This window comes from Dermacentor albipictus, chromosome 7 (genome assembly GCF_038994185.2).
Source record: "Dermacentor albipictus isolate Rhodes 1998 colony chromosome 7, USDA_Dalb.pri_finalv2, whole genome shotgun sequence".
NCBI classification, from domain to species: Eukaryota; Metazoa; Arthropoda; class Arachnida; order Ixodida; family Ixodidae; genus Dermacentor; species Dermacentor albipictus.
The window spans coordinates 80,853,875-80,998,053 of record NC_091827.1 but is presented as its reverse complement, the minus strand read 5'-3'; the positions used below and the strand labels follow the sequence as shown (position 1 = coordinate 80,998,053).

Below are 144,179 nucleotides of genomic sequence, written 5' to 3'. Positions count from 1 at the left end.
CTACCACATAAAGGAGTGGCTGCGCAGGGCAAAAGAAAGATGTGCAGCCACTGCAAAGAAAGACTGAAAGTGTATGTGAAATGATTTTCTTTGGGTAAACATTTGGCAGAGGTTGAAGCTAACGCTTAAAATGGAGTTTAATTATTACTTGTCTGTTTATTTCAGATGCTGTACAGAAACCAGACGATACTTCCGTGCAGGACCACGATGGTGCTTAATTAGCTCTACAAAAGTGGAAAATAAAGTCTTGTTCAATTGTTGATGATGATGTGTGTTGTTTTGTGGCGCAAGGGCCAGGTTTGGCCAAAGAGCGCCATGACTGGTGGTAGTGTTAAGGATGTATTATGGAAGATGTGACTTGGCTGTAAAGTGGCCTAAAAATATTCGCCGTAAAGTGCGTAAAATCTACGTACTATAAAATTATGGCGATGACTAATGACGAATACTATGATCGTTAAAATCCATCGTACAACAATGATGCAAAATATAAAATGTATAAGATGGTAAAATTACTTGGAGCACTGCTGCCTCGCCAGAGCCCTTGAAAACAAGGGTCTAGAGGCATGTGCTATACCAAGGAGCTATCACAGCGGCGTCCTCTGAAGCGAGGACCCGCTATGAACATGTAGGGCTAAAAACATGCAAGACAACATCTTTCAGAAAACTTAGGACTGCGTTGGTGTCAAATAAAGGTTCTTGGCCGAGTAACATAACAGGATGAAGGGGGATGCGCTGCCGGTAGGCTAACGGGAAATGTTTCTTTCTTTCATATTCGGCTTCCCGACACTCCAGGAGGATGTGGAGGACGGTCAGCCTCTCCCCGCATCTACCGCAGGTTGGAGGATCATTTTCTGTGAGTAAATAGTTATGCGTGCCAAATGTGTGTCCTATTCTCAGACGACAGAATAGGACATCTGTTCGGCGTGATTTTGTTACAGAGGGCCAGAATCCTAACTTTGGTTTTATCACGTGGAGCTTATTATTTGTTTCCGCGTCCCATAGGCGTTGCCAGTGGTTCCGTAGTTTCCTCCGTAAGAAGGGCTTCAGATCTGTGACAGGAACTGCAGCAGTGGGATTAGCAGAAGGCCGTACAACTGACGTGGCCATCTGGTCCGCCAGAACATTACCTTCGATGGTCCTATGACCTGGCACCCAGCATATAGTCACATGCTGGTTAGATACATATGCTTTACATAGGGCGGAATAGAGTTCGATTATAACAGGATTTTTGTGCTTGCAGAACGATATCAAAGCCTTCACAACACTTAGGGAGTCCGTATATATAACTGATTTTTTGAGTTTTGATTTCCTTATATGCTTCACGGTCGACAATATTGCGTAGGCCTCTGCCGTGAAGATACTAGTTTCTGGATGCAGTACGTCGGATTCCGAGAAGGATGGCCCGACGGCTGCATAGGACACCCCGTCATGTGACTTCGATGCGTCTGTGTAGAACTCCGTGCAGGAGTGTTTGTGCTGGAGTTCCCGGAAATGCATTTGGATTTCAATGTCTGAAGCGTGTTTTGTAACTTGCATGAAAGATATATCGCATTGTATGAGCTGCCACTCCCAAGGAGGTAGTAGCTTGGCTGGATGCATTAGGGGGAGCTCGAGGAGTGGGACATGCATTTGATCACTGAGCTCCCTCACACGCAGCGAGAAAGGCTGTCTAACGGAGGGACGATTGCGAAAGAGTGTAGCATATGTCATGTCATTGATGGTATTAAAACAGGAATGTTGTGGATTTGAGTGGACTTTCAGAAAATATGTTTGGCTAATGTATGTTCTCTGCAGATGAAGTGACCACTCATTTGATTCTACATATAAACTTTGTATGGGACTCGTTCGGAAAGCGCCTGTGGCCAGTCGGATTCCTAGATGGTGGACCGGATCTAGCATCTTTAGCGCGCTCGGGGCTGCCGAATGATAGATCACGGCACCATAGTCTAGTCGTGATCGAATGAGGGTCTTATAGATATTCATTAGACACTTCCTGTCACTACCCCACGTAGTCTGGGATAGAAGTTTCATTAGATTCATTGTTTTCAGACATTTTTGTTTAAGATATTTAATGTGGGGGACGAAAGTGAGTCTGTAGTCAAGAATGACACCCAGAAATTTGTGTTCTTTGTTTACAGGTATCTGTTGTCCATGCAATTCTATGTAAGGATCTGGGATAAGTCCTCTCTTTCTTGTAAAAAGAACACAAGAGCTTTTGTTAGGATTGATCCTAAATCCATTCCTGTCTGCCCACGTTGACACTTTGTTCAGGCCATGCTGTACCTGTCTCTCGCAGACTGCGAGGTTACAAGATTTGAAAGCTATTTGAATGTCGTCTACGTAGACTGAGTAAAAGATGGCGGGTGGTAGTGAAGCATGAAGCGTGTTCATCTTCACTATAAAGAGGGTGCAGCTGAGGACGCCTCCTTGGGGTACACCCGTTTCTTGCGTAAAAGGACGTGAGAGTGCATTGCCGACTTTTACCCGGAAGGTACGATTTGACAGATAGCTTTTGATTATGCTAAACATATTACCTTGGATGCCCATTTCTGACAGGTCTCTTAAGATTCCGTAACGCCACGTTGTGTCATACGCCTTTTCCATATCGAGAAATATCGATAGGAAGAACTGTTTATGTATAAATGCGTCCCGGATATTCCCTTCAACACGCACGAGATGATCGGTTGTGGAGCGCCCTTCTCGGAAGCCGCACTGATAAGGATCAAGCATTTTGCTCTGTTCAAGGAAATGAATGAGTCGCCGATTTATCATTTTTTCGAACACCTTACAAATGCAGCTTGTGAGGGCTATCGGGCGGTAACTTGCCACCGAGGAAGGGTCTTTGCCTTGTTTCAAAACAGGGACTACAATGGCTTCCTTCCACGCGGTTGGAAGGTACCCTGCATCCCAGATGGTGTTGAAAAGTGTAAGTAGTGTAAGTTGCGTGTCATTGTGTAAGTTTTTGAGCATTTCATATAAAATTCTATCAGATCCTGGTGCGGAACTCTTGCATGCGCTCAAGGCCGCTTTCAACTCGGCAGCACTAAATGGGCAATTATAGGGTTCATTCTGTCGGCATTTATTGATGAGTGGCTTGCATTCTTCTATTTCTTTATATTTCAGGAATGATTGCGAATAATGCTTGGAGCTTGAAACACTCTCAAAGTGCTCCCCAAGTGAGTCTGCTTGTTCAAGCAGGGTATCACCTTGTGGGTTTACCAGGGGGAGTGAATAAGTTTGTCGTCCTCTTATCCTATTAACCCTGTTCCAGACCTTCGATTCCTCTGTATAAGAGTTGATGCCCGATAAAAACTTTTGCCAGCTTTCTCTTCTAGCCTGCCGGCGGGTTCGCCTGCCTTGTGATTTTACTTTTTTAAAGTTAATAAGATTCTCCGCAGTGGGGGAGGCGCGTAGCAACCCCCACGCTTTGTTCTGATTTTTACGTGCGATCCTACAATCGTCGTTCCACCACGGAACACGTGGTTTGCACGACAGGCCATTTACTTGTGATATACATTTAGATGCGGCATCTATTATGAAGGCTGTAAAATATTCGACAGCAGCGTCAATTCCTATCGAGGACATGTCATCCCACGAAATACAAGATAGAGTTCGGAATTTTTCCCAGTCGGCAGTGTCAATTTTCCACCTAGGAGCCTGTGGTGGATATTCCTTTATTTCAGATGTTCTAAGCAGGATTGGGAAGTGGTCGCTTCCGTAAGGATTGTTCATAACTTCCCATACGAGTTCAGGCAGTATACACGGGGAAACTAGGCTGAGGTCAATTGATGAAAATGTTCTGTTGGCGAGGGAATAATATGTGGGTGCCTTCTTATTCAGCAGGCAAGCACCAGAAGAGAAGAGGAACTGTTCAACAAGACGACCTCGCGCATCTATACGAGAGTCGCCCCACAGGCTGTTGTGCGCATTGAAATCCCCAAGTACAACGTACGGTTCTGGCAATTCATCTATGAAGGACTGAAATTCATGTTTGCTTAGTTTGTAGTGTGGAGGTATATAAATCGAGCAAATAGTGATAAGTTTGTTTAGCAAAACAATTCGAACCGCCACTGCTTCAAGGGCCGTTCGTAGCTGTAAATGTTGACATGCTATGCTCTTTTGGATTACAATTGCAACACCTCCCGATGATGCGATTGCATCATCGCGATCTTTGCGAAAAGTAACATGCTGTCGGAGAAAGTTTGTGTGTTGTGATTTGAGGTGTGTTTCCTGTAGACACAGCACTTTTGGATTGTGTTTGTGTATAATCTCTTGCACATCATCAAGGTTCCTAAGAAGACCTCTGACGTTCCACTGTATGATTTGTGTATCCATATTGGGTGATAATATGTGCTGTGTGTACAGAAACAGAAGTAGTGTTTATGGAAATTACTGTGATTAAATTACAGAGCCCTTTCGAGGCCCTGTAACGGGAGTTTTGCCCTTTCTGGAGCGTTCGAGTGAACCTCGCCGCTCCTTAGGCGCTTGGCGCCCCTGGAGGATAGGTGTAGTGTCCATTGCCTCTTGTGAGGCGCCGGACACCTGCTCTTGCGAGCGAGAAGTCACCAGGGAGAGTCTCGCCTTGGAGGGCAAGACCCCTGCGCCCACCAGCCCGGAGGTCGATGGGGTTCCCTGGGGGATTTGGCTGCGCCGGCCGTTGCCAGCGCTGGAAGGGACCTGGGAGGTTGAGGCAGCCTCAGCTGCGCCCACCTTCGGGGTCGATGGCCCCTTTTCCTCGGTTGGCGGAGCAGCGCTAGCTGCAACCACCGTGGGGGCAGATGGCGTTACTGCCGACTCACTGCGTGTGGGTCGGACAGTCGCCGGAGGCCGTTGTGACGCTGCCCCCTGACGCGCCACATCGGCAAAGGTTTTCTTGGGCAGGTATGATACCCGCCTCCGTGCCTCTCTGAAAGTTATGTTTTCCTTGACCTTGATTGTAACGATTTCCTTTTCTTTTTTCCAGGAAGGGCACGACCGCGAGTACGCGGCGTGCTCACCATCACAATTAACACAATGCGGAGTGTTCTGGCACGTTTCAGAGGAATGTTCTTTGTCACTGCACTTGGCACAAGTCAGCCGGCCTCGACAGTTCTGTGAACTGTGGCCGAAACGTTGGCACTTAAAACATCTGAGAGGATTGGGAACGTATGGCCGAACACGAAGTTTGATATAACCAGCCTCGATGGACTCGGGAAGGACACTTGAGCCGAAAGTGAGTATCAGGTGCTTCGTCTTGATCTCTTTTCCATCTCGCCTCATCTTAATTCGTTTAACGTTTACAACATTCTGGTCACTGAAGCCCTCCAAGAGTTCAGCCTCAGTGAGCTCCATTAGGTCATCATCAGAGACAACACCACGGGTGGTGTTCATCGTGCGGTGCGGGGTTATAATTATTTGGGTTTCCCCAAATGACACTAATGTTGACAATTTGTCATATTGTTTTTGATCGCGGAGCTCCAAGAGGAGATCACCGCTTGCCATCCTCGACGCCTTATATCCAAGACCAAAGGCTTCAGTCAATGACTTAGAAACAAGGAAGGGTGAGATAGTTCTTACTGGTTTATCTGGTTTTGCGGAATGGATAACATGGAAACGGGGGAACGATTCTTTTTGGCGGCCAAAAAATTGAAAGACTTCATCGGTGCGCCCTCTTTTCAGAGGGCGATCAAGTAGTGGAGGGAAGGAAGTAGCCATGTGTGGACGTGTAGTTTTCGGCAGCAACGCCAGCCACCCACCATGGAGTCCAACAAGGGGACGCTGCAGGGTCTGAAAAACAGGGCCTGCTAACGCCAGCTGTACGTTGCCGCTATAACCCAATATGATATAACCAAGGTTGGCTACTCACACAAGGTTAACCCTTGCTGCCAGGAAGGTCGGAAGTAATAAAGAAATGAGAAGGAGACAGGAAAGGTGGAAAGTAAGGAAAAGACGAAGGTTGTAGGGAGAGAGAGACAGGAAAAGGCAACTACCGATTTCCCCCGGGTGGGTCAGTCCGGGGGTGCCGTCTATGTGAAGCAGAGGCCAAAGGGGTGTGTTGCCTCCGCCGGGGGGCCTTAAAGGTCCAAACACCCAGCCTCAGCTCAACCCCAAGGATCCCCTTTTCCCCAGACACGGCTAAGCCGCGCACGGCTACACGCGGGAGGGTCCAACCCTCGTGTGCTCGGGTCCGTGGTGTCGCCACACACCAAACGCCTGCTCACGCAGACGCCCCTGCGGGGTGTTCAATTGTGGAATGTTTTCCTTGACTTTAACTAAAGCTTTACTAGACCTGTTTGGCTGCACATAGTGATTGAGGATTCAAAATGAAACAGAATAATTCTCCACTTGTAGCATGCAACTGTATAATTATATGCAAATTTGAACACAGTAAACTACTTCCTGTTTTAAGAAAAAACATGCCAAAAAAATGCACGCAGGAAACATACAAGACAGGAAAGAGGCTGGACAGACAGGAACCAGCCTAACCAGCCGTTTCCTATGTTCGTCTTTTCATTTTTTTTTTTAAGTGGCTTCAAATGGGCACTTATCTATTCTGCTAGTCATCCACAAGCATTTTAATACTACGATGTTAAAATGGGCAAATTATATATCAAGTTGGAAATATATTTATTTTGCTTTTGCAAAGCATAGACTGTGTCCGACAGAGAATAAAAACAAGCAAACACAATATGAACAAATTTCCGGCAATATTTTTGTTAGTTTACATAAGTATGTTAACTAGTGTATATATCTTGGACATGCCCATTTACGGACAGCCAGCGGACGTTCAAAACTGGCTGTCCCATGGACATTCCATTGGGGTATCCTTCGGACAGCCAAACAGGATATGGACTTCTCCTGTTCGTCCCACGGATGTCCGTGTTGGATATCCGAATGGACGGACGTTGGGACTTATGGCGGACGTCCCATGGATATCCGTGGTTACTTGGGATGGTCATATTGTTCATCCCATTTGTTGGCAAGTGGACACAAGTAATTGCAGCATTTGGCACTAAAGGAAACATTAAAGAAACTCTCTTAATGAAGATTATGCTGGAAGCAATGATCTTGGTGGAAAAAGCTGGCCTGAAGGTTGGCTTTATAACATCTGATGGAGCACCGTGGAATCGAAGAATGTAGACAATACTTGGTGTAGGAGCATCTGCGACTAGCACACCGTGCAGTGCGCAACATCCTGTAGATTCTGAGCGGCAACTTCATTTTTTATCCGATTTTCCCCACTTGATAAAGTGCTTATGCAATGGACTACTTGGATCTGGTTACCTGCTGCCAGATGGACGTGCAAGTCTTTCATGTGCACATAACCACGACCACTGCAACCATATTCATACTGCACTTGGTAAACATGGTAATGCTACTCACATTGCATTCCTTTGAGTGAGTAGCAGAACTTCTTTCTTAGCATGTGTGTTACAAATGTGGCATGACTGTGACAGCAGCCTGGATATGGGATTTGTGCGACATCTGCTCAAGAACTCTTTCCTGGTTCAGCACAATTCGTGACCTATCCAGGTGATGACTTCTCGCTGCCGAGGCTCTGCACCCAAGATCTACATCTGTCAACAAGCTGCATTTTTTTTGTACTTCTGACACGTTGGGAGCTCCATACCAAAGGAAAGCAGGGCTTCTTAAACCACTCAACAAGTACAGGGTTGCAGGTGACATTGTCCGGTGTGCTATCACTTTTGGACTACCTAAAAGAAAGCGTAGGTTTTACGTACCTCATGACCAGTCAACTAAGCCAGGATCCTCTTGAGCACCTGTCTGGGACCGTGCGTCAGTCCTCCGGCTGCAATTCTCATCCTACACCTCAGCAGTTCATTGTTACTGTAAACTGCCTTTCAGTAGCTTTGCCCATGATGTCTCCAAGGGAAATTGTGAACCTAGTGTCCTTAATTCCTCATTAGATGCGGATGCCAGCCAGCAAGCGTCTACAAGTGGAAGGCAGGAAATCATCAAGTTCTTGGATGCTGGCAACATTGATTCAGAAGCAGCGATTCTAAAAACACTGCCAGACCACTCTCTTTGCACTATAGTATCCAGTGACAGTGTCACCGAAGTCACTACGCACTTTTGTGATAAGCATGCAACTCAAATGGAGTGGTAAATATAGCTGCATAGAAGCAAAGCAGGCTCAGATATACTGGCTTTCAACGAGTAGATGAGCAAAAAGCTCGGTAATTGCCAGCTGGCACAGGCGATACCACGAGTGCAATCAAAGCGCCGCACTGTGCCAGACTTTGCTAGCAGACGAAGTTGTCAATATTGAGGTATTAATATGGCCTTCAAAAACTTCCTCTACACAATACTTTGTTAAATACAATCCGTGTCTGTTATAATGAAAGAATCATGTCAGTAAGAAACACTTAGAAACACAGACTGCCTCAAAAGCAGTGATTGAGAGCAGCCGGTCTGCTAGAAAAGGTCGCAGTGGCAACACCTGGTGGCATCAACAAAAAGGGGCATGCGTGCTCCTTTCCAGTCACGTCACTAGGACATTATTCTACTACAACATAACTGTGGCAAATGTATGTCAAATCCGAAGCCCAGAAACAAAATGGCACCTGCCACAGCGAGACCATTGCAACACCGACCTTAGGAAGTTCGTCAAGCTCAATTCCTGACAGATGCATTGATATTCCTCCACACGAAAAATTGTGCAGAACATCGCAGGCTCTAAGAGCAAAGATAAGCTATGATGCATCAGATCTGTGACGTACAACTTCAGATATTTTTGAGCACATTCGACTTGGTTGCCTTCACTACCATTCTGAGCACAACAGCCAGATTTTGATGACGCTTACCTCGCAGCCAGCGGCGGTTTGAGGACACCCTGCCTAATTTGGGAGAAACGCACTTCAAGAAGTGTTTTCGTGTTTCACCAGCCACGTTCAGGTATATCGTCGAGTATTGTCGCAGCGATCTGCAACATGCTGCAATGACCAAGGCCATTTCTGCGAAAGAGTCGCCGTCGTGCTCTACTGTTTGTGTTCTACTGCAGAAGACAGGACGACTTCAGTTTTATTTTCACTTGGCCGTTTAACAGTAAACAAAATATATAAGGAGTTGTGTGCAGCTGTTCTGAGAAACCTTGAAAAAGCCTGGCTCAAAATGTCTGCACCCGCAGACATTGAAGACTACATGAGTTTCTTGCTATGACTGGGTTCTCGCAAGGTGTTGCGTGCACTTGACGTTTGCCATTTCCAGGTGTCACCTCTGAAAGAACATGCTGCAGATTACAACTACAAGGGTTGGCGAGTTGAGATTTTTTCAACTATGCTCTCATACTTTCACAAAGCAATAACCTGATTACGCACTTTCTGAACGGTTGTTTACTATTGCATAGTTCTTTTAATAGTGTACAATTTGGTTTCTTCGAAGTATAAACGTACTTTCAAATGCTTGTAATATTTTTTTTTTGCTTTTGATCGCTGTTGTTTGAATACTCATTTCGTTCTGCCTGCAGGTACATTATGATCCTGCTGGCAATGGTCGACTACTGTTACCGATTCTGCTACACAAATGTTGGCTCTCCTGGGCGGTGCCATGACGCATTTGTTTATGGCAGGTCGACACTTCGGAAGCTCACTGAAAGTGATTTATTTCAACATCCAACAGCTGTCATTCAAGGTGTTCATGTACCTTCTATTGTTTTATGCAATCAGGCATTTTCACTAACATGTAATCTTCGAAAGCCATATGCAAATGCCTTACCCAACACACCTGAATACTAATTTATTTACCACTTGTCGAAATCAAGATTAATTGTGGAAAATGCTTTTGGCCAAATGAAGGCCAGATTTCGCTTTGTTGTGAAGTGCACGGAGTGCAGTCTCGACACCGCCAGATTAGTTATTAGGGCATGCTGTGTTTTGCACAATGTATGTGAGGAATTTCAAGAACGAGTAGAGCAGCAATGGGAGCAAGAGGTAGCCATGTGGGACGCCACCCATGAACAGCCTTCTCATAGTTCAGAATCATGTGCTAGTAATGGCCAAGCTATAAAGGTGGCACTAGCGAACCACTTTTTTGCAAGAAGCCAGCAGCCAGCTCATATAAGCTAGATTGACCTGCTAAAGCTCCTTATGTGTGCTATACTAAGTACTAAGACAGACAGTTCACTTGTACCTACATAGGCGGCCATATTTTTGCATGTCTTTATGCTTTTTAAAACAAAATTTTTTAGATGTGAAAACACAGATTTGAAGATCTGTGCCTGACTGGTTCTATTTGAACAAAGTTGTCAGAAGGTCATACCATTGCTTCCTCAACATTGTACATGGACACAGCATCTAGTTGTCGCCATATTGGCTGTAAAAGCAAATAAAGCATTTCCTGTTCCGTGCAGAATACTGTGCCAAGGCTGTCCGGGCAACCTTCAATTTTTTTGGGGCTTTAATTAGTAGATTTCATCCACCACTGTGCATACTTCGCAGTTACAGAGCTTACATGCACAAGCAAGCTGCAGCAATTTCGGTGTATGTACTGAAATTGCTGCAGCTTGCTTCTCACTTAAGAATATACTAGATGAAATGCACAGGAAAACACAGGAAGCCACTGCTACAGCTGATTTCGAGCGCAGTCAACAACAGCTTGTGCGGGTGCATATGGAACAGTGGCGAGCACGTATTAAGTTCATCACCAGAAATATTCTTGCACTGAACTTGGTGGATTGTAACATGCAGGCAAACAAAGGAAGTGCATGCACATGCTTGTTTTCCATGACGCACTTGCAGGACTGGCAAATTCGCTCATGTTTTGGTGCCTTGAAGTCTTCAGTTGCTATCTCAAAAGATGTCTTGCTATGAAAGGAACACTACCTTATTGGTTTGCAAAGCATAAAAATGCAGTCTTTGGCCCAATGCCATCAGCTATCTTTGTGTGTAGGCTTGTCGGTTGCTATAATGCAATACAAGGGCAAGCAAAACTTGGGCATAGTTGCAGTTCATTAGCATATGCACAGTGCTATGTGGATGTGAGCACAGCGACATGCGTCTATATTTCCTTTGTGCTCAGCTAGCAAGGCTCCAAAATGACATAAGGGAGCTATATCATTAGGTGTGCATATGTCTCTGGCAGTATTTTCGAAGCAGTGGAACTGAAGAGGCACGATGGAATTTTTAGTGATTGTGTGAAATTTTGCTAACGCTGGTATTTGCCTCTCAAAGGTGGTGGCACCCTGGCGGAAAGCCGCGTTAGTGAAGAATTACTGAGGGTCTGTGTGGTGGCAACCCACATGACCACATGCCTTGCAAACGTTTTCAACAGTGGCTGCTCTGGGCCTGGCACAGAGTCCCCACCAGCTATAGCAGCATTGCTGGCTTCATCACAGCCGGGATGAGGCACTGATGCAAATGGTGAGTTGAGTTAATGTGAAATATCATATGTGGACTAATTATTAAGGAAACTAGATTTGCTAATACAGAAAGGCACCAAATGAGGCATTGCAGGTGGCTAATTAACTCATCCTGTATTCTGAATTTGACACAGCAGTATTTCAAGGAACTAAGCTACTTTTTAACGTCAGAGTGCTGACATTAATTTTGCACATCATGATGATGAGGTTGGTGTTTTGGTATAATGGATGCTATAACAAGGAATGATGCATTCATTGGTTCTGTCTCGAAGGCTTCCAAAAGTGGTTTTTGCAATTGCATTTGTGCCTTATTTCACTGCTGCAAAAGTTGCATTGAGTGAAACAGAGAATGAATCCTAATATGAGGGTGAGTGGCTCGTATGCAAAAGTTTGAATGCAAAGGTGTCGTGATCACTGTCACCATTTCATTCAACCTGCTTCAGCTGGATGCACCAGCAGGAACATGCTGCACTGTTGTCTGCTCATGGGCTTAGATTGTGTCATGTTCTTTGTGTGTCCTAATAGCAAGCACAGTGCAGTGTTTTGTACAAAAACACCGGTGCATCATGTAGCCAGGCAAATATATGTGCATAGCTCAAAGTGCATTCGTAAAAGTGGCTTGTAAAAGGTACAAGCACTGTGGAAACGACACTAATATCAACTCTGATTGCGACAACTTTGCAGACATCGACATGCAGTAGATGACTCTTGGCAGTGGGATTTCACTCAAAGCCAGGATGAAGCAGCGGCTATGCAGTGTCCAGCACCACCAAATGGTGAAGCTGCTCGGCTAGTTGGCCATAGTGTACCAAGAACGCCACCAGCTTCACCCCTAGCTCCAGTCCTACCAGCTGTAGTCCTGCCAGCTGCTGTGCCACCGTTGCCAACAGCCCACCACAAAAGGCTAACGAATGCACACCGGCCATCCTGCCCAAGGGATGATTCCATGAGAAGCAAACCACACACACACACACACACACACACACACACACACACACACACACACACACACACACACACACACACACACATATATATATATTGAGAGAGAGAGAGAAGTGAACCCCGCTATATCGAACTCGTTTACATCGAATTATCCTGTATATCAAACAATTTCTGAACACCGTAATGTTACAATGAGCATATATAGCAAAAAGTACGGCTAGACCGAACAAAAATAGCAGCCGCATTCGATATATCAAACTTCAAGCACCGAAAAATTATCCCAGAAGTTTGCTTTCCCGCGTGGCGGCCGGGCTAGCCATCAATACTCCCGTCCCAGACAAAGTGGTTTAGCCCAACTGTACATGTGCGGTGCTGCTCCCGCTCCCTCAGACAGCCACTCCTAGAAAGAGTGGTACGACCCACCTCGCTCTCTCACAGCTATGTGAGCCTGCTTACGATAGCCTCAAGTGCCTCAGCGTTCAGTTGGTTCAGTTGCAAGATTGTGTTGTCGCATTTTCGGAACGCAATAATTGTCCGCTCCATTAAGAGGTGGCTGCCCTGAAACGGAAGAATTTGAACATATCCACGAAGATAAGAGATTATTGGAAGAGTTGAACGCAGAGAAAAGAAGTCAGATGTCGCCGCAGCATACAACATCCCAAGAAGCACGTTGAGTATGCTATTAAAATATAAGGCCAACATTAGGGCTAAAGTGGACAAGAGGCTTGGTGCCACCGCTGCCCGATGAGTATGCACGGCTGCATATGAACATGTGGAGGCAGCAGTGTACAAGTGGTTCCTTGATGTTATGTCGCGAAACATCCCTATTTCTGGCCCCATAATTGAACAGAAAGCAAAGGATCTTGCTTTCATTCTCAACAGACCTGACTTCAAAGGCGGTTCAGGTTGGCTGTAGCGTTTCAAAGAGCACCACAGCATTGTCAGCCGGGCTGTCAGTGGTGAACGCCGCGCGGTAGACATCAGGAGCGTGAACAAATGGATTGAAGAAAATTGGAGCGACATCACGACAACATACCATCCCCGTGATATATTTAATGCCGGTGAGATGGCTTTGTTCTGGCAAATGCTCCCAAACAAAATGCTGGCGTGTCATGGTGACAAGTGACACGGCGGAAAAGAAAAACAAAGCCCGAATATCAGTGTTGCTTGCCACCAATGTTGATGGATTGACCAAGCTTCAATCACTTGTGATTGGAAAAAGCAAATCACCACGGCGCCTAAAGAATGCAGTCACTGTTCTGGTGATCTACAGGTCCAACGGAAAGGCTTGGAAGACAAGTGAACTTTTTGGAAAGAGGCTGAAGTCTGGGACGACGACCTGGTAAGCAAAGGCACAAAGGTCTGCTTACTAATTGATAATTGTTCCACTCACCATTGTAAGGTCAGTGTCAGCAACATCGAGCTTTGCTTCCTGCCACCGAACACAACGTCGGTGCTGCAGCCTTTAGACCAAGGTGTCATTCATGCACTGAAGGCAGGCTATAGAAAGCACCTTGTGCAACAGCTATTGCTAAGTCTTCGCGCTGATCAGGAGTTGAAAATTGACATGCTGGGTGCAATAACAATGTTGAATGCGTTGTGGAACAACGTCACAAAAGAAACGATTAAAAATTGTTCCTGTCATTGTGGACTCAGAGCTTCCAGTGAGGCTGGTGCCAGCTTACCTTAAAATTCCATTGAACCCCTCAACATTGATGAATCACTCGAGGAACTTGACAATTTGTTAAGGCAGCTGTCCGAGTTCCCGGATGCAGTTTGTGATGGGACTGTGACTAGACTTTGTCTCCATTGACGACAATGTTGTGACTACCGGAGAGCTCGCTGACGAAGACATTGTTGCTGATATGGCTAGGGATCTCGCCGCCAATGGTAACTCCAAGGACCCGACGAGTTCCGACCCGCCCACGTGTTCCGAAGCACTTAATGCGCTGAGCATTGTTCACGGCCACTGCGTGTCCACAGAAGGCTGTGGGCTCAGCTATTCCCAGTCACTCGACAACGTTGAAAGTGTATGCTAAGCAATGCTTTCAAAGTGAAAAACCAGAAGATTGGTGACTATTTCTCGCGCTAATATGCCCGCGGTACATGTATTTAACATGCAAAGAACACTTTTTAATGAGGTGCATTTTGTACACTGTCAATTTCTTTAAATGTTCTATATTAAATTACTTGACATATCGAACTAATTCCAGTTTTTTGCGAGTTCAGTATTTGCAGGTTTGACTGTAGTGGCTTCTCCTTCAGTCATTAATGGAGCTGTAGGCTGTTGCATGGCAGTAAGTAGCTCCGGCTCAGCTGCAGATGCATTTTCATTCATGCCAGCACCTGCAGCATGAAGTCAAGGAATACCAAACATTTCCATGCATTACTTAATACCCCTGTCACACGACAGATCTAATGTCGTTTCCAACGAATGACATTTGTTGAGGTTTACTTTCATTATCACCGCGCACTTTCACGCAATGAAAACTAATGTCATTTGAAAATGATGACAATGATGAGGGTAAAAAAAGGAGGCAAAAATAGTGTCCTACCTAATTTTGTTCAGTGATTACTTTCCAATATGCTAAAATCCATTGGAATGAGTGAACCTCCCTTTCACACCATACTTTTGGATCACTAACTCGGCGACACTGGCAGCCAAGTGGACTCAAGCCAAGCCGAAGATCAGGTAAACAACATGGTAGAATGTACGATGGGTGCGAGCGCTACCTCTGCTGAAGAGGCACAAAAACAGCAGTTGAGTGTCATCGCTGCTCTGATGTGCATGCAGGCCAAAGATTGCAGCGAGGATTGGCCGCTTAAGGTGGAGTCGGAAGCGCATGAAGCAATTTCGAGGGAGTATGAAGAGCGGCTTTGCGCAAACTGGTTCACAGTGGCTGCAGCATGGCTGCTTCGTCTGCCATGGGCCTTTCAGCGCAATGAAAGGTGGTTTGAGGACACTCTACCACACTTGGGCAAAGCACACTTCAGACAGTTGTTCCGCACGACACCGGCCACATTCCGTTACCTTGTGGACTCTTTGCGGGGTGAATTGGAACGCCAGGACACGAATATGTGGCTGGCTGTGACCATGGACAAGCCAGTCGCCATTGGACTGTACCGGCTTCACTTGACAGCAGAAAACACTACCACCATCGCACATCTAGTTGGTGTCGCGTATTCTACGGTAAACGTCGCCTATCAGGAATTCTTTGTGGCAGTCACTAAGGTGCTGGAGCCTCGCTGGCTTCGCATGGTCCGTCGCAAAGAAATGCCAGAGCATATCAAAACGTTCTACGCTGTGAGCGGCTTTCCACAAGCCATCAGCACCTTGGATGGCTGCCATATTGCCATATCGCCACCAGCGAAGCACGCCACCCAGTATTAGAACTACAAAGGGTGGTAACCTTTCTTCATATATTTCGTCCACCTTTGCGTGCGTTAAAAAGCACTACATACATGTTTCAAAGCGAACTATTTGCTGTGTTCAACAGTTTTGGTAGTAAGCATTCACCAGTACCTGCGATGAATATCTTTCTGAACAAACTGACAAATTCACATTTCTGCATTCAAGGTGGCTACAGATTGCCTCTGAAGGCTTATTTTTTATTGCTTACCTTTTATGCAGTCACAGCATCATACTGTTGGCACTGGCCGACCATCAGTGCCTGTTCAAATATATCAATGTAGGGAGCCCAGGCAGGTTCCATGATACCCATGTTTACGGCCGCTCCAAGTTTCACAACTTGGCGGAAGGTGATTTTTTCAAGTCACCTGCATCACAAATTGAGGGCACCAGAGTGGGCCCTGTAATACTTTGTGACCAGGCGTTGCCTCTGACCCCTAACCTCTTCAAGCCATTCGCAAACGCTGTTGCACGATCTCGTGAAGGCGTTTTTAATTAGCACTTGTCAAAAACAAGCAGGATAATGGAGAATGCCTTTGGACTGAAAGCCTGTTTCAGATACACTTCAGAGAGGATGGAGTGCAAGCTCAGGACTGCAAAACAAGCCATCCAAGCCGCTTGTGTTTTCTGCAACATCTGTGATAAGCTGAAAGACTCCATCGAGCAACAGTGGGAGCAAGAGCTGCGTCACTTCAACCAACACTACCTTCAGCCAGTGCACAGTGGTGAAGGTCGAGAAGTGAGGGCCGCGCTGGCAAATTATTTTTGCAAGCTGGCTCACTAAAATGCAGTGTAGTGATGGTGTAGCAGCAGGTGTTCCATTTGATAATGAGCAGCACTTGCTGAAACAGAAGGGGCCAAGTGGACTAGAAAGTGTTGTTTTACATGTTGTGACACCTAACCCACCATCTGGTGTCTTGGTCTGCAATGCTGGATCCGCCGTTAACAGTTTACTTGTCCCCAGAATCTCACACTGCATGGAATCTGCAGAATTTTTGTAGCACGGAGAAAACGTATTGTGCCTAATGTTAGCAAGTGTCAGTGCCAAATGTTTTTATTTTTCGAGTGTTTAGTGTGTCAGAAGACTATCCAGAGAGAAGTGCAGTTTTTAACTTGCAATTGTCACAATCATGCTGTCTGCTTGGTTGTTTGTTATGGTGCACCACTGAGTCTACAGTCTGCATCAGTGGCATTGGAAGTGATAGTTGCACTACAGCATAAGTTTACCAGACGGGAGTGATGCAGCACCAATTAGTGTGCAAAGAGTTAATGAGAATAAAATGTGTAGTTGAGATCTGTTGCGTTGTTAATGTGAATACCAGGTGGTATTGTATCTCTGTCTGTAGCTCTATCCATATCTATCTGTTTACCCGTAGCTCCATCTTGGTGCATGTCAAGTCTTTCGCATATCTTCAGCTAGTACTTTCCAGATTCTCTCCTGGCTCCTTTTACCACTTCACTAATCTGTGAGTCTAGGGGCACGTTCGGTAACTGCGACAGAAGCGGTGCGCCTGCGGAACGGTGTGGCCACTTGCAAGGTCCTGAGAGAAGCGCATCTCTCCGATGTGCTAGAGCATGCAGGCGTCTAATGCAGTGCCACACGTTGGTTTTTCCAGTTTCCACGCAGATTTTTGCAGCAGAAAAATGACACTGAGAGTTCGGCGGCAACAATTAAATGTTAACAAGGTCCCGAAATGTGAACACTCATCAATGACAGGTGGCAAACATGCAACCGCACCAGCCGCAAATGCAACGTGGTGTTCAAATCAATAACAGGCCCTGTGCTACTGAGATAAAGGAGCACAAAAACGCTGTCCATCGTGCTGTTGACACGATGCTTACCTGTGTTTTCTACAAGTTTTAAAAGTTTTCTACTTTCGACTTTATAGCCTTCAGAGGTTTGTTTATGCCTTCAGCACGCAGCTCCTCTTGTATGGTTGCATAGACTCCCAAGATCTCCCAAGTGGTCCCGCCACACTCTTACGAGTGTGTGGGTCTCACCTTCAGACCACTGCGGACGGCTCTTAAGGTCTGTATCGCTGTCTTCCGTCGTCACGGCAAAACACACCATAAACGCGCAGGCGCTTAACCAAGATTCCATGGCTGGTGTGAACAAACACGGCTGCCACAGCCAAAGACGGCCGTTTAGTCCCTGGACTGGGAGTAGATTTACGTAATTATGCACTGTGATACTTAAACATCATGAAAGTAAAAAATTGTGGAATAAATTTGACAGTACAATAGTTATGGTTTGTTAAACAATTAAAAACGAGCCGTTTGCAAAGCTGATTGGTAGGCTCTTGGTGTAGAGGGTATACATTCTGTTCAAAAAGAATGCGAATGAGTTTGACGAACTCATTCGATTGAAAGTGACATTTTCAGCTAATGTGACATTTTTCTGTGTGACAGCAAACAAATGACATTAAGAGTGAATGTCATTCATTGGAAATGACATTAGAGAGCTTTAGCTTGTCCGGAAAGCCACCCCGTTAGCAATGGGGCATATTACCGGGTGCGAACTGCACATGCCTTTGCTGGATACCGGATTGCATTACTGGATTGCCAGATCCCGGTACCATCCGCTCCGACTTAGGTGGCCAGATTACCGTGTCTACACCGACGACCAAATAAGCCGAGTCAAGACAAGCCCCCCCCAGAAAAAACAACAAAGAACTACAAAATGGCTGTCCCTCCCGTCGTTCGTTCGCGCAGGCGATTCATGCCGAGCGACGACATTATTATATTAGAAGAAGTGCTTGCACGAAACCCGTTCGACGATCCCGCGATGTGGGGGAAAATTACCGAAAAACTTTGTGACCTCACACAAGTGGTTCGTAATGTACGAAGCGTGAGGGAACGGCTGGACCTCCTCCTGGCACAGTTCTTGCGGGAGGACATAAAAAACAGGAGAAAGTAAGTGCTCCAGACGTTTATTACTCGTCTATATCCTAAGCTAACACGTTTCGGCCAAATTTTCTAAATGCGCCTATTTGCTTTACTAGATCAGGGACGGAGGAAGACTACGAGGTCATGCGCAGGCTGCTACAACAGGTAGCAGACCCGGCACGTGAGTGAAGTTACCACCCGCCAAGATCAGCGGTAACTCCCGCTAAGATCGCCCATGGCCTGCCCTGGACAGCCCTGGAGGATGTTTTGCAGCTTATCAACACCCTGTTTGGTCAGAGACAAGCAGTGCTGCCTACAAGCGCGCACCTGCTTTGAAAACTGCAGGTCGAACAGAAAAAGAAATTATGAAACATCATTATTACTGCAATGGCTGCAGCACCCTTTTAACTAGCACTGGGAACAATCAGCTCAACTGGCCCATATGCAAAAAGACACCAAATTCAGGAGAAGCCAGAAATAAAGGAAATTGTTTAACGATATTTGACACCAAGGAGCAAATCGGGCATATTGTGCCCAAAACAAAGGCTTGGTGGCAGACAGCCTTTTAGGCCTTGGTGGCAAAGTATGCCCTACGGGGCATGCTCTGTCACACCTTCGACGATTTCATGGATTAAGCCACCCTTGACGACCTCCAGGCAAGCAATCCTGCACTTTCTATAGTGGGTGGCCGCCACATGGGCAAGACTCCCCACATCTTGGTCACCCTCATGGACCCCAAGCTACCCCGGTGGATCTTCTACTACGGAGTCCACCTTTGCCTCCTTCCTTTCCACAACAAGGTGGAGGCCTGTTTTAACTGCTGCTCAATACAATACAATCTTTATTGTGCATAAAGCAGGCCTACCAAAGCCTCAGAGGCTCTCATAGGCCGACCGGACCAACGTGTGCCCCAAGCCACACAGCAGGACCGGTGCCCACGTTGCGGCGACACTCACCCCCTACCGCTCGAGGGCTCGCACCCCACTTGCACCCCCCGCTGCATCGTCTGCAGCAGGGATCGCTCCACGTATAGCTCCAACTGTAAGCACTGTTACGTGCAATGCCCTCAACCCCCAAAGCAAACGGCACGTGGTCCTCCGCCGCCTCCACGCTCCAAGTCGACCACCGACTTCCCGACTCTCACCACGGCAGCGCCCAAACCCGCCTCACAAAGCCCACACAGTCTATGTGGTCCGGCGGCGCCCCCAGGCGCTCCCTCGGTGTCCTTCTTGATGCAGATCATCGCACTGCAGCAAGGAAACACCTTCCTACGACAGCAACTCACTGCACAAACCGCTCAACTTGTGCCACAGAACATGCGAATTGACTCCTTCCAAGCCCAACTGCGAGCTCTTGAAGAGAAGCTCGAGGCAGCCATCACGCTCCCATCCTGTCTGCCCTCCTCAATCGCTTCCTCCTCTGACATGGATGCTCAGACCTCCGAAGGAGGCACTAGCAAGTGCCACGGATCCAACACCCCCCTTGCATCTCTTCACTTTTCAGAAGAGGCCCAGGCAGTCTTCAAGACAGGGCCGTCTTGACCTCGAAAAATGGCTGGACAGCTGTTTCAACTCGATCTACCAGCTTCTCATGGAACAACAAGAAGCTCCCAATGCCATGCGCACGGACCTCGCTGCCTATCCCTCGCCATGTCCTTCCAATTTCTTCAAGAGACGGTCGATAGCCTTCAAACTTCCATGCTCGCAACCATGCGAGCCAAGCCACCCCTCCACGCCCGCACCACCTCATCCTCTGCCGCCCAACCCTCTCAAAGCAGCGGCCAAGGCGTCACCTTTCTTCCACAACTATCCATGGCTGACCGCTCCGTCATCACCGTTTGACAGTGGAAGTGCTGTGGTTTTCGCCCCAAGCATAACCACCTCCTTCTACACCTTCAACAACTGGACCCCTCGGTCTCTTCTAACATCATCGTACTACAGGAGACTCATGCCACCATTTCCCTCTCGGGTTATGTCGCCCACGACTAAGTGGCTCATCACCCTCTGCCCCATTCCGTCACAGCCTCGCGCAGCGAACACTCATGGTCAATCAAGCCTATCTACCCTTCTCTGCGGTCCGCCATGTCTTTATCGAGGTTCTACCTCAGCGACGTGAAAACCCCTCTCTTTTTATTCTCAATGTTTACACCCCCCACGCGTCACCAAAGACTTGTTGCTCGTTGCTCTGCTCCATGCTGCTGCAACGAGAGCAGCCAAATCCCCCCTCCTCGTTCTCGGTGGCTTCAACATCAGGCATCTGGATTGGAGTTACTCCAAGGCCGATAACCCTGGCACAAGGCTAGGCCAGCTTGCACACGACCTCCACCTCTCCCTGCTCACTGACCCCACGCAACCCACGTGCATCGGCAACAGCGTGTGCCGTAACACCACTCCGGTTTTGCCATCACGAGCACCACGCGCGCTGTTCCAATACGCATCAGCTCCTGAGCAGCGACCATTACATACTCGCCATCCAAGTCCGTACCTCCCCGTGCAAGGAGACGCGAACTGGAGCGGACATGCTCCGCATGAGCTCCCCGCTTTCACACCGTTTTTCGGCGGAACACTATGTGCTGTGGATTTGCCTTTGGTGGGATTGTCTACAGGAAGTTGCCCTGTTCCTGCAGACACCTAATTTCGTCAAGTTTGCCCCCCTTTTTAGGGGTTTTTTCACGCTTTTTCTACTCAACCACGGCACAGCAAAGTTGGGCATCATCATCAGGCCGAGCCGCCACTGGGGGCACCGAGCTCTGGGGCTGTGACTTGTGGGCCTTTGTGAGGCTGAAGAAAATGGAGTACTCCGTTGAGGGAGAGTCTATAACGCCCGAAGAGTTCGAGGCGGGAGAATGGGCCTGGGTTCTGCAGGCGCAAGATCGATTCATGAAATCTGTGCGCGGGGAGCACCCCGAGAGTACGCAGGCAGCGACGGGCGCCAGACGCACGGAGTAGAGCAAGTCAAGCGTGGGAAAGCACCGGTGTGGAAGAAACGGGGACCGTTTCTGAAGATGCCAGCCAAGGATTTCAAGGTTGTGTGCCGACCCAAGAATTGGGACTTGAGTATAGTGACGTCGAGAGAACTCTGATATGCCTTGAGAGCGGCAGCAGAGCTGGTGAATGCGACTGCGGCGGAGGATGACCTGGTGCGGGTCAACGAGACAAACAACACAATGATGGTGAGCACGCCATGTATGCATTGCTGTGGGGCACATGCGAATGTAAATACGCTCAAGCTGAAAAGTCATTATCTTGAGGTTTCGGCGTACGTGGCGGCGCCGGAGAACTCTGTATGCAGAGTAATTTACAGTGCTTACAACGGATGCCCACTGGCAGAAGTTCGGGCGGGATTCTTGAAGGGGAATGACGGCATGGATATTTTGGGAAAGTCGAAGGCAATTCAGATCACGTTCGGGGGAAAGCATCTTTCCTGGCAAGTTATTTACTGGAACTGTTTGTACGCTGTGTGACATTGTGGCACCGCCATTTTGCGTTTCCAGTGTCACGAAGTTATATAGGTTAAAGCCTGGTTTTCCACATTTTGTTTCAAAATGAGCAGAAGCCGACGGCAATTCACGTCGCCTTCAAGAAAAAAGCGACTGAGTACGCGGAAGCCCACGGCAACCTGGCGGCACAGCGCGAATTTGGAGTATCCGAAAAGGGCATTCGGTACTGGTGGAGGCAGAAGCAGCATATTACAAGTTGCAGCAACCAAAAGAAAATGTCATTTCATGGGCGGACTGCAGTGGACCGCAAAACTGGAAGACAAAGTTGCGGAGTTCGTCCGGGAGCTGCGTGAAAGATTGCTTCCTGTGACTGCCGAATGCATCCATTTGAAAGCGGTGGAGATCGAGCGCGCCTCTGGACTGGGCAGCGAGAAGCACTCGTCATCCAACTCTAGTTCGGACTACTCTGATCAAAGGCACTGCTCTGATTTGGAGTAGCGCCTGCGCACTTCGTGCCCTTCTGTGTAGTAGTAGACAAGTAGCTGCACGTTACTCGTCAGACCTGGTATTTGCAAGCCTCCTTTACACCATTTCACTACATGCGTATAAATTCCTCAGTTCACTGAAGGTAAAGTTACCTCATCCAGAGACAATAAGACGTCTCTGCTCTGCTCAAGTTAGCCAAGCCATAGAGCAGCAAGGCTCCTGCTTCCTGTCATATGCTAAGAAGGTTGCTACCACATTGAAAGAGCATGAAAAGATAGTAACTTTAATGATGGACGAAATCCACATTCAGTCATACTTTGATTTTAAAGCTGGGTCAGCTTTAAATAATGTATGACTTTAAATAAGTATTTAAAGTAGGTGCAGCAGTCAACATGGCAAGTCCAGCAAAAACAGCGTGTCTTTATAACTTAGAGTCTGCTTTCAAATAACAAAGATGTTGTGCATATTGTGCCAGTGGCTACAATTGATGCAAAATGCTTGCATGATTTTCTGCGAATGCTAGTCGTCAAGCTTGGAGATACAGAATTTAAAGTAACTGCCATCATCTCTGACAATAATTCCAGCAACAAAAAGACGATGTCATTTTCGGACCCTCCGAGACTAAAGATAGATTATCAGCATCCAGCCGACAAATCACAACCTTTGTTTTTTGTCATAGACCCTGTCCACGTGTTGAAATGTTTGAGGAATAACTGGTTAAATCAACGCAATGCAGAAAGGTGCATGTACTTCCCAGATCCAAAAAGTACAGACCCCAAACCCAAAATCCTGGCAGAATCATTTAACATCTTATGTGAGCTGCATGAGTCCGAACAGAATAAGCTTTTGAAGATTGCTCCGACATTGTCATTGAAGGCATTGAATCCTTCAAACATGGAGAGGCAAAATGTAAAGTTGGCATTGAGAAAATTCAATTCATCAACTGTCGCAGCACTTCATAATACCAACATTCAGCATGCTGAAGGCACGGCTCAGTATAACAGCATGGTGCTAACATGGTAGAATGTTGTTAACGTTAAAACTCCCCGAAAGGGTCAGTGGCTTTCAGACGACCTGCAAAAACCCATAATGTCGACATCTTGTCCCTAGTTAGAGTTTTTGGGGAACATGATGCAGTGGCTCGACTACTGGGAAAGTTTGAAGCATGATGCAGGACATCTGACAAAAGAAACACACTCTGCTTTATGTCACACAACTCATGCGCTCCATGAGATCACTATCTACTGCCTTGAAGAGTTTGGTATGCAGTATGTTTTGGTAGGCAAATTTCAGACAGATTCCCTCAAGGATCGCTTTGGTCGGTACCGCCAGTTGTCTGGTGCCAACTATCATGTGTCAATTAGGCAGATTTACGAGTCCGAGGCAAAGCTGCGGCTACAGAAAGTGCTCGAATTACCAGACATTGACATGGTGTGTGATGTTCCTGTCATTAGTTCCAATTCACTGCTGAGCGAGTTTGATGTCACAATTAGCGACAGCGATATTGAGAAGGAAGTGGCAAGGCTGCCAGCTGTGACATATGTTGCCGGTTACTGCGCACAAGCAGCCATAAAGAAACTGTTGTGCCAGTCGTGCAAATAAAATCTGGAAATGGATGATGCAGAGCTAGACGTTGCTAGAAATGTCCTTATTACCAGCATGACCAGAGGTGGGCTGAAGTTCCCACGCGAACTTGTTGTGAATGCTGTCCTTACCACAGAAATAGTGCTGGACAAGCTAAGGAGTCCACGCTTCGCCAAACAGTTCTTTGCACTTCCTAAGCAGAAAGAAGTACTAGTGGCTCTTGTGTATGGCATCCTCAGTGATAATGATGACCTAGATGTTTGTGTTAATGGGCATGCTCCTGAACTAGTCATGCATTACATTTTGAGTGCAGCAGCAAACACCCTTTTAAACAACTTCTGCAAAGTAGCAAACAACAAGTTAGTAAACAACAAGTTGTCTGACATAAAGGCAAAGCGAAAAGAAACTGTTAAAAGTTGAGGTGTCATTTATACTGTTTTGCTTCCACAGTATAGTTTGTAAAAAAATACCTTTTTCTCTCAGCAATGTCAAATAAAATGCCCTTCATGCTACCTTCATTCTCAAGAACGCTTCTGATGTTCTAATCTCTTTCTGTTCTGTGTCACAAAAAATTGTGCATGCCTGGATTTCCTTGCTTGAAGCAGTAAAGTGCATTCGCAGAAAATTTACTCAACAAGCTTTTTTTTTTCCTGACACTGACTTGCATCGCATTTATGTGCACTTTTAACAATAATGTGTTCTTGTACAAAGTAGAGACTGTCAAGCTGTGTATAATAAAGGATCCTGTATTGCTGTAAGCAGAAATGAGTTGGTGTCATTTTATGAGTGTTGATTTCTTCCACTTTGAACTCTTGACATCTTACTTTCGTGTAATGTCAAATTTTGCCATTTTTATGATGTCCCTGATAGGGTTTTTGAAAATAGAGCATCGAAGCATTAAATATAATATAATCATCGCGGTAGGTTCAAAGTGAACAGCTTATAACTACACCACATAAGTTGATGCCCAACAGTGATAAAATTTTATATCAGTCACTTCCAATCAGTCAGAAAACGGTTTCTTACATGTGCAAGCATGCAAAACGCCTCCTTAAGGCACGAGACTACAAACTGTGGCAATTTTGCCCGGCCAAGCTTCGTACATAATTGCAGACGCAGCATATTAGTTCCTACTCGTAACAAGAGTGAGCGAATTTAATTTTATTTCACGCCGCGGCAACGCGCTGCTTCGCGGAGAGAGCGGGCATAGTGAAGCCCACTTCCAGGACAATATGACTTGTGTGACGTCACGCCGCCATGTGGGGGCCTTCAGTCTTCTAGGTGGTGTTACCCCAACGCAGCCATGGATGCTATTTCCAGAGCCCATGTGCAGCTGCCGCCGTTTTGGCCGAAGAATCCCACCATGTGGTTTAGGCAACTAGAAGCCCTCTTCAATCTGTGCTGCATCGCATCGCAACGCGTGATGTACCTGCATGTCGTCTCAGCCCTTTCCTCCAAGGTGGCTGATGAATACGACATCATGAGAGCCCCACATCCGGCCGCACCCTACGACCATTTCAGGGCCAGAGTGCTCACACGCAAGACCATGACGGAGAGAAGCCACTTGCAGCAACTCCTGAACGTGGAAAAACTTGGCAATATGATCATCGCAGCTATTACATCGGGTGCGACAGCCACTCGGCGACCGTACCCAAGACTTTGAGAGTCTATTACTGCATGAGCTATTTCTGCAACACTTGCCTCAGACACTTGTCGTGGTTTTGGCAGCTGGGGATGATATGCCTCTTGACAAACTGGCAGAGCTCGCGGACCGCGCAAATGACTACTCCGGCGCAAGCTCTGTGGTGTCATCAACCACTGTCACATCAGACCTCAAGGCCCGACAATCTAACCTCGAGGAGAAAATTGACCGGCTGATGGACACCACTGCAGCAATGCAAATGGGCACGCTTTGTCGCTCTCGACTGGCTAAGGGTGGCTCGTGTTCGCATTCCCATTCCTGCCCAAGACACACTTCCAATGGCTGCTACTGGTACCACACCAGATTCGGTGCCAGTGCTGCCAAATACTTGCTTCCAAATCCCCGCTGTCAAATCCATGTTTCTCTGCCAGCCTTGCCACTGGCAGGGAAACATGGAAGCGAGTCACTAATGACGGCGGTAATGACCCAACCGCTACGTGAAGCTGCCTCTTCTATTTCACAGACAGGATCGCAGGACATTGCTTTCTAGTGGACGCTGGTGCAGAGGTGAGTGTCATTCTGCCTCCTGCTTCGACCGACAACGTTGTCTGAGGACTGCGCCTTTGCAAGCAGTGAATGCATCCACAATCGCAACATTAGCCACTACTCGCTCACCATTGACTTGGGCCTGCATCGCATATTTTGGTCGATTTTCATCCTCTCTGACATGCGCTTCGCCATACTAGGTGCGGACTTTCCTACCCATTTCGGTTTGAATGTGAATCTCCGTCCCTGTCAACTTGTGGACTGTACGACCAGCCTCTCCATGCAAGGTACCCTCACACTTCTGTCCACCTCTACACAAGCAGCTCTGCATTTGCCAACATCAGAATTTACCTCGATTCTCAGTGAATTTCCTGCACTTACCAAACCTAGCCGCCTGGAACTTCCGGTGCGACACATTGTGACGCACCACATCGTCACTACAGGTCCTCCAGTGTCCCGCAAGCCACGAAGCCTTGCTGGAGACCACCTCGCCATAGCTCGCAGAGAATTTGATGACATGCTGCAATTAGGTATCATCCGCCCTTCATCAAGCAGTTGCTCATCTACCCTGTGCATGGTGCCCAAGCATGACACCGGAGATTGGCCCCCTTGTGGAGACTACAGTGCATTGACTGTTCGCACCACTCCCGAATGGTACCAGCTTTTGCACATTCACAACTTTGCTACCATTGTTGCTGGAACAACCATATTTAGCGAGATTTACGTAGTCAAGGCATATCATCAAATTACCGCAAAGACTGCAACCAAATCATCATTAATCATAAATCATCAAATTACTGTGAATTATCAAAGACTGCCATCACGACACCTTTTGGCTTATTCGAGTACGTCCGCATGCCTTTCGGGTTACGGAATGGAGGTCAAACTTTTCAATGCTTCATCATCAATGGATTCACACATGGTCTGCACTTGGTCGTCACCTATCTTGATGATCTGCTGGTGGCAAGTTCTTCACCAGAGCAGCACGCTGACCATCTGCGGTTGCTGTTTTCATGACTACAGGAACATGGCTTGACTATCAATACAGCCAAATGTGTCTTTGGTGTTGACAGCGTCGAATTTCTCGGACACCTTGTCACACCCGAGGGAATCAAGCCATTGGAAAAGGAGGTTCAAGCTCTGCAGGATTTTCCATGCCCAACATCGCTTTGCAAGCTCCGTGAATTTCTCGGGCTTCTGAACTTCCACCGTCAGGTCCTGCCTAATATAGCCCGCATCACTCTACCTCTGACCGACATGCTGAAGGCTCCAAAGGCACTATCTGCAATATTGCAGTGACATCCAAAGCAGACGCCGCCTTTCAAGAAGCCAAGAATGTCCTGGCACCCTCCCCCCCCTAGTGCATTCCCTAACTGACGCGCCCGTGCGATTCATCACCGACACCTCCTCCAGTGCTCCAGAAACAGGAAAGAGAATCTTGCAGAGCTGTTTCAATGTTTTGGAACTGCTCTCTCGAAGCTTTATGGCATGTCCCATATATATATATATATATATCGAGCTTGGCGCATGATGGCCTTAGTTGCCTATGTGCCATAAAACACAACACAACAACACACACACATATATATATATATATATATATATATATATATATATATATATATATATACATATATAGTGATATATACGCACACATGTGCAAGCACATTTATGCGGTGGCTGCAAAGCAGCTCCAGCATGGCATTTGACTCCATCCAGCAGACTCCCTATACTGATATGTGCTCACGGCAAGAATGCTAGGGAAGTCAGAAACACGGCCATCACTTTCGGCGGCCCCACTATACCCAAGTATGTGCTTTTCGCTGGAGGGAAATTCAGATGTACCTGTACAGACCGACGAGGCAGGTGTGCTACATTTTCTGTAAGCAAGGCCACCGGTCCGACGTCTGCCCTGCGCCCAGCACAAAGGCGTGCAGGGTGTGTGGAATGCAGTACCCACCGGAGAACCACCAATGCCAAGCTAAGTGCCTGATCTGCAGCGGCGATCACACCACAGGATCCAGGGATTGCAAGGATCGACTCAAGAAAGCAAGAGAGCTGTGAGGCTGGGAACAGCAGCAACTACACCAGCAACGAAATAGCAGGGGACGAGAACGGAGACCAAGATGGCTTAGCTCGGAGGGAGGACAAGACCGGTCTCGGAGCTGCTCGCGGAACCAGTCGAGGGACCGCTTGCAGAGCCACTCATGGAGCTGCTCCAGATCCTTCCCGCCACTGGCACCCCCGGCCATGAAGGACAAGGGCCAGCAGCAGCAGCAGAAGAAGGCCAAGAAGAAGCCCAACGGCGGCACATAGGTGAGCTGGGAAGCAGGCCCTCCCAAATCCCTCTTTCCGCACTCGGGCAATCAAAATGAAAATAACATTATAAGCAAGAGGGAAAAACAACTAGAGGAGGAAAATAAGGTCCTCAAAAGAAAACTCGAAGAGCAGGACGTGAAAATTAATAGACTAATGCAGGAGATGCAGAAGCTAAGATCAGGTAGCTCCCCTAGATCGCTCATCCCACTGACCCCCCCCCCCACCCAGCCAACCTGAGATAACAAACCAACCAGACTTTGCCCAATTCATGGCAGAAATGCAAAAAGCAATGCACGAAATGAAACAGCAAATTATGATGCAGGGAACGGAAATCCGCACAATGCGCAAACAGAAAATTACGGAGGGAGACAAAGACAAGCTTAATCAGACGCCCAATGCTTGAAAACTACAGTACGAGAGGCGACTCTGAAATAGCTGCAACACGCTTGCGCAGGAGACGAACGCGGTCGTCAACCTGTTTCACGGGCCCGACGCGGTGGGCGACAGCATGAACCTGCGCAGCAAGGGCGGCTCGCTGGTAGCCAACAAGGTAGTCACAAGACTTTTTGCGCGAAGACTATTTTGTCGTGTGCATGCGCGTTTCAGTCAGTTTGCCGACAATTTGGTCGCTTTTAAGTGCACGTATGCGGTGTCGGAGGACGCGTCCGAGCCAACCGTCAAGGCGCCCAGGGCTGGATTCAAGTGGCTGGCTCGCACCATGCGCATGTACCCTGTGATGCCGCTCGCCATAGGCTCGCTCGTCCTGGTGCATTCCCACAAGAACTCGACTGCCGCCGCTGCCCCAATCGAAGCGTTCGTCAGCGAGTCGTCATGCAGCAACAGCAGCAGCAGTAGCGTCGTCTACACCGAAGACGAATACGCCATCCCGGCCGGGATGGCGTGGGAAGACGGACGGAGAGTGGGGCAGAGGCTGCATGAGATACGTGCATCTACATCCACTGCCGGTTGCGCTCCAAAAGAGCACGATGGACGCCCGCCAGCAGCACATTAGGGGCAGACATGACAATGCGGCCGTCACCCCCACTGCTCCCAAATCCGAGTCGGTGTTGGTGTGGACCACCTCTTGTTCAATCACCTGCACAACAGACACACGGTATCGTTCGAGGGCGACGAGTGGGGGACGGCTCCCACTTTTCGCATCACGGCATACATGTGTCACACTGCATGCGATCCCAACTTGCAGGGCGGCATGCCTCAGCTGGCCACGTTGTATGTCGACCTCATGGTTGATCTCCAAAAAGTGAGAATTATGAACCAACACTTGTTGCTGCTGCACTATTCGGACTCGTACGCGCGTCACATCCTCGAGGGTGCTATCTCCAACGCCAGCTGCACGGTGCATCTGTACGTGAGCGACGAGGTGCCCGGCCTCCTCGGGGATTCTGCTGTGTTTCTTGGATCTGTTCGCCAACACCCTGTCGCGGTACTGCAAGTCGAGTATATGAGCTGTCGCTCGTACTCTGCATAACCAAAGATGCCGATGCGGCCACCTCGAATTAACGAGATTTGACCTTATTTCCACAAAAAAATTTTTTCTATGCATAATTACAAGTTTCTTAAATGTATTGCTTTCTCGCAACTCACACAAGTGTACAAAAGTAGGCCAAAGGTGGCACAGCTCTGGCATGCCTGAACCACTGACAAAACGGAAATATGCGACACGGACTGCTGCAATGCGATACCACAGCTTGAAAAGGATGTGGGCTCGGCTGAGGCACAGAATAAAAGCCAAGCTTTAATTAGGAGTTCTTTTCAACTGTTTATTGGCAAATAAGCTCTTTAGGGGCTGAGCCTTACATAGTGTTAATATTTAGCAGCATGTCCTCATGAATAACATCTTCAGCCAATACTTTTCTTGCTTATTCCTGTTTTTCTTTCATCATGCGCACTCATTGCGAAACAGGACTAACAGTAAGGAGCACAAAAGCGCCAGCTAGGAAAGAAAGAGGTATCCCAGGTAGTGTTGGAAGTGGTTACTGGTAGCTATACTAGGTAACGATTACTGCCACAGAGCTTTGTCATGAAAGCAAACACATGCACTACTCTCAAATTCGAGCAACAAAAGAAACTTCTGCCCACACAAGGCATAAAAGCTTGGGCCAAGCCCCTATGCCATTTCTCGTGGCAGCCAGTGGTAGGCAGTGCCAAGTGGCTTGTCCCAGAGCTTTCACAAAGTGAATTGTTGCACAAAGGTTAAGGAATTGAGCACATACATGATGCACAGTGCAATGAGACTTGCTTACTGGTGGCTCAGGCAACGTGTTAAGTTCTGTAGACTTCTGCCACTAAAAGCAAGAGAGCAAATAGCACACGCAAGCAAAGAAGTGCCTAGTCCAGGAACATGCATACTACAAGCCTCTGTGATGTCTCGCTGAGGGGTTTAATGACTACAGAAAGGCACCTGAGAATGATCCACAGAATCAATCTTCAGCACTATGTATTATGCCGAACTTACATGTCCCCATTAACAAGAAAGTCTTGAAGTAGTGCTGTGAATCAGATTCATTTAAGAGTTTTTCCCCCTCGATCTATAAAAGAGTGAACCATCATCTTCTTACATCCAACAAGCTATTTGCATCATCACTGTGATGTTCCTCTGTGTTTTGCAATTCTTTTCCGTTTGTTATAATTCTTCGTGATCTGCACTGTATCTATTAGACATTACCCCCCCCCTAAGGCCACTGGGCGCTGTGGGTAAAGAGAAACATCGAATAAATAAATAAATAAATAATTGCCACGTTTAGCCAGACCTCTGCTGGTCAGCTGACAATAGGTGGACAGGACCCCCAATTGCAGGAGAGCTCGGTTAATAACTCACTGAGGTAATAACAGTGGCTTTGTGACTGGAGCTAGTGAAGTGTCCCATGCTACAAAGGGATCCACAGACTAGCACGACGAAATGGATGACACCCATCACGAGAAGTGGGGGAAGGAAAAGTTGCTGCCTCATTTAACACTAAACAGTACGATTTTCATCGACAATGACCAGCACCATTCTGTGAAATGCGAAAAGGTAAAGTACCCCCTGCATGCAGTTTTCCACACAAGGACCACTGTCATGGTGTGGCATTATTAGATTCGGCGAAGCACCGATCAACGGGCGACAAAAAGTCGTGGAATTAGGGACTGGTGAGCAAGACGGTTATCGCCGGCCACTCGGGCAAGAATCCGAAAGAAATTGAAGGCAGGTTTAGAGATTATTGCCTTTTTGTTTTCGGCACGACCATGTGGCCAGCAGCTTTTTGTAGGAATCCCTGCGTCGTCAGTGCGGCCGTGGTGCCCCAATAGCATTTTGTAGGAGCCCCTGTGTATTCTCTGCCCCGCGCATGCATTGAGAAGCTTGCCAAGAAGGCGGGGGTGCGAATACTCCGAAATATGTGGAGTGTCTACGCAATCCTGTGTCCACGAGGTGCTGACAGTTTATGTGGTGCCTCTGTGCAAATCCCGTGTCCACGAATTGCTGACAGTGTATGTGTGCTGACAGTGCCGTATGGCCGGCCGCCGTCGTTTCTTCTGTGTTTAAAGAACAGTAGAGGCTCGCCACGGGCTTAGGGGGGACGTGGCACTTGAAAGACGAAAATCAGCCCGAAAATTGCATTTTCAGTCTCTTCATTTTTGCATTCCTGAGACCCTTCTGCACCGACCTGCAACTTTTGGTTTCAAAAATACGCTTATTGTACGAGTTATAAGAGCTCAAAACTGTGAATGCATGCACGCGGACCTTTAAATTGAAGTCTAAACTTGCCTATTTCAACCATCCATAGCCTGCAAACTACGTGCTCCACCGCCACCATTTTGGTCTTGTTTGAAAGCTTCTGTTTCTAGCGTTTAATTTTTTTTCAGTAAGCAACCCTGCTCACCACGCGAGAGCGAAAAAAACAATGACAAAATAATGCGCAGCGTGTTCTTCTATTGGTTGGTTGGTGCACATGACCAAAATGGCAGTTTGTGACTGTCTAGGGACGCTTGTGTTACCAATGCCGCGCCTAAGTTTTCAGGGTTGCCAGATTGGGCTATTAATAGCCAAATCGGGCTACTTTTTGTATGAGTTGACGTCAGAATTTTTCTGTTGGCTATGTGGCTATTTTTGGGCTACATCTTTTTCCCGTGTAAGAAAAAAAGTAATAATAGTTAAGCACAAATGAAAAGCACGCTGAAATCAAAATGCAGACGACAGCAGGCTTTAAAGAAATAGCGCGCCTGCTGCAAAATCAAAATTTGCAAGTTCTATCTGAGAGAACACATATGCACGTCAGACGGTCAAGGATCTGCAGCCTTTTGATAATTTTAATTAAGAAAGCTGGCCTCAGGAAACACGTCTCCATCCGCGAACTAATGCTATTCTTGCATGCGCACCAGCGAACATAGACTGTTGCTGTCTCCACATGTGAGCTTTTGGCGTCCTATGTTTTAAGCATGAGATGCTTTTAGCTCTTGTTGATGGTGCGCCGCAGGTGACCTCGGCACCAGAACGGAGGGAGAACACCGCGGTGAACCTAACCGAAATTTGCCGAATTTTCTGCCTGCCGCATGGGGCCTACATGGAAATTCGCTCGGACTCTTCCTGCCCAAATTGCCCCTGCTCCTACGCCAACAAAGAACACATCCTCTTCCGTTGCCCCACAGCCACCACAGCCACTCCTGCCATCCGTTCCTTAGGCAACTCAAAACCCTCCTCCTGTTTTTGCTATCACTACCCGTATCAAATGCCGCCGTCGAACGAGTGTTCAGCCAGGTCTCGCTCCTTAAAACCGACCTTCGAAATAGAATGTCAGAGACATTGGTCGCGCTCCTCCATGTGAAGTTTGGCCTGGCAAGGAACGGAGGCTGCTTCAAGGATTTGAAACCGGGCCAAGAATTTTATCCCATTACAGCTCTGACATTTTGTACGAATCAAGCAGTTTCGCTTTGCAATAAGCTGATGATGCTTAATCAAAGCATCCTCTTTTATATCTATATACCATACTAGATATTGTACCAACCGCCATCTACTGTGTTAGACTTTGTCTTGCAGTTTTTTGTAGTTTTTCGTTTACTGAATTGTGTGGTGTAGAGCGAAATTATCATGAGCTGTAAGTAATAATACTGAACGCCCGAATGCATGCAATCACTTAGCATGTTTATTGCGTGGTGCTATTTGTGTTTTGTTCTTTTCGTGATTTTTTGGTGCTCTGGGAAAAATAAAACAATGCATTTGCAATGAAGACTGCATTCGCCTTATCATGAATTTGCCTGCATGCCTGCGTTTCTGCTCTTCTTGCACTTGTGCAGCATTGTTGTCCGTGCCGCATGGCCTTCGTGACAACGCGCGCAGAGGTCATGCGTGGAAAAACTAATATATAGGTATTCTTGCCGAAAATTAAATCAATAGGCCTAAGAAATGACTTCACAAAACGACAAAGCTTTTTGGCTACTTTTGGGCTCCCCAAAAGTTTCGCTTTTGGCTACATTTGGGCTCCTGCAGAGGCCATTTGGCTACCTGTGGTTGGAGCGATCTGGCAACCCTGCTTGTAAGCCCCGCTACGGGCAACTGCAAAACAAATCCAAACGGACGGCGCGGGCCATCTGGGCAGGGGGCATGCATCTCAACGAGATTCTTTCCACACTTGAGTAATGGCTGTCAACGGTTGACCCAGAGCGGGGCCTTGCAAGCAAGCAGAGTAACAACGCTGTCGGCACCCATGGCTGCCGCACAGTTCGGGGAGCGGAGAGGACCGCCAGTGCCACAATAGCGGTCGCGCATCACAGTAAAAAGGGAGCTTCGGACCCCCGTCGCATTGCACTTCCTGGGAATCCCCGCAGGCGCTTTCCTTGCGCGCGGCCGGCTGGTGGGGGTAAACTCCTTCCCAGCTGGGGTCTCCCCGACTGGGCGTCAAACGCCGTAACGGGCGGGCGCGTCTGACTTCCGCGGTGCTCTGATGGCACCCATCAGAGCACCGCTTATCGGTGCCCTTGAAGAGTGCTTGGTTCGGGTCTAGCCGCGGGCAACGGAGATTGCGCGGCCTCAAGCAGGCGCGCCAGCCTCATTACTTTTTATGGCTTTGCACCGCGCGCTGACCGTCGTAGGGATTCTTTGAGCCGCAAAAGAGCCTGCGGTTTTGTCTCGGTTCCGAGGCGCCGGGGAACGTCTTCTTTGGCTTACGGCCCGGACACGAGGCCGACCTCGGCGGGTGGACAATTATCCCGGGCTCCTCTGTGACAGTTTGGCTTGCAAACAATTGCTTGTTTATAGCGCCGCATGGCCTGCGGTTTCTTGGAATCCGGTCGCGTCGCGCACGTGTTCGAGCACTGAAAACATGGTCCCGACGTTCCCAGGCTTTTGGGTTTTGTGAATGTATTTTGTTGGTCAGTGCTTGTTGCGCCGGCTGTGCTCGTGAGCCGTTGCTCAGAACTTGCGATGTGTACAGCTGGCGTGACCCTCACCCCTTTGTTGTTGTATATTGTGTATTTCGGGTGAGGATTCTACACTGTGAACTGTACTAAAAAGATGTTCTTTGACTGATGGTTGTTCGACTGGACAATCACGCACGCAAGTTCTGCTGAACGCAGTGATTGGTGAACGGATTGTCCAGTTGAGACGCAACCTGGCAGTAATTCGCCAGCAAAGATTGTGGGCGGAGCGTTGCGTCTAGAAAACGCGGCCGCAGCGCTCCGATGGGTAGTTCTGGACCTGGCTTCGATGCTAAGCACCATCGGCTCTGCCGAAATAGGGTCGCCCTATGTGGTCCGAACCAGTGTAACTATTTGTAATCTATGTACTGTTGAGACTATGCAATCTTGTAACCGAACTTTGTAATTTTATCTGTAAATACAAGTTGTTGTTCATTCGTTACTGCAGCGGCTTTGTCCTTCGAACCTAAGTCACCCATTGAGCCACCTGTGCAGACCGTCTCTGACGGTGCGTCTCGGACGCCGACAGTGGGGGTGAATTTCAACGAACCAATCGATCGATCGTTAGGCATCGAATTCTTACTGGCGCAGCCGAGAGGATAGGTTCGGAAGACAAGCTAAACGCTATCAAGACAGCGGTACATCCGCCAGAGTGGCATCCCAAGAGCTAGCAGCACCTCCGGTGTCTGCAGTTAGCTCAAGCCTTGGAGGAGGAAGCCCAACAGCGAGACATCGCTAGGCGACACACCTCAGCGAGTAAGACGTCGAGGCGCCGACTGAACCCCAGCAAGGAAGCAGCCCGACCGGGAGCAACGCAGGAAAATCTCGACTCTCGTCCACCAGTGACCCTCGTCTGAAACGTGAGTTTCCTTTCATCTTACTGTTCAGTCACTGCGGGGCTTCCGAGCTAATCATGATGCAGAACGACAGGGAGGAGGAGGATGGTCAAAGGGAGAGGGGTAGCAGTGATAGTGAAAGCGAGCCCCTTCTGTCTGAGCGGGTGATGTAGTTTAGACTAAAAATGGCTCAGGAATGTCGCCAAAGTCTTGCCCTTGAACTGGAGCTCGCCAGGGCACGTATAACGTCACCGTCGAGTAGCCGGGGTGGCAGTGGCAGAGCACTGGAGAACGACAGAAACACGGAATGGCGTAAATATTCAAAATTGTTAGTTGGCGCTTTCCCCAAATTTCCCACAGACGCCGAGGTCCCCATATGGTTCGAATCTGTAGAGCACACTTTGGAGGCCTATGAGGTGCCGCCAAGCTGTTGGGGTCAGATTGTTTTTCCGCTCCTAGTGGAGCGTATTGAGTACCTGTCAACACGTTTGACTCCTGCACAACACCGTGACTATGAAGCTTTAAAAGAAGTCGTCCTTGATGAGCTGCGGTTGTCTCCAGATGAATATCAAAAAAGATTCTTTGGAGTACGGAAGCGGAAGACCGAGACGTGGGAGAGTTTCACGACTCGTCTTGCCAGCTACCTAAATTTTTATGTGGCATCAAGGGACGTGTCGAATTTTGCGGAGCTGATAGAACTCTTGGTGGCTGACCAGCTGAAGGCAGTGTTGTCGGAAGAGGCGCTCAGGTACGTCAGGCTGTGAGGGGGTGCAGGGCGGTACAAGGCCTTGCAAATTGCTAAACTTTTGCAGACTTTTGAGGATGCTCATGGCCGCGTAGACATACCTAAGGGGAAACCTCGGGACGCCAGCAATAAGGGCCCAGAAATTACAACTGAGAACCGCAGCAGCAGTGGTTTGGTTTCGCACCAAAGACAGAGGACAAAACCAAAATCCCCGTATCCGCCCGCAGGACAGCAGAGGCCAACAATTTGCTTTGAGTGCTGGTCAGTCGCGCACATTAGGCCAAATTGTCCGCGCATCCGTGAAAGGCTGGCCCAGACGGCCGCCCAGCAGGAACAGCCAGAGAGGCTCGCCGCTCGGGTCTCGCTAGAGAACCGATCCGCGGGTGACTGCTTGTTGTCTGTAGCTCTCAATTGTAGGGGACCGAACAATCAAGGCAATAGTAGACACGGGCGCAGAGATAAAGGTAGTTCGCGAAAGTGCTGTACCACAGGAATTAGCACAGTCGCACGGTAGCGTAAACCTCCGTGCAGCATTTGGTGAACGGGTCGAAGCCAAACTCGTAGCGCTACCGCTGACGCTAAAACAGGGCCAACCCGCGTTTTTCCAACGTGAAGAAGGCGACACCAGTGTTGTGCTCACTCACTGATAGGCTGAGCGTGAGTGCGGACTGCCTGCTCTCAGCGAAAGATTGGAGCGTGCTCCAGAAGGGCCGGGACGAGGCTTGCGAGCCGCCCCCCAACAAACTCCCGCCGAGCAGCAGCGCAGATCTGTTTACAGCCGTAGGACTAGATGGGGAACGGGTTAATCCCGAACAGCCGGTTACCGGTGCGAGCAGGGGCGATGCGCTGCATCCGAACGAGGAAAGGGCAGAGGAAGAACCCCCCGGTAGCTCCGATAAAGTAAGGGGTGATGCCGGGATGTTAGGGCAGGAACAAAAAAGTGACGCGACGGTCAGCAGGGTTCTCGGCAGTGGGGCCCTCCTGCCCGCAGAGAGTATGTCACATTTCGAACCACCGGAGCGAGCGTTAGTGAACGAGGTGCTCGGGACACATGCCGCCTTGTTTACCACTGCAACGGGGATAGCGCGAGTGAACGAGCACCGCATAGAACTGATGGAAGGAGCCGCGCCAAAGCGTTGCCACCCCAATCGCATTCCGTCGTCTCCTGAGGCCAGCGAGGCATTCGAAAGTCTCGAGAGTGCTCTGTGCAGTGCCGTCGAGCTAGCGACTCCAGACTCAAGCAAGCCGTTTTGGCTATTCACCGATTCCTCTGCAATTGCTGGGGGCGCATGTCTAGCTCAGATGACCGACAATGGCAAAGAGTGCCACATTGCTTTTGCCAGCCACCGCTTCACGCCCACGCAGATGCTGTGGTCTACGATTGAACGCGAGGCGTTTGGCGTCATTTCGGCTCTCAAAAAGTTCGACATGTGGGTCTTTGGCATGATAATATTGGTATCCGACCATAATCCTGTGACGCACATCACTCAGTCCGCGCCTCAGAAAGCAAAATTGACACGCTGGACTTTAGCAATGCAGCACTATGATATAGTGGTGCGACACAGAAGGGGAATCCTACATACTAACGCTGACGCACTTTCGCGTCTGACGAACCATTGTTGGAAAAAGGATGTAAAAGACAGGGAACTCGCAGTGACGAACAGTGGAGACAAGGGAACAAGTGTGGTGTGATGTGATATGACTGCGGTAACCACAGGCGACCTTGGACGATGAACTCATGCTTCCGCATTTCTGTGGGTACCTTGTTCTTTTAGTGTGTTTGTTTTGGTGAGTGTCGTCATCTAAGCTCAATAATGTATGTTTTCCTCCCAAACTAGAGGCTGACAGTGTCCTTCCAGCTCATGTTTGTAAGATACTGCATATTATAGTTTCATGACGCGAGCCCTGTTACATCAGGGAAGCGTTACTATTTGTTTCGTTTGTGTATTTGCTTTGTGTGTGTCTTGGTTGTACCTATTTTACGGTGAAACTTATTCATGTATTCACACTTTCTACGGAATGTGCCGCGTACAGCGCTCCTCATAAAGCGCTGGCATTTATTTGTGTTGTTTCAGTAAGCGAGCCAGCGCTGTACCTTGTTCTTCGTGGCTTACTGTCATGAGCAAGCCGCGGCTCACGCATTTCCTACGTGTGTGAACTCAGACCATCGTTAAAACGCGCTGCCTAAGCTTGGCTGGTAACTTTTATTTGTCATGTCGCAGATGCGGCGTATGTACAAGTTTACACGCAGCATGCTTTTGTTTTGGTTTCAGCTTCGACAACACTGTAAGCGAGTTGTTGTCTCGTCTTGGGTGGGGGGTGTAAGCCCCGCTACGGGCGACTGTAAAACAAACCCAAACGGACGGCGCGGGCCATCTGGGCAGGGGGCATGCGTCTCGACGAGATTCTTTCCACACTTGAGTAATGGCTGTCAACGGTTGACCCAGAGCGGGGCCTTGTAAGCAAGCAGAGTAACCATGCTGTCGGCACCCATGACTGCCGCACAGTTCGGGGAGCAGAGAGGACCACCAGCGCTACAATAGCGGTCGCGCATCACAGTAAAAAGGGAGCTTCAGACCCCCGCCGCATTGCGCTTCCTGGGAATCCCCGCACGCGTTTTCCTTGCATGCGGCCGGCTGGCGGGGGTAAACTCCTTCCCAGCTGGGGTCTCCCCGACTGGGCGTCAAACGCCGTAACGGGCGGGCGCGTCTGACTTCCGCGGTGCTCTGATGGCACCCATCAGAGCACCGCTTATCGGTGCCCTTGAAGAGTGCTTGGTTCGGGTCTAGCCGCGAGCAACGGAGATCGCGCGGCCTCAAGCAGGCGCGCCAGCCTCATTACTTTTTATGGCTTTGCACCACGCGCTGACCGTCGTAGGGATTCTTTGAGCCACAAAAGAGTCTGCGGTTTTGTCTCGGTTCCGAAGCGCCGTGGAAACGTCTTCTTCGGCTTACGGTCCGGACACGAGGCCGACTTCGGCGGGTGGACAATTATCCCGGGCTCCTCTGTGACAGTTTGGCTTGCAAACAATTGCTTGTTTATGGCGCCGCATGGCCTGTGGTTTCTTGGAATCCGGTCACGTCGCGCACGTGTTCGAGCACTGAAAACATGGTCCCGACGTTCCCAGGCTTTTGGGTTTTGTGAATGTATTTTGTTGGTCAGTGCTTGTTGCGCCGGCTGTGCTCGTGAGCCGTTGCTCAGAACTTGTGATGTGTACAGCTGGCGTGACCCTCACCCCTGTGTTGTTGTACATTGTGTATTTCGGGTGAGGATTCTACACTGTGAACTGTACTAAAAAATGTTCTTTGACTGATGGTTGTTCGACTGGACAATCACGCACGCAAGTTCTGCTGAACGCAATGATTGGTGAATGGATTGTCCAGTTGAGACGCAACCCGGCAGTAATTCGCCAGCAAAGATTGTGGGCAGAGCGTTGCATCTAGAAAATGCGGCCGCAGCGCTCCGATGGGTAGTTCTGGACCTGGCTTCGGTGCTAAGCACTATCGGCTCTGCCGAAATAGGGTCGCGCTATGTGGTCCGAACCAGTGTAACTATTTGTAATCTATGTACTGTTGAGACTATGCAATCTTGTAACCGAACTTTGTAATTTTATCTGTAAATACAAGTTGTTGTTCATTCGTTACTGCAGCGGCTTTGTCCTTCGAACCTAAGTCACCCATTGAGCCACCTGTGCAGACCGTCTCTGATGGTGCGTCTCGGACGCCGACGGTGGGGGTGAATTTCAATGAACCAATCGATCGATCGTTGGGCATCGAATTCTTACTCTGCTAGTTTTACCACAGCCTCCTATATAATCAATGCCTGCCGGATGAGTGCGAAAAGGTCGTCGTCTATGGTGGTGCCCTCTACGTAGGGCAAGAGTCAGCATATTGAAGGGTGCGGCAAATCTTGTCGTGGAGATGTCACAAATGCTGCATTATAGCAAAAGCAGATGACGAAAGTTGTTCGTACTCTTGTCATAATAAAGGTTTCAATCGGCGGCTGCGGTGATAGCAGACAATTTCTTTTTTGGAAGCCGCAGAATTGGAAATGTCGTGAATGTTTCGCTGCTTTCCCTAAGTTTTTTCTTGCAGCTATATCGCTGAAAAGTTACTTTCACAAAGGCAGGATTTCATGCTGGAGCACTAAAACCAAGTAAGTATTCACGATTTGCAGCGTATTAAATAGGATGGAATAGCACAGTGAAGTTCGCTGAAACTCTACCACCGTTAGATTTAATTGTTTGTCCAACTGAAAGTTAAAATTGTGTGCTGAGGCTGTACTTCATGCACACACCTCATTAAATTATCATGCAATCAAAGTTTACAATTGCATATGCTGTTTTAAGCATGCATTATGTGTGTCGATGAAGCAATTTTTCCGTAGACCGTAATATGGCTGCGATGGGGTGCAAAATGCATCGATCCGTTAGCATTACGCTAATTGTAACTGTAAACAAATGTCCTTGTATATGATTCTAGGGAAGGGCAAAACGATATATATATATATTTTTTTACAGACCAAGATGGCATGCTGTTGTGTGCCCAACTGCAAGTCGGATGGGAAGAAAGGTACCAAGTGTATCTTTTCATGAGATCCCTGCCGAGTCCACACTGCAAGAAGCATGGATCAGGGAAATTGATAGACGTGACTGGACCCCAAATGTAACTTCCAACTATTCAAGGGTCGCAAGCGAACACTTTAAGGACGAAGACTTCACGAATGGCCAAAGGTGCCGTCTAAAGAAGGGCATAGTGCCTGCACTCTTCCAGGAGAGATCGTCGGAAGTTCGGCGTGCACCTGCAGCAGAAAGCATGATTGAGCACATCGGTCATTCAGAAAGAGAACCTACACAGAACAAGGAAATGAATAATTAAGCCAGTGTGACAGAGACGCCTATGGAGGTTGAAAGATCCACCGAGAAAGAACAACGCACACAGTCTTCTTTAATTGCGGTGAAAAAGCAGCTATATGCGCCACCAAGGACTTTTGATGAGGAATCGGAGAATAACTCTCATATAGTTGTCCAAGAGGCGCAGATGGGCGAAGGAGAAGCTTCCAGTCCTTACGCAGAAGAGAGCAAAATGGTTGAGAAAAGAAACAGAAATGAAAAGAAAAATTGAGACTCCAGAAAACAGTTGACAGATACAAATCAGAATTAGAAAAGGTCAAGGAAGACTGCAACTTTGCAGATATGTCATACATAAGGCAGCAAGCCAAGCAAAAAGACACATCGGCTGTCTTCCTTCGGAATCAAATAATTAATTTCAGACGAAAAAAAAACGACATGGTCGGAAGATGTTGTGCGTCAATGCATTATAATGAGGCACCTGTCCACCAAGGCCTATGAGCATACCAGGAATGGACTGCTCAAGCTGCCCGGCAGGACCACCCTTCAAGGATTCCTCGGGGGCACGAGTGGTGAAGCAGGCTTTAACTCATTGATAAAGCTGTGCTTAAAAGCAGAGTGTGAGAAACTGACGTCGCCTGCTTCAAGGCATACCTCTCTCATCATGGATGAAATGCGCATAAAGCCAAAGCTGCAGTACAACAAACAGCAAGATTGTTTTGTTGGCCATGCTGACGTAGGCGAAGTAAGGGCAAGGGCCCAGCGAATGAGCCCTTGCTGGCAAATTCATTGTTGTGTTTCCTCATAAATGGCCTGTCAACATCTCACAGGATTACAGTGTCTTATTTCTTCACGAAGAGCCTCTCTGGTTCTCAGCTGTCGCAGCTGGTGTGATCAGTTATCAAGAATGTTGAAGAATCTGGCTTCAAAGTAGACAGACTTGTGGCTGACAATCACAAGATAAACACGAGTGCCATGAGAGACCTCTGCGGCGGATTTCTGACTTGCAGAATTGACCACCCGGTTGATCCCGACAGACTTTTATTTCTCAGCTTCCGCTGCTGCCACGTCCCGAAAAATGTAAGATCTCAATTTTTGGAAAGAGAAATTGGCCCGGACGGAGAGATATCTTCTTGTTACTTGAAAAAATATACGACTTACAGAAAGAAGTGATCGTTAAACCCATGAGAAAACTTACTAGAAAACATGTCTTCCCGAACAACATCAAAAAAATTAATGTCAAGCGTGCGCTGGAAATTTTTTCTCCAAGCGTAATGGCGGCCTTGGAATTTTTAAGAGGACAGGCAGGGCACAGCTGTGACTACTCCTTCGCTGAACAGGACCAACAATAACTTTCATGAAGAACATTTACCGCTGGTTCATACTTCACGACACCAGCAACACGGCACAATACATCCACCAAAACAATCCCGATGTCAGACACTATGATGGCCGCCTCAAATGGCTTGAACTGATTTTTCCCATGTATGTGGAAGAATTGAAAAACAGATCGCCTTCAGCACACAACTTTCTCACGGCAGAAACCAACGAGGCGCTTCTTCCAACTGCCTACTCCACGGTCGCTTGCCTTCAGCACTTGCTTGCAAAAGAAAAATTTTGCTTTGTGCTGACAAGGAAATTTAATAGCGACCCCATTGAATCCCTTTTTGGCACGTTGAGGCGATCCTTGGGCTCTAATGAGCAGTTGGATGTGCGTTCCACGATAAGTGGCTTTGAGAAACTGCTCAAAACAGGCATCGTAGCCATGCCTGAATGTAGCAACATCTTACACGAGCAAGAGCTCGTACAAAGCAAGGCGTTCCCCGCTGCAGTTCGTACATGCAAGGAACCGTCCATTCTGCCTTCAGCTGCCATTCGCATCCTGGAGCGCTTCAAAGTGCAAACCGTGCCAGCAAGCTTGCCAACCCTGCAAGTAACAGCAACAGTCTACATGGGCAGATACATAGCACGAGTGGTAAGAGAGCACATGGAATGTGATATCTGTGGTGAACCAACAAGCAAAGTTCCCAGCAGCCAGCCACTTCAACAGCTCACCAAGAATCAGGACAGAGGCGGACTGCTATACCCCTCAGATGAACTTCTTTACGTCCTAGAGACGCTAAGAATGTTCACTAACAGTGCACTGACGGAGACACCAAATCTCCGAAGGCCCCTGGCATCGCTACTCAATGTAGCTGCACCAGCGTTGATAGATTCAGCCCTTCTGCCATGCACGATAGGTGCAACTAGCACCGCCAAAAATTGGTTGAACTTGCGTGCTCCCGATTCATGAAGCCCCTGCTCAGCAACTACGCCTCCGCTGTGACCGACAAAAGCGATGTATGCAAAAACTTCGCTCGGAAACCGCTGTCGAGGAAGTACCTGAAGTAAATCAAGCGGGTACAGTGAACACGGGTGTCCGTGGTGCGAAGTGAGGAACTTCGACGATCGATCTTGTAATAAAGCATTCTTTGTACAAATGGTTAAGTCAATTTATTTATTGATTACTATGACGAGCGGCGAGTTTTTAATTAGTATATAACAGTGAATAAATATGTTTCATAGCTTCAGAAGTAGACGACGCACTCGCGTGGTACATCTGTCCAAGATCACAATTAAATGCTACGGAGGATATATGGGAGCTGACGTGCAAAATCCACGATATGATCATAAGAGATGCAGTATGGTGGGACTTTGGATTTAATTTGACCGCCCGTTGTTCTACACCATGCACCTAAATTTAAGTTGACATATGTTTTTAAGATTTCTCCCCAGTTGAAATGCACCCATTGCTGCCGAGAACCGGATTGCTTACGGCACCATTTTTAGAAATACACAGGCTTTCTTTGCTGATGACATTCTGACCGACGAAAAAAAGATTTCACCTTCATGCCAAGCACCACAATCACTCATGCTTTCTTTTAATAGAGAAGCGCGATGAGCGCATAGTTTGCAAACTTTCAAAAAGCGCCTTAGACCCACAGGTAAGTGGTGCCCCCATCACATGTTTCGACGACGACTGCTTTACATTGCTATATTATTACAATGCTAACATATATATGTATTTACATTATTTTTATTCACTTTTACGTTTTTTTTCCCCATTGAGCAGCAAAAACGTAAAAAGTTCGCATGCGACCACCCTACGTAAGTGGGGTCACCGCCCTACTTCCGACGATGGCTGCTATCCATGCGATCGCCAATAATCCGGCAGGCATAGAATATATAGGAGGCTGTGGTTTTACATACATGCCACCACAGTGCCTCCTCTATACTTTAGTGCCAACAATGCACTTTCCCAATGCCGTTGTACTCCCTCCTTTCTATTGCGCCACGCAAACAGGGTAGCTCAGAAACAGGAAGAACTTCGCAAATGGCCAAGTAAAGAGTGGGAATATGGTGAGCTTCTAAGTGTAATAATGACAGAAATACGGTAAAAGAAACAACACGTTCGTTGGAAAGGAAAAAAGGAAACCGAAAAGCTGGTGGAACAGGGAGAAACGAGAAACGATCGCCGAACGACAGAAAGCATCCCGAGAGCACAGGCAGGCAAAGAAGGCGCAGTTGCCGCAGGATGAAGTAACCAGTGAATGGGAAATATACCGGGAGAAAAAGTCTACCGTTCAAATACTAGTGCAAGCAAAATTAAAAGGTGAAAGTGAACGTTGGTTGTCAGAAATATGTGAGAAAAAAAAGGCCGCACCTAGAATATTTTGGAACCGCATAAAATGATTAGGCAGGAAGTCAACAACAATACAACATATCCTAGACAAAGATGCAAACAGACTGGAAGGAGAAGCAGCAATAAATTACATCTGAAAGATAACCGAATCTTTCCAAAGCAATGACGACGTTGTATTTGAAGAAAAAAAGAGCATGAGAGAGACCCAAGTGGAAAAGGAGCTGGTGCTGACAAATTTCAACTGAAAGAAAGCGGAAGAGAAAATTCCTAAGTGCACAGCCATGGGGCTAGATGAGGTTCCCGTTAGGCTGATTAATGAACTAGGACCAAAAAGTAAGGAAGCTCTAGTGAAAGCAGTGGAAAAAACTTTAAAATATAGATAAACACCAGACAGTTCGTGACAAAGTAGAATGGATTTAAAGGTAAGGGAAAGAAAGATAGAATTCATTCGTATAGACCATTGACCATTACATCGGTAATATACAGGCTAGCAATGCAGGCAAACAAAAAAGCTTCAAGCATGGGCAGAGAATAATGGCATTTTGGGAGAACTTCAGAATGACTTCAACATAGGTAGGCATTTAGATGATAACTTATTTGTTCTTAGGGTATTGAAATATCAAAAGTAGAAAGCAGACCGTTATATGTGGCCTTTTTAGACATTACCGGAGCCTATGACAACGTAGACCGCAACATTTTGTGGGATATTCTGAAAGGGGAAGGCTTAGGTGACGTTTGACTACAGCTTTTAAGAGAGATTTACCTATAAAATACTGTTTGCATTTAATGGGAAGGGATGAAAAGCGAGGAGAAAGTTCATATTAACAAGGGACTGAGGCAGGGGTGCCCTTTATCTTCACTGCTGTATATGATGTACAGTGGAGCCCACTCATAATGGCCCCACTTAAGACGAACACTCGCTTATCACAAGTCAAAATATACATTAGGGCGATGGCGCTCGGTCTCAGCTACAATGAACGCCCGTGAGCCTAGCCGATCGGCTACAGCGAACGCCTTGGTGTCGCGGACCACTTTCCACGTGGTGAGAGCCGCCGACCCTGTGCTGTGCATGCTCCAAGAATCGGCTTTCCCACGGCATCTCGCCGGAGGCATGGAGGAGTGGCGATGTGGCGAGGGGATAGCCGCGAAAATGAAAAAAAAGAAGAAAAAACCTAATGCTGTGCCGCCACGCTTCACATGACTGCGCGACTGTCCTTTTCTTGCTTGTGGTTGTGCTGGTTGTACTAGCGTTGTCGGCGCTGTTTCCTACTGGTGTGCTCCCGTGCCTATCTGAGACGGCAGATTCGCCAGCGTCTACTTCGACAGTGAAGCGAAAAGCTTTGGACTTAGCCACAAAACTGTTGATCTTGAAAGACCTTTCCCAAGGTGTGAAAACCACGAACTGGTGAAAAAGTATCGTTTGTCGAAATCGACAATGTCCACGATACTGAAAGAGAAGGACAAAATTTACAAGAGTGCCACCACGGACTCCGCGACGAGGAAGCGCCTACGGAAAGCCACATATGCAGACGTTGAAGACGCGCTTCTAAAGTGGTTCCTTGATGCTCGAGCATGCAATGTTCCCATGAGCAGGGCGCTGATGTTGTCCAAAGCGAAGGACTTAGCGTTCCTCCTGGACTTCTCTTATTTTTGCCCTGGCAATGGCTGGCTCCATCGCTTGAAGCTCCGCCACAGACTTAACTTTCAATTCCATCAAAGGTGAATCGGCATCTGTAAGCGACGAAGACATCAACACGTGGATGTCTAAAAACTTGGCCCATGTATCAAGTTATGCTGAAAGGGATGTATATAGCGCCGATCAAACGGCCCTATTCTATCAAATGCTGCATGGCAAAATGCACGCTATGAAGGGTGACACTTATGCTGGCGGCAAGCACAGCAGAGTTCGCATAACTGTGCTTTTGTGCACCAACATCGATGGAAGCGATCGATGCTTGCCATTTGTCATCGGCAAATCAAGGAGGCCACGTTGCTTCCGCACATATGTACCAGTGCAGTACAGGCAAAACTCGAAGTCGTGGATGACATGCGAGTTGTTCGCAGAATGGCTAATTGATTTTGACAGCAGCATGGCGAAGAAAGGGCGCAAAGTTCTTCTGATTCTCGACAACTGTACCGCCTACCATGTCCAAGCTGTCTTAACAGCAGTTGAGCTGCTTTTTCTACCGCCAAATGTAACGTCAAAAGCGCAACCGCTGGACATGGGCCACGGAGCAAGAAATATAGGAGTGGAAACTCCGCTGTTTGCGGCGACCAGAAAAGGTCACAAGCCCGCGGATATATTTTCATGCTGGCGGCACCTGGCGGCATGGGAAGAAATTACCGCTGTTTCGGTTGCCAGGGCAACCGGTCGAGTGTTGCTCCCGTTCGGCCGCACGCGCCTGACTTCTACTGAGGGCACTCTCGCGCGCTTCTTTACCGCTTGTAGCCCGAAGAGCAACTGCTGCTACGCTTCAGCCATTTGAGCACAGTAAAAAATAAAACGCGTTTTCCATGACAGCTATAAGATGATACGTAGCTTCTGGTTGTAGCCAGGGCTATCTTGCTCCGTGGCGGGCGGTTTTCGGTTTTTTGCGCTTGCGAAACTGATGGCTATCTCGTTCCTAATCGATCAAAGGGCGACCGCTTCTTTCTCGCTCTAGTGCTCACAGGGGTGCGCTTAGGAAGGATGCCGCCGTGCATGTGTTTCCGTTCCTTTTCTTTTTTATAAGACTCGCGAAAACTAGTTGCCCTAGCTGCTTGGCGATAAGAGGAAGATTAGCGGAAGTTTGCCACACGTGTTGCTTTTTTTGATGGGCACACAACAAAACAGTTTTCTTGAGTGCGCGCACCTACGCAGTTCGGTTACGGCGTGCCCGCTGAAGCAAACACCCGTGTCGTCTGCTTGTCGTCTGCTTTGAGCGGGTGCCGCCGGTGTGAGCGCCGGGCGCTGCTTTTTTTTTTTCCGCTGCTGCTTCTACGACGCGCCGCATGGTGCCGCCACTGCATAGGGTAGCGTCGGCGCATGCAACAATTGTGACTTTATCTGGTCGCCCGCGCTCGCTCGCGCTGATGGGAGTTTCACCTCCTATATGTCTTACTCCGTGACATGGGCGCAATACGGTGGTTTAAAGTGGCCTACAGGCACCGTGTTGTGCAGCGGATGCTAATTGCAGTTGATCGTCCCCGCTGCCAATCTGCCTCTGCAGGTCTCGCTGTACTCGGCGGTCGAAATGATCAAAGTGGCGTGGATGGAAGTGACACCCGAATGCATCTGGAATTGTTTTCGCAAGGCCAGCTTCGCCGACGAACCTGAAGCAGGCATTGAAGACACTCAACAAAGCCAGCCTGGGATTGCTTGTCCTGAGAGCATGGACTCTGGCTGCGTTAGGATAAACAGTGATGCTATCGGCAACTGCGAGGTGTGCGAGAATGCTTGCCGTGACAACGCACACGGTGTTGATTCTGGCCGCGTGAGAATAGACTCCGATGTTATCGGTGTCGAAGAAGTGCGCAAGGCACGCGCCTCTGGAAAGGTCACATTTGAGGGGCTTTCATTGGTACCGGCAACGGCATGGAAGGTTGAACCTTTCACAGAGGCGAGCGGTGCAGCGACGGCGTCAGCGTCAGATCAGCCTACCACTCCTTACATGATAGTGAATCTGAACTCCCTCAACTTGCTCCTTCAAGTTCTGCGATGTGAAACGTGCAACGAACCAGCACAAGTAGTGAGGGGTGATCGCGACTATGGTCTCGCAGTGAAGCTGATTGTTGTGTGCAATAATTGTAGAGACATTGCGACCAGATGGAGCTCACCTCGAGTTTATGGTAAGAAGACATGCAACCCATTCGACATCAACCTCTTGGCTACGCGGGCAATGATGTCTACGGGAAATGGCCAGACAGCCATGAATTATGTATTTGCGGCAATGGGATTGTCCCACCATGGGATGCATCACCGAACTTATCAGCACGACTTGAAGCAAGCTTTGAGACCTGCTGCCACACAAGCAGCCGAGGTCGCTATGAGCCAGTGTGTACAGAAAGTGGCCACACTGTATAAGGACGTATGTTTTGGTGATAGAGGTAACATAGCAGTGTGCTATGACGGCACTTGGATGACTCGCGGTCACTCCTTTCACATAGGTGTCGGTGCTGTCAAAGCTCTTCGCAGGGTACGTGCTAGACTATGTTGTGCTCTCAAACTTTTGTTTAGGGTGCGAACTTGGACCGAAGCCCGATTCTGATGGCTACACAAAATGGAAGGACACACACCAGTGCCAAAAAAAAATACTGACAGCAAAGCTGGTCATATGGAAGTTGAAGCTGGCCTCACATTGTTTCAAAGGTCTTTAGAGTGACGTGGATTGAGATACACAACCATCTTGTGCGATGGCGAGAGCCGCACATTTACTGCTATCCGAGAAGAAAAAGTTTATGGATTTGTTGATGTCCAGAAGGAGGACTGCGTCAATCACGTCCAAAAGCGCATGGGGACAGCACTGTGTAATTTAGTGCAGAAACAAAAAGGTGAGGCGAAGAAAAGCCTTGGTGGGAGAGGCCGGCTGACAAATGAGCTCCTCACCAGGCTGAGCATGTACTGTGGCTGGGCTCTAAAATCCAATGACTGTGATGTGGACGCCATGCAAAAGGCTGTGATGGCGACGTACAGGCATGCCACGTCCAGTGACAAACATTCGTATCACAGCCCGTGCCCAAACAGTGAAAATTCGTGATGTCGTCACAATGCTGCGAGAGAAAAGGGAGAGCCTGAACCTAGGCACCACTACAACTTGCCAGAACATGTGGCAGAAGCAATGCTGCCTGTATATACGCGGCAATCTGAAAAAACCCTGCTCCAGAGATGCCAGCGAGGCAAGACACAGAATTCGAATGAGAGCCTCACTCTGATTTGGAGTTTAGTCTCAAAGGAACTGCATGCATCCCTCTTTGCCGTGCAAGCTGCTGTTGCGGAAGGTGTCCTACACTTCAACACTGGGAACCTGCTTACGTCCACTGAAGTTCTACAGCAGCTACACATGAATATTCCTGGCACTGCATCTCAGCGAGCAAAGGAGAAAGACAGCCATCGAAGTGCTAACTCCAGCAAGAAGCGAGAAGCCTCTTTGAGCGCCAGGAAGCTGGCCAAGAAGCAGCATAAAGATGGGATGCATCCAGATTATGCCCCTGGTGCATTTCCTTGAGATGTTATTGGTATGTTCCGAATGAAGATGTTGCAGAATGTTTTTCCACCGGTCTTGCCCACCTCTCAGCCAACTGCTGCAGCGAGAACGGGCCAGTAGCTCGAGATCCCGCACTCGCAAAATATCCCGCTCCCACATGAAGTCCCGGTCAACCAACCACAACGCCTTGTCCCCGTCCTCCTGGGGCCATTCAACGTCGATCGAGTTATCCCTGGGTTCAACCCAGGGCTCGTCACAGTCCTTGTCCGGACCCACAAAGGTGGCCTGGGCCCAAGGACTCCTGTTCTCGCTCAAGACGTCATCACAGGAGCCGTCACCCAACTCACACATGAGGAAGCAGTTCAGAGAAACACTTTTTGAAAAAAAAAAATGAGTTCCCTGCGGCATTCTACAGTTTTTATTCCATTGAACACGAACATCTAGTTTAAAAGGGGTGGAAACAAACGCAAGTGGCTGTTTTTTGCAAGAAAACGCACACTAGCGCCTCAAGGCATCGCGCGAATGCCACTGTTGCCGGTGATTGCTCGGGACCGCTGTGACATCATTCACGGGGATCACCAGTCGGCGCCGCCGTTTCAGAGCGTAGCATGCTGTTCTGGTCTGGATTCACAGATTAGTTGTAAGCATTATCGAACATTCTCGCTGTCTCGGACAGCTTGTATTTTCACCTTAAATGTTTGAACCGACAGCCGATACAGAAAACGATGGCAGCAACGGCGATGTTGAATGTGCCAACAGGGAGAACGATGTGTGCACCTTCTCGCGCATTGTAAATATTAGCTAGTACGTTTTTTTCATGTAGCTGCGCGTTGCAATGACAGGAGAAAAACACACTAAAGTGTCACTGGGAACTTGCTGCTGGAAGAATGCCAAAGCACTAACTTCTCATTAGATTCTAAACACGGGTGCTATTCCGCGATGTCAAGCACCTTGCCGCTGCTTGTCTAAAGTTCGATGGTTTTTTGCATGTTGATACATGATCGCGAACATAAGTACCGCATTTCAAAGCACGCACACAAACCTCAGACTGCCCAGGCGGCGCTGCGGAAAAACCCGTCACCAGGACCCCCATCGCAGACTTGGCACGAACTGAGCAGAGCAAAAAGAGCTGTCCGCAAGCGAAGGTGCATAGGCCACAATGGACCCTCCACTTTCGGTTGTGTTGAGGCACGGTTTCCTAAAAATCAAGGACCTGGAAAGGTTCCTCCGCCGAAGCACGCTTTGGAAAGGGAGGAAGCTCAGAAAGGCGAAGTACGTGTACAATATAAAAGAAGCCTCGGGTGTTATTTCGGCGTGCTGCAACTCGCAAGTACAGTGAGCATCAGGTTTGTTTACAGGCATATAAGCATAAAAATATAAGCACTTAAAATTGGTTTATACAGTAAAAGCTCGTTAACCCTTTAAGGCGCCTTGTACACAATTGTGTACATTGTACTTCTGGTGTTTTTTTCGCGTTTAGGGCGCGCAATTTTCTATTAGGTTGGCTTTAGCACATTCCCAAACTTTAAACTGACAACCATGTGCATTTTGGGCACCATCTGTCGCGTTTCGGTGAAGATGTTCAAATCAAAACAAGAAATGGCGGACGCCGGAGCAGCAAAGAGCGGTGAGTCAAGTTCTTATTTTTTTTAGAGCCACTTTTTTTTATTGTGGCAAGCGAAAAAAAATTAAACGCGCTTGTGCATCATATGAAGTACCGAGGAGTGATAATTTTATCCTTTCTGAGGAGATGACCGAACGCTAACGCTCGCACGCGCATGTGTACACGATTGTGTACAAAGCGCCGTGGTCGCTGCAGAAATGAAGAACGCTGAGAGTTGCTTTGATTTTCTTTCCAGGTTCTTTGGCCATTCGTCGTTCTTTCTACAATGCAAACAAGTATAAGAAAACCCAAAAGACAGCTGAAAGGCTTTTGGAGCTCATTGCTGATAAATGTTTCAGACGTTGGGGAAAGTGACGAAGAAGAAGCTACGTACGAAGCGACCCACGCCTGCGTTGCAGCTGCGTTCACCAACCTCACAGAAGAGGAAGACGCTGCTGCCGGGGAAACGCAAGCTGAAGAAGTGGACACAGAGTGTTTTTTTTCCTTTTGTGAACCTGGGTATCTGCAATTCTTGGCTGTACTACCACCGTGACAATCAAACCCTGCCTGGAGCTGAACTTCTATATTTGATGAATTTTCGCTTGCTTGCAAGCTGCCGAAGCATTATTTAAATCGGTACTACCCGAGAAAAAGCGTGGAAGGCCTTCTCTTGCAGAGATCCAAGCACCACAACCAAAGATATGGCAAAAAAGCAGGAATATCGCGTCCTTGCACCGACGCTCACTACGACTCGTTTGACCATTGGTCCGAATCCCGCGACCAGAACGTGCGAATTAGGTGCAAGCTCGAGAAGTGCGCATGAGGCACCCGGAAATTCTGCATGAAATGCGCCGTGCAACTGTGCCTGACGAAAGAGAGCAATTGCTTCCTCGCATTCCACAAGTGAATTTTGTGACCACCGAGGCGCTGTGTACACAATTGTGTACGATGTTGCAAATAATACAGTTTCATAATAACTTTCAAGAATTCGATGGTTTTGTGTTTCTTAGGTCCCAAAAAGAATGTTTATATATAAAAAGATTTTTTTCTATGCATAATTGCAAGTGGCGCCTGAAAGGGTTAATTCGAAATCGCTTAATTCGAACCACCGGTTAATTCGAACTGATGCCCAGGTCCCTGCAAAGCCCTATGTATATCAATGGGCCGGAACGCCCGATAATTCGAACGTACCGGTACTCACGTCGGTTAATTCGAACTAGGAGCCGGCAGCCGACATTGCTTCTCGAAAATAGAAGTCGAAAGAAGCCCCTGAGCATTCTTTACGACGAACATGCGGAGGAGCTCTCATTCCCACAGATTTACCTCGGTGAACCACGCCGAGTGGACGCCAGTGCCAAACCAACCGTCTTCACGCACGCCATGAGCGAGATCCGCAGGTCTGATCGTCGAGGTGCCACCCCACAACACGTACTGTACATGGCCATGAAAGTGTTTAGGCACCGAGTAGCCAGCGACATGTCTGTGGCCTTCCGCAACGTCAGAGCGGTGGAAACCCTAACGAAACAACAGCTACTCGACAAGGACTTCGTTCAGGAAGCGGTAGAACATGACATGGCTTTTATGCATGGCATACCCAATACCGTGCAGTACTGGGCCAGGCGCAAGAAAGACCTCTTTGCCATGATCCGCCAACTGGGTAAGCCTACGGCGTTCCTCACACTGTCTGCCTCGGAATTGCACTGGCCCGAGCTGTTAGTGTTGCTTCAGCGACTTCGCCTACAACCTGATGAGACTGCAGTTGCCGTAGAGGAAATGGAACAGCATTTATCGTGCCCAGCTAGTAAATGACGATCCCGTAGTCTGTGCCATCTACTTCGACCGCATGGTGCGCATCATTCTAAACATACTCCAGAATACCCAGATATCCCCCTTCAGACCATACGTAGTGGTCGACTACTTTAAACACATCGAATTTCAACATCGCGGGTCGGCACACGCGCACATTCTTCTCTGGCTTGATAATGCCCCCGATGAGGAACTCTCCATGCACATGCCCCGAACTCTGGAAATGGCCACTACTCTGCTTTCGCTGGACACCACGTACTTGAAGCGGGAGCGCACGCAGGTGCACCAACACACCCACACCTGCTACAAGCGCAACAGCACCAAGTGCCGCTTTAACGTCCCCTTCGTGCCCATTGATGAACCCATGGTCGTAGTGCCTTTCCCGAGTGTGGAGAGTGAGGCGCAGAAGAAACACATCGAGATGCTCCAAATCAAGTACCAAGCCATGCACCAGGCTTTGGAAACGACCAACTATGATTCACTACAGCAGTTCTGGGAACATCACGGCATCACGGACAGGGAGCAGTACATTTCGGTTCTCCGAGCAGGTACACCTCGTCCCACCGTCATGCTACCCCGTAGCGTGCAGCAAAAGTGGGTTAATTACTTTAACCCATGGGTGGCGTCCGTTCTAGATTCAAACATGGATCTTCAGATCGTGCTCGACACGTACACGTGTGCTGCCTACGTGGTAGAGTATGTAAATAAGGCCAATCGAGGTATGTCCAATCTGAACCGTGCGGTGCAAGAAATTGCCAAGGATTACACGCAGGCACTGAGACACTTGGGCGTGAAGATGCTCAATGCGATCGAGCTCTCAGCACAGGAGGCCGCCTGGTGTTTGCTCAAGCAGGACATGTCGCAGGCTAGTCGCAAAATTGTCTTTGTAAACACTGCCTGGCCTGAGCAAAGGACGCGCATCCGGAAGTCTAACGCTCAAATGGAGGAGGAACGCTTGGACGAATCTAGCACGGATGTTTGGAAAAGGACTATGATCGAGCGCTACGAAGACCGCGCGCCTGAATTGGAAGCCGTCACTCTGGCAGAGTTCACTACAGACTACAACATCTACACCTGCAAGAAGAGAGTTCAGCGAGTGATACTTCGCTACCGCGGTTACTCCATCGACGATTCAGTTAACTTCAAGAGAGAACATGTCCTACTCTTCTTTCCGTTTCGTAAGGAGGTGGACATCTTAGACTAAAATTGTTTCGAGCGGCTATACGAGGAAAACACTGACGTCATTCGGGAGCACAAATCACGCTATCAGAGTGATGTAAATATTGAAGACCTCCGTGCGGTTTGTAATTCCCTGATACGACCCAATAACGAGGAACGGGAGACGGCTTCTGAGATTTCCGATGTGACCGTGCACCCGGCAGCCATGGAGAACGACGACTCTGATCTCCTAGACATTGGTGCAGTCGAGTCCAATGCCCCGTTTAAACAATGCCCCGCCGTGTGCACGCGCCAAGACGTCATGAGCAGAGATCAGTACCTGGACACCATGCGGAAGACAAATGATGAGCAGTACGAGATCGTCCGAGAAGTCCTACACCGACTGACAACTCCGAACTCTCCACCACTGCAAATATTCTTCACGGGAAAGGCTGGATGCGGCAAAACATTTGTACTGCGCCTGATCATGGACCTCTACAACAGGTACTGTAACCCTGCTGGCCCATACAATCTAAACGCATATGTGGCTTGCGCTATAACAGGAAAGGCGGCGGTGGCACTAGGCGGAGTAACTGTGCACGCAGCGTTCAAGCTTAGCCTCAAGACAGACAGCGGACTCAGGGACAACGAGTTGAACACCTTCCGCTATGCTTTCAGGAATGTCAGATGCGTGATTATCGACGAAGTTAGCATGATGTCTGCTGATATACTTCACAGAATCGACTCGCGGCTCCGCTCCATCACCTGCAAATATCTGCAGCCCTTCGGAGGGTTGGACGTCATTCTCTGTGGGGACCTGCGTCAGCTTCCCCCCGTTCGTGCAGCTGAGGTGTTCAGGCGCGTCAAAACAGACGACGTGTTTAACACAGAAATCGCGTGGCACCATCTCGCCTACTTTGCACTCATTAAAGTGGTACGACAAAACAATCTCAGGTTCTCCACGTTGCTTTCCAAAATTGGAGATGGTGTCGAATTAGACCCCGAGGAAATCTCACTTATCGAGAGTCGGTTCGTTCCACAGCAGGAAGCAGAAGCTTCTTGCCCCGGTGGCATACGCTTGTTCTACTCCAACAAGGAATCTGATTACTACAACACAACAAAGGCCATAGTAGCACAGGATAATGCTGTACCATGCACGGCACAGGATACAATCGTTGGGTGTAGGTCTATGCAAGAGCAAACAGAGGCCATGCGTAAGGTCGAAACGTTACCCAAGGCCGAAATAGGAAATTTGCCAGCAAATATAATGCTGTGCATTGGCAAGCCTTACATGATCACCCTCAACGTGGATGTTTCCGATGGCCTTGTTAATGGATCGGTGGGAACACTGAAATTCATCGAAAACGACACCCATGGGAAACCGCTACGCATATGGTTGCAGTTCGGGGAGCTTGGCTCCAAACTTGCGATCGGAACCGTAGCGGCCGCAAAATCACACCAGTTAAGCAAGCTCAACAGAAACATTCAACCGAACTGGATACCGATTGAAAGGCGTACCGTCACCTGCGTTATCGATAAGAAGACGAAGGTATCGGTAAGAAGATGCCAGCTTCCCGTTGTGCAGGCGAGCGCCATTACCATTCATAAATCCCAGGGTGGCACATATGATGAAGTCGTGTACTCCTACGCCAAGAATCATCCACAGAGGTTGGTATACGTGGCACTGAGTCGCGCTACAGACATCAACGGACTCTACCTGACCAATGTTGACAACGACTTCACATTCTACCACGGAAAAGCCAATCCGGACAGAAAGCTAGCCGATGAATTTCGTCGGTTGCAGTCCCACAAACTTGACACCATCACCGCCAAGTGCCTCGCCATGACTGAACAGCCGCACTACTTGTTGATCTCCGCTCTTAACGTACGCTCCCTTGCCGCACATGCCAAGGACGTACACCACGATCACATTCTGCGCCATTCCTCTGTACTTTGCTTTGCTGAAACCTGGATGGATCCCGAAGAGCCTCTCGAAATCATAGATTTCCTATACTGCTGTGGTGCTCGCAGAGACCACAACAGAGCGGCGGGAGTCGCTATCTACTTGCGCACAGGTCTCTCTGCAATACCAGTCGAAATGTTTGGCACGTCACATGAAGTTGGCGAACTGTGCGCCGCAAAGTATAGTAGCTGCCTACTTCGCCCCTACCGCACTCACGAAAGACGTCGTGCACTTCCTGCAACTCGCATTAACCGTCCATCGATCCACACCGATGTTAGTAGTGGGGGACTTTAATGTTGACATAAAGACAAACAGCAATTTCCTAACACTTATGCGGGAGAATATCCCGTTCCTCTCGCTCGTAACGCGTCCCACGGCTGTGACAACCTCGCGAGGCACTTGTATAGATCTCGTCTTTGAGAATCAAGCATTGGTGTAGCAAGTTCAACATATATCAGTCTATTTCTCCGACCACAAAGCTTCCTTCATGACTGTCAAGAACTGTTAGTGGAGTCTTTGTTAACGGAATACGTGTGAAAAAAAAAAAATTCTGTGATAGCGCATACATGTGTTGCTCGATTTCTTTGCCTCAATCTATCGAAAAGGTGAAACAGCTTATTTGCTGCGCTCAAATTTCGCATTAGGAAGTAACGTAATCGTCGGTATTTTTTTTTAATATGCACAGCGACGAGAATAAGTAAGCCAGCGCGCATTTTTGCACGCACGAGGCGAGCCGCCAATTTCCTTGCTGGAGCCTCCGGCGTTGTTGTTGCGACTGAGGGAAGGATGAAAAGGAAAGTGCACGGGCCTGCCGACTGGCTCAGGCCGAGCCATCACCGCTACCGCGTGCAGATAGAGGAGAGATCAAAGATAAGAGGAAAGAAAGAAAAGAAAAGACGCGCGTCGCAACAACCGCGTACGCCGCAGCGGACGCTGGCAGAAAAAACAGATAAGCGGCCGAAGCCGCGCTCGCTCATCGCTCGCTGCACACCACTCTCCGGCGCATGCCGTAGCAGGTTTTCTCTGACGCGCGGGCGCCGCCGCCGCCGATGCTCCGGAGCAAGCCGTTTCAGGTTTTCGTTGCGCTGCGGCGGCTGTGATCGGTGGAATGCACGAGTAGTCTTTTCTTGTCGTATTTTGCATGAGCTTGCTCGTTTGTGTGGTATCTCGCCGCTGACGTCTCATCGACTGTGCCGATCATGGCGAGCCGCGGAAAGTACTCGGCAAAGGATTTAAAGACTAAAGTTGAAATATTGCAGGCGGTTGAACGTGGTCTCTTAACGAAGACAGCGATTGCCGAGAAGTATGGCATCAAAAAAAGCGCGTTGTCTACCTACATCAAGAACAAGGACTCTATCATCGATGCTTACCAAAAAGAGATTGAGCCCTCGCGGAAAAGACTATGGACGTCGGCTCACCCCGAGATGGAGACTGCTGTCATTACGTGGATAAAGGATGTTCGCAGCAGGAATATTCCATTAAGTGGACCCATAATTGCTGCGAAGGCAGCGGACTTCGCCAGATGACCAGAACAGCCTTTTCTTTACGGGGGAGGTCATTCACGCTATTTGTGCAAATACCAACAAGTATACATGGATGCACATCATTGAGAAACCGACCTACAGCGAGAAGGATGGCTCTTGGAAAGAGGTAACCCCAGCAGAAATGATGTTCATCGCCCTACTGTTGCACATGGGAGTACTGAAACTGCTGCGGCTGCATTTGTATTGGAGTACATCAAAATTGTTTTCCGACTCCTCCCTCCAAACATCATGCCAAGGCGACGTTTCGCTGTGCTCCTGGCCATGCTACATATTTCTGACCCAGATACAAACAACGGCGCTGCCCCGCAGAAGCTAGACAAGGTGTCGTGGCTTCTTCAGCACATGAACGACTGCTCCGCATCATTGTTCCAGCCTTATCGCGAAATTTCAATGGACGAAAGAATGGTAAAATCCAAAGCGCGGTCTGGCATTCGGCAATACATCAAAGACAAAGTTGTGAAATGGGGCTACAAATTACGGGTTCTTGCGGACCCAAACGCCGGCTACACCATCCAGTTCATAGTGTATACAGGGAAGCGTGAAAAACCTAGTGCCAATGGGCTGGCCTTTGATGTGGTCACTAAGCTTTGCGATAAGTACCTTGATCGTGGGTGCATTATATATATGGAAAACTTCTACACTTCGACCTCTCTTCTTCTACACCTCTTGGAACGCAAGACACTAGCGCGTGGCACAACACGAAAAGATCGCCAGGGATTCCCCACAGAACTGAAAGGCGTCACTTGGGAGAGGAGAGCTAAAAGAGGAGACGTCCGCTGGCTGAGAGACAAGGGAGAATTGTATATTCAATGGAAAGATTGACGTGTTTTGCATAGGGTTAGCTCTGCACACACAGCTAACTCGCACGTGCTTGCCAAACGGCGAGAAAAGGACGGCAAGTGGCAACAAATCGCAATAAAAAAGCCACAGCTCATTGACGAATATAACGCCGGAATGCTAGGAGTCGATAAATCAGACCAGCTCATTGCCATGTACAATGTTTTGAGGAAATGCGTCCACTGGTGGAAAACGTTATTCTTCCACTGTATCGACATCGCAGCTGTGAACAGCTACATTATTTTTCAAGCATATCGCACACAGCATCCCCAAGCATCCGAGCTTTCTAGACCTTCTCGATTTGACCAGCTGGCCTTCAGGACAGAGCTGACTGGACAGCTCCTAGAGCTAGACGACATAGCACCCAGTTCCTGTCTCTCTCTTGCCAGCTGCACAGCACAAGCCTGAAAGAAAGGACGTCCACCGAAACTGTAAGAAGTGCTATGAGGAAAAGAAAGTTCAAGACAAGATAAATGTGTTCTGTCGCACATGCAATGTGCCGTTGTGCTTCACAACGAGAAACTGTTTCGGCGACTGGCACACCAATCTAGCTGAATGAAACATTTGTGGCTCGAAAAGTTATTGATCTACAACTTTCATTTTTGCTGTGATATTCTGCTATGGAGTGTTAACTATTTTGTATATGTCATAAGTTTTATAGAATTTTTTGCTATGAAAATATAAGCTAATCATTAAAGGGAAGCTGAAACACTTTTCGAAAAAAATTGAGTTCTCTGCCGCATTCTACAGTTTTTAGTCCCCTGAACACGAATATCTGGTTCAAAAAGGGTGGAAACAAACGCAAGCGGCTGTTTTTTCAAGAAAACGCACACCAGCGCCTCAGGCCGTCGCGCGAACGCCGCTGTTGCCCGTGATTGGTCGGGGCCGCTGTGACGTCGTTGGCGGTAGTCGCCGGTCAGCGCCGCCGCATGTCTCCGTTTCAGAGCGTAGCACCATTCCTTTCTCTCTGGTAGCACGCGGTTCTGCTGTTCTGGCTTCATAGCTGCGTTGTAAGATGGAACGTTCTCGCTGTCTCCGACAGCTTGTATTTTCCCCGTACATGTTTGAACCCACAGCCGATACGGAAAACGATGGCGGCAACGACGATGTTGAGTGTGCCAACAGCGAGAGCGATGTGTGCACCTTCTCCCACGCTGGAAATCTTAGCTGGTACGTATGTTCTTTTTTTTTTTCATGTAGCTGCACGTTGCAATGACGGGAGAAAAAATGCGCTAAAGTGTCACTGGGAACATGCTGCTGGAAGAATGCCGAAGCACTAACTTCTCATTAGATTCTAAACACGGGTGCAATTCCGCGATGTCAAGCACCTTGCCGCTGCTTGTCTAAAGTCCCGTGGTTTTTTCAGCATTGATACACGATCGCAAACATAAGTGCCGCGTTTCAAAGCGCGCATATGCAGTGCTGTGAGGTACAGCCAAGTTGCTTATCATACACATCCAGAGATGACCAGAGGTATTATATGTGCAATATTCATACTATGGTTCGACGACTTTGCGAGTGTGGCTCGATCAAGCATCGGTATGCATGCTCCATGTTAGTGTTGACATAAAGATATTAGGCAGTTTTAGCACCGCCGTGTGGTAAACACGATAACTGAACCGTACGTCGAATGTCACTAGGCAAGCCTACACTCCATTTGATACCTCAGGTGCAACGCTGTGGAAGCTACGCTCTAAGTCCGGTCACCAAAATTTATTACTGCGCGCGTTTCCGTCTATGCTTCGCACCGTGCCAGTGGTGTTTGCTCGCGCGAGCATGCACGTGAAGCTGCCGCAATGGGCTGCAATTAAACAATACCGAAAAGAAATGTTTTTTTAAAATAATGTGTTAGCAGCCGTATAAGTACACGGATGGTTTCTATGGGTAAATTCTTTTTTTTTTTAATTCGGAACTGAGCTTATATATGGAAAGTTTTCTTAAAAATCGGGTCAAGAAACACCGAACTTTTTCTAAGTGCAAACGCAGCCACTGCAAGACGTATCTCAAGCCTCCACAGCGTTGCACCTGATGTATGAAACAGAGTAAGTAACGCTAGCAACAACGCGTTTTCGCATCTGTCATAAGGCTATCCAGCTACGCTAAAACTGTGTTACCAGACGTTAACGGCTTCAAATGTTTGTATTTCTCCAGTGCATCAATGTGGGCCTAATCAGGCTTTCATTAAACTAGGTGCACCTGCATGTGCTGCGTATTGATGGAAGATGAAGAGAACTGCTTGTGCGGCCAGGAGGTGCAAGAGATTAGGAATAAACAGAAGCTCACGCAGTGCGTAACAAGTTCAAGACTATTGAGGACTCTGTGCCGCAGCAGGGCAGTACTGGAAGTGGCACTTGCCCAGAAAGGAGTTGAACCGGCTGGACTCTGTTGGCTCGGTCTCCGCCCATGACGTCACTCTCGCCGGTTCTCTCCTCTGGCAACAACCTCACCCGGCGCTCCGGGAAGCGATGGGGGCGTGTCCGTGCGGGTGATTTAGAAAGCAATTCCCGCCCCTTATATTAACAAAACGAAAAAAAAAAAAAATTTCGGAACCGTCAGTTATTAGGCCTGTTCTTCCCAATCGCAGCAATTCATGGAAATTGAAAACCATTTCAGCTTCCCTTTAAGGAAGTTTGCGGTGAATTTCATTATTTGTTTGTGTTTGCTAGTTTTTATTACGCATTTTGTTATAACTGCTTTTTTTTCCGAAATGTGCTTTTGCAATGTGCATTTAGTATACGCGTTTTGGCATATAATATTGTGCTACAAGTCAATTCTTTCCTTGAAAAAAAAAATCGTTAGTAGGACCAATCAAGAACTTGAATATTTCACTATGCATGTTGTAATTTTTCACAACACAAAGAGTACTTAATGCATGGGTGTATTTTATTGAAGAAATGTTGCCTAGTGATATAGCCGCAATTTGTATATTTTGAAATTTTGCTAAAAAAATTTTTGCTAGAAATTTTACTCCTTACTCAAAAATTTTTGAAATTTTCTTGTTTTCTTTGCTCAAGAATTTTGTTATGTAAATAGTTTTTTTTATTACATTGTTAAAATAAGTACTATTTGAAAGCATGTTCATTTACCTTCACTTTTATGTACTGCATGAAAAAACCATTAAAGAAAACAGCCAATTTCCCCATGGTAAGGAAAGAGTTAATCAGTGACTTCGAGGCACACAACTTCCTTGGGCAATCAGTGGGGTTCTCAATACTACCAGACCAGGCAACCGTGGACGAAGCCATCAACGTGGGTCACCACGTGCTTACCTCGATGCTCGCCCCATGGCAGAGATTGGACGGCGTTAGAACATTTGTATTTCTGGCACTCAATTTTGCCATGAGGTGTGGCTCCCTTGGTAAGGCAGAATGGTCTCGCCTTGACACAACACTTCCCCCACTCATCAAACGAACCTCCACCTGCCTGCCAACGCTGCTAATGACTACCTTTATGGTAGCTCCACAGCTGGCGCCATTGGCATTCCTGTGGCGGCAGAAGTGCCATCGGCAGAATTAACAATGCCTTCAAACTTCTCTCCTCTGCATACACGGAAGTCCAGAACCTAGCACTGCAGGCGCTGATCGTGGTGACAAGCAGGAAGATGAGACGGGTTGCAGAACCTGGTGACATGGCCGCCTATCTGAGCGGCGAGACGGAGGGCGACTTCCAGGCCATGACGACGCAGCTCCAGTCCATGTGGGCAGAGGCCTGTAGACTTCTCGGCGTCTTGGTATCACCCGAGAATTCAAAGAAGGCCCCCGCATCTCCCGGGGTGACATAACACTTGGTCCGAGGAAACGTACTAAGGTGGTGAGGAAACTCAGGACGGCACTGGCGAACGCATGAAATCAGGATCTCCACCAAAACCCCGGTCAAGGGAAAGTGATAGAGTGCGTTGCCAACGACCGGAGCAGTTCCCGCTTTGTGGATACCGGCCAATTCACGAAGGTTGCTAACTGGCGTTTCGTTCACCGGGCTCAAAACGTTGTTCCCCTGAATGCAGCAAGGCCATGGGCTATGGCCGTGGACCAAGGATTTGTGGCGGTCAACCAGAGACCCTGCCACATGTCCTGTGTCACTGCATGACTCACAGTCAAGCATACACAAACCACCACAACCCAATCGTGAACCGAGTGAAAGCCACTGCCTCCACCATGTTCACTGTCAACCAACCACGAGAATCAGCCAGTAGGAAGTACTAATCTTTGTCTTGACCTCATGCTTTGTAGGCACGAGGAGGCAATCATCGTGGATGTAACCTGCCCATTCGAGAACTGGCCTGCAGCCCTGAACGGGGCCTGGCAGGGGGAGGAGGAGAAGTACAAGACAGTCCAAGAGTACCTGCTGCAGAAATACCAGAAGGTGACCGTGGAGGCGATCATCATCGGGGCACTTGGGTTGTGGGATCCTAAAAACGACCGAGTTATGCGCCGCTTCTGCAGCCTCAAATACCTGCGGCTTTTCAAGAAACTCACCGTGAGCAAAACCCAAAAACTAACACCAAACTCTAGTGCCTTCATGCCAATAAACAATTCTTGGAAAAAATGTAACAAGCATTTTTTCAATAACTTCCGTGCAAAACAAACATGCTTGCGTACAAATGTGAAGTGTCTATAATCTGCAGATGCATAATATAGTGTGATATTCACTGAGAGTAAAATCTGCATCGTAGCAAAACCTACTCTACGGTGACAAATATCTTTATATTTTGGAGTTGATGCTTACTTATGTGGTTCGTACTAACCATGTACTCAACATAATGAGCCTGCGGGGTTCTGAAGCTTATGCACTTTTGTTCACAGGTGCAAATATGCGACCGGTGGACACAGTGGGAAGTCAATTCATATGAGGACCACAGATATGTCCAGCATCTCCCCATTGGGTACAAAGGAAAATTATTTGCTGAATCACTATCAAGAGACAACATTTTATTTTACATTGGTCAATCCCAGACCATGTTTGAGAGACTTGTAAGAGCAGTTTCTATCCTAGCAAAGAAGCCAAGTGTTCTCACACGTACTGATCAGTTATTATTGTGCCACATGAGGCTTCACCTTGGGCTGTTGTATGGACACCTTGCACAGATTTTCCATATCTCTGTGTTGAGTGTTGGCAACCACGTTTCATACATACTCAACCTGCTCTGCAAGATCATGAAGAAGGTTGTCATCTGGCTGCCAAACTCGCACATTTAAAACAGCATGCCAGATTCTTTCATTGGAAATAAGCATGATGACACCACATGCATTCTTGATTGCACAGAGGTGTTTTTGCAGCGCCCCATAAAGCTGGTGACGAGGGCACAAACATTCAGCAGCTACAAAGCACATAACACCGTGAAGTCTCTTGTAGCCATTGCCCCAAATGGTTTTATAATGTTTGTGTTCAAAGCTTATGGAGGGCGTGCCTCGGACAAATTTATCGCTAACAGCAGTGGCATCAGCGACCACATGGTACATGGCGATGTCATGGCATACAGGGGTTTCGCCCTCACAGATGAGATGCAACTCCAAGGCGTTCGTTGAACACCCCGGCATTTAAGAAAGGTATGGGGCTCTTATTCATCATTGTTCTGTGCTGTTAATTAGAGCTCTAGTGCTTTGCTGGGTGGAATGAAGGGATGTTAGTAAGTAGAAGTGCAAAGCATTGCAGTTTTAGGTGCGACCTAACAAAGATGGCTCAGAAAGCTAGGGGCATGTTTTCTTTTGATTCTTTGGATTGTTGTTTTTGGATTCGGCACCGGCCGTAGATTTGCGCAAAAAGACCATTATTTCGATCGCTTTTGCACTTGGCACCGGACGCACCAGTGCCTACGCGTAACAGCGTGTGCTGGAGAAATGCTGCTGCATGCGCTGTTGCTCTGTGTCCGCTGCCAAGTTACGCAAGCAAAAGTGATCAAATCTCTGAAAGCAATTGACCGAGAATACTACGCTACGGCAGTGCTGCCACTGCTGGTCAATGCCTGCAGTGCACCTTGTACTGTCAGCAATGCAGTTCTATATCCTCCAGCAAAGCTTGCAAAGTAGGCTAACGGAATTTTGACTGTAAATCTTTGCTCTGTGATGCATTACCTATCTGTGCTGTCTCTTTGCACAAGAACGAAATTCTCACGAAAGCGAACTTTTTTGGGCTGCACGATCAACTGTCTGACTTCCAAGTTGGAAGGGGTCATTCGATAAATTGCTAGCTTCAACAGTCATGCTGGTCTTCGGGAGGACTATGTCACAAACATGGACAAGTGGCAACTCCACCAGAGAACTAAATTAAAACCTCATACGGAAAAGCATCAAGAGAGTACTAGGTCTTCCGACGCGCACGAGTACAGAGAGCCTGATGAACCTTGGAGTTTATACTACGCTTGAAGAAATCATCGAGGCTCGGCAAACAGCACAAATCTCCAGGCTTTCAGTTACATCAGCAAGGAGAAAGATCGATTGACCTGGGACGCAACCCCTCCCGCTCGAAGTGCAAAACACACATCTCTCTCATCACCTAAGATCTTGCATCAAGGTCTCTCCTCTTCCACGAAATATGCGCCCACAACACAACATGGGCAGGCGTGTCGCTCAAACCCCCTCTCCTTTAATTCAAGCTCACACCTACTCCTCGCTTGCATGTTGTAGTTTACCACCCTCAAGCCAATGGTGCGGTGGAAAGGTTCAACAGGGTCCTCAAATCATACATACAACTCTCTCTACTGGAGCAGCGACCCATCAAGGCCACCGTTACGGAATACATAACTTGCACGCACGTCACTTCCAGCAGCTTCCGTGACCGCGTCCGCCATTGCTGAGTACCAACCGAACCGGCAGCCGTACGGACGACTGTGTTTGCGTCTTTCCGTAGTCCTTGCTTTATTCGAAATAATGCCTATATGCGCAATATATGGTTGCCGAACAAGAAGCAAGAGTGCTAAGAGGCCCAGCTGCACTGGCTCGAGCGTAGGATTACACAGTTTGCCTAAAATAATAACTCGGCAGTGTGAGAGAACGAGGATTCTCTCCGAAAAGCGCAGGAGCCTCTGGCTTGCTCGCATTAATAGGAGCGACTTGAAGAACCTTGAAACCGTCCGTGTCTGCGGTCGCCACTTCATCACAGGTAAGGGAAAGGCACACCCGCATGCATTTACACACCGATATAGGCAAGCCATGCCGCTGATTGCGATGCTCGCACGCAGTAGATCTCGTCCACTGTTTACGTACGCGGATCTTTCTCTCGCTTCTGTTACTGTACGCTGCACGCCAGGAATTCCTGATTGCTGTTTAGGTACAAATTTCGCTTTTTTCGCTGCACGCCAGCAGTTCTTGACTGCCGTTTACGTACGCTGCTCACTTTTTTCTGCTCATTCTTAAAACACTGCCTGTGCAACGTCGTTATGTGCCGTGTAAAAACATGGGTGCTTTCGTGTCGGCAGCTCGAAGTCTCACCACCCTATGTGATCATTACATTGGGAGGTTTCGCGATGGCTCTAAATATTTGCAGGCAAGCCTTCCAAGTTGATGGATGAGGCAAACCCTGACTGGGCACCAATGCAGCATCTGGGTTACGATGGTGAAAGACCTTTGACCAACGAAGCGAGGTTCCAGCGATCGAAGAAGCGCAGCCAAAAAAAGAAAGAAAAGGATGCTGTCGAAGCCAGCGTAGCAGCGCAACAGTCTCCCGCGGGGATCGAGTTTCCCGAAAGCAGTGCAAGCTCGGAAAATGAGGCAGAATGTCGAATGGAGCTTCCAGTTTCTACTGTGGACTCAGAACCACGCAGACGTAAGTTTGCAACAAAATTTTGTGATACTACCTACTGTTAATCACTTGAAATTTGGTTTACATTTTTCTTTTTCTTCTTTTGCAGGTGATATTGGTGTGCAGACAGATTTAACGGGGCAAAACATCCAAGCACTTGAGGCAGACAACAAGAGACTTACTTCTGAATTGTGCACCTTAAAAAAGCAAAAAGAATTGCTTGAAGTTACGGAAGCATCTCTGCGTCAAGATGACGCCAAAGTTGCCTTTTACTCAGGAATGATAAACTATTCGGTCTTGCATGCTGTATTCCAACTGGTCGAGTCGGCTGTAAAACATGCGCCGCAAAATGGGTTGCCAAAGTTTCAAGAGTTCATTATTTTCTTAATGAAACTTAAGTTCAACTTTCCACACCAGGATCTTGCCTACAGGTTTCACATTTCATGCGCTACCGTCAGCAGAATTTTTGAGAAGTGGCTGGATGCTGCCTTTTCCAGGCTGAGGTCACAAATCGTGTGGCCGTCACGAAATGATATACAAAGGACAATGCCACAAGCGTTTTTTGAATCATTTGGCTCAAAAGTGGCAGTCATAATTGACTGCTTTGAGATCAAAATTGAAAGACCATCATCCTTGCAGCCAAGAAGCGAGACTTGGTCAAACTATAAGAACAGCAACACTGCAAAGTTTTTAATTGGCATCTGTCCACAAGGTGTATTTACATACATTTCTGAAGGTTGGGGAGGCAGAGCTAGCGATAAGCACATAACCGAACATTGTGGCATTTTGGAATATTTGTCACAAGGGGATGTTGTTTTAGCTGACAGAGGTTTTGACACTGCAGACACTTTAGGGTTGTACTGTGCTAAACTCCATATCCCTGCTTTCACTAGAGGCCAGAAACAACTTACTGCGCTGGATGTAGAAAACACGAGAAAACTGGCCAATGTTCGCATTCATGTAGAACGGGTGATAGGGCTTGTGCGGAACAAATATTTGATAATGAAAGCGGTCCAGCCAATTCACTACGTGGCTAGCAAGGCAGGACACGCATTCACACCACTTGATATGATTGTAACAGTTTGCTGTGCCCTCACCAACCTTTGTCCATCGGTAGTTCCTGCAAATCCAAAACTGCCCTCGTGAACAGCCTTGCGGACATTCTTGTTGTATGGGCTTGGGCTAGTTGGTTAAATACAGCAATGGGGGTCATAGCACAAAGAATGTGGTGCATCGCCTTGCCATATCGTGTGGGAAGGTTTACATTGGGCAGTCGGAGAGATGCCTGCACGATAGGTTAAAATAACATAACAAAAAAATGAACCGATGTAGGGATGGTCATGTGTCTGTGCATTGCGGTGATTGTGGGTGTAAACCCCTGTTTAAGAGTGCTCTAAATTATGGGGGTTTAACGTGCCAAAACCACTTTCTGATTATGAGGCACGCCGTAGTGGAGGACTCCGGAAATTTCGACCACCTGGGGATCTTTAACGTGCACCTAAATCTAAGTACTTGGGTGTTTTCGCATTTCGCCTCCATCGAAATGCAGCCGCCATGGCCGGGATTCGATCCCGCGAGTTTAAGAGTGCTCTGTTTTGTATAGGAATGTAGATGAAGTTATATGAGATGTGTTGAAGCTGCATTGATAGCGAGGGCCGCTGATACCTGCATCAGTTCCCCTTAGGTTGCTCTGACGACAAGCAAATTTGCGTTCCTGGAAGCGGCTGGTTTCCATTTGCGGTGATTGGGCTGTATCGGTGTGCGAACCTACAAATACATGTTTTTCTGGGAACAAATACCCAGTTGAAAGTTAGCGCTCATCCTTGTTGTCTCACTGCCATCCGTGTCTTCTGACCCCCATTGCAATTCTTTGCTGATTGCGCATTTTTATTTGTGATTTCACTGAGTGATTGCTTCCATTGTTCTCCCATTGCATTGTAAATAACTGCATGTTGCACAGTAGACAGTTTGCAAAGTTTTACTCAAGGCATTCTTTTACAAGTATGAACTTTTCACAAGTGCTTTTACATTCGCACAAGTATTCACTCAAGCACTTGGTGCGTGCCTACACACATGCATCTTCGAACAAACATGTGCTTGTAGATATGTACTGAATCTGATCTGCAGTGTGTTGTCGCAACATGTGCATATTCTCCCTGTAGTTGTGACACAGCTTCTCTTTTCATAGTCAAATTTCTGATTCCTGTACGTTGACAATAAAGTCTGCACTTTTGCTGCTTGCTTATTAAGGAACATTTTGTCGTTTGAATGATCTTTATGTGTGTGTACTTGTTCGTCCCCTTAGTTGCAAGTGCCTTCGCACCCCAAATAAGTTTTGACTGCGTTCTTGAGTACAATTGGTCTTTTTACCCTCTGCAATACCATATTGATTGTTTTAGTATTAACCACTCCTGCCCTGACTGCAAAATGGTAGCTTGCAGTATTGTGTAAATAATAACAGTAAGTTTATGAATAACTTCTTATTCTGAAACTTTTTCAATTTCAGCAAAAGAAAGCTAGAATTATGGGTATTGGACATAAATATGGCATACCAGTTCATATTGATGCATTTACACACTTAAAGCTATTCTTCATTTAGCAATAGTTGTTTACGTGGATCTAGCTGTGCATTCAAAATTCACAGTGTGTAGCCTTGACGTTTGTTGCTGTATACATAACGGGCGACAAGGCTTCACTTCACTAAGCTATCCTGTGTTTACACTTGTCGCTGTACTGGCCGCTTCAGGTGTAGTCTTGACAATGTTTGACAAGCAGCTGAATGGTGCTGCAGCTCTGTTGGGGTTTGTAGCTTTCTGTTGGCTATTTCCAGTGGCACAGTCCTCACAAAACCACTGTTTCTGTTTTGGAGCCCTCTTAATACCAAGAGAAACATAGTGAAACCAGCCATACTTGCAATTTTGGCCTTCGCATGCCAGCATTTTGCCAGATTCAGGCCCTCCGCAGAAACAGTACGAGGCTTCCTCTTTGCTATTTTGGCTGCTTTCTGTACTTTTCCTGGTGAAATACTGTGCAAGCAGTTCTCGCATGATCACTTGTGTAAAAAATTTCTTTGTAGAGGACAGCATGGAGCTCAAAAAGGTATTGTCCTTGGCCACCCTTTCTATGTACACTGACAATGGGGTCCAAACAAAATCGCAATATATTGTCTCGCATACCGCCATTTGTGTTTGCACTTGAAAGTAGTATGGGTGCGTTCGTTTCAATGTCAGCTTTCCATTCACATTCTCTAGACAAAAATTTGGGTCATTGCTCGCCTCTTGTATTCCTCTCCTGGCCAGTGTGTACGGGCATTTAACCTCAACGACGCCTTTGCCACAGCATGTGCAACTGATAAAAGCATCTGGTGTCGCTGCAAGGTATGGGTACTGTGTGCTCAAGTAAACTCCCGGCTTTAAGAGTTCAAAGTCACTATGATGCCGCTTCATTTCAGACATGTAGCTCGTGATTGCGTCACACTCATGCTCCAATCTCCATGTTGTTGATGTGGAGGTGAACTTCTGCTGCTCAGGATAACATATTTTTTTCAAGAGACTTATAGAAGGCTTTTTCAAGCTCGTCGAGCATACACTTTTTGTCACAGAAGCAGTGATTCTGCCAGCACGGTACACAAACCACTTTGGACAACTTGACTGTCCTCTTGTGGCACTTTCGACGTGGTCCACCATTTCTTGACTGATGTGAAGCTCACTAAGGAAGTCCTAACCCCGTTTAATCAGTGTTTCCAAGTCCTCAGACCGAGCTTCTGCAAATGAGAGATCACGCAGAACACGTGGTTCTAGCATTCTTGGTTTCCCAAACATAGCGCTGTACCTTGGGTGGACCATGAAGACAGCTGGTGTAGCTCCAGCATCAGCAAGACGTGAATGGGACAGTTGTATTGACTCTTCAGTAGGAGCTAGTGACAGGGCTTGTGGGAGGCACGTTGATGTGATTTCAACACCTTACTGCAGGTGAATCGAGTCCATTTTTCTCTTCCTGATCTTGGATGACGAGAAATCTATGTCTCTTAGGCGCTTGGGCTGTGTGCCAGAGCAATTGGCTGGGAGCCAGGCATTTTTTCTTCCTGTGCATGTTCTCGTTTCTCTTAAGTGCACTGATGTCTCTACAGCAAATAGCACAGCACCAACACCAGCACCACAGCACAGCTTCCCCTGCACCTGCATGGCAGGTGCAGGGGAAGCACTAATGTTGCTTAGAATTAGTTTTCGAAAGTTTTGTTTGGTTAATGACCCTATCGCGAAGCTCGTACAGCGGTTGCGGCATCTAAACGTGCAATCTGAACTTTACTCTTGGGCACCTGAGAAAAGCTGCACCACGTTTACATTTAACTGCTCTGTGCACAAAGACTGAACAGAAATAGCTAGTGCGGCAAATCGGCTGCGTCTGAATGGAATCGTAGAATAAAAACGAGAGATTTCGCTGTCGTCTACGCTTCCTCGTGCACAAAAATGTGTTTTCATTCGCTGTTGCCTTACCTCACCGAGTACGATGACGCGCTCCGACTGGAGCCGCATTGCTGCAATGTTCCGCACCCAGCCGCTGGTGAAGTAGTTGTGTGCATCCAGCGATTTATACACCTTCATCTGCTGCAATGTGACGTAGCTGGTTGATAAAACCAGGTAATTGATTATGTCCACCTGCGTTGTAGCTGGCAGCAGCTCCACATCTGCAGTCACATCCGCGCCGACTCTCAGTGTGTAAGGGTCCACGCAGTCGCAGAGTTTCGTCTTCATCTCGTATCGTGCCCACGTAGCGCCGACAAGACCTTCGTAGTACGCAGGGCAAAACTCCGAACACTTTCCTCTTAGCACCGCCACGCTTCAACCGTCGTACACGCCTGTCACGGACGCGTTGTACTTCACAGGCAAAGAGCAAGCGATCCAAACGTGGTACCGAGCAATGGCGGGCGGTCGGTGCAGACGACGGAGGTGACGTCACGTGAAAGTTATGTATACCTGGGTATTTACTGCAGATGCATACCACCTAATATGGACATGTACTGGTTTAAAATCGGAACGCTTGCGTCTCCTACTGCAAGCCAGCCTACTCTACAGTGTGACAACCAGCTATGACCGCTGGATACATCACAATAGATTCCACAAAACACTGCTTCAATTCATACACAACACAGGCCTCACAGCACACATATAATGCACATATACACACCAAGAATTATGCCTTAAGGGCAAGTCTTTATCGCAATAAAAACAAAAAACAAATTTACTGTGCCACCTACCACAGCGCCACGGGTCTGTCCCCAGCATTGCTGCTACATGGACGTCACATGAGGACATCATTATATGTAATCAGCCAGCCAACTGCAGACTTCGGCACCTACACTGCCCGCGAACTGCATACACTTCGGCACCATGTATACAATTACCAACAAAGAAACAAGGCGTATTCAGACAAGCGCAGAGCAGCCAGGGAGCCCAAATTCAAAGTGAGTGCTTACATGTGTGTCAAACGTCCTCTACCTCGAATGAAAGGCACCCCCAGTTTTAGTACTCCTCTCAAAATCCTGAAACGCATAGGTCGTTGGTCATTCCACCTCGAGGACGGCCGGACGTGGAACGCCTCTCAATTGTCCGCTGTGCCCCACGAAGCTGTACAAGAAGCAACGACGAGGCAAGAATCACTGCAGGGGGGGGGGGGGGGGGGGGGGTATGGACATAGAAATGCCGGCAGGCAACGCCAGAACTCGGACCCCCTCCTTAGGAACACAGAGCACTACATCACAAAGAACACCAACGACTGATGACTCAGTCTCCAGAACCGCTGGTATCACCACTGCCTCCTTGCACGCTGAGCCCACCTACACAGCCAGGGAGCCCACTAGCTGGAACCACAATCTCTGGACTGTGTGCTGATCATGGTGCCAAATCAGGAAACCCTCATCAGCCAGTAGAGTCAGGGCTGCGCCGTTCTACACGGGAGCGAAGACCGCCAACAAAGTTCAGGGATTATGTGCAATGAACTTAATGAATGCAGCGACTTTATTAGGCAATCGCCACCAGTGACTTTACTATCAATTTGTTAGCGCAATTATTTAGTTGGCCGCCACAAGCAGCGACGGTTTTTTTGGTCATGTGCATATAACCTGCATTCTGTTGTTGAGGGAGGGCTAGATGTAGTGTCGTGCCTTCGCAACAGATGGCACTGCCGACGTGACGCAATAAATAACTACCGGCCTATAACAGTGACGTCAGTGGTTTACAGGGTCGTTATGCAGATTATAAAGGACAGACTGCAGGCATGGGTAGAGAACGAGGGGGTACTTGGAGAGCTACAAAATGGGTTCCGAAAGCATAGGAGGCTAGAAGATAATCTGTTCTCGCTAACACAGTGCATTGAAATAGCTGAAAAGGAACACAGACCCCTATGGCTGGCTTTTTTGGACATCAAGGGAGCCTATGACAGTGTACTTCAAGAGGGCGCATTCTGGAAACTTTAGGAGTGCAAGATGGAGTAACCAATTTCTTAAAAGATATCTATAAAGGTAACTGGGTGATTATACAATGGGAAAAGCAGGTTTCGGAGCCTGTAATGATTCGGCGGGGGCTTAGGCAGGGGTGCCCATTGTCGCTTCTGATGTTTATGCTGTACCTACAAGGTCTAGAGGCCAAAATACAGCAAAGCGGACTCGGCTTCAACCTATCATTTCTCAAGCAAGGAAAATTGATTGAACAGTCATTACCAGGACTGATGTACGCGGATGATATTGTATTAATGGCTGACAATGCAGAAGATCTGCAGGAATTAATGGACATATGTGGTACAGAAGGAGACAGATTAGGCTTGAAGTTTAGCAAAGAAAAATCAGCAGTCATGATTTTTAATGATAACAGTTGCGGCGAGCACAAGATACAGGAGGCCACGCTGGAGATAGTCGATAAATACAAGTACCTTGGGGTGTGGATAAATAATGGCATTGAGTATCTGACAGAGTACGAAAAATATCCGAAATAAACGACTAAAGGTAACAGAAGTGCAGCGATTATGAAGAGTAGGGCACTGTGGAACTACAATAGGTACGAGGTAGTACGAGGGATATGGAAGGGGGTAATGGTACCAGGGCTGACTTTTGCCAATGCGGTTCTATGTATTAAAACAGATACCCGGCAACAGTTGGAAATTAGGCAACGTGGGGTGGGTAGGCTCGCTCTGGGAGCACATGGCAAGACACCAAATCTTGGAGTGCAGGGGGATCTGGGATGGTCTTCTTTCGAGGGCAGAGAGGCTAGTAGCAAGATAGCCTTTGAGGAGCGATTGAGAAAAATGGGCGAAATTCGGTGGGCTAGGAAGGTTTTCAGTTACTTATACACGAGGAATGTTGACACGAGGTGGAGGAAGCGAACTAGAAAATTGACAAGCAAATACTTGGGCAGTAGCGGGGGAACAAGTAAGTAATCATCTGTCAAGAAAAAGGTTAAGGAGGCAGAGAGGGGTATGTGGAGTACAGAGATGCAAACCAAATCGGCATTGGAGACATACAGGACGTTTAAGCAAGAAATAGCCAAAGAAAATATTTACGATAACTCTAAGGGAAGCTCATTGTTGTTCGAAGCCAGGACAGGTGTACTGAGGACTAAAACGTACCGAGCCAGATACCAGGAGATAGATTTGGTATGCGAGGCGTGTAGAGAGGAGGAGGAAACGGCGGAACACCTGATACTTGCTTGTAAACAACTTCACCCTGCAGTTCAATCTAACGGGGAACTATTCAAAGCCTTGGGTTTCAAAGACGGTGAAAGTAGAATAGACTTTGAACAGGTAGAAATAACTAAACGGAGGCTATCTGATTGGTGGACAATATCAACGCAAAAGTAAAGGAGTAAATACATAGGTATGCATGCATATTGAACGATTAAAGGCTAGGTGGCGCGCGTCGCCGCCGCCCGATTCAAAGGGTTGAGCCACAATCATCCATCCATCCAGGTGACAGGCGACTGATGGCGCCACAGCGCTCTTGTATATAAGTTACGTACACCCGAATAAAGGCTGTTATCGGCATGGAAGCGGCAGTGGTGGCCTCCGTGTCGATGGGCTAGCGACACGACAATGTGCGATGAGAAGTAGGTAGTGGTGAGAAATGAGAGCATGAGAAACAGTCAGGGACCCTGTAATGCTATCGCGTTCTACTATTAATGGGGAAGCTCAAGGGTCTCCCAAGTTCTTGCCCAGGAAATGCAGCCTGCACCTTTGCTTTAACAAAAAATGTGACTGCTTCTGTATGTTTGACACTGCACAGACCCGCCTGAATTGAGGTGCCATGTTGCCAAACAGTAACATGCACATTCTCGTCTTATATTTTAATAAAGATTCGTTCATCCACAATAAATTACGAGTGGCTTTTCAGGCGCCATGAGCTAGAAATACATTTTTCAAACTATTTTCCCAGTATATCGCTTCAATTGAGGGTTAAAGACGTGTGCCACCTCTCAAAGGTCATGCCCAGTCGAATAGCGCGTGCATGCTTTTCACTCACATGTGAACATCCTCGGCCGCCGTGTCACGCTTCAGGGCTTGGCGAGTCTTCTCGAAAATACTACCGCTGCGAGACGCTTGTCATACCGTTGAAAATTACGTTTGTCCGCGATGACGACACCAATCACTTTAGAGATCTACACGTAATATCAAATGACAAAGGGACATTGTTTGGACTGAAGTTCGCATATGCCGGCTACCAGCAAAATGAAAATTAAAAACGCGGTAATCACGTGATGAAAAAGTGCGCTGAAGTGGAGGGGTGCTGGTAGCGTCAACGCTCTGTGTTAAAGTAACAGCTAGCGCCACTACAAAAACTTTTAAAGTACAGAAATAAAGTAAGTTAAATATACCGCATTTTAGCATATAATGTTTTAGAAAAACTTTCCAACACTAACTTATTTTTTAGAGTTGAAAGCCCCGCTTCACGTTTATTGGCACGCCCTGCCAGTGGGTTGGCAGAACAGCTGTGGCAGTAGTGCCTCCTTTAGTTATTGTAGCACCAGTATTACTGTTAAGTTAACCACGCTAACCAGTGCTAACATTCTGCAAGCTACACAGGTAGAGCAAGAGAGGCAGGACAAGGCACCACTAAAGGTATAGTATTAATGAGGTGCTTTTATTGTAGACGAGATAGAGCTGTTGGAGCTGTACCGGCGTCAACGCACGCCTCTAGGGACGGGTTCAGTGTACTATAAAGCACTGGATTTCTTGGGGCCTTTGTCCCGTTGGCATCGCTCCATACGCTGCTTGTGTGTTTTGCTATGGCGGCGGGAATAAGCGAAGGGCTGACAACTTGATATGATACTGATTTGACACTCTTGGGTGCCCTGCGGGTGGTTCGAGGGAACGCCGGCGTAACCCGCGATCGCCGGTAAACTTCGGCCAGAATTTACAAAACCAAGGTAAGTTGCTGCTGTATGTGAGCGCATTGCCAGTACGCTAGTGACAACGAGTTTGCCTAGATGCCGGTGTCTGGTCAAACAGCGATGGTGCGTGCACATTAGTCAGAAAAGAGCAATAATTTTCGTGCGCGTTTGGGGGTACGTAGGTCTTGTTCAACTGTTCACTGCAAGATGTACAAATCACGATGGCATGCAGATCGGTGTGCGTGTTGTTCGCGTTCCGCCAACAAGCTACAATTTTAAGAGCTTCGTACTGCGCAAACAGCTTTGCAGTTACGATGTTGAGTTATCGCCTTTCCTTATCACATGTCTGACCGGACGCCTACGCTCTGGCCAACTGGCGGCTAGCGTGAACAGTCTTCGTCGCCTAACGCCACATATATTTGAGTGTCATTCGCCTTTAATGCATAGGCTGGCATTCACACACCGATATTTCAGCAGCCCTGCGCCACCCGAGTTGCGCACGTGCATTTTAAGGGGGGGGGGGGGGGGGGGGCAGCTGGAGTATTTCCTTTTGTTTTTGTCTGAAAAGGATACCATTGAAAAATTCAATGGGACACCAATTATACGTTCATCATCATCATCAGCCTGGTTACGCCCACTGCTGGGCAAAGGCCTCTCCCATACTTCTCCAACAACCCCGGTCATGTACTAATTGTGGCCATGCCGTGCCCGCAAACTTCTTAATCTCATCCGCCCACCTAACTTTCTGCCGCCCCCTGCTACGCTTCCCTTCCCTTGGGATCCAGTCCGTAACCCTTAATGACCATCGGTTATCTTCCCTCCTCATTACATGTCCTGCCCATGCCCATTTCTTTTTCTTGATTTCAACTAAGATGTCATTAACTCGCGTTTGTTTGCTCACCCAATCTGCTCTTTTCTTATCCCTTAACCTTACACCTATCATTCTTCTTTCCATAGCTCGTTGCGTCGTCCTCAATTTGAGTAGAACCCTTTTCGTAAGCCTCCAGGTTTCTGCCCCGTAGGTGGGAACGTAGGAATTATACGTTCAGATTCTGCTTAATGAGCTTTTGCACAGGCCTTAGAACACTGGTCTTGACGTTCTTGGTTAGTTCTGTATTTGTTGTCTCATAATTTATCGGTATTTTGATCTCTTGTAACGTGGCCATCTGATTATCGGAAACACTTTTCAGATGATTCATTGCCCCTGTTATTTGTTTATTTATTATACCCTCTGGGATGAGTGGCATTAATAACCACCTGAAGTGGTAGGAGCCGTTTAATGATATCGAGGCATCAGCACATTGCGTGGTTGCTGTTCACTCGCAGCGTATAGCAGGTCAGTCATTCGCATCGCACACCTGCTCATTTTTTCTTTCCTATTATGTGCCCGTCAAGCGCCAGTTAATGATTTCCATGGAAGTTTAGTTTCACAATATTTCTTGCGCCCTTAGAATCGTGAAAAGCGTGCAGCTGAATGGATTCTGAATTTCTGAGCTTACAGGATGTGGACTTCATGCGAGAATTCTCTGCAAGCAACATCAGACATGAGAACATCAGTTATCTAATTTCTAGAATTTTGAGAAGGCACCCATCTAGCCTCTTGGAAAAATGTGGCTCATGTAAAACACTGGGAAAAACAACAAAAGAAGGTGAACTTGCTAAATGATGACGTACTGATACCTAGAGTAAATGTCGGGCCTTCTACATTCAGACTTGTTTTATGCTGAGACGCTTTACACAAGTTATTCAAACTTGCAGCTCAGGTCCAATATCAGAAGTGTTTCAAGGTGTATGCAACACATTCTAAATATCATTTTCACCAGTACTTTTGCTTTGATGCATAATCTTGGCATGCAAAATGAACATGGCAGTGTGTGTTGTAGTGACCTATGTGATGTGTACAATTGAAAGTCTGCTTTAGTCTGTTCTGTTGAGAGAAAAACTGTATTAATGCAGGTATTGGTGATTTACGCTTTAGCAGCCAACTTTGTTGTGCAAGTGCATCAAATGCAATGTTCAGTTTCAGTAGTGTTTGTTTTTTAGTTTTGTAATATGTGTCAAATGTAATTCGTATTTGCTTAATCTTGTTCTCACAGTTTCATTAATACTTCTTGGTTGAAACTAAATCAGTCTTAAACTGTTTGAAGTTATGTGCCTTCATTTTCATTCCAAGTGTGCAGTACCTGTCTGGCCAAACTGTTTGCCAAATTGTTGTGTATTTATGTAAAGAGAACCGAGACACCGTCGGGCATTGCTCGCCTTTTATCTCGGCCTCCGTTGGGCGATGTCTGAGTTAAGACAAAGAAAACAAAGGTGCAACTTGGAGGAACACACTCTTGTGGATACCCGCCGTGGGATCGAATCCCGGCCACGGCGGCCGGATTTTGATGGGGGCGAAATGCGAAAACACCTGTGTACTTAGATTTAGGTGCACGTTAAAGAAACCCAGGTGGTCTAAAGTCCCCCACTATGGCATGCCTCATAATCAGATAGTGGTTTTGGCACGTAAAACCCCATAATTTAATTTTTTTTTAACTCTTGTGGAATGGTGATTCAGGCACAATTCACCAATTGTGTTGATCAGTGCTCTTTGACCTCTTGATTTTTTTCAGGTGTGCATTTCTTAACTTTGTGTTCAACTTCCTTGCGCTGGCCTGCAGGGTTGACGACAATTGACTGATGGCTTTCGAGGTACGTCATAGAGGGTGCAATGCCCCAAATATTCTGAAAGTTCGCAAGGCAGTTTGTAATAGAGACAAGCATAGGAAAAGCAAATGCTGCTGGTGGAGCAAAATTTTGGAAAAGTTGTTTTTGGACTTTTGGTATTTCAAACACTTTTCTCGGTCTCCTTCTAGTTAGAAAAGTGTATCAGTGAATGTACAGTCAAACCTTATCATAAAGTAAATAATCAAAAAAAACTTTTCTCACCTATAGCATTGTATAACGAACATGTGCTTAGAGTGAATATCTGATACAACGAAGTCTGATGCGGCTTGATTATAACAAGATTCGACTCTACGCTGCTGTGCATCAGCAGAGAAGACATGAAGCCAAGAAATGTAGAGTTCAGCTGTAATTTTTTCTTACAGCGAATAGCTTTCTTTAGCTCTTTTGCCTGTTTTCTTCGTTTGTGGTTAGTGTTTAGCAGTCGGGATTTTTACTGGGCCTGTGCTCTCACACAACTGTCTTCATCAACAGTAGCAAATTAATCAGATTTAAAAGAAAGACTTGCATACTGAAAAGAATTTGCGCCAAAAAACAACACACACAAGAAGAAAGACGACCGTGGTGCGTAGCGCCCGTGGTGTCGTCCTCTTTCTTCTTGTGTGTGTTGTTTTTTGGCGCAATTTTGGCGCAAACCACCAACTAGCCCAGCAGTTAACTCTTCTAAAAAGAAAGACCTTCGATGTGAACTTAGTTCTCATAATGTACGAGTTCTAGATATGAAATTTGCAACAATAAAATTAATATTTTGTCATTTTTCATTGAGCTTCCAAGGCTATTGTGGAGGTTGTGAAGATAGGCAACAGGTGATAATGCGAAGGTAGAACTTGGCACCATTGAAGACATTCCTTCGTAAGATTCTTGTGCAAGTAAGCATAGTAGCTGGACCTCTAGGCACAGTGCTTTTGGGTGTCTGAAGGTTTAAAGAGTACTTGGGCAGGAATGCCCTCCTCTTCTCCCTCCGACCACACCCTTCCCCCCCTCCCTGTGTCATCTGCAGCTGAGGGCTCCAGCACCGCTACAGGTGTACTGGTTAACAGTTCTGTTGTCCACTGAATTTCGCTACTAAATAACAAACACTACCTAAACGTCTTCTCTGCAACATAATGCACCCTCAAGGGTATCATTCCTTTAATAAGCCGAATAGTTTTCTATAAGTGTTTAATCGACAATCATTGGCCTAGTTCCAGCAGGTCCTTTTTCTTTCTGGATTGGACAGGCTCTTATTCGGAGATATGAAAATGATCATTCACTCCCTTTCTCCTGCGCAAATTCTGGTGCTAAGTGTGCTCCGTTGCTTGACACCTGCCCCTCTGGTGCAGCTGGAGGTATGTGTGGACTCGGTGACGTCGGCGCTGACAGCTGCAGAGTCGGGGGCCACACGATTGGAGCTATGTTCTGGTTTGGCTGTCGGAGGACTGACCCCCAGCTTTGGTGAGCTACATGTGGATTCCCATGTGTGTGTGTGTGCGTGCATGTGCGTGTGTGTGTGTGTGTGTACATACATACATATAATCAAACCTCGATATGTCGAACATAGATATATCGAATTATTGCGTATATCGTCGAACACTTTCTATATCACTTGGAAAATTGCATGCGTCTTTAATTTTATTTATTTCGAACCGAGTTGGACGGAAAATGGATATATAGAATTCCGCCGTCCCAGACCATGTGCGCCCTTTTCACAGGCGGCGAGCTGTTCCTCACCCTCGAAGACAGCAATGGGCATTCCCGACTGCTGCGCACTATAGCTGCACACATTGATTGCCCCGAGGGCGCCATTTGAATGTATGCGGTGGCTTGGCTATTTCAACAGCATCGACTACGCATTGTTGGTTCTATATTCTATGCAGTGCATTTGCTGCACTGACTCCTCTTTGGTGCTGCGCTCTGCACCTGCCGCGCTTAATGAGAACAGGCGGTTTGCACCCGCAAAGACGCAAACGCCACTCGGTTGGGGGCCTGTTGGTTGTGGATCGTTTAGACTATGTTGAGGACTCTGTGTTTAAGCATGCAGCTGCCATTAAGAAGAGGCTACACTGCTGCAGTACTTTCAGCCAAATAAATAAATGCTCTGTGCGAAGCTTCAAGTGGGTATTTGCTGCGCCATGATTGAGACACGATTGTGGATTGTTGTTCGGAGCACGCATTCCGTTGCGATGCACGCAATTGGCCTACGCTCCAAAAAAAGTTTACACACTTTGGGGCTTATCTTGTCCCCAGACAATAATCATCATCTGCCTTGCTTGCGTTTCCTCTCTTGAAAACTCGGCGCTCGCTACTTTCCTGTCGGGAATGCTGTGTCAAGCTGATAACGCGCAAGCCGTTCGTGACCAGGAAGTACCAGGCTTGCAGCGTTAAAGAAAGGAAATGCGGGCAAGACAGATGAAGATTATTGTTTGGGCACAAAATGCAACCCAAAGGGTATAAACCTTTTTTAGAGTGTAGACCACGCCGACTTCTCACGGTGGATGAAGCGGCCTACACTAATTGCGTGTGGCGCGTCTGAATGCGCGCTCTAAACAACAATCCCCGGTCGCGCCCTTGGTTCATTGATTGATTTGCATATGTTATTGACACATTTTTACGTGATTTTATATGTTGAATTCTGGCTATATCGAACTAGTTCACGATCACCATGCTGTTCGATATATCGAGGTTCAACTATATATACACCCATACACAGTGTGTCATCTATGGTGCACTAAACTTCAAAAAAAATTTAAAATTTCTTCTATGCCGGTGAAGCCAACAATAGCACGTGATTAGCAGCAACCAAAATAAGTGTTGGGTACTTTTTGTGTTAGTCTTAATTAGTTTGCAGTTACCAACTTTTAAAACCATTATATTTATGGCATAATGCACGTCAGCAGTGTGTTTCAGAACGCATTGAATACAATTAAACATTGCAGTGACAAAATCGGCGGGGAATGCAAAAAAATTTGCTTTTGCAAGAATTTTGTTATTGTGAAATGAGACAGCGCAGATGGGTAATGCGTCACAGGATGTACCATAAAAATTCCATTTGCCTACTCTGGCAAGCTTGGGTCGAGGATATAGTAGAATTGCACTGCCAACAGTGCAAAGTGGACCACATACATCGGTCAGCAATGGCAGCACTGCCGTGAAGCAGTTTCTCGGTCAGTTGCTTTTGAGATACGATCGCTTTTGCAAGATTTTGCATAACTTGGCATCAGACGCAGAGCAACAGCACTCCACGCATGCAGCAGCATTTATCCAGTGCACGCTGTTGGCTGTAGGCACCACCGGGTCCCGCGCCATTTGCAAAAGTGACCTTACCTCCTATACCTGAAGGCTGTTCATCGAGATTACAGCTTCTTCGCGCACATCTACGTCTCTTACCGAATCAACGCTCGATGCCTGTCGGGTGGCACCAAAACCAGCATTCTTGAAGCAAGAAATGCATACTCGCGGACAATCGCTCATTCATGGCCCGATGCATAGCACTCCATGCGGCGACCGCCATCTCAAGTGCCATAAACAATTCCACGTCAGTGGGACGAAGATTTCCTTGTTCTTGCTGTATTTTTCTCGACGAGGCTCGCATTATGCTGTGCCCTATGTGTGCAAAAACCATCGTCGCATGTCCGTAGCAACATGCTGCTGCTTCAAGCGGGTGATCAGCAAACAAGATGGCAGCCATGATGTGTTTCCGGTGCATTTGCTTCCAGCGCTTGGTTCAACAAAAAGCAAACCAACAAAAATGGTGGCGCCCATGCAAGTGTAATGTGCTGGTATTTTATGCAATTTTAGTGCGAAGCAATGCATTTGAGCACATTTCGAAGCCTGCTAGCCTTGCGTGAGTAGGTAACATGCAGGGTTATGTTCCGACAAATTTTGTTGGTGCTGGATTGCAGTACAGCTACATTTCATTGTCGAGAGGGACGAAATGCGTTGAATCCTGTGGGTGTTAGCTGAGGATGCAAAAATCTTTCGTTGTCGCGAGAATTTCGGAGTCGCGAGATTTCGTTATGGTGGATTTCAACTATACTGCACCAGTTGCGATTGTTTGGAGTGCACTGTCACTTTCGTGTCTCATTTTTTTTTTCTTGCTTAAAGAGAAGCACGTGATGTTCCTAACAAAAGCTGACCCAACACCTCGCTTATGTGCCACACCATTGTTGCTTTTAAACATGCAGCAAGTGCACTAGTTCCACTCCTGTAACGTGCCATTTCGGACACAGCATACATGTTAGCTTTTTTTTTTTTCAAGTTGGCTGCTTTATTCATGCCCACGTATGGATTGACAGGGTGTCTACCAACCGGGAAAACCAGGAATTCTCAGGTATATTTTGTAGTCTGTAAAAACTCAGGAAATTAGTGCCTCTATCAGGGAAATTTAGCTGTAATTTTATTGAAAGGGTCGAAAGTCGCGGTAATGCTGGCTCGAGTAACAGACAGGAATCGTAATGAATCGTTTTTGACATCCTGTCGTCGGCTGGAGGAGTTGCCAGTGTACAGTCAAAGACCGACTTTCCGGATTCCTGAAACTTTGGATGGCTTGACGGCACCGCCACGTACCCCAAAGAGTCAGCGTATCGAAGCATCTGAAATTTCGGACGCAAGAACTCTTTGCCGTCTGATTCTCCGGACATTTTGCTGTGACCGCAGGTCCGAAACGGCATTAATCAATGCCACCACTGCAACAACGCTAGGCCTAGCTACTTCGACGTTTGCTATGAAGTCTCTTGCTATTGGGTGCCATGTTTTTTATTGAAAGAATTCGCTGCTGTCAGCAATGGCACTGACTCCGCCTTTGCGGTACTCGCCATTAACTTAGAAGCTTGAAAAGCACGGTGCATTGTGTAATGCCGATTCCCAAAAGTCAGCTTCGCCTCTGTACAAAAATGTTACTTGTTGAAACATGCACAAAAGTATTGCAGTGAAGCATAACAAGAGAGGGAGGGGATGTTGCCACGGGACACAGTATGTGTTCCTTAATTATACACACATGCACCTGGTATTTCCTGTCGCAGTACGAGCACCGATATGCCGAATACATGTACCGACAGGACTTCAGAGTGTTTTTGAATGTGCCTGTGGCGGTTTGAGCCTTTAAGGACAGTACAGTCGCCGACCGTTTATTCGGACCTCACAGGGACTGCGGAAATGTCCAAGTATAAACAAGCGTCTGAAAAAGCAGATTAAGAAAAAAAAAGAAACCCTTTATTTCCACGCACTTATTCAGGCTCGGCAGTACAGTAAGCTTGAAGAAATCGTGAATGTGCCATTGCACGCTGTTCCGTTTACGCGCAATCAGGTGAACCTGAATTGGAGAGGGTCGTAAGGTCACTATAGGCGGCTGAATGTGCAGTCACTGCTTGTACACGCTCGGCATGCGACGGCAGCGTAGCGCATGGTGCGTCATCTTCCGACTTGTAGTCATCGTCTGGCGGTGCAGCAGAAACCTGACGAATGATCTCGCCATCGTCAAGTTTTACGCATGTCAGTACAGCAGTGCCGGCACCTGTGAGACTGTCCAATGAGACGGTGTCCGGAATCGCAATGCAATTACTGCGCAGGTCTCGGCAGAACATTTTCTGCATCAGTAGGGAGCACATCGGAAGGCGACAAATCATAGGCCTCCCGGCACCCGCTTGCCGGCATTCCCCAGCACAGTCTGCGCGGGCATTGTCGGCACCATTAGACACTTGACGCGATGTTTCTGTATGCCACGTTGGATCACCGCAACCTCGACACAGCACTCAAAGCAAACACCACCACGCCATCACGCCGACACCAGTCGCACAAACGAAAAACGTGGCCTACTCGCAGCGTCGTGCACGAAGAAACAAATCGGCTGCTGGATTGTCTTCACATGGCTTACTAAGCTGAGACCGAAACTGCTGTAGCCATGAAAAAGTCAGAAACGATGATGATGAGCAGGGATTTGCGGTAGCGCCACTTCGTGGGGCAGCAAGGAGGCTCCATTCAAACCAAAAATGGTGTTCACCAAATCGAACCATGCACCGGTCAGAGTCAGACAGAAACAGAAAGGACAGAAAGGACCTACACATTGAGGAATGAATGGGAAAGGAAGCATGCTGCTGCTGTTTTGAAGGAGCTTGAGCTCAAAAAACAAAGTGTTGGCTGATGCAGAGATGCAAGTGACCCTCATCCAAACCAAAATAAACTATTTAAAGCAGTGAAACACAACACTGAGGCGTCGTGCGTGAGCTGAGAGTATGTCAGGACAGTTGAAGTTGATTTCCGAGCTGTTGAGAGCGAATCTCAGTTGTGACAAAGTTCGACCCCTCATACACTGAGCTTGCTATCAGTTGATAGAAATAGCTCATATTTGAAAATATTTGCCTTTGTATGCATCTCCTTTTTTATTCGGATTTGAGAATATCTGAGTCGATTTGCAATTCTTTTCGAAGACATTTTATTTGCTGTGCATTTTACTGACCCCTCCCTTCTATTCTCTTTTTGAATAACATAAACACTACTCCTTAGTATTCAAATTGGATTAAGTCAAAAGGATAGACAGTTGGGCGAGTTGGTACGGTAACATGATTTTGGCTTCTAGCGCGAAGTAAAACACGGACACAGAAAGGAGCAGACAGGACGAGCGCTCATCCTGTCTGCTCCTTTCTGTGTCCATGTTTCATTTCGCGCTAGAAGCCAAAATCATGGATTAAGTCGGTTTTTTTTTAATTTTTTCATATGCTTACTAGAGAGTGACAGCATCGGGCGATATGGTTTCAGCTCCTCTTGACATAAAACATAGTTCTGCATCACTCAGGCACTCAGGGATACCTGTAAAACTCGGGGAATTCGGAAATGTCAACTTGGTAGACACCCTAATTGACCTCACGGGTCAAACTGACGGCATCTGCTGCAATATTTGGTAACTTGGCTTTGGCAGTCTCCTCACTTCTTCCAGAAGTGGTTGGGCACTCGGCCCTGCAATGCCAGCAATTTCGTGGCCATACCAAGATAAACATCCTGTCCGAAAAAATTCGACCGCCATGTTAGGCACGAACTGCATCTAGTTCCTTTGTGGCATTTTTGAGAGTGCCACTGCTGTGACCTGCAAGCGGGAAAATGGGTTAGTTTCTTTATATTTTACGGGTTTTCTTCTAAACATTGAAAAAAGTCGCTCAAGAGGTAGTGCACCGCGAACTTGTTGTTTTCGAGTGTGTTCTAACACATAGTGCTAAGAAATTTGCCATAAATGTAGCAACTAAATATTTTGCTAATAGCTCAATGAAAACTAATTGGGAGAAACAAAAAAGATACTTGAGTCTTCTTTAGGAGGATGCTGAAAATATACAATTGGCTTCATCTGCATAGAAGGCTTTGCTTTTCTTTAAAAGTTGTTGCGTGATAGCTAGGACATCCTGCATGTCGTTTTGTGTATCTTGACACAGCTCTATTCCACCCTCCCATCCCATCCTTGGAGCAAGAGGGCCAACGGAAAATACAAAATAAGCTGTAGCTTATTAGCCCATTTTGGACAGCGCATAACACTGTCTGCACAGCAACTGGGAGATGAATGCTTTCCTCTGTCCTATATTACCTCTTTGACAACGTACCCTTGTTTCTGCTACCTCTAACTGAGATTCTGATGCTGCTTATTGTTGTTCATATTCTTTCTCGTACATTTAGCCACGTAAAGGAATTTAATTGCTAATCTAAACCATTTTTGTATTGTGCTTCAATCTTTAGAGCGCAGCTCTCAGGCACCCGTTCTTGCGTAGAGCATAGGCGTGCCTCGTCGTCCCTCGGCGTAACCGAGTGAACGAGCACAGCGAATGATAAAAGAGCAGACGGGGAGTGCAGCGAGAGATGAGAGACGCCGATAGTGAAGAGAGCATGGAGAGGAAAGTGGAGGAGGGAGGGTATGGCACAAGCGTGAGAAGAAAACCACAGTGCTGTGCAAGTGGGCTTTGCGTCAAAGATGGCTACGAGATGGTGCCAGAGTAGCGTGTGTCCTCTCTATGGAAACGAAGTGCTGCATGAGCGGAGGTCTGTCTGTGGCAGCTGCTGTGAATTGCGCCCATGCGTCACCCATGGGCTGCTTCTCGTGATCTCCCGATTAGTGAGGCCGTCACACCACACTTTGCTCCATTTGCAACGTGCTGCAGGAGACAGATTGTCAGCACCAGCTAATATGCCTATCGCACGTATAGAGCTGCACTCAAAACACGTATAGAGCTGCACTCAAATTTTGCATTAGGGAGTATCGTAATGGAGTTTTTTGTTTCGAGGGATGGTGCTTTACGCTTTGCCGCCATTTTGTTGTACCAGGGGGAGCATCATGTGACAAACGAAGCTTTCCAACGAGCCCAGTGTTGCGCTGTCAACCCGCTGGCCAAAACGCATGCACATCCAAGGCTGTGTTCTTGGTCAATTGCTTTTGGGCATATGATCACGTTTGCAAGGTTTTTTGTGACTCAGCATCATAAGCACGCAGCATCTATAGGTGGCACTTTTCCTCGCATAGTGCAGAACACTGTTGCTGTTAGACGCTGATGTGTTCGGTGCCAAGTCTCTCAAAAGCATTGTATCCCCAAATAGGGCTCATTTGGGAGTACCATTCCAGAATGCCCCTCTCTCGAGAAACGTATTTTGTACTGCATGCAAACAAATATTCATTTTACCATAGCCAGTATTGCGTTGAATTTCGTGGTTTCAGTGTCATCATGGCCATAGGTTAGCCAATTCAGGTAATGTGTGGCCAATGAAATTTCTAGGGTGCTGCATTGTATTTTGTGTTTGCTGAATCGTTGTTCGACTGCACAACATAATTACCTATGGTCGCGTTTGAATATGTAAAATTAATGATTGCTCTGTAGTTCCCATAGACTGCGAATTCATAGTATAAAACACTTGGCTCCTATAGACATGCAATCTTTCCACATTGAACCACTGCCAACGGCAATGCACAGGCTTGTTCCAAGCAATCCGGCAGCGAGTTCCCCTGCCGATCATGGTGCTGGTGCGGCCGAGGGCTGGAGACTTCTGCTACACGGCCGAGGAAGTCGAGGCCATGGTGACCGACATCACCCTGTTTCGGCAAAACGGCGCACACGGCTTTGTCATAGGGGCACTCACCAGGTGACAATTGTGACTAGTTTCGCAAATGCTCGGAGCTGAATTGTCGTTTACAAACAAAGGAGGACAATGCATCTGAAAGCGTGCAAAAGTCTTGATTACTTTTTAATTGGATTTATAAATTGTGAATGTTTTGTTAGGTCCTCTTATTTCCTTTACGTCTATTTTAACTTTCGTCTCCCCTCCCTTTTCTCTTAGCCCGTATCTTCCTTATGGCTGCGGGAGAGTTGAGGTGGCAACTGGGAAGTGAAGACAGCTACCACGCCCGTGGCTCTTCGTTTGCTTCCACCATTGTCTTCACCCATATATGCCTAGCGTCCTATATGTAGAACACTTCTTTGACGGCCAATAGCCTCTTAATTATTGTATCTGAAAACTAGCACCACCACGTTCAGTAAAACTAACACATTTTTACCTCTTTGCATGCAAGCCTACATGTTTGTGGCTCCACTCATTTCCACATGCAGACGGCCTGTTCTCAGTGTGTGCGCGTTGTTTCTGCAATATGCCGTGGTGGCACGAATACTCGAATGCTTTTTCAGCTGGTTCAGAAGTTTGTGTCAGTAAGTTTTGTAGCGAAACTTGAAAGACGTCACAAGTTAGGCTTCAAATTCAGCTGTCCTATATTAAAACGCTGGGCAAATAGGGTGCAGTCATACATTTTAGGCAGCCAGGAAATTATTCTTGTACCTTTGGCACATAAAGACCATAACAGCTCTATTTCTTTGAATGAAATCTTTCTTCTCGTGTTTATTTTTCCTGCTCAAGGAATGAAATGTGATGGGCATGTTTTTATTTGAGAGCCTGGGGAAGGCTTAATGATGTCTTGGACAGCATTGACAGTGGCACTGATGTGCCGGCAACAGTAGCTATACTGCCGCCAGAAAATTTTGCAGCACCGCTAACAAATCAAGAGGGTAGAGGTAAAAGCAACATATACATTGCTTACTTTTTTCAAATGATTTTTCACAAGGAGGTTCTTGACTTTGATAACTTCTTCATTGAAGAGCATCAACAAGACGCTGAACCACTAAAGAAAACAAAGAAATGTACATGGATAAACCGTGACCGCAAGACAAATCTGTCTCCAGCAGAATGGCCCAATAACATGTAAAACAAAAGCTTCCTTAGTCTGGCAGAGGCCTTTGAAAACATTCTTTGATGAAGTTTTAGCCTGCTTGTAAAGGAAACAGATCATTATGCCAATCAAAACTGCCATGAGGGGGAAAATGGTGCTCATCTTTGTTCACTTTTCTCCTCGATGCCTCAGCGAGTAATTCTTTGCAATTGTATAGACAAACGAGCGGAAGTACCAACCATTTGATGTGGCATGCGTTTATATTGCTAGGGGGAAATAAAATCTTTTTTTCCTAATCCTTCAAGTTTGGACTTACATAAGGTTAATCCAATATACTATTACTACTACTACTGTTATGTACTAGCATTACTGCTACTAGTACTGCTACTGAGCCCAGCAACTTTTCAGACATTTCCCTTGCTCTGTATCGGAGGAAATGAACAAAGAAATGGCATTGAAATCTGTGACTTCACATTGACCCTATCGACATGCTGGTTTGGGTACAAAATTTTAGAAAGGAAATGTTAACTTAGTTTTTGTTTGCCATTAATTCGCATTTGTTTTGCAGGGGAGATAGCATATAATTTTGAAAAAATCTTCCACCGTAACAGAGTCTGATCGCATGAGGGATATCGCTGTAACATCACTGTTGCTGGGATAACAGGCAGTGCTTATTCTCGGCGATGGCAGGTAATAAGTGCATTCCACGTAGCGAAATGTTGGTCTCCTTTTTTTCTAGGGAAGGTGATGTCGACATGCCCACCTGCCAGCGGCTGCTTGGTGAGTGCTTGCCTTTTGTTCGTGCACTTGCTGCCAGTCCTGCACATTTAGTGTGCTCATGTTTGACACTGAATGTACGTAACTACCAAAGTGAAGCTGCACCGCATAGTTTAGCAGGGCACGAAGCTGAGATTACCACATGTGGAGGACAATATGCAAACTGTCTTAATTTTAATTGAAGAGGCAGGATGTTCAGGATGAAATGGGCAGGAGAGTGCATAAAACTAACTAGAACTGATTGCCAAAAATTAACACCTGTTTTGCCTGTATTCAAGGGGTGAAATGTAGAAGATAACATATGCGAGGTGATTATTTTAAGATCTTGCGGAATTTTTAATTATTGCTCGTTACAGATAGCATACCATACTTACTCGTTTCTAATGCACCCTCAATTGTGACATGCACCCGTTTCCTGTGTGCACGGCTGTTTGCCGTGACCCCCCCCGCCAAAAAAAAACAGAAAAAGTCCTTTACAGTACCGCGCACCTCATTCTTTCATGCAGAAAAAAAGCTTTCTCTCATTTGGAAAAACAAAGACTTACTCCCAATGCACTGAAGTTGCGATAAATAAGAAAAGTCACGGTTTCACAAAGGCAAAGCATCGATTGCAGTAGTAAATTAGTAGATAGCCATACAAAGTAAAGATAGTAGTTTTATCTGCTGTATGAACTTGTAAACATTTGTTACTAACTAAACTAACAAGCATGATGTCATGCGCGCACTCTATGACTGCGGAAACTCTCTATCAAAACTCTGGAGTGAGGAAGTGCAGTACAGTGAAACCTCGTTCAACTGTAGTTGGCCACAGCTCGGATAAAGTACGTACTAAATGGTAGTTTAACCGAAATTGCATGACATTGCCCACTTACCTATCGAAAACGCAACTCAAGAGAGAGTGCGATGAAAGGGGGAAAAAAAACATGCAATATTTATTCACTTTGCACGACAAAAGTGTTATTTTCGTTTGATGGCGTGGCGGCCTAGCAGCGACGACAGCGGCCTCAAACTTGCTGAAGCTATGAGCCAGCTTTTTGGCCAGCCCCCTCTTCTAGGCAAACACTCGCATGGCAGATTCCTTGTTGGCGATGCATGTTCTCCGTGCATGCGGACGATAGCGCTAGGGTGGCTAGAAGGGGAAGTGTGAATAACGGCGGCGCAAACGTGACCCCACGGCGCACCGATGCCGCGGGGCGGCGCTGTTGACCAAGGCAGGGTAAGCACCCAGCCGAAATGAGCGCCTCGCATCGGCTGCATCTCTACCACCGAAGTAAAAGTGAGCCCGTTTCGGGCATTGCGCGCTTTCTGCGAGCGTCAAATAATGAATCTTTATCATGACAACAACGTTATGTCAGCCCACATTGTTACTCCTGCGAAATTTTACGGGCCCAGTTCGCACTGTATCGAGATTCAAACGCGTTTCGTCTGTGCGCATTTCGTGAGCTGGCTTTGGGTGTTAGGGGCTAGTGGGGGGCTTCGAAATAATTTCGACCACTTCGGCTTCTTTAACGCGCACTGACATCATACGGGCCACGGCGGTCGTATTTTGATGGGGGCGAAATGCGAAAACACCCGTGTACTTAGATTTAGGTGCACGTTAAAGAACCCCGGGTGGTCCAAATTTCCGGAGTCCCCCACTACGACGTGCCTCATAATCAGAAAGTGGTTTTGGCACGTAAAACCCCATAATTTTTTTTTTACATCATACGGCGCACAGGCGCCTTGCATATCGCCTCCCTGAAAATGCGACCGTCATCCTCGAGATTAGCAGTCAATCGCCCTATGCGTGCCGTAAGACCTGTAAACTGCAGACATTACCTGATAACGTCTGGACGTGTTTACAAACCACATTTTGTCTGCGCTTGCAGACCTGTAGCATGTCATTTTGACGCTCATAGCAATTTACTATGATTGCAGACGGTGAAGCAACAGATCTGGTCATGAAATCGTTTATTTACAAGTGAGGACAAAAGTTTACAACACACAAGGTTTCGGTGTTTTCCCTTTCTTCTCACTGCTCTGCTGATTGACACCTTTAAGCAAAAAGTGAATCTTTGTGAGGCAATAAAAACATGTAACTGAGGCTGTCAGGGTAGCAGGATGGTCTAGGCAACCAATCTTTGATGTTTAACCAATTGACTGCAAAATCTCGGCCACAGCTTAGGCATGCCAGCGTGTTACACTGAACTAAAAATTATGGGGTTCTACGTGCCAAAAATGAAGGGCATGCCGTAGTGGAGGGCTCCGGAAATTTTGACCACCTGGAATTCTTTAACGTGCACCTAGATCTAAGGACACGGGTGTTTTCGCATTTCGCCCCCATCAAAATGCGGCCGCCGTGGCTGGGATTCGATCCCACGACCTCGTGCTCAGCAGCCCAACACCATAGCCACTGAGCAACCACGGCGGGTGTTATACTGAATAAACGAGTGAGTTTGTTTTCAAGGGCATTGTCCAGCTTATAGAACGATTCTGAGGGATATAAAAGGCCCTCAAGGTGCCACTCTTTGGATGCCTCTGGTGGAAGCTCTCTAAGGATATTGCCTTTATAGTGCTTCGCAGTCTTCACAATGTGTAGGAAAAACACGCCTTCTCGCCACGTAACCTGCAATGTAATAAACTAGCCGTGCGTCGCTGCGGTGCTCAACATAACTTTGGTGGTGCACAGCATCTCACCCTCGAATGTCGGAATGTCGGGAGGAACATTCCAAAACAGGCGACGAGACCAATTGACAGCGGAGGGCGCAGGCCAGCGGGGGAGTACCACGCCGTAATACCACGCCGCGAGCAGCAGCACCACGTTCCCCCTGGTGGCATCGGTGCACAAGGGGGTCATGCGCGCCCGAAGGAAAGCGCTGCCAGTATTCACACCTCCCCTTCTAGCCACCCTAATAGCGCTGCAAAAGTCATGGGGCGCTGTTCTCGTCGTGATGATTGCGTTCATGAGGCTGACATAACGTGCAGCTTTTGCCACTGTCGGGCCTAAGTCGCCCGTGCTGTTGCTTTCTGTGTCGCCCTCGTCACTGTCGCTAGTCGACACTTTGGCAACAAGAGAGGCAACGATGGCGAAAATTCGAAACCTTGTAGCCAACATTTCTTTGCGGTCACAGCAGCGCTCCCGAGCAACATCTTCTCATTCCAAATGCCAGACACCGTAGTCAACAGCAGACCCCATTTGCGTGCCAGCGCCGGCTTCTTCGTGTCACGTTCGATAGAACGGGCGATGTCTGATTTTTCTTCTATGCTGAGCACCTGGCGTCTTTTTTATCCGAGCTTCGGCATGATGCAAGTCCTCGCTAGCATGACGCCGCAACACTCTCTGGCGCGGCATCAAAATGATGTTGATGTTGATGTGGCTTCACGTGCAAACGCACACGGTGCTTGGAGGCAGTTGTTCCGATCTCTGAGGCTTGTTGTTCTGCCTGGTCGCCCGATAGGGACGACGCACCGCCGTGTTTGCACGACGAAAAGTGGAAACGCTACGTTTTAACCGATGCATACGCAATAAGCTGGTACGGTTTATGCAAATATCCAAAACACATTATGTTCAATGGCCACTGAGTCGGGGATTTGACTTTACTACTTTTAAAACAAAACTACTGTTTAAGCAGGTATGGTTTAATGAGGTATTACTGTATGTGGTATCTCTGTAAGTGGACTGCACTGTAAATCTTGCATTGACGAAATTAGCGGGAACGTAACCCCACACATTACCTACTCACAGAAGGCCTAGCAGGCTCCAAAATGTGTTAAATGCACATTACACTTGCGTGGGTGCCGCCATTTTTGTTTACAAAAACAACCAAGCGCTGGAAGCGAACATGTGCGCCTGAAACATGTCATGGCTGCCATGTTTGTTAATCGGCCGTTTGAAGCAGCAGCATGTTTCTACCGACATGTGACGACAGTTTTTGTACGCCTAGTGCAGTGTGTAATGTGCGCTTCAGCAAGAAAAATCCAGCAAAAATGAGGAAACCCGCATCCCAATGACGAGGAATTGTTTATGATGCTAGAGATGGCGGTCACAGCATTGAGAGCCACACATCGGGCTGCGATTAAGCGATCGTCAAGGAATACGCATTCCTTGCTTTCAAGAATGCTGGTTTTAATGCCATCGGCAGGCATCGCATGCACATGTGGCACAGGATGTAGATTTGCGCGAAGGGGCCGTAATCTCGATCGATTGCCTTCGAGTATGCAATCGACTCTCGTTACAAAGGACCAAACAAGAAATTACCATTTTATCCAGTCTGTAATATCCAAAACGCTTCACTTCCAAAACATTGGTCGCGATGTGTAACAATGTTATTGCAAAGAGTGTGACGAACGACCAAAGTAAAAAAAAAAGTTGCGGTTTCACATGAAAGGCATCGTTTGCGATAGCAAATTAGTAGACCGCTATGCAAAGTAAGGATAGTAGTTTATAGTTTTAAACATTAGCTTACTAACTAAATTAACAAGCACAGTGTCATATGCGCACAGGTAAACATAAACACATCTTGCTCGATGACCGCGGAAAGTCTCTGTCATAACATAGGAATGAGGAAGCGTGGCAGCAACAGCGAGCAAATTGACTTCCGTGCTGTCTTTCGCTTCAACGCGAATGTCGAAAGCACAGCGCATACGAAGCTGCCGGCACTGGGTGCACTTTGTCCACATCGCAGATCGATTTCGAGATACGACATCTGCTCTGCCAATGGTTTAACAGCAGCCTCCGAAGTAAAAGCCCAGTCTCCCTTGCCTCCCCCTCACCCCCCCCCCCCTCCTCCAAAGCCTTGCGTGTGAAAGACAGTGTGCTTCCACCCCGGTTTACTCCCTCCTTCGTGTGCATGATATTGAGCTGCGATCGTCGGCCGAACCTCTCAAGTCTGTCGCCAGCCCTAGCCGACACTGCAAAAGTTCATTTTATAAGGCCGATTAGGCAAAGATTGCCGCTAATTTAGTCCGCTGGAGCCGATAGTCTGTTGTAGCGCAGTCTGTTAAAAACAAACTTTCTCGCATTAATAAAATAGGTAGAGCAAGCGAAGGTTTAAATATGGTTCATTACATCCGAAAGTATGTTGTACGCGAATCCGTTATAACTAGCATAGACTGTACGCAATACAATCACTTTCGCGCTCAACACCGGACGCATCGGCGCCTACGGCACTGGAGAAATGCTGCTGCGTGTGTGCAGCCCTGTTGCTCTGCGTCCGGTGCCGAGTTACACAAAATCTCTCAAAAGTTGTATCTCCAAACGCAATTGACCGAGAATACTGCTCCACGGTAGTGCTACCACTGCTAATCGATGCATGCGGCACACTCTTTACTGTTGGCAGCGCGCTTCTATATCCTCGGGCAAAGCTTGCCTAAGTAGGCTAACGGAAATTTTATATCAGGTTTCGTTTTGTGACGAATCTGTGCTGTCTCATTTCACAGCAATGAAATTTTTGCAAAAGCTCATTCTATTTTCACATACCCCGCCGATTTCATTATTGTGCGGGTCAACTGTATTCGTGTGCCAAGAAAATCCCATTGTTGTAGCCGATAATTGCTTTAATTGGGCTGCATGATAAAAAGCAGAGGGCACAGACACCCAAACACTTTACTTGGACAGAAAGAAGTAGATACGTCCTACCCTTTTATAGCATTACCTCTCTTCACCCCTCCATCGTCAGTGCAGTTGACTCGTATATCTGAGGGGGGGAAGAGGGATGGAGAGGGGCACGCAAGGCTAGCGATGTGTACGGCAGTGCGACAGAGGTGTCTGGTGCGCAGCGCAATGTTGGGTGTGGCGAAGGTGTGTAGCACGTAGGCAGGCGCAGCAGCTGGCTTTTTTTTTTTCTTCTTCTTCTTCTTGTTGGGAATTTTGCTTACGAGCCAGATCTAATTATTACAACCGATGATGCGGCATGGGGGAATCATAGTAAGTGGTTTATTTTGTCAGAGAACACACACGCTGGATCACGGTGCCAGGGCTGCTCATTGTTACATCCGAGTACTGTATTGTCAAAAGTGGTATCGTTATAACTGGGTTCAACTGTAATAGGGAGTCTTATAGACAACATACCCCAATAGGTCAGTGTTGCCAAAGTGGCATCGGAGGCTTTGCAAACACAGAGCCCAGACTATGCTTGTGTTCTTTTCTATTCTTCATGCTTTTACTTGTGCATCCCACTGATAGCATTGCTCAAGTTCAGGTCTCCCATTTCTACATCTTTCTAATAACCTTATAATTGCGTGATGTGAAGGTGTTAGCCACACTTGCTACCAGGGTTTCCTACAAACTCTATGCTATGCCAGTTAGTGCATTCCAGTTAGCATCAACCCATTCTGATGGTTCATTTGTTCGTGCCTTTCTGTGTACTGACACCACTACTTTTGCCTAGTTGGTTGTTAAATTCTCAACACATGTTGTAAGTGCAAATTCAAACGGGACACAACGGTGTCCACACAGAAAACAATGTCTGTGTCCTCTCTCTGTGCACCTCTTGATTCTGTGCTGGTAACGTGTGTCGTAGATTTCCTCTACTGATGTGTGCACACCTGCACTGTCTGACAAAAGTGCAAATCTTGAGGCAATGTAGAGTTTCAGAAATAGCGGTCCCAATGTTATGTGATGCTATTGTCGAGTGCACAAAATGCAAAAAAAAAAAGTTGTGCAAAGGAGTTCAAGCTTCTGGATACTCAAATCTGCTTTGCACGCTATTTCTAAGACTTCAACAAGGCTGATTCTTCGGCTAATTGGAACAATTTACTCATAATCTAGTCTTTTTTTTTTATTGCGCTAAAGGCTTTGCCATTATGAGTTCTAAGACTTCCTTATACATGACTGGCCAGTTGTATAATCCCCTTTTATAATTTCTCAGCTGCTGCTGGTCCACAAGCGGACACCACCTTTCACAGAGGTAAGCACCAGCTGAATGGTCTCTTGAATGCCTTGCCTTATGTCACGGCTACTCGCTCTATTTAGCAAAAACAAGCCGCAGCATCTGCAGGAGACATAAAGGGCCCCTCACCAGGCCCCATAGCAAATTTTGATCATACGCTGCAAGTTGTTACATGTCATCTAGGGAGCATTCTGCCACAAGATTTTTTTCAAATCGGGTCATTAATAGCCAAGATAGAAATATTTCAGTGCTGCCAACCCATGATTTCAGCAGACGGGCTCCACTGCCAAGCAAGACGCTCTCTCCACTCGCCCCGTCTAGCCTCCGCAAGTGAAATTCCTTCGCTGCATTTTCCCACACCTTGCCTCGAGGATTGCGTTACGCATACATCACGGGCCTCACCTTCACTTTTTTTCCTCCTCGCCTTTTTTTTTCCAGCACTACGCATTTCCGCTGACCGTGCCATGCGCAAGCTGTTGTCTTGTTCATGCAGCACATAATTTTGCACGCTGTGCACAAGGAAACATGACTAGCGGTATAATTCAATGCTACACGAATACTGAGGCAGAACAAGCAGATCACAGAGCATGATCACGCACTGCAACACAGTAGGAAATGGCATAGTTTCGGTACCTGCGCACGTGACTGCATGACCATGGGAACAAGCAGACGAAGCAGAAGTACATCTGTCTTGCTTCGGTGGGAAGTAACACAAAAAACACGCAGTCATTCCGTTTGTGTGTTTCATTGTTTCTCTAAACTTCAATTCGTCAACTCAAGCAACAGATCGCACAGATAACAGATGTTGTCTTGAATAATTCTCGAAGTCACATGTCACCACGAGTAGCGTTGCACTGTGGACCTTACTACGTAGGTGCAGGAACGCGAGTACGTCACCGTCCGGCTTGGAGCGCAGTGGCCACGAGGAAAAGGAAAAACGCCATTTGGATTGAAATTTTATACCTTTTCGCAGCGCGTAGCAATGTAATTCTCTGCAAACACAATCGTTGGCGTGCACTGTATGCTCTACGCTTGTCAGCTCAAAATGGCCAGACTTGGTGAGGGGCTTTTAAAGGAGGCCTCTGTGATACCTCTTCTCCAAAAGTGACGCTAGGTCAATGTCTTTCAGTCAATACATTCCTGCAGGGGTTTTTTGAAAAAAGGCTTAATACAGTTGCCAACCGATCTTTCTGGACCCCACGACTACCGAAAAATAGTAAAAAAAAAATTCATTCAGCACCAAATAAAATTAATTTAATATTAATAAAATTTATTAGGCTTAGAGAAGCTTAAAAAAAATCTCTAAAAATGCCCTGCCTCGCACTACGCTTGAAGGGGGGATCAGATTTGCTTGATCTGGTGTCTCCGTATACAGTTGACTGCTTTGGCGATCTCTGCCAACGGAGATTACCATGGAGATTGAAGAAGTGGGCCACGTTTCATCGCACCACTTGGCTCTAGCGAAGGCACAGGAGGAGGTGCCGAGCGCACAAACCTGAAGCTACACGAACACACACACAGAGATGCGACGTCTCCAAGCCACACTTGCTCTGCGGACACACCATGTGCAGAATGAAAACTGAAACTCCATCATTCAAGACTGAAGGATGGTGTGCACTCTCTGTTGGTAGCGTGCGCCTCTCAATCTTGGAGTCTATGGAGCAGGCCACGGGAGACCTAGCCAGGTGGAGAATCCAACTTGGTGGTCACCAAGACTGGGTAGCATGGCTCAAAACGAGCACTGCAGTCTGGAAAATCTAACTTTGGGGACTAAATTCGTCCGAAAAGTTGGTCGCGAAAATGCATTGCCTCGATGGGAACCCTGACGGTGCATTTATGAAATCTGCAATATCCGTTATGTCTCAATTTTTGGAGTCCAAAAAATTTGTTGTTCACTGTTATTAAGAACACATGAAGAGTGCAGAGTTTACTTTTTCCAGTCCTTTTCAATGCTGCTGGGGTGCCGCCAATAGCACTGTCCTGCCTACTGTTCTCTTCTTGTGTTTTCTTCTTCCTGCAGTGCATTTATGATAACTGAAGGTGTGCACTTATGCGAAATTTCGAATATGAATTGAGTTATTGCTATTCTGTCTGAGAATTTACTAATCAGAATTGTCAAGTATTTCTTGCTGTTCAAATGTAAGGGACAACTGTTTTAAAGTCCCGAGGGAAAGATGAGGCAAATGAGGGCGAAGAGAGCCGCAGTTGTTGCACAGAGGCATCAGTTCCTGGGTGAGCTGCAGGGCAGATAATGCCTGTTCACTAACTCCTAGTCAATAAATTGAGGTGCCTTGCCTTTGGGAATTCCTTACACGAATCAGTCATCTCCATTTAGGCAAAGCTATGTTTTTCTTTAACTAGCCTAACCTATTTTTATCCCTTTAAAACAACGTGGGTTGCTGTAGAACAGTAGAATCTCGATGACACAAATTCCTCGGGAGCATGCGAAATATTTGTACCATCCTGAATTCGTATGATTCAAAACAAGCCCAGCTGAACATGAAAATGAACACAGACGTTATTGGGCCCAACTACTTCCGACCAAAAAAGTCTGTAATGTTTGTTTGCGCTTTCTTGCCCTCAATGTTGCTTACAAGACCCGCCTGAAAGGCATAAAATCGTGCAGTGGTTTTGTCACTCACGCTGCCGGCACTTACGGTGCGGCACCGAACATACATCGAGAGCGTGAAGGATTTCTGACGTCGAGACAGCGGTTATCACACATGTAGGCGTCTACACCATCAGTGCGAGTCTCGATTTTGTTTACTTCGTCGACCAAGTCTTCAGTGGTCCTTAACCTGCAGGTCGCAACGTTGTCATCCGTGGTGACGAATCGTGAGCGGAAGCTTGTCTCCTGACTCTCCCTGCCTTCAATCACCAAGTCCTCGTTGGGCTCTTGGTTATTTCCCGTTGGAGCTGCATCCGGTCCCGTGCCAAATCCGCATTTGCGAAAACAGTTTTGCGATTTTGTCTGAGGTCACATTGTCCCAAAACATGACCAAGAAATGCAACACATAGAGTAGTCTAATCCGCAAATTCTTGTCCTAGCGATCAGTTTTTGCCAGCAGAAGCATTACTAAAAGTCCTTTGAAATGATGCTTGATGTTCCGAAATATTCTAGTGTCCAGTGGCTGCAGATGACTTGTAGTGTTTGCAGGCAGGAACCTTATGGCGACGTTGTTAAAGGTTGTCTCCTTTGGATGGGCCGGACACCTGTGTACGAAAAGCAAAATCTTTTGGTTCTTTGCTGCCCTTTTCCGATCCAGGGTCGTGAGGAACTCATGGAAAACATCTGCGGTCATCCATGCTTTTTTGTTCCCCTTGTATAAACAAGGTAAACATCCTGCCAATCGGAACCATCTCGGCTGTTTAGAGTTGCCTATAACGGTAAGGTGCATTTTCTCTGAGCTGGTGGCATTCATGTCAAAAAGCATGGTCACTCTTTCTTTACTTCTTTGGCCGCCCTGGCAAGTCCGGCCCTTCATGCACCAGCTCCTCTCCCTCTACAAGTTGAAAAAGAGACCCGTCTTGTCACCGTTGAATATGTCGCATGGTGGGTAGTCCAAAATCAGCACCGACAATGTGTTAAGCCAGTCAGTGACAGCTGACTCATCCACTTTCTACCTGTCTCCACAAACAACTCTGTAGACAAGTCTATGACTTTCTTTAAAACAATGCAGCCATCCCTTGGAAGCTTGTAAATTTTCAATTCCAAGGAAAAGTGCAATGTTGTCCGCCTTCTCGCGTAGTGCCTTGCCATCCACGTTGACACCGGCCGCAGTAACTTCATGAAACCACGTCGGCAGGACCTTTTCCAGGTTTACTTGTGTAGCTGTCTTCGCCTGTTTGACATTCACACCGAAGTGCTGGGCATTCTTCAGCACAACGTCTCGCTGCCCAACAATGGTGCAAAGCATCGATGGTGCTATGCCTAACTTCTTTGCCAACTCGGCATGTTTCTTCTTAGGATTTTCGTCGACCTTCTTGAGGATTGCAGTTTTCTGCTTAAAAGTAAGGGCCTTCCTTTTCCACAACATAGCGAACGCTTCAGTCTTCCTGCTCACACTCAACTTGTATCCGTCACGTTTGGGTAGTCCACGTTGCAGCGCTCTAGCAGTTATGCGAAACGCACGAGGCGGTGACAGCAGCAAACACTAAACGCACGAATGCAGTAGCAAGCAGCAAAGCCTGTGATGGCGATGGTGGTTCGGCTTTCCCTTTCAGATCGGGTCGCCCTGCGCGAAAGCGTGGCATAGCAATAAAAAAAATGTAAAAAAAAGAAAGGCTAGCGTACGCCGATGAGCTGCCAGGAAACGGGTGACTTAGCCTTGTCAGGCAGGTGACTCACCCTGGCTCGGGCTTGTCAGGTTCCATGCCGAGCGCACTATGTATGCTACACAGCGCTGCACAAGTGGTGGCAGAGACGTGAAGGTGAAGGAAGGTGGGTGTGGAGAGGAGGGCCGATGGCCGCTACCGCTCGGCCGGCAGAGGCTGTAGGCGAAGGGAAGCGGATGTGAAAAGGGACAGCAGCTGCGCATTAGCCACGGTGGCTGCACTTCTTCTCCGAGACCAGCTGCATCTCCCCGCTCGTGTGCGCCGGTCACTGGCGCGTTCGTAGCATCCGCGAAGGCTTGAGAAAATGTCAGTGTTATCTCGAATCGTAGAGTATTCCATATAATCTAGTCTGTCCAAAACATCATAAAAATTCGTATCAGCCGTTATCGTATCATCGAGATTCTACTGTAACGCACATCTCTTGTACAGCAAACGTATGTTTGCAAATATTTGTGTGCAAACGCAAATGTTTGTTTCATAGGTGTCATTGTCATGTTGCATCAGATAACTGAAAGTAGTTGTTTCGTATTTACAAGCTCCTCACTTGACCGGACATGCAGTTGCAAACACCATTAATCATTGTGTATCCAATAACGTAAATAACCTTAATTTTTTAAAAACCAACAGGACTCCACACTTTATATTTTACTTTGTTTAAAGTGACAAAACATTCGGTTCGAATAGAAAGTTTTACTCTTCGATCACGCCTAATACATAGTAACTCTTCGGTATTGGCACCTAACAGAGGTACCCTAGAGCAACAAAAGCACTAGCCCATTTGCTAGAAGATTGGACCGATATGCTTGAAGATTGAAGTGGGCTCCTTCATTGAAGGATCCTTGAGGAGCCTGTCACGAGCAGAAAAATACGTTGTACAAAGCAAAAGAACATTTAATGAACTTGGAGGAAGCTCATGAACGTAGCACGCAGTCAAGCATGGCACATGCACCAGAAGTATAAGCAAACTGCCGTACTGACGGCACGTGCTCTCACAAGTTAACCACGGCCACCCTGCACACACATGTACTTCCGATAGCAGCCTGTAACAGTCTCCCTTTTAAGTTGTTCCGTGGTTTGCTTGGGAAGCACCAAGCACCTCTTTATCTTTGCAGTGTTTGTAATGTCACGTGAGGGATTTAGGTGCCCATTAAGGTGGTCCAAATTTCAGGTGTCACCCACTAAAGTATGCCTCATATTCAGATTCTGTTTTTGGCATGTAAGCTGAACCCCATAATTAAGAAGAAGAAAAAAAATTTTTAATTTCACATGAGTGTTTATGTGCAATGAATTTGCACTTGCTGGATGGTGCATACACATCGCCGTACCAACGACGAGGTGCAGCTTTTATGGCAGGAGTAACTCACGATCATGAGCAATTGGCCAATCATTGGGGTCTACGGACTGTCGAGCGCCGGCCATAATATAGAACGGGCCTTGAAAAAGTTTTGGGTTACATTGGGTGATCTTTTGTGCAAGATTGTGGACTCCCTGTTACGCACGCAGAATAATATTTGGCTTGCTTATTTGTGACCTCGTCGTCTACAGAACAAACATTCTAGTTACCATATTAAAGAAAATATATTGCAGTGCTCCTTTAACGGAAAAAAAAAATGTGCGTGCACTTACACTCTAAAAATAGTTTACGCACTTAGGGGCATATATTTGTCCCTCACTAATAATCGCAATCTGTCTTGCATATCTTTCTTTTCTTTAACGATGCGAGTCAAATGCTTCCAGATCATGAATGGCATATGCGTTATCGGTGTTACACAGCATTTTCAACAGGAAATTAGCGCAGGGTTTTTAAAATAGCCAACACATGAAAGACAGATGACGATTATTATTGTGGGACAAAGGTATGCCCCAATGGGTGTAAACTGTGTTTAGTGCGTGTTAGACAATCAAACAAGAATGACTGCACAAATGCCTGTGTGCTACAGTCCGCCCAGTTAGCATAAAGATGAATACGGTTAACTCTCCCAACTAGCAGTTCCTCTCGGACAGACTGACCATTATTGCTTACCTGTGCAGCGTTTGACGTGGCCAGAAATCCACAGACGGCCTTGGAGCAGGTGATCGAGCTTGGCTTTCGGCGTCTGCTAACCAGTGGTCAAGCTGCCAGCGTGGATCATGGCCTGGAGCTGCTCGCCAGACTTGCCAACCAGGTGAGTGCACCAGCACCTGGTTGCCTGACTTGTCGTTTCGCTTTCTACAGTCGTAGACAAATACAGTGGAATCTCGAGAAACGGAAATCGCCTATACGGAACTGCCTCTTAAACGGAACAACATCCTCATGGTTTTGCATTCATGCAATTGTATTCAGCTTTGTCTCTCGGTAAATGGAGGTCCTGATAAATGGAACCAATTTCCCTAGTCCCTTGAGGTTCCGTTTAAAGCAGCGTGGCGACCTGCTCTTTCCGATAACAGACGGCCGTAGTTTGCATGACCCATCTGTACTCGCAGCAAGCAAAATCGATACGTGCACTTTGCTGTTCTTTCCACCATGGCATGCATTGCCCTTCAGATGCTGAGTCTTGTTTGGCAGCATTTGTCAAAACAGTGCCATCTCATCTGCGCGAGATATTTGTCGGCGAAAAGCTGCCGGAAATATTTGGCCACTCTTCAGACAACCACTTCTCTATGTGACTCGTGCTAGTCGCCTCGCTTCCGCCCGAAAAGGTTTTTCCAACGATGCTGTAGTGACTCTTATATGGCTGCTGCCAACGAGTGCCACCAGTGAAGCTTTCCTCTTCGAAGGTCACAGCAAACCATTTGGCCTTCTCCATGAGCATTTGGCTGTCAACAGGTCTTGGCACGTGTCTCCAAAAACCAGGCGTACAATGCCTTCTCGACCTTGTCAAAGGTTGGGACACACACACGACACGCTCCAGGGCGACTGTACTGCACTGCCTTCAGCTTAACGTCAGCTTTCTTCTTGAGGATCGTACTTGGGGTGTTGCGAGGAATTCCGAACGCCGCTGCGACCGATGACTTTTTCTCGCCAGCCTCCACCCGTCGAATGATGTCCGCCTTTGTTGAAAAATCCAAATGCTTGCGTTTTTTCGCGGCCATGGCTCCGACACACGAGTCTCAAGCCTTCGCGTTGGCCTTGTGAATAAAAGGAACAAAGCGAATCAAAAGGCGCACCGCTCCGCGTCTCTGCACTACCATAAGCCCAAGCTGTACTGACCTCGTTCGTCTCGCTGCGCCAGCGCTGTCAGCCAACCAAAACACAGGAAACGGGTGCCTGCGGTCAGCGTGGTTTCTCCCTCCCGCTCCCCTTTCACACCCAATCGCACTCCAAGTGTGCCACGTCACGTGCCTTTTACCCACACGCCCCTTTCTCAGAGTGCGGGGCGGCGCGCGCGACATCGGGGGAACATTGCGAGAGCTTCGTGAGGAGAAGCGCACTTGCGGGGGTGGGATGCAATGGGAGAAGCGCACTTGCAGAGGTGGCGAATGGTGGGAGAAGTGCGCTTGCTGGGGCGCAGCTCAGCACGGAGTTCGATACATCGACATGCCAGTGCACGGGAGTTCTATATGCACAAACAATAGTCCTATACTTTTCCATGGGATTCCCAAGGGGATTTTTCAACTGTTCGATATAGGCAATAATTCGATATATCTGGGATCGACTGTATTTATTCACTTCGCACAGCAAAATTCTGTTATTTTCGATTGATGCTGAGGCGGCTTAGCATCGACGACATCAGCCTCAAACTTGCTTACAATATTTACACGAGTGTAAGTCAACTCGAATGTAAGTCGACCCCCCCATATCGCATGACAGAATAAAAAAAGTAGAGCATACCAGAGGGTGCATTCCATAACGAAAATTTATCAGTAACTGGCATGGTCACTGGACTACTCGTCTTTACTTGTGCCATCGTCATCGCTGCTATGGTCTCGCAGCGCGTTGCGTCCAGCAAAATTCCACATTTGGCAAACGACTGCGCTATGACATCTTGTTGAACAACAGCCCACGCTGAATGCACGCAACCACACACAGCTGTCAGGGAGGCTCTTTTGAAAGGTCCAGTTGGCATAAGTTCGCGGTCTTTTGCCGCCAGCCACTCGTACTCACGGTGGAGCAGGTCCTTAAAAGGCAAAGATCTAGGCTTGTTTCATGACCATGTTGCACTTCACTGGCAGGGACCGATCACGCATTTCAGCGATGTACACCGCAAGCTTGGCCTACAGCTCCTGAAAGCGTCCCGACTTCTGCCTGTGGGAAATTCTTCGCTTGCTGTCACAGGTGAAAATTTTGCTTCGCTGCAGTCACCATTCTCGCACAACCCGGTCAGAAACATCGAACTTGCGGCCCGTTGTGCAGTGATTTCTTTCTTCAGCATAAAGGATGGCAGCCCTCTTGAATGCTGCTGTGAACGGGGGCCGAATGTTTAGTGGGCCTGGAGCGCTCATGGCGACTGGGGAAGCATGGAAGTGGCACGTAGCCGACAGTCGAGTCAAACGCATCAAACTAAGAGCTACAGGAAAACAGAAACATGTGAGGCGGCATCTGCTCTTCCATGAACTATCGATACGTACCTCCTGCAAGCACCGCCGTTCTGGGTGTGCCGCCGCGAATAGAACAGCGGCACTTCTCGACTATCGACATCCCCCCATAAGTGTTGTGTGCGTTGTAAAACTCTTGAAAATGTTGAAAAACCTTCCGAAAAGCAAACAAACGTGCGGGATAGCGAGAACTATGGGTAGGGCTATAGAGCAAACATAAAATTGTAACTATGTTGTAGCTCCCCTGATATCTCATCGGTCTCGCTTTTTTGGCGGTGCCATGTTTTGGTTTCGATTGCAAGTCGACCCCCCCTCCCCCCCCCAACTTCAGATTTTCAAATTTAAAGAAATAGTAGGTCGACTTACAATCATGTAAATACAGTAAGTGGACAGAAAAGGAATTACCATCAACCTCAATGCACGTGAACAAGTCATGGAGATAGACTGGGTCAAAGCAACCTACCTGGGGACCAGCCTACCTAGTTATTATCTGCTTTCAACGATTTTACAACTGCTGAAACAACGGGCCTACCCTATTAGCCCAGCATTAAAGGCTGTTTCTTGGACACCGCTGTGCTGCTGCCCTTCTCCTGAAAGGGGGCAGCCCTTTAGTCGGACGCCTTTTATTTATGACGCACTCCGGCGCATGTCTCATGCCTCGAGCTGCGAGTTCAGAAGAAAAAAATGAGCTGCTTCTGCTCCTGCCATTGGTACGAACGGTTCTCAAGCCTTTCACTCGCTCACTCGCACATTGTTGTAGTAGACCTAACCTTGGTCCCTAGCGTCCGTGATATAGTACAAAAGCGCTGCCAATCGTGAAGCATTTGCTAACTGCAGCGTGCAGAACACGCCGTGGTAACTTAGTGGCTTCAGCGTTGTGCTGCTAAGCATGGAGTCAAAAGATCAAATCTCGTCCACAGCACCCACATTGGGGGTTGAAGCCAGATGGGGTTGAAAATGAAAATGAAAAGCCATTGGAGCCAGATGGGGTTGAAATGCAAAAACGCTCGTGTGCTTAGATTCAGGTACTTGATTAAACCCCAGATAGTCAGAATTGATCCAAAGTCCTCCACTAGGCATACCTCATAATCGGATCGTGGTTTTGGAATGTAAAATTCCAGAATTTAATTATCTACCCTATCATTGTTCATGCTATCACTTGTGCGGCCCTTGTTTCAAGTGATTGACTTGTTCTATCTCTTACTTCTTACTTTCAGGCCAAAGGCAGAATACAGTTGATGCCAGGTGAGTGCTGTACTCTATCTTAGGTATTTAAACATTAAAGGGACACCAAAGGCAAATATTGGGTCAACGTGGGCTGTTCAAATTCCATTCCAAAAACGTAGCAGCACTTGTTTCATGCCATGAAATGACTTAGTTTAAGAAAAAGTCTCGTCTGAAGCATCTGCATCTCTCCAGTGAAATTCAAATCACCTGCTTCCAAGCAGGGAGCCGTGACATTTCCTATGGCATCACCGCCTTTCACTGCTGTTGGCGAGTTGAATGGCACCTGACAGCCGGCGCTACGGTTGCATGTGCAAAGCACAAGAGTGTCACATGCCCTGCCTTCTTTTATTTCTTTTCCTCCCTTTTTTGCTGCGCAGCACACTTCTGGTGGCGTCATGCGCAAGCTGTTGCATTTGTTTTGTTTTGTGTATCACACGATTTTGCACACTGTGCACAATATAGTGCGATAGTCGGGTGCTCTTACACTTGACTATTGGCGTAAGTCAGCGCTACGTGAATACTGAGGCAGGCACAAGCGTATCACAGGGCATGATTGTGGGCTGGAACTTAGTAGAAAATAGTATACTTTCATTGTCTGCGCGCGCAACTGCATGACATGGGAAATAGCAGACGAAACGGAAGGACAATGCTCACGGAATGAAACGCGTCAATGTAGGCCTAACTAATGTGCATACTTTTATTTTCGCCGGCTGCAGTTTGTGACACATTGACGTAATTTTGGCACGTACACTTATATCAGAGTCCGTGTCACCTTTGGTGACCAGATTCCTAGTGACGTGACATGGTACTCTTAAGTACTTTGCGCATATGCAGGGTTCTACTAAATGCTCCCTGTCCGTGAGCACTGTATATCTCTCTTGCTGCGATGCAAAGTAAAACAAAAACACGCAGACATTCGGTTTGTGGGTTTTATTATTTTTCTAAATTTTTATTCTTCTGTTGAGGCAACAGATAATACAAATAACAGATTTCATTCATTTCATCGCTTTTCGCACTTCCATGGAAAAAAAGCTACAACCAAACTTGCCTTGGCTTTATTATTTGTAGGCTTTATAATGGTTGTGGTCAACGACAAAAAAGGCACCTTTCGATTCTTCTCATCTGCTCTCGTGGGCATGCAACAAATCGTGAGCGGCAACGATAGTAGCCACATTTCCACTGGTACGTTAGAAGTGTACCCTACTCATACGTCGACACTTGTAACACAGCCAAGATATTCGCCCACCCTTAGCAGAAACATGCCGTATTAGGATGGTAGTGAAGACAAATGCCGCAGTTTTCGCAGTGTGCCTGCCCTGTGTTTCTATGCCACTGGCAGCTAAATGCACCCATATCTGTTTCTGTCCCCTTGAAGTGGTCATGGCTACGTTATTGCTGCAAACTTGCCGATAGTAATGATATTATTCATTACTGATACGGAAGAAACTGTTTCAATGCGCGTAACGTACTCGCAAGAAGAAAAAAAGTTGCGTTCGGCGCGTTCCACTTGCTCTGTTGGCCGCCATTTTTGTTTTGGTGTCCTGCACTGTTGACAACGGCAGCTGCCTGTTGACCTGTTTTCATCCCACGGCAAATGCCAGATGAAGAAAGAAATTCTCTTGTGGGAAATTTAACCTGCGTAATGAGCGCACCCCTGAATTTGCGGCAGTCTTTTTGACAACAAAGTGCGATCATTATGCGAGTAGATACGGTAACTTATTTTTTGTCGTATCTGATATTTCAGATTAAAACTATTCCTGTCGAGTTAAAATTGTCGATCGGCGACTGCATACCTTATGGCTGTCCTCACGTTCGGCATCCGCAGGCGGAGGTGTCCGGGAGTCCAACCTGGCCCACCTGCTGCACGCTACAGGAGTTCGGGCCGTACACGCCTCCGCAAGCGAGCCCGTGCCCACTGCTGCGGCGTCTGCGCTGTCATTTGGCGAGCTGCGGGTTTGCAGTGCCGCTCGCGTGCGTTCCCTTCTGGCCATTGTCTATGCGCAAGGCCACCTGTAGGCGAGCCACGCAGAGTCATCACGGCGACCAAAGAGTGTGTCTTTCAAGGCTCGTGCAGTGGCCTTTGGTAACGCATGTGTGATGCTTTGGGGCGCACGTAACCATTACCAGGGTTCTCTGTGGAAATGTGATCACTGAGCCAGCATGGGATTGTGAGCAGCGTGTATGGATTTCTCTTGGACTGAGGGACCTGTTGATTGAGATTGTGTGGTGAAGCACCACTACTTCGGCTTTGCTGGAATGGGAAGAAAGGTCCGGTTTATACAGTGGATCAGGATATTGAGATTGTACAGTAAAAGCTTGTTAATTATGATATGCTGCAGAAAGAAGCATTCCAATTATCCAGAACAAAGATAACAGCAAATGTTTACCATGCGAATATTCCTTCATTTACTGGGTAATTATGTCATCCTCATTCATATAGTGCACGAAATCTGCAATTTCAGTCATCCTCTGCAAATCGTAGGCACGTGCAACTTGGTAGGAGAGCTTGCACGAAATGTATGCAGAATGTCAAGGGTCTCGTAACTTACTTTGCAGCGTGACATATGCGTCTTAAACCATGCAGGCAAACTTATCATTTACCGAGCTCGCCTGCCAGCTGTTTCATTGCCGTTGGGCTGACTGGCTACTGATTATCTGCTGCTGTAGTAAGCAAGTTTGACGATAGCTCACAGGTCAGAGTCAAACTACATTCCATTGTATTTGCGAACAGTTTCCACAGTGTCTGTCATACTGCAAGCCTCGTTCATACTGAGTTGACGCAAAGCAATAACTGCTTGCGGGTGCTGCCGCCATCACAGTAGAAGAATCTCCAGTTGCAATGATGGTGATTGTTGAGCCACATGGCCGCATGTCCAACGGAATGTCGAATGCAGTGTAAAACGCATCAAAGAGTATCAGGCGTTCCTTCCCACAGTACCTTCCCAAGTGACGGAAGGAACACTGCAGTATTCGGTAAGTCCTGCTGCATTGTATTCTTTTTTTTTCCTTGTTTTTCACTATCTAATGAAAATTTCTTAAGGAAAGATGCTACTCGAAAAAAAATATATATTGTTATTTGTACTAGAGACCTGGAAATACAGTTGGATCTCGATAATTCGAACTCAAAGGGATCCGAGATTATGTATGAACCAAAAGAAGGTCGAATTAAAAGGACTTGGTTTTGAAGTATTCGTGCACCATAGCACAATGCACGAATGGTGAGAGTCGTGAAATGTTGCGGCGCGCAAGCACACAGCGAGCGAGGACCACGAAACTGCCCACGCCGACCAACGCTCACCTTCCCGACAATGGCAAAAAAACAGAACTTCCAAGGAGCAAGCTAAGCTGGCCACAGGGCTGGCGGCGCAGGCGCGGAGACCGTCGAAGATGAGGGAGTTACAAGGGAGGGTGAAGGGAGCGTATTTGCGGGGAAGGCCGGGAGGGAAGCGGATTCACTTTCCCGCCAACTTGCTGGATGGCGCTAATTACCTCTGCCTCCGAAGCGGCGGAGTTGCCGAGGTCAGACTGGGCCCCCGCTGCTGGTTTTCCCTCTGCGTGCATGCTTGTTTTTTCCGTCGTCTGCTGACAGATCGGCGCTGTGTTTACTTTCTTCGGCCTGCGTGCTTAACGTGAGTCATGTCTTATCAAGATCACGAAGTCATTGCCGCTGATCATAATCGCATTGGTGTGCTCCTTTCTGTTGCGGCGTCACCGCATTCAAAAGACAAGGAGAACGAGACAAGGAGGTACTGGGTGTCGCCTTCGTGTCCTTGTATTCAGGGTTTGCCTTGCCGTACAGGATCGGATATGGCGCACTGTCTCCAACAACCTTTCCACCAGAACGTCTCTGTTCCCACTTGTTTTTTACAAGCATGCATCTAAACAGAGGCGTTCCGGTGGAAAGGTTGTTGGAGACAGTGCGCCATATCCGATTCTGTCCGGCAAGACAGACCCTGAATACAAGGACACGAAGGTGCAAACCAGACCAACCAAAACAAGTGCAAGCGAGAGCTGACATGAGGAGACGATAGTGCAAAGCAATCGGTCCGGCTGAACCAGATGAGAGTACGAATAGAGCAGTAGGGCAGCTCCACATGATACCACTTTCCTGCGCATACGTCACTAGAGGCTACTCTTATTGGTCTCCTCCACTTGCTTGCCGCAGCGGCATTCTGCACAACTGCAGAATGTAGTGATCTTTGGAGGCTTAAATTAAATTTCACCAAAAGCATCGTCCTGTACCTTATTTAACTCTTTGTAGACTGCAAAGTGCCAATATCTATCCAAACTGCACGTACAGTTAGTGGAGCTATGCAAGAAAAGATGAGTAAACTTCAAGAAATTATTTTCACAAACTTATGAAATGTAACATTCTGCTTCTCAGCTACTGCCAAGAGAATTGCAATTTCAATTAGATATCAGCATTGTACATATCTTGAAGAGTATGCGTGCCAAATTTCATTAGTACAGTACAGTCAAGTGCACAAGGTTATTCCCATGGGATTCCAAGAAAGACTAGTTGAAGTTTACTAATCATTTCTTGTTTAGTTCTGCTAATTATACATGCAGCTTGGATAGATGTCGGTGCTTTGCAGTCTACAAAGAGCTAACTAAATAAGCTACAGCACGATGCCTTTTGTGACAATTTAATACACAAGGAAGGGCCTCTAGAGATTACTATATTTTGCAGTTGTGTAGGACATAACCACATATGTATAGCAGCTACACAAAAACTAATGAGATATTTGAAATCTACATGAAAAAGCTCTACGAATGGCAGTATTTCCATATTTGTAGTACAAATAACAAAACTTATTTTCGAGTAGCTTGTCCCCTTAATGGCAAGCTTCCAATTTTCTGTATTATAACTACTAAGCTTTTCCTAGTTAATCGGTGTATGTGACCAGAATTAGCAAGCATCTGTTGTCGGTGTATGTGACCAGAATTAGCAAGCATCTGGTGGGAAGTGAAATAGTGCACATTTTCCTAGGTCAAATGGCAGACCCATATGGTATAGTTTTCCCGAAATAAAGTAATAACACCCATGTACCGTGCCTTGGGCGCATGTTAAAGAACTCCATGTGGTCAAAATTAACCCAGAATCCCCCACTATGGTGTGCCTCATAATCGTATCGAGGTTTTGTAAGACCCCAGAAATTAAATGCTTTTCCCGAATTAAGGTTTCACTGTACTTCATGATTTTTCATCAGGTGGCTCCTGTACAGCTTATCAGATAGTCAAACCTCCACATAACAAAGCCATGTCAGTGAAAGTTTTCGTTATATGAAAATTTTATTCAGACATGGCTTATTTGTTGTGGTGGTACTTGAAGGACTGAACACCCTCGTGGAACACTTCCGATGGATAGCATTGTTCTAGGAGCAAGCATCTGCAGTCGCCAACGGATTTTTCGAACTCCAAGATTCGGACTTGATGGATATTCCGGACTTGATAAATGTAGCGTCGGGGTTCCCATAGAGCCAGTGCATTTTCACAACCAAATTTCTTGACGAATTGAGGCCCCCAAAGTTTGATTTTCCTAACTAAATCGCTCATTCCAAGCCACGCTACCCGATCTTGGGGGGCCGCCATGTTGGGTTTTCCACAGGTTTGGCATTCAGTGGCCCACTATATAGCCTCCGAAATGGGGAGGACCACACTTTCAACAGAGCGCATGCGATATGTTCCAGTCTTGGGGGCCACGCCTGCGCTTCCTTGGCTGACAAAACGCTCCAGGGGTCAACACTTGTTTCTTTTCCAGTCAGCGCTATCGTCAGGATCACATCATGCAAGATACCCCCCCCTTTTTTTGACTGATGCAGGACTGTTCTGGACGATTCTGCTGCAGGGGAGCCACGGTTGTTGTGCCAAGGCACCAGTTCCTGAGCAAACGTACCGAGCAGATAACTTCTGCTCTCTAATTTGCAGACATTCTATAAGAGTGCCTCACTTTTAGGAGTCCTATATTGCAAATTTGTTGTCAGTTTGGGCTAAGCAATGCATTATTTGACCAGTTTCGGGTCGTCTGCACATTGTGCTGTAGTATCCTACGTCTCGCCGTCAATGAACACTCCAAACGTTGGCTATAAGAAACTTTTTCACTAAAATCGCTTTATTCATAATGATGATGTTTGGCCACTGCAGGATGGCTATTTGTGCAACATTATACCACAGCTTAAATTACACACTCTAGTATGACATCTGCAATATATTATGCTATAAGTTACCTTGCAGTAGAGAAGCCAAACATTTTTGCAAGTAACAAGCCTCCAAAATACTTACTACCAGGCAGTTTGGGCAAAAATAGCAGGAACCTGGCAACCCTGATGGCAGCATCGGCTACATCTGCCACAGTTGGCTGTTGACTGTCGGGACATCTTTTCTTGTCCCACCTGGTTCGGCCAATGCTACTTACCAGGTCATTGTTTGTCACCTATGGCAACTGAAAAGCACACTGTTCTGTGCCAAATTGTACAGTAGTGTTAAGTGTGTCAGTATTCAGAGCACAGCACATTGATGCTCAGTCTGCGTGTATTTAGAATACTGCTGTTTTGCCATGTGAAAAGCCTTTTGTTAAGAAAGGGAAGCTGCACCATTAAGCCTGGCCACCAAGAAGTGTAGTAGCAGTGTCGCATTACGAACTGAGAGTAAGTAGCAACTTGTTCCTGAAGATGTGCAAACTTGTGCTGCATTAGCGGTGCAACTAAAGCTGTATTACGAAACACAGCAATGTCTCACCTGGTAGGAAAGTACACAGCGCACTAACACCTTCTGTCTGGCTGACAAATTTAATGAGACTCGAGGGAACAGACTTCACCGGTAGCCATTTTAGAAGCTCACTGCTGTACAGAAAATAAGGTGCCCTTTGGAACTGGTAGCAGTAGTGAGCCATTGCTACGATCATTTGAATCGATGGCTGCCAGTTGGAAAGGTAGTCATTAATGTTGCCTTCAGGTGGTAAAAAAAAAACAAAGAACGCTGACCGTAAAACTGCGCACTCCAAAACTGCTTGTACAGGCAACAGCCATTTTCCTGTTTGCTGTCATACAAGGCAAAGAAAGTGATAGTATTGGTCAAGCTTTGAAAGCAAAATGACCCCAACTCAAAGTGGCACTACATCTGTCTTGGTAGGTGTCCGAGAGGTGAAGCATAATATCCAGATTCTGTTTGCTCGTGCTTTGTATATGCCACAGTTCATCCGTTTTTATATATTTATATGTGCGTCATTCATGCATTTTCCATAACCAACTATTATGAGCTGGGCAACCCGATGGTTTGGTCGTGTAGTCTGCACAGCTGAGCTCACGAATTTCGGCATGCTTCAGTGGTTGTTGAAAGTGCCATCTCCTAAAAGAGGTTATCTTTGTCACCGGGAAACTATGAGTGCAACATGTATGCATTGCAGGGTTTGGACCCGTGCAAGCAAATTGCACCTACAAGAGATGTGCATTATGTGCGACACCCCAATCAGGTGGGCAATGTAGCAACACTTCGCGCGAGCGCACCCAGCAAGGGTGTTAGCTTGGCAGCGTGGTGCTTGACAGCAAAACGAAGTGTCATTGGGGATTGATGACAATGACAGCCTATGAAGCCATAGGGCTTGTGTGATTTTTCAGCATTTTTAGTTCTATAAACAATCACTATTATGAAAAAGAAAATGCTTATTTACGAGAACCTTTGAATGAAAGATAGGAATACTATAATCTAGTTAACACTTCTATTAATTTCAATCTAGTAGTAGAAGCAAGTAACATATCTAAAATCCAGACAGTCATATCGGCCAACTCCAGGTCAGATAATTTCACAGAGGCTGAAATTGGAACGTTTCAAGCATGTTTTGGCTTCATTATGTCACGGAGACTCGCGTAATGTTAGAAACAACAAAAAAAAAAGGATTTCAGAATTGGCGCTAAGTCTGCACCGAGTATTACCATCTTTATTCTTAAAGCGGCACTAAACTTGCCCATCTGACTGGGGTATAGTTTTCCTTTCAGGCACTCTGCCCTGAGAGAGTGTGTGTGTACCAATCGACTTGCCCAATTATACCCAAGCTGTTGTATTCAGCAATAAAGTTCTGCTCACATTGCAATTTCACAGCTCCAGTGTCACCTTTGTTGCATCATTCACCAGATCAGTACACACTATTTCAGGGCCCAAGTTGTGAAAATCTAGCCCTCAAGCCTCTTATAGGCTTTTCCACAGAAGCTAGACACTGTGTGTCCACTTTACACACTCAACGTTGGAACATTTATGTCGACATTGTCTTCTTTAGCGTCCACACTTGGTTGACCCTATTCTTTAGCCAGTGACGTTGCCTAACTGAAGCACAGGGTTCTCGGCTTTTAGAGAATACCGCATGGCAGCGACATCATGTAACCATATTTTCCTACAACTAAACTCTGATGCTGGTGTCTACGAGAGCTGCAAGCATGGTGGTGCAGTGAGCATGGGAATTATGGGTAGTTCTACATGGATTTGCCTAAACTGTCTTGGCTACATAATTTTGCAAGCTGATCCTTTTCAACGAGATATTGCATTACGACGCCACAATTTGTGGCGATTATGCACGCGCGGTCTTATTGACTTTAGAATATATGAAACTAGGATTACTTCAATGATTAGGCCAGCAAAGGCAGATAAAGCTTGGGCAATAAAGCCACACGAACGGCCGACTCGCAAATATCAGACAAATCTACCTGCCTAATCATCCCCGTGACAGCACCAGATATGGTGTACACTAGAGTTAGAACTATGCTTGCAGTGCCTTGTTCAACCACACTTTTGTTGGCTGCAGGAAGAAAAAGAAATATGTACTAATGATTGTTGACTCCAGCAGCTGAGTTGGCCATTTTAGTTTAGTGTTCTGGTTCAAGTTGTTCTAGCACCACAAGGCACCGCTCAGTGCTCGCAGCGTCTTGATGTTCTGCAAACACTAAATCGCAGAGAGGCTAAAACGGTAGTCTCCGCAGCCAGATTACTCTGGCTCTACCGGCCATGTAGGTCACTGGCCGGTAGCATGTTCCTCCCTTGGCATGCCACTGGTAGTTCTTGCAAAGCGGCAACCTTGAAAGCGCGCACTTCACTTGTAGAGGCGCCATGTAGATCAAGGTTGCTAGAGAGCCTTCCACCACAACACCGCTCACAGCCCTCGTTTGTTGCTTTGAGACCTGAGACTATTGGCCTCGAGCTCCACCACTGAAAAAGCTGGCACCACCGTCGGCTGCTTCGGGCACGCCGATGCGAGCTGAAAACGAGTTTAAATTCCCTCGTACGCTGCGGTCCTCATTTAGTGGCGAAATTTTCCTGCTTAGAGTGTCTCCTTTACAACGCTTGAAAGCACTACAATAGGTAGTGGCTTCCTTTGAAGGCGCGCAACATGGTAGGCTACTGCTCGGTGCCGCAGGGCCGGACGCACGTAACGGAGGACGTGTGAGCCTTATTCACACGTAGCCGCAGGACAAGAAGCTGCGTGAAACTTGGCTCGCGAAACATAAAACCGGCAAACAGTCATCGGCTACAACTCGGGTATGCAGCAAGCACAGACTCGAGGAAGATTTCTGCTACGGCGCCCGGTCTGCGATGTTCTGAAAACGCGCACTAATACGCTCGCCCGAGTTCGCTGCCCGACTAATGTCATGACGGTTTGGTGTATGAACTTGTCAATGCTATAGATACTGGCAAGTTCAGTGGAGTGGAAAGGCAGCGGTAAGAAGCACATTAAAAAAAAAAGCATGGTATATGGTCATGTTGTGTTATGAATTAATGCACTGGATTACAAAAAAGAAGCAGCGGGAAATCGCATGCTGAGAACACCGATAAACACACAGTGCGACGCTACCTGAGAAATAATATTGAAAAATCCAAGAATTTAGAATAATAATAAAAAAGGATTGAATCGTCGCGACGGCACATCACAGTCCCCGTAGGCATCGAAGTCTCTACAATGAAATTATTTTTGAACAGCTCTGATAGCGCCCACGCAACAATGGTTGCTTGTATACTGTCAAATGCTCATATTCTGTGGCCTAAAGCTCATGGCCTGGTGCGAAAACGCGCGCACGGGGAAAGCGAAACAGTGCACGGACAAGCATGCAGACGCGCAGTCAGTCGCTGCGAATCTGCGTGATCGCTGCATTGAGGCTTCGTTCTATTACGCTCCATTTAGTTATACAAACACTATAAGAACATATTTCACATAGTTTGCTTTCAGCGTTTACCTACCTTTCACGCAAGAAGCCGGTTCGGGAGACTATATCGTGGTGACCGCGCGCAGTGGCGTTCACTGTACGTATTCGGTAGAGATAGCGTCTGTAAACGATTGTGTGCTTTCAGTTTACCCAAGATTATTATTTAGACAGTAAGAAACTTCTCTCGTTTCGAAAGCACTTACAGAAATGTCCGGGAGAGCTTGCGCGTGGTGTTTTCAGTAAGCGCCGACAGCAAAACCTATGAGGAGCGCGCCACGTGATCCCTCATACTACGCCAGTGAGGCGCTTCCGATAGATGGCGACTCCGTAACTCCTCGCCGCCAATAGATCGCTAAGTCATTATATATAGTTGCAAATTGACCTGACATGGACAACTCGACCAACTGGATAAGAGGGATAAGCAAGACAAGGCAAGTGCTTTCGTAATATGCTGCACATGTGTGTTGTCCCTCTGTTTTCAACGGGACCGAGAAAAAAGCATAATATATCTGGGAAACATATCATGTGAACATGCTGTTAAAATCACACTAACGTGTCATCAAATTAAGGGGAGGCGCTCCTTGAAAAAAAAACATTTTTATTATATTTGCTCTAGAGATTTGAAAATCCACCCACTTATGGCACAATTCAAGCAGATTTCAAATATGTCAGCATCTGTATAGCTGTTATAGTTCTTGGGTTAAGTCCTACGCAATGTCAAAATAGTGATTTAGCGGGCACTTTATTGTGAAATGAATTTTCGCTGAACACTGTCCTGTAGCTTATTTATCTCTTTGTAGACTGCAAAATACCGGTATCTGTACAATTACTAGAACTATAAAAAAAAAATTGGGACACTTCAACTAATTTTTTTTCACAATCTCACGAAAATAACTTTGTACACTCACAATTATCTTATACTAATGAAATTTGGTATACATACTCTTGAAGATATGTACAGTTATAATTTGAAATCTACTTGAAATCGCAATATCTCTGAGCAGTAAGTTGCGAAAGTACATGGTTGTATTTCAGAGAATTGAGAAAAAAAATTTTGAAGGACGCTTAAGCTTCGCCTTTAAAAGTGGAACACGATAGTGTTATCACACTCCATTCGCTCGGCATGCTCTTGAGTCACACAAAGATGAAACATGCACCTGAGCAAGCGGAATGAACCAAAGAACTTGGTGTTGCGGAGGGAAAAACGACCTACGCGAGCCAAACATCATGATCGACATGGACAGCAGGGCCGCAACGCGCCATGAAGGCGGACACGATCATGGGGCTGACGCCTCTATGGGAGCGTCCGCTATCTCATTTGGTAGCACCACGCAGATGCACGACTCCTCGCCAGCAGCACGGCACACATCACAGGGGACACTTTCATCACCAGACGCGCTACGGCGCAGCGATCACGTCATAGGCGTCCCGCTTCGGACGCTGCTCCTAGGAATCGTGCTGTGAGCGGAAAGAGGAGCCGCGTCGCCTAAACACGAGGGTTCGAGTGACGCACGCTGGAAGTTGGAAGGAAAGAGATCGAGAAAACTTATTAAACGCAAGGGTATTGGGCATCCTCGCATCGGTCCCCGCACGGCCCCAATGTGCTCAAATGAGACGAAGGGGAGAAGTGGGCGAGTGACGCACCACCTGCCGGGGCAGCGCTGTACATTGCAAGGAGGGGGTCTTCTGTGTTTGCCGCGAGGTGGCTCTGTGTGTGCGCGAAGCGCAGAAGAAATGTAGCGGAAACGTACTTTGCTACTAACTGCAACTTCTGTAATTTACATGCTCATAATTATGGATATACGCCACAGTATAACTTTCTAAGGCATCGCATTCACTAGAGGCAAGCTTTTGTTGCGCTTTGAACCATCGAACTCATGGCCGAGTGGTAGCGTCTCCGTCTCGCACTCCTGAGAGCCTGGTTCGATTCCCACCCAGCCTATCTTGCAAGTTGTTTTCATTTGTGAATTGCCTTCCGGGATTTTTCGCTCACGGCCAACGCCGCCGCCGACACCGGCTTTTCTGCGACACGAGCTCTTAACGCTTTCGCGTTAAAACTAGTTGAAATGTTCAAATTTTTTTCATAGTTTCAGTAACTGTACACACTGTTCGGCTAGATGTTGGCACTTTGCGGTTTACAAAGAGCTAAACAAGCTACAGCACCATGCGACTTGCGAAAATTGATTATATAAAGAAGTGCCCATAAAGATGACAATATTTTGCCATTGTGCATCACCTAACTCTATAACAGCTACACAGAAAGTAGTGCCATATTTGAAATCTGCATAGAAAACTCTATGCTTGACTGAATTTGGAACCTGTAATACAATATTAAAAAAGTTGTTTTGAGGAACATCTCCCCTTAAAACAGACACCATGCATGGCTCGGCCTATAAAGGAGTTGCAATCACTGACGTAATGTGGACTCGACAGAACCACCTCAATGTTTGAAATATCAGATTCAATTCAAATGTTCCAATTTTTTTGCATAGTTTAAGTAATTGTACACACTGTTTGTAGATCGCAAAGTGCAGATATCTAACCAAAGAGCTAAACGAGCTACAGCATGATGCTTCTTGTGAAAACTTATTACATAAAAAAAGTGCCCATAAAAGTAACTATATTCTATAACTTTAAAACAATAACAGCTTTTTTGAAAAAAAGGTTGTTTCGAGGAGCGTCTCCCCTTAAGCATCACGTTTACAAGCGTTGCTTGCGACGTCTTGTCGGCATGTCATGTTGTCTGTCATCTTGGAAGAACAAAGCAAGATGTAGACACCCCACAGCTGAAGGCTTCTTTAGTAAATGGATACAGCTGTTATTAACGAGTTTATTTGTTCAATAGTAGAAAATGGTGTTCACAAGGAAACAGAATAACTCTCCATAAGCATCTACTAGAAATGGGGCAGTTGAAGCGACATGATAAATCTAGAACACACAACAAACAATTGAACTATTCTGGCAGCACAAGCACTTCAGCAGCAGACAATGATTGGCCAAAGTTAACTGCAAACCGCCATGTAACTACGCCACGTGGTTGGCACGCTTGCTGCAAATCGGTGGAAGAAAGGGTTAGCAGAGATCTAATGACGGCACAGTAGAAACAGTGACAGTCAACATGTTTTGCAACATTTATGTCAGATTCGTAAAGCTGCAACCATACTGCTATCACAAGCCAGGAATGCAAGGCCAGGTCCTTTGTGTTTAGATCAAATGCTAACACCTCGCCTGACGGCTCCATCAGAGAGGCACCAATGAACACAATGATGACAAGGCCCATCACGCAATATATACTTGGCCTGCCAATGTCATTTGCTGGTTTAAACAAATGACATTGCCCTTCACATTTTCCTGGCAAACCATAGCATTGCGCTCCTAGAAGCATGAGTAAAGTACTGGCACACTTTCACATGGCCTACCAGTATGAAGGAAACAACCTAACTTGTTAACTGTAACTGCTTGCGCGGTACAAGTGACAGTTGCTGTGCATTATTAGCAAACCCTTCAGCAGACTGACAATAACTAATTTGCCTACGTGTCTAGCTCTTCTCGAGAGGAGCACACAGGTTAATGTCCCCTTTATTCAAATACATGTCAAACATAGAATGTGCTGTTATTAAGTAACTGCTCAACCAGTTCGATCACGCACTACACTTTCGATCGCAATCGAAAGTGCCCCATGTGACTGATGTGTAAAACTTGCTGGATTTACAAGCAAAGCACTGTAGAGTTGAGCAAGCACTCAAGTTTAATAACTATTAATGAAAATCTGGGAAAAAAGCGCCACTATGTTTACAATTTTTAGCTGAACACCTAATTATATGAACCATGCCAGAAAGTGAACCCAAAAAGTAGACGAAATTGACGTGCCGACTTGCAGTCTACTCTTAGTTTGGCAACACGAATTATGCGAAACTCATGTTCACAGTAAGCGATTGTTGTAGAGCAATGTTAGATGCTCTTAGGGCTAAGATGTGCAATTCAGATAACTTTTATACCTGTATATGCGTTCACGCGAAAGGGTTTTAAACTTCAGGGTTAAACTAGAATTCAACCTTTTCTTCTGTGCCAGGGCTCCCTGGAAAGCTGCCATGTGAGAACACATCTGTTTCACGCAGACTCCCAATTAAGGGGACAGCAACATGGAGCTTTCATCTTCATAATATTCAAGCCCCTGTGAGACAGAACTAGGAGCACTGCTACGTTGCACCATTCTGTTACACTGTGACATAAAAACGTGTACCGAATATCAGCAGTGTATTGGTGCCATTGAACCGTTGGTTCAATAACATAAGCTGTGGGTTGAAACAATATTGCAAATATTCTGGTACGGTTACCAAAGGAATGTCGGCAAACTTTGACTTTCACGTGATGGCCAGGCAGTGGTGGTCAACTTGCAAGAAGACTTGCATTTGGACAGACGTGCGCTGGGTGCACTTCACACTCGCTGCCAGAGCATTTTTCGAACAGCGGCAACACAAGGAAAGTACCACAACAATGCCTCTGTTCCTTGTTCTGCAGTTCAAAAAAGAAAACCTCTATCATGGCTCCAACTCTCAGTCCCGCTGCTTGCTTATGGTGGCCAACGGCCAAACCATGCGACCTCCAGCAACAAACACTCCGACTGCAAAACTTCCACTCAAACACAACCACCTGGAAGACTTCACAGACAGGCATTAAACACGAATCCTGCAACATTGAAGCTGGGTCCACAAGTTTAAGTTGTCCGGCGAAACTGGTCCTCTGCACTTGAGAATGCTTTCATCTGCGTGGAAGGTCTCGCACCACAGGCATACGAACTGCAGTTGTATTGAACCTCAGTCGTAGCCTACCACATGTGCTCATGTCAACGTGCAAAATATGACCACAGTTAAGTTGAAATGATTTGTCACGAGGCAACTCGAACATCAAGTTAAAAGCAAAACCTAACCACAGGCACACAAGGTCTGGTGAGCTTTTCCCGATAAGTGAGCATGACTTCAGTAGGCCGTAACTGAGGTCGAGCACAACTACAGATAGCACACCTGAACGACTAGGCTAGCAAATGCAACCAGCTCAGCTGTACACTCTAGTACTACCCTCTCAGCTTTTGCTAACAGTTCACAGTCCCTTTAATCCTCTACGCACTAGTAAAAGATGCAATTTAAAAGACAAAGTTGCACATACGAGTGGAAAGCAGAATGACTGCATGTAACAAATACATATATATGCCATGGGGAGTAAAATTAGTATCAACAAGCCATTTATATTTATCATGTGTGAAAAATGCCTAAGAAGTAATGTCAAACTAACCACCACATATAAGTTGCTGCTTCCTTGCTATCATCTTGCAGCATTGCTCTCTAGAAGCAAAAGAGAGAGAGAAGGTCGATCTAATCTTGTAAAAGAGCCGACAACAATGCACTGTCTACGGCATTCAAAGTGGGCAGGAAAGCACATGCATTATCCAGACTCGTCCTTGGCAGTTTTCGTAAAGAATGTCCTGGACAATCAGCGCTTGTGTGTGGCACTCGAGAGGTTAATGCGGGTGTCAATAATACGAAGCTCTCAAAGCTAGTAAGTACTACGTGCTACTACTTCGGCAGCCCTCTAACTTGCTCATCTCAAGGCGAGGGAATGGCACATCAAGATTGGCAACAGACCGACTATCCGACTTAAAAATGAGTGCCAAAATGTGCATCCTCATACAGGAGTCGACAAAGCGCGACGTCATTAAACAAGCATGCAAATGCAAACTTCATTGCTGTGTTTCGCAGGCAGTTGTTGCCCGAGTGTACAGACAGGCACAACGTAAACTATGGCGAATTCCGTTGGTCGGCACAGAGCAAGTTGATTACGCATCTGCGTGGCAAGGACTATGCATTGCAGTGGTTGATGTAATGTCTGTTAGCGTGTTCCACTGATTATTTCAATTTGATCCAATCCGCAGCAGCATGCTGCTGCGTAATGGAGTGAAAACTGCACATTGCGTCAGTTGTGCAGGCTAAAGAGACGAGTGCATCAACTATCAGTGCTTCACGTCAACATCACGAGGCTTTTCTTGTTTTTAGATAATAGTTTTTTTTTCTTTTTTCTTTCTGCACAATGGCTTATTTTTTTTTTTCCTTTTCAACTGGTTCTCGATTAGCACTTAAACATCATGGACAAAAGGAGTAGCGACACCAAAATCACTCTGGTGCCTTGACGGTGTACGTCCAGCAGGTATCTGAGCAGTATTCTTAGCTGATCACTTTTTTAAATATACTTCCACTTTCATAGGAGTTCGTGTGACTCGGTGCTGAACATGTCAGTGTTTATGGTCACAGCATCCCTACTGTCGTGCTAAGACACCCGTGGTTGGCATGGTGCAAGCAATGTAGTCACCAGTAGGCACCGGCACATCTAGTGTCAGGTCTCATGAAATCGCGTGAGAGCAACAATATCCCCGAAAGTGATCTATCGAGATTACAGCTCCTGGACATTGCTTCCTGAATCAGCTACCTATAGCAACTTTCGCGATGATCCCGAGTGGAACGGCTTATTTTTGTACCAGCGGATTAGGATTCCCGTATGGGAACACTTGCTATAGGATTTACACGACCGTTGCCAACCGACCAGTTGAATTCACCATCAACGTTCGAGGCTTGCACTTGAGACACAAGAGAAACTACTTGCTGTTCACTTCCACAAGGTTCTCATTAGTCGTCGTTCACCCAGCCACGGTTTTTCCAGTCAAGATTGAGGAAAAGGGCAATTTTCATGACAAGACTGTCCAGGAGGTGAAAGAGAAAAGTGGATAAGACGGAAGTTTCCACTTTTAAAAAGAAACCAGCATCGTAACTAACGAGCAGCCTCATGTTAGCTGCTAGGCAGCATGAGAAAAAGTACCTAGCAGAAAGACGCGTAACATAGAGCAGCCAAAGTGAACCTTAGATGTGCCAAATATGTATGCCAACGACCCCTCTTGGAGAAAAAAGAAATACAGCAGCCAAAGGCGCACAGAGAATAAGCCTTGTGTAACCTATGGGGCCCAAGTGGAATGACTTCGCTTCACCGATAAGATCAGTCACCCCCACACCTACAGAAGGACGAGAAACATGAAAAGAATGTAACATGCCTATCAATTCCCACAAAGATCAGTTCAAGGGATGGTCCAAAGAAACCATTACCGGTACCTTTTGGAAACGAATGCATTTCCTAAGGAGGCCACAGATATACGTATGCTTGGAGAACTGCCCGCCAGCATTCACATCAGCGGTGACATCTGGTAGTGTGTTACGCGATATGCGACAGGTCAGTGGAGATTACACTATACATGGCACCTGTTGTGCCTTGAAGTGAAGGATAGAACATGTGGACAGATACAAATTGTAGGGGGAAAAAAAAAACTGCTAACGTTACTTATTTCTGCTGGCATTGCAGTGCCACTGAGTAAGAAAACTGGCTGTTTGGCTCAAACAATATAAAAATTTTGAAATTTCAGCGACCTACCTAATGCGTAGTTTGTCCGCAAGAACTTGACTACACCGACAGCTGGGTATGGTATCGTACCTACAAAAGGCACAAGCTTGTAGCATTTGACAAATTCACCCTGACCTGTTCGGAGCAGTCTGCAACTACTTATTTATAGTAACACTTGAACGCGAATGCATGCCCAAAGAAATTTCGCCCTTTACGGTACCAGTGTTCAGCTCTCTTCTATGGCAGTGTATATGCAGATTTTTTAAATTCTAGAATGTCAGGACAAGCCAAACAAGAACAGAATTAGGTGGCTTGGGTAAAGCCCCGCATAAGTCAACAGTGAAAAGCTGCGGTGCACTTTCGATATCATTGCCGACGACAAAACGGTTACCAAAATGAAGAAAACTGAAAGTTGACAGCCTGTACGCTGGCTAGTCTCTGCTACTTCAACAGGAGTGCACAGTGGCACGCAATTAGAAAGATGCCTAACTTCATGAATTAGCCTTTTAGGATATCGTTACACCCGGCGATTATTAACACACACGCTACTGCTGCCCATTTCGGCTGCCTTGTGGCTTGCGATGAAAAGGCCGTGCCCCAGTCACAAGCTCTTTGTGCAAGGAGAACCGAAGATTGAACTAGACCATTTCATTTTGATAACTACAAGAACTAGAGTGGTGAGAGAACCTAGTGGTAACAAGGATGCAGAACAGGGTCGGAAGGAATACAATGGATGAAGCAGAAGAGTCTCAGAAGCAGGCTAGTTGATTTGTCATGAATAAAGGATTCAGTGCACACCAGACACGGACACGAAGGATAAAACCAGTGCCACCTGCTTATCAGCGCTGTGTTATTCCGTGCCACCCTTCGTGTCCTTATCTGATTACTGCACAGGGTGAGGATAGGCATTGGATGGCATATTCGTTCTTCCTGTTTTGCAACATTGTGAGCACCGGGTCCTTTCACCGGCTGGCAACCGAATGGCCCAAGAAAGGCAACAATCCTAGAGAAACGCTACTGCTTCGGCTTCTGCTGCTCAACCGGGAAGCGGACCTGCCCGAGCCCCTCGATGCCAGCCTCGACGACGTCGCCAGCGCGCACGGGCCCGACGCCGCTGGGCGTCCCAGTGAGCAGAAGGTCGCCGGGCTCGAGAGTGAAGCGGGCGCTGGCCGCCTCCAGCAGCTGCTGGATGGTGAACAGCATGTGCGAAGTGCTGCCCTTCTGCCGCTGTTGGCCGTTGACCTTGCACCAGAGGGTGAGTGCGTGCGGGTCGCTCACAGACTCCTTGGGCAGGAACTGCCCCACGGGGCAGGACGTGTCGAAGCCCTTGGCACGCTCCCATGGGTGGCCCTGGGCTTGGCACTGCATGGTATGGGCAGCAGGCACAGCAATCGTGAGTTGGATATGGCCCAATCGAGTTGGCTCAAGTTTATTCGTTCACTAGTGTGCATAGTTCGGCACAAGTGGATACCCAGCCATACTCACCAATAGTATTGGGGGCTATACATTCTCTCACGCTCATAGGCAATCACTCACTACTTTGTCATTAGAATTTGAATTAGAATTAGAGGGTAATTGTATCACACACTACATCCATCCATTCATACTCACCAACTTTCACATGCATTCAGTCACTTCCATACACCAGCACCAACTCACATACAAGGGCGAATCAGAATGTCCTTGCCCCATTATGGCTGTAAATTCGAAGTCAACAGATCCATTCCAAGATGTGAACCTTCCTTGGACCGGCCCTGCCTTATCTGCCGGTAGCTTCACAGCACGGCGCTGCTGTCACTTGTTGAAGATGGCGGTTGTGCTTCACCTGTCCACGGCGTACGAGCAACCAAGTGTGATTCGTTTTTGATAAAGCAAGAGACGAATGCACATTGAAATCCACAAGGAAATGAAGCCCATGAATCGGGAAAGGTGTCTAGCTTGGAGAAGTGTGAGGAGGTGGTGGTGCGAGTTCGCAAAAGGCCGTGAAGACTTGCATGACAATTAGCGTTCAGGGAGGTTGTGTGCATCGCTTACTGATGACAACATTCCACAGGGGCATCTCAAATTTAGCGCTGTGATGGGACAAATGTCTGAACATTTGTCCCATCACAGCAGGGAATATGTGGAAAGATGGTGTAATACCCCTGTCACACTAGGCGTTTAATGTCATTAGATTCCAATGACATTCGGTGCGGTGAATGCCATTCGACCCGTGGTGGTGCTACACAGGAAAAATTAATGCCATTCAGTCATGGTATCAATGGTGATCCTTCCAAGAAATTTGGCAAGAAATGTAGAAGAAGGTTTGTGTGAGTGTTTGAAACATCAATCTATTTATTTTAAAATAAATATGGGGCATCACTTCATTAAAATAACAAGCATACAGAACTTCTATTTCAGAATGTCTGGCCACAATAAGCCAAGACAAGGCTTAGCCAGCTTAGTAGTCATAGCCATAGAGCTGGTCATAGCCGATAAATTGAACAAATACGTTATGATTGACATGGCAGCGCTGAATGACGACGTTAAGTTGCAGCAGGTGAAGCGGTTAGTTGCTGTGCACCTTGCCTTGTACGTGCACACAGGTGCCCGTTTGTTTGCAAAATGGCCAACTAGTAAAGCAGCGGCAGCCAGACGCCACTAAGGTCGAGAGTAAAAACATTTGGTCAGCCTGCTGTACAGCTTTTCTCTTGTTAAAATAACAGATGCCTTAAAACATGCAAAACAGCTGCCTTTTTACATGAACGCTTCACAAATTACGAACGCTCAATGTCATATTTTACCTTGTCTCTGGGGTAGAAAGTTTACATTTGCTTCAAGTGCGAAGCCAAATGCATTTCTAGAACTCATTCGATTGCAGAAGTCATTTGATTCAAATGGAATCAAATATCACTGTGTAGCAGCCGAATAATATCATTAGATGCTAATGCCATTCAGTTCGAATGACATCAGAATGTCAAGTGTGATAGGGGTATTAGGTACATAGAATAGCACGTATATTTGTAACGACCTGTATATACCTTAGTTTAGCTAATAAAAAAATATAAAAAAAGCACAGACTTTCTAATTCACCCTCGTACATACTTCACCTAAGTTCACCTAAAATTACTGTCGACGGCTTTCATTGATACTCCCATTAACCGGCACTCACTCGTCTTCATAATCACATCCACACCCATGCTCAATCACACAAAGAATGTGCACAGATACAAAAAAGAAATGCTCCCATACATCAAATATGTCAAGAGGACACAAAGTACTGAGTACTGTACGAGAAACTTGCACTCAATAATGGATACATGTTAATGACATATCCTGCAGGCAATGGGCATATAAACATATGAAAGCAACGGGTGTCATATATACGGGCGTTGGTGGGGTTGGTTGTTGGTGCTGTTGACTCGTGTTTCGGAGGGGTGTAAAGGTGGTGGGAGAGAGGTGCCCCGCACACAGGCAGGTGTGGCAGCTCAGGTATCATGGCAAAAGATTCAATTTTGCATTAGGGAGTACCGTAATCATTCGTGAATGTTTTTGTTTGTCCTTTAAGGGATACATGGGGGCCAAGATAAGCTAGTCACAAATTAGCCCCCCAGAATGTCCAAAGCATCACTTTTATTGGGAGCAGAGCTTTCATAAATGGGAGTACAATAGAAATGAACGATAGGTTTGATGTCACCACCAAATACAGTGCCAGCTCTCCTGAGGGCGGCTAACAAATCATTTATGACTGGTAAACGACAGTCAATCATTAATAAAAATGGTCGACATGAAAGAAAAGCGTGGTGACAGCGATGCTTGTTAGCTGTAGACCACCTAGCCTTGCGGGAATTGCCAGCAATTATTCCACCGTGGCATCCCTTTGTAATTGCAGCAGCAGCTAAATGCAAAAAAAAAAACTTGAACATGATGCTACGCGGGCGAATATCTTTAGAAGACAGCAGAACGCCCCTGAATATGGGAAAAGTCATGTCGTAAACACGGTCCAGTGCAGGGCTCACTTTGGACGTTTTGGAGGACCAATCTATTAGTACTTCAACCTGAATTAGCACTCATTTAATGACAGTTTAAAAAATTCAGATTTACCAATTCCATAGGATTTTCCTATCAAACTTCCTGCACACTGCAGTCTAACCCATGTATAAGAATAGCAATTGTAAACATACATAGAATATAAGAACAAAAAGCCACGGCACCGTCAACGTCAGGATATGTTCTATGGTAAAACAATCCGCTCACTGGGATGTCTCCAGACTACGTTATTGGTTATAAGAATGGATGTGACCACTGTAAGTCAGCTTGGAGAGAAAAATATTGGAGAAATATAAGCCTCAGTGATGACAACTCTGGGGACAAGTGCAAAAGAACCCCACTGATACGTTTTTCAAGGGACCGCAGAAAAAAAAATGTAATAGAGGAAACGTAACAGTAAGGAAGGCTCCAAACTGCCACAGCAATGTCAAAAACGTGCTACATTCTGTGAGGGAGGCCTTTCTTTTCATTAAGCTTCACTGCAAAACATGTTTATGCTGCGGTGAAGATACCTTAGTGATCCGGCAAGCACTACAACCATGCCGTGACACACTTAACCGTGACTGATGATTGCATCCTTCCAGCATTTCGTATTTGCGAATTTGCCTCTGCACCACTAAATTTACATGACCACCGCACTCGAATGCAATGTAACATGCGGGAACATTACAGAATGGCGACTCATCAAATGGGAACATAATACAGAGTGAATGGGCTTTAGGTTGGGACCACGAAAACATGATGTAGCAGCCAGGAAAACGCAACGTTGAGAAACTTATCAACAGGGTTCCACTGCAGAGCAGGATGCCCATGTTGTGTCTTTGCAGAATACTATACAGATGATGAAGTTTCTACTGAGCTTCATTTTTTTTTCATTTTTTTGTGATGCATCTGTCACTAAGTACCGTATTTACTCGCATAATTATCGCACTTTTTTGTCAGAAAAATTGACGCAAAATCAGGGGTGTGATCATTACGCTGGTTGAATTTCCCGCGAAAAAAAAAAAAATATTTTTTTTTTTCGGCCCGTGTTTTCTGCGGGACACCAAAACAAAAATGGCGGCCGGCGGAGCAAGCCGAACGCGCCGAACGCGATTTATTTTTTCTTCTAGTGAGTACATTACGTGCATTGAAACAGTTTCTTCCGTATCAGTAATGAATAACATCGTTAATATCGGCAAGTTTGTGGTAATAACGTAGCCATGACCACTTTGAGGGTACATAAACAGATGGGCGCACTTAGCTGCCAGTGACATAGAAACACATGGCCGGCATGCTGCGGAAACAGCGGCATCTGTCTTCACTACTATTCTAATACGGCACATTTCCGCTAAGGGTGGATGAATATCTTAGCTTTGTTACAAGCGTCTGCGTATGAATAGGGTACACTTTAACATATCAGTGTAAACGTGGCTACTATCGTTGCCGCTCGGGATTTGTTGCGTGCCCACGAGTGCAGATGAGAAGAATCGAAAGGCACCTTTTTTGTTGTTGTTGACCACAACTATTATAAAGCCTACACATAATAAAGGCAAGTTTGGTTGCAGCTCCTTTTTAGTGATGGAAGTGCGGAAAGTGATGACAGTAATGAAATGAGGCATCTCCTTAAGAATGTCTGGTGCGTGCAGATCATTTGGTTTGTCTTAAAGAGTCGTTCGCGTAGCATTCGACAGATGGTAAGTGCGATCAATATTAGCTAGACTTGGCACATGACATATCGCTGCGTCAAGTTCGGGGTGCGATCATTACACAGGAAATAAAAAAAATCGAATTTTGATGACAAAATTCAGGGGTGCGATCATTACGCGTCTGCGATCATTATGCAAGTAAATACGGTATGTGGTGCACTTAGACATTTTAAAAGGCCCCTCACCAGGACCCATAGCAAAGTATGGTTATATGCCGGAATTTGTTAGTGCCCTCTAAGGAGCGTTCTGCCACAAAAATTTTCAAATCGGCTCATTAATAGCCGAGATAGAAATATTTCAGTTCCACAAACCCTTGATTTCAGGCAAGCTCCACTTGCCCCGTCTAGTCTCTGCAAGCGAAATTCCTTCCCTGCGTTCTCCCATACCGGACCTTGACGATCGCATGACGCACACGTCACAGCCTTAATTTTTTTTCTCCTCGCTTTTTTGTGGCGCTATTCACTTTTGCTGGCGGCGGCGCGCGCGAGCTGTTGCGATTGTTTTGTTTCGCACAGTGCACGATTTTGCACGCTGTGCACGAGGACACCTGACTAGTGGTATAAGTCAGTGCTGCACGAATACTGAGGCAGACGCAAGCGGATCACAGAGCATGATCCCGCACTGGAACACGGTAGAAAATGACATAGTTTGTGTTTGCATGTGTGACTGTACGACGTGGGGACATGCAGACGAAATGGAAGTAGATCTCTCTTGCTGCGGTGCAAAGTAAAACAAAAACACGCAGACATTCGATTTGTGGGTTTTATTATTTTCTAAGCTTTAACTCATTTATTCAAGCAACATATTACACAAATAATAGATGTTGCCTTGAATAATTCTCGAAGTCAAGTGTCACCGTGACCAACATCACAGCACAAACACGTGTACGTAGGCGTACTAGCACGTGTGTGTCATTCTCCGGTTTGAGACGCGGTGGCCGCGAGAAGGGAAAACGGCGTTCAGTTTAAAAATTTCAGATCTTTCCATAGTGCACAGTGATGTAATACTTTGCAGACATGATCGTTATCACTCATTCTACACTCTGCACTTGTCAGCTCGAAATGGCCAAACCTAGTGAGGGCCGTTTAAAGAAGGATTTCAAGAAGTTTTATGTGAAGCAACTAAAGCAGACAGATTATGGCTTTTCATTGAAACAGTGAAAGGGGCACAATTTCCTCTGGATTAGGATGTTCACATTCTTATTTTGCCTTTTTTTCCTTCCCATAACCTGCTTTAAGAAAAATGTAATATCAATGGCAATAGAATATTCTCATATATGGGTCGGACTGCACATTCTCACACATCCGGGTTTTGTCTACCTTTTCACCACATGATATCCAGAGGGACAGCTGAGAATTTTAAGGGCTATTTTCGACCTGGTGTTTTATAAGTGTTTATCTCAGTAGGAGAGGTTGGTCTGCAAGTAAGCCTTTTCTTTTGATGTCACACAAAGTTATGCTTTGATGTCACACAACGTTATGCTTACCGAAAGTGTTTCAACACAGAACACAACCCCAACACCCTCACGTTATACAAGTAAGAATGATCCATGATGGCCTACCTTACTTTCTTATTCAAATGAGCAATCATTGGATTCTGCCTGACCTAACACTTTCATTTAGCGTCACTTCAACTCGGCACCAGTCCTCACCTGTTTCTGCAGCTGTCGGTCAGTCATGTCCAGTGCGACCACATATCCCGCCACGTAGTCGAGTGCCTCTTCCGCGCGGATGGAAGACCCTCGGCGCCCTACAACCACACCCAGTTCGACCTCGTGATCTAGCTCCTCGCAGTCCCTAGGAATCTGAAACGGTGAAGAGGATTGGTGCACTGCTGGCCCATAGCCACTGCACATGCTTGAGCACAGGCACTGTAAAAATGTTTCCTGCTGTATTTGAAGTAGTAACTTAGCGCAAATAAAACCACAGACACAAGAGGATTGGTGCACTATATATATGCCCTATCCTTCCTTCCATTAAACAGTTGTGAGTAGCGCTTGTCCTTGTCTGTCTTCCTTGTGTCCGTGGTTTTATTTGCGCTAAGCTACTACTTCAAATATGGACGACCAACTAGCCCAACAGTCAACTCTTCTAGTTTCTTGCTGAAACTGCCAGAGCACATTGTGGCGCTGTGACTGTTCAGCTACCACGGGAATGAAGGGCGATGCGGTGAATGCACTTGCCCGATTTTCATGTTTGTGTCTTCGGACATTCTTGTGGTTTTATTTACTACGCTTTACCCATCTTTCCTGGCCTACATCTTCGAGCAATTACGCCTTTCGAAACACAGCAAGGCAATAATAAGACTATGCAGACTTACATAATCATTGCAAAGTGATTGCTGCGTCACAATTTTTTGTTGAACATAATCAACCTCCAAGGTTACAAAGCCGTTAGACGACAGGAGGGCAAACTTTATGCAAATGCATATAGCACTAATCATTCTTCCAATGCTGGCTCAACCAATCTGCTTGCAACTCCGCTACGCAACAGCGCCAGAGTTACCTCAGGTAATTTTCGTAGAAAACATTACCGTGAAGACAAGCCAGATGCTCGGAAAAACAGCCTGTCGTGTGAAACACAAGTGAATCGAAATAATATATCGGTAACTGCAGCAAGGTTTTCTTTGGTGGCTGTATGCAGTGGTGGCTGTTCCATTTGTCATAACGCTGACATTGAAGCGTTCACTATTTTAATACAATAATTTAAGACAATGGTCTCGAGGGCATAACGACAAAGCGGACTTTCAGTATCTATTTATTTATTTATTTATATTTAAAATACCTTACAGGCCAAAAGAGCATTGAGTAAGGGGGGTTTAGTTATCACAATGAAAGTAATAGTACAGCTGTATAGGAAGCATCGTCATGTATGGTGCCACAAACACTACCTAACGTAATAAAAATGCTGCAATTTAGCGATGCTCTTAATCAGTTTCTATGCATTTATTTAATAGATTACACGCATATTCCCTTAAATCCATCATAATTCGTGCATGTGTCAAAGAACAGCCATGCAAATTGTTTCTCTCATCACACTGCTCTTGTGTGTTGGCACTAAAATGGTCCCCAAGTATGTTTGCCAACATGCCAGCTGTACTGTATTCGAACATCTCAAGTGCATAATCTTTAGGGCTGGGTTTTTGTGAGCATCAATGACTTTCAATAGGTCTTTCTTTTTTTTCTTTTTTTTTGTCTTGAGATATCTTTTCTTTCCTGGTCAGTGCGTTCACGACCCTCCATAATACTTGGCCTGTGGCAAAATAAATAAATCAGTTGCAAGTTCACACACCGTTCATTTGTTAGTGCGCCCCCCAGTTTCTGTGCCGTACATAGCACACAAAGAAAGATAAATTGCCACCAACTAGTCCCTTTCATTGCCTTCTTGAACCGCAACTAAGAAATGCTGCTCAAAAGTATTACAGAGTTGCCCACTAGTCCCCTGCTCCTGGTCATTTACAAGCCTGCAAAGTCTATGAACCTTACAAAGAAGGTGAGCTACTTCTGCAATCTCAGTACTCTGTTATGCCACATTTGTGACATCTGTAGCACACTAGTGCCACTTGTACTACTAAGTTGCTCACTAGTCCCCTGCTCCTGGTCATTTACAAGCCTGCAAAGTCTATGAACCTTACAGAGAAGGTGAGCTACTTCTGCAATCTCAGTACTCTGTTATACCACATTTGTGACATCTGTAGCACACTAGTGCCGCTTGAAAAGGTTTCTTGGAAGACCGACTGCATTTGTCCATAATGTGCTTACCATTATAGACTGCCCTTCGGTGATGTAGGCTGTTGGAGGCTTCATGAACAGCAGCGGCTCTTTGGGCACTGCATGGCCCAATTCCTCGGCATGCTCTCTGCACAAAGAAAAAGCCGTATCTGTTAGCCTCCAACCATAAAGTTCCTTGTGGTTACCCTCCTTCACAAAATTTATTTTGAATTTCCATTTTTCTTTAATTTGGCTCTCACATGTTGGAGACACAAAGTAATATTTTCCATGAAGGGTAGACTTGAGCATGTTGGCAGTTCAGGTCAAAATAAAATGTGTGTGTGTGTGTGTCTTTCTTCATTTGTCCTTGTCTCTATAACCTTGACACCTGACGCTTTTCCAACCAAAATTCTTGCACACAGCATTTGACTGACATATGTAATGGCCATTGTTACATGAAGCATTGAGCCATATTCATGAATAGAAACAGTCTAATAAGCGACCACAGCTCTGTAGTCCATCTTTACGGCATACTGACACGATATTGGCACGTGCTAGTTACGCTAGAAGCCGAGGATGAAGAAGTGTGGGTGGTAGCTGCTGCAGAAATGAACAGTATACGGCCGTTCACTTGGAACTGACTGCTTGCCTTTTCCTCTCACGACAAACAGGTGGAGGCGCCAGATACCATCCACTGTATGCCTACTGGTCCTGAACCAGAAGCTACCGACGCCAGTAGCTCGGTAAGGGACTCCCTGTTATCATTTGCAGGTATACAAGAGAGCATGCAGCAGTCATGGTGGTCTGGCGTTATACTGCGAGAGCCGCTGCCAAAGCGTACGTTCCATGACTGTTGCATCACGAACAAACTGAGACACTGTTGTAGGTGGATTGTGCACGAGGCCCGCGAAATGCTGTTTTTTTACACCTCGCATTAAAAGATGCACCTACTTGTCTTCTGGCATTAGTGGGTAGGCCCGACGGAACAATTGCGTCATGTCTTCGACAAACATGGCGACAATATCGTTCGGCATTTGGAACCTCGAAGACAGTGCCTGTTCGGCTCTTTCTTTCCTTTCGGGGGTCCTGAAGGCATCGCAAAGCAGTCGTAATACTTCTGCCAGCTGGTAAATGAGGCTTCGTGTTTCTTGTACCATACTCTTGGCGGGTCTAAAAGATAAAAGTAGATGTTCTTCAACTTACAGTGATCATCCCAGTCATTAAAGGCGGCAACCCGGTCGAAATGGTCCAACCAGTCTTAAGCGTCCTCAAAGGCGTCGTCGTGGAACGGGTTAGGTGTGCGAGGCGCATCGACAATGCATGGTACGGCAGGATTTGGGATCCCCTCAGTTTGGCTTGCGGTTCTTGACATCTTCCTCACGGAGCTTGCCAGGGGACTGTATTGCGGTGGAAGACCTTGGAGTTATTCCAGCCGAAACTTCGCACCACTTTCGTAGACCACGTTCCTCTGACATTGTTCATGTTACCAGGATGCAGTCCTACCACTCGCGCTGACTCTCATCCACAAACCTTGTAGTGCAGCCTCTGTCATCACGTCCATTGTCTTTCTCATTTCTTTTATTTTCTCCTTGTGGCAATTAACATCTCCCCAACTTTTTCAGGGGGGGAAGGGGGGCCTAACTTTCGCCTGGTCGCATGGAGAAGTAGTCTTCTTTTTGTTCTCTTTTGGAGGAAGGGGTAATGGCACGTGCTAGTTACGTTAGAAGCCGAAAATGAATAAGTGTGCGTGGTAGCTGCTGCAGAAACGAACTGTAAACTGTTCGCTTAGAACTGACTGTTTGCAAAATATTTTAAACCTTTTTTCGCTAAATGAAGGTCTGGGGCGTCTAAATCGCAGAAAGACTGCTCACAACCCTCACAACATTTCAAACAATTTAGAGCTTTTCTACAGCCAGTTTAAGTTTAGTTTTTCAGGAGGTTACTGCATTGTGATGTCACGATGCAGAAAGTGGTCACATGGGAGTAGGGCATTGGACCCTCTCTCCTGCTCGTTTGGTTGTTTCCTATGCTGCTGTGTAAATCCTTGGAATGAATAGCTGCAAAGAAGGTGACCGAGCGAGTCGGAGCATTGTCAAAACGCCACAATGTCCTACTCACATGTGAGCATTTTTTGCGTCGCAACACGGTAACCGGAAAAACACCGGATCGCCCCGATTCCGCATGACCATTTTATGCATTGTGAGAGCACGACACCGTAACACCCAGGAAGAAACAAAACCGAAACTGGCTGTAGAAAAGCTATTTCCATATTTTTTGGACCGTAGGTTGCACTCCTCACTTTTGCCATATATAACACTAAAAAATATATATACAGTGAAAGCTCGTTAATTCGAACCTCAATAATTCGAATTTATGGATAATTCGAACTGTACGATTTGGTCCGGCCAAGCTCCACAGAAGTCTATGTATAAAAAAGTCCGTTAATTCGAACGCCAGAAGGTTCCCTCACGGATAATTCGAACTACGCTCGCCTGGCACACGGCCAGAGAAACGCGCCTACTGCCTACACACAAGGCTGTATTGCCTCCGAAACGGAGAGAGCGGCAAGAGAAGGCAAAATCGGAAAAAAATCTAACCGACGCGGGGTCAGCCAGAAGGCAGCGGCGGCTGCCGCCTCCCCGTTCTACGTAACCTCCGAGATTTCTTGGCCGTTGCGAATCTCGGAGGCTTTGCAAATCTTGTACAGCTGCTAATGTTGTGCGGAGATGGCACTGCAAGCTCCAAAACACAGCGAATCAAGTACGTCGCAGCTGCGCTTGCAATCAAGAACCAACGAATCAGGGCTTTCACCACCTTTACATGTTCAGCGTCTTTGTCTCGGCAGTCTTCATCGGTTGTGCACCTCTGTTTTCAGCGTAGGAGGTATCGGCCGTCACGATTCATTGTGATGGTGTTAAGCCTCGGTTAACGTTTGTTTTGGTGGACATCGGTGGTGTGGCACAGTCGGACCCAGAGCTTCGACTTGAAGATGGCGTGTGCCGCGGGCACACGCCATCATTTTCTGACTCGCCAAATTTCTGACATGCCCTACTGCTTCCAAATCGCAGTGTACTGTTGCCCTCCTTCGCTTTCGTTAGTTCGAACTTTCGTTAATTCGAACTGAAGCGGCTTCCCCTTGCGGTTCGAATTAACGAGCTTTTACTGTATATATGTCACACCGGTGTATAAAATGCACATACTTTAAATCACTCGGCAGGATCAAACGTGATTATGCACGCCTGTACACTCATCACGAAATCCTGTGCTTACCCTATTTTAGGGTACTGAATTTCCGTAAACAAAATTTTTACAAGCCACAAGTTCTAGCAGAAGAAAATGCCCATGGTTACTTGAACTTCCCAGGAAAAAAGAAAAAATGCTCATGCTGGTGAAGTCAGCATGCATGGTTTTAAGTGTTTAGTGGTTGAATGTTTAGTAAAGTGTTTAGTGGTTTTACGCACTGAGAAAAATTTCAGAAAAACAAAAATTCGACTTATACAAAAAAAAATTATAGGACACTCTGAGGCCTGTGAAATTTTTTTCTAAGGTTGAAAGGTTCTGAACCTTCGTTTAATGAAAGAAGAGTAAAAAATAAGTCAGTATGCCATTGCTGTGAATTTGAAGATGCACAAGTAGCAGCGATAAATCAGTATACATCAATAAAACGTTCTCTCCAAGCTCAACTAAATTAACTAGGTGAAGAAGAGTTGAATATAGGTGGAGACAAAAATTCAAGCTATTTCAGAATATGTACTTGTATGCGAGTCATATTGGCACAGATATATCTTTAGAAACTCGTTGGGTCCAGTCTTTGGTTTGTTTTTAATGCGCATCTAGCACTTATTTATCCCTGAATAATTATCCAGGCTCGAATGAACACTGGCAAAATCCACATCAGCAAGCAAGCATGGGAAGTTCGGAGTAGTACTGCCACGCTCTTTTGTCTTTGCATCTTTTCTGGTTTGCAGAGCTTCCTCTTGCAGCAAGAGTTGCCATTTTGGCATTGCAAAAGCGTAACTTATTAATACACAGGTTAAATGAACATTCTACTTTAGTGTCCCTTTAGGAGAGTACAATAGTTGGGGTTCATACAGAACATTTGGCTAACAATTCAAGGCCAATTAGAGGACTTCAAGGATGCCGAAGGTCAAAATTCAAGGAGGGTAAAACAAATCTTACTCATACACATACACCGTGAAATAGTTACGTCTCTTTTTCAGCTGCGATTCCTTGCCGCCAAGCAGCTGCCGACTTGCACACACACTTCAAGCTCTTCAGGTCGCCTTCACATGTTGACGTTCCCATTGTAATGATGTCGATTGCCTTCTGGCATGATGATTAGTTGTGTCCAGAGACACTACAGCCAAAGATGCTTGTCGTGCTACAGCCAAGTGGATAAAACTCGCTTTCCTCCAGGCATACTTGGGGTCAAGGGCACGAGCAAGATGCCATGATAGCTGTGATGAGAACAAACTAGCAAAACAGCCAAATGGTGGCATGGCTTGGTCACTTGATCAAGCCTTGTCTAGCTACACGATGGCAACGGTAGTCAAAACAAGCTTGTTGTCGGTGTCTGTGGACATTCCACATTGCAATCGTTTAGCGGCACTCTCAAAACAAAATATCTAGGATTGTTTTCCAATAGACAGTGTCCATGGCATAGTCCCATGTGCAGTTTTCAAGGAATTCTCGAAAACGTCACACTTAAAGATGAGACAATCATAAAAATTTTACAAGGTCGGGTGGAGTCAAATTTCTTTCGCTCGTCCCGTCTTTAATTGCACAGTGTTCAAGAATGCGACCTTACGAACTTTCTCAAGCTGTCCATACTTTTCATGCTCATTTCAAAAATTGAAGAAGCGCATTTATTTTTAAGGAGTTGTAAGGGCCCGTGAATCTCTCTTTCCAAATTCAAAAGTTGTAAAAGAATTTCAAGGAGGTGTATGAAGCCTGAATAGTGAAATGACCCACAGAAACAAGGCTAATGCAATATAACAAGGAAAGACACATTATTCAATTTTGCTGGCTGCTTTCTTTTCGTCCAAGACTAAAAACGTTGCCATCCCTTTAGTAACGGGTAGAAGCTTTACAGATGTCTGCCAAATGCATACCTGCCAGCCTCTGAACATCAGAATTTACAATATTTTGGTGGCGAAGGTGTGTGAGCGTATGTGTGTGTGCATGTATGAAGGGCAGGGCATGCTATTTACCCAGGGAGGAATTGGCTGGTACATTTTCTTAAAGTATGCCCTGAACACACACCCTTCATTAGATACGTGCACTCTTTATTAACGTTTTTCCTTCAGATGTGCCGTGCAAGCTGCAAACTTGAAACAGAAGCGACAAGCAACGTGTTGTTAGATCACAGCGGCTCTTTCAGCGACCTTGATGACAGCGATTTCAGCCGATTCAGAAGCTGTTTTAAATACTCTTGCTCGAAGCAAGTAGTCGAACGCTTTTATAACGAAATGCTTGGGGCGTTCGAAGTCATTCGTTATACAGCTCACTTCGTTATAAAGGTCACGCACCAAAGAACAGAACCACAACACAATGTTGTCTTTGTTATACAAGTCATTTCATTGTAGAGGCGCTCCACTGTGCTCCTCCAGTGTGCTTTAAGAGTGTGGTCGGATATCCATGTGCGAGACACAGTTTCGGTCTTCTTTGTAGTACGAAATATCTATTAGCATTCTGCATTACCATCAGGAATTGGCAGCATTCCCAGCATTATCCCTGATTATATGAAACCTCAGGCACAGGCACTGAGTAGTACACAGGAGGCTATGCTTACGTATGGCATTCTGAGCTGCCACAAAGAGGGCAGCATAGCCGTCGTCACAATTTCTTTGTAGCATGCATTTGTCTGCAGCCTTCTGCAACACCATTTTTCGACACCTTTAAAAACCTCTTTGTTAAGAGTATTTCTCATAACGCTTAACAAAAGCAGTAGTGAACACTCAGTAAGCCCAAATATTAACTCTGGGGAAAATTTGATAGAGTCAGCACGTATTCTAACACTGTTCCATGCGCACTTGGCCTTTCCACTGGCTGTGGGGTGCAGACCAGCCGACATCAGCAATCCGTTGAGACTTGCTTACGTGGCTGCTCTGCATTCTAGATCGGTAACAAATGTGATGGAGCAGAAGTGGCAACATTCTGCCTCCTTCAGTCTGAATGCATTTAGCACTGCTTTGTAGGCAATTTCTATGCATGCGGCTGCAGAGTGTTCCTCTCGTCTGTCTTACTCTCTGTCCTTTTTATCTCTCTCCCTTCTATTTCTTCATTCTGCTGATTTGCTTCAAGATGTAAGCTATGTGTCAAAAGGTTACTGCATACAGTCACATTAAGGTCGCATTCATTTAAGAGGTGCATCCCAAACTTGACAGCCCAAAAAGTGAAAAAAGAAATGCTGAAGAAGAACAAAAAAACAAAAAGAAAGTTACTGTGCATGGCATGCAGTGTTTTCGGACATTGTTGTGAAAGCTTTTAAGTGGCAAGCATTACGTAATGTTATGGATGGCACGATGGACGACTGTATCAACAAGTGTGCTGCCAAGGAGTGCCACAGCAGTGACAACACTGAAGTGCTGAGCGCTAGATGGGCACCAGCTGCATGGTGTGTATGTGCGAACAAATAAACACGTTATGAAAACAGCAGTCGTCACTAAGAGACTCAAGGGTATTACGCATGGCCTGCACAGAAACTGGATTCAAATGGCTCATCTCTGTGCAAGAGCTTCCTCTCATCGAGAGCAGGAAAATGAAGTCTGGCCCTTACTTGAGTGCATACAGTATCACAAGCTTTCCACTTCCTGCTAACCAATCTCGCTAAGACAGGCCGTGGCTGTTGTGGTTGGTCCAAATAAAAGAGGAAGGATCTTCTGGTTGTTGGTTATGCCTTGTCGCCAGTTCCGAGTGTGGGGAAAACGGGTGAAATTGGCCCTACGCTGCCATGAAATTGCCAAAGGACACATAGAAGCCACCATAGGGTAGAAAGATTTGAAAGGAAAAGCTGTGCGAGTTTAATCAATCACACACACAGTGGAGATACGCCAGGATGAAAACAGCATAGAAGTAGCGTACAGTACCGAGCTGTTTCCAAGACCGAGTTTTTTCATCTTCAGATATTAGCTATGGAAGCCAGACGCCGCACGCAATGCAAGTGATATGATCAGTTCCATGTAAGTACATCAATATCTCCTGGTGGAACTCCGCAGCGATTACCGACACATCGCACTACCGACAAGCGCTGATGCTACGATCGAGGCGATACCATAAACTACACCCAAACCCGACACTTGGGTCCAGCACGTTTTAGTACATTCCGCGAAACATGACAAACGGGTGCTGTTGTCGGGAAGGAATCGGCCACGCTTTCTTTCCTCTTCTGCCTACACGATTTCTTGATTAATTCTACCAGCGGAGAGTAATGACCCAGCCGCTAGGAGCGGCGGTATGATACGGCGTCGATCAGGAAATGAAAGACTGTGGCCCGAAGGCTATCAGCATTCCGGCGGCATATACGGCGCACTCCGGCGAGCCTCGATTACGCAATAAACAGCTGTCAACATCCACCAGCGGAATGCGACGTGCTGGCGACAATCTTGTTTGTTTGGAATAGCGGAGGTAAAACGGACTGAATCGAGTGAACAATTACCAAGGCCGACACAAGATATTTCCCGCTGCACGATACGGGACAATGTGCAAATCCTCGCAGCACTGACTTGTTCGTATGACACATGTGCTGACTTTGCGACACGATAGAAGTTCAGCGCACTGATATCGCGGTCTCCTGAATTGACCAACCTCTTCCCCAGCCCATACGCTTCGAGAGCGTTCAAACCAGAGAAGAAAAAAAACAAAGCTTTTTACCACTCACCTGTAGTTTCTTCCAACGCATATAATCTTCCTGCCGAATTCCACAAATCTGCTAAGTCTCATGTTTTCCCTCCGGCGACGTCTTCCCGCTGATAAATCGAAAGTTGCCTCGCCGAAAAACAAGCGACACGACGGAGCAAGCCCAAGGAGCTAGCTTGCAAGTGCCGCAAAGCTGGAGCTGCTTGTCGCTCGGATTGGATTTCGTTGGCTTCAAACGGGCTCTTTTATTGAGTAGACGTGATGGACAACACGCCTCGCGGTCACCTTGAAGTTGCTAAAAGTTTACACATGGTTACATTATGAGCCAGCCACAGAAACGTGACGTGTTCGTATAACACTCGCATAAGATCCCACCATGAAATAAACATATTCGTAGGGGAGTGCATTTTGTACATTTATATAATGGCGTTTTTCACTGGTCGATTCGGAGCAGGATTTCTTGCTCCGCGGCAATGAATCCGAATTTCACTGGTCGATCTGGAGCGGGTTCGCGCGTTCCACTGGTCGTTTCGGATCAACTCGCTCCGCGCCGGATCGCTCTCACTTGCTCCGCCGCCGAGGCGCGGATTCGGGCGGAAATAGCACGCGTCACTTCCGTCTTCAAGCGAAATCGGTACCGGTTGGTACGCACAACATTGTGTTGCTTCGCAAAATGGCTGCGTTCGTTGCTGCTGCAGAGCTCGCGTTTAGCGATGAGAGCTCGGACGACAGCGATTACTAGGTGACGCAGGTGCTGTACGAAGCCTTCTATGCACGTTGTCCATGCATAATCTTTGCGGGCGCGACTTGGAAATGACGGACTCTGCGATTGCCGTGGTCAAATTACGCACGGGGGACGGTGAGTTTGGTTGCCGTGGAAACGTAGAGAGCAGAAGTGGGGCATGGTTTCCGGAACCGGTTTGTGCGACGTGCACGCAGACTTCCTGTGTGATCCCCCACGGAGCATTTGTGCGCTCCGCTGGCCGATTCGGATTCGCGAAACCCGAGCGCTCGCTCGAGGATTTCGGCGGCCGCTCCAGATCGACCAGTGAAAAACGCCATAAGTGGTGTTAATGACAAGTCGTCTATTATGCAGTTATCAAAAGCATTTCCTTCGAGACTAGTTTTTAAATGCGTAAGTATTTCTATGCCTACAGGAAACCCATTCCTTCGTCCGTCATACAGTGAACTAAAAGTATATTTTCTAATGCACTGTATAGTCCGTCACATGAGACAAAATAAATTCGAGCGGAAAAGCGCTGGCGGTTGTGGCTTTCGAACGTACGGTCGCAAGCGCAGGAGCCAAGTGTCTTACCCACTGGGCAAAACAGGCACGCTTGCATTAAGCGAATAAATGTTTTCTATTAAAACGGAGGCAAAAAAAAAACAAAAGTAGTTTTTATGAAGGCTTTGCTGAAAGATTTGGTGTCGCTGGATTAGGAAGCATCTTAGGACGCCATGTAGAGCCCACTTGGAGCATTGCAGGAATCACGGAAGGTCTGACTTTGCGAAATGCCAAACACGCCACATCCCCGATGCGTTTAAGTGCCCGCGGGATACGCCTTCGCTCTAAAAAAAAGTTTACAACCTTTGGGTTGTATTTGGTCCCCAAACAATACATTCTAAGAAAAGTTCACACTTTTTGAGCGTTATCTTGCCGCACAACGATAAACGTCATCTGTCTTGTCCGCATTTCCTTTCTTTAACGCTGTGAGCCCGGTACGTACTTCCCAGTAACGAATGACATGCGCGTTATCAGCATGACATAGCATTGCCGACAGGAAAGTAGCGGGCGCGGCGTTTTCAAGGAAACGAAACGCGAACAAGGCAGATGACGATCATTGTTGTGCACTCTAAAAACAGTTTGCACCCTTTGTGGTGTATATTTCTCCCACAATTAACACTCTAATAAAAATTTACACCCTTTGGGGCTTATCTTGTCCCACAACAATAATCGTCATCCGTCTTCCCCGCGTTTCCTTTCTCTAACGCGGCGAGCCCGGTACTTCCCAGTCACGAACGGCATGCGCGTTATCAGTGTGACGCATCATTCTCGACAGGAAAGTAGCGAGCGCCGAGTTTTCAAGAAAGGAAACGCAAGCAAGGCTGATGACGATTATCGTTGTGGGACAAATATACACCCCAAAGGGTGCAACCGTTTTAAGAGTGTAGCGAGCGCCGAGTTTTCAGGAAAGGAAACGCAAGCAAGGCAGATGACGATTGTCGTTGTGGGACAAATTTACACCCCAAATGATGCAACAGTTTTAAGAGTGAACAATAATCGCCATCTGCCTAGCTTGCGTTTCCTTTCTTGAAA

General features: G+C 46.7%; 3 protein-coding genes and 1 pseudogene across 5 annotated transcripts; 3 read left to right on the top strand and 1 right to left on the bottom strand.

Annotated features, from left to right (window-relative positions):
- Positions 1-55,890: 55,890 nt before the first annotated feature.
- Positions 55,891-57,356, top strand: LOC139047422 (uncharacterized; annotated as a pseudogene).
- A 260-nt stretch (positions 57,357-57,616) lies between these two features.
- On the top strand, positions 57,617-70,477 carry LOC135899046 (uncharacterized). Of its 2 annotated transcripts, XM_070522402.1 has the most exons (3): positions 57,617-60,399; positions 66,712-66,990; positions 67,076-70,477. In XM_070522402.1, exons 1-3 carry the CDS (start codon positions 60,321-60,323, stop codon positions 68,110-68,112), a joined length of 1,395 nt encoding a protein of 464 aa, XP_070378503.1. In that variant the 5' UTR covers positions 57,617-60,320; the 3' UTR covers positions 68,113-70,477. The 2 variants fall into 2 exon arrangements, 1 of the variants encoding a protein (XP_070378503.1); XR_011507445.1 differs by lacking the exons at positions 66,712-66,990; positions 67,076-70,477 and adding an exon at positions 63,459-66,696.
- A 5,459-nt stretch (positions 70,478-75,936) lies between these two features.
- Positions 75,937-115,048, top strand: LOC135899047 (copper homeostasis protein cutC homolog). Of its 2 annotated transcripts, none has more exons than XM_065428293.2 (9): positions 75,937-76,071; positions 78,956-79,034; positions 80,390-80,501; positions 87,986-88,154; positions 89,969-90,009; positions 96,855-96,893; positions 103,242-103,375; positions 106,943-106,970; positions 108,778-115,048. In XM_065428293.2, the coding sequence occupies exons 2-9, from the start codon at positions 79,023-79,025 to the stop codon at positions 108,966-108,968; spliced, it is 726 nt and encodes a 241-aa protein (XP_065284365.2). In that variant the 5' UTR covers positions 75,937-76,071; positions 78,956-79,022; the 3' UTR covers positions 108,969-115,048. The 2 variants fall into 2 exon arrangements, with proteins under 2 accessions (XP_065284365.2, XP_065284364.2); XM_065428292.2 differs by lacking the exon at positions 75,937-76,071 and adding an exon at positions 76,135-76,379.
- A 4,907-nt stretch (positions 115,049-119,955) lies between these two features.
- On the bottom strand, positions 119,956-142,084 carry LOC135899048 (oxaloacetate tautomerase FAHD1, mitochondrial-like). Its single transcript, XM_065428294.2, has 4 exons — positions 141,885-142,084; positions 134,057-134,153; positions 131,948-132,100; positions 119,956-125,941 (listed from the first exon to the last, which is right to left on the bottom strand). The coding sequence occupies exons 1-4, from the start codon at positions 141,944-141,946 to the stop codon at positions 125,594-125,596; spliced, it is 660 nt and encodes a 219-aa protein (XP_065284366.1). The 5' UTR covers positions 141,947-142,084; the 3' UTR covers positions 119,956-125,593.
- Positions 142,085-144,179: the final 2,095 nt, after the last annotated feature.

What these genes read in the sequence shown, in the direction of transcription:
- LOC135899047 (XM_065428293.2), top strand. An exon ending in GTCATAGGGGCACTCACCAG is followed by an intron (nt 88,155 to 89,968) that starts GTGACAATTGTG and finishes CTTTTTTTCTAG; the next exon opens with GGAAGGTGATGTCGACATGC. An exon ending in GGACACCACCTTTCACAGAG is followed by an intron (nt 96,894 to 103,241) that starts GTAAGCACCAGC and finishes TTACCTGTGCAG; the next exon opens with CGTTTGACGTGGCCAGAAAT.
- LOC135899048 (XM_065428294.2), bottom strand. Translation starts at nt 141,946, where the DNA reads ATGAGACTTAGCAGATTTGTGGAATTCGGCAGGAAGATTATATGCGTT. An exon ending in TGCGTTGGAAGAAACTACAG is followed by an intron (nt 134,154 to 141,884) that starts GTGAGTGGTAAA and finishes TTCTTTGTGCAG; the next exon opens with AGAGCATGCCGAGGAATTGG. An exon ending in ACCGACAGCTGCAGAAACAG is followed by an intron (nt 125,942 to 131,947) that starts GTGAGGACTGGT and finishes CATACCATGCAG; the next exon opens with TGCCAAGCCCAGGGCCACCC.
- LOC135899046 (XM_070522402.1), top strand. Translation starts at nt 60,321, where the DNA reads ATGGCGGCAACGACGATGTTGAGTGTGCCAACAGCGAGAGCGATGTGT. An exon ending in CACGCTGGAAATCTTAGCTG is followed by an intron (nt 60,400 to 66,711) that starts GTACGTATGTTC and finishes AAATATTTGCAG; the next exon opens with GCAAGCCTTCCAAGTTGATG. An exon ending in GGACTCAGAACCACGCAGAC is followed by an intron (nt 66,991 to 67,075) that starts GTAAGTTTGCAA and finishes CTTCTTTTGCAG; the next exon opens with GTGATATTGGTGTGCAGACA.